The sequence below is a fragment of the Hyla sarda genome, chromosome 10 (genome assembly GCF_029499605.1).
Source record: "Hyla sarda isolate aHylSar1 chromosome 10, aHylSar1.hap1, whole genome shotgun sequence".
NCBI lineage: Eukaryota > Metazoa > Chordata > Amphibia > Anura > Hylidae > Hyla > Hyla sarda.
In genome coordinates this window covers 36,285,183-36,429,361 of record NC_079198.1, presented here as the reverse complement: position 1 = coordinate 36,429,361, position 144,179 = coordinate 36,285,183, and the positions used below count along the sequence as shown (strand labels likewise).

Here is a 144,179-nt window from a genome sequence, read left to right as displayed (position 1 = left end):
GCGCCATGGCAGAAAATTTGCCGCAGCTCAAACTTGAAGCAGGAAACTTACTGTAAACTCGCTCGTGTGAATGTACCTGTACATTCAAACGGGGGGGGGGGGGGGGGGCAAACCTCCAGCTGTTGCAAAACTACAACTCACAGCATGTACTGACAGACCGTGCATGCTGGGAGTTGCACTTTTGCAACAGCTGGAGGCACACTGGTTGGGAAACCTTCAGGCACAACTGTCATGACATTTTGGTGCAATAACCTGCACACAGCCTTTGTACTGTGTGCAGGTGGCGAGTATAACAATGTTTTTACCTGAAATTTGGCTGCTTTCATGACTGCAAAAAAGGCTTTTATTCAAAGCCACAGACGGTGGGATAGGCGTTGCACGAGGTACGCGATGCCCCGCCACCGCCACGCCCACCCCCACGCCTACCCCGTATGTCCGCACTGGGACCTCTGTGTGATTGACACACAGGTCCCACGCATGCGCCCTTCTGCTAATCTAACCTGCGCGCTGCTGTGTGTCATCCAGCAAGCACTCGCTCCCGCCGCCGTCTTCCTCCTCAGTGCGCCTGCACAGAGCAACGCGCAATCAGGTTAGTTCTCAATACTAGGTGCAGAGAGGAAGCGCACTTAGCACTGCGCAGGCGCACTGAGGAGGAAGACGGCGGCGGGAGCGAGCGCTTGCTGGATGACACACAGCAGCGCGCAGGTTAGATTAGCAGAAGGGCGCATGCGCTGGGACCTGTGTGTCAATCACACAGAGGTCCCAGCGCGGACATATGGGGTAGGCGTGGGGGTGGCGGCGGCAGGGCATCGCATACCTCGCACCACGCCTATCCAACCGTCAGTGGCCTTGAATAAAAGCCATTTTTGCAGTCATGAAAGCTGCCAAATTTCAGGTAAAAACATTGTTATACCCACAACCTGCACACAGTACAAAGGCTGTGTGCAGGTTATTGCACCAAAGTGTCATGACTGTGGCCCTCCAGATGTTGCAAAACTACAAATCCCAGCATGCCCAGACAGCAAACTGCTGTGTGGGCATGCTGGGAGTTTTAGTTTTGCAAGATCTGGAGGGCCACAGTTTAGAGACCACTGCACAGTGATCTCTAAATCTTGCAAAACCACGAATCCCAGCATGCCCAAACAGCTGTCTGGGAATGCTGGGAGTTGTAGTTTTGCAACATCTGGAGGGCTTCAGTTTATGGTCTCCAAACTTTAGCCCCCCCTCCCCAAATGTTGCTAGGCAACTACTCACCGCCTTCCGTAGTCTTCACCAGGGAGCCGCACGAGGGAGTCGCACCGCACGAGGGTAACCGAACCTTAACCCCCTGCCCCCAATCTGCTATTGGCCGTCGCTTCTTGATGACCAATAGTGTTGAGCGGCATAGGCCATATTCGAATTCGCGAATATTCGCGAATATATGGACGAATATTCGTCATATATTCGCGAATATTCGCATATTCGTTATATTCTTGTTTTATTTTCGCATATGCAAAATTTCGCGTATACGAAAATTAACATACGAGAATATTCGCATATGCGAAAATTAGCATATGCGAAAATTCGCATATGTTAATTTTCGTATACGCGAATTTTCGCACGCCAGTCTCACACAGTAGTATTACAGCCTTCTTTACACCACACAAGCTGGAAGCAGAGAGGGATGATCACTGTGATGTGTACTGTGAAAAAAAAAAAAAAAAAAAAAAAAAAAAACGAATATTCGTAATTACGAATATATAGCGCTATATTCGCGAAATTCGCGAATTCGCGAATATGCGATATTCGCGAATAATATTCGAATTGCGAATATTCGTGAGCAACACTAATGACCAATAGCAGGGATAGGAGGGGTGGCACACCTGCGATCTAACTCCTATCCATGCAGGGGGACCGGGGGTAACACCCCCGATCGCCCTGATTTTCTGGGTTACCGGGTCACTGGACACCGGTATGACCCGGATCCGCTGAAAATTTCCAGCAATTCCCGACATGGGGGGGTCTCAGGACCCCCCTGGGCATATGCACGGGTTGCCTGCTGATAGATATCAGCAGTCATTCTGGTCTGGTCCCCGGACCTGGTCTGGTCCCCGGAATTCCCACAGGCATACCCACACGCCCTACATCCTTAAGGACTCAGGATGCAGGGCGTATGTGTTAAAGTATATAGCTCTGCTTCCTTTATCAGAAATTATTTAGAAAGAATATATATATATATATATATATGTACCTCTATTTTTGCCTCAGACTCTCATTTCCATTGTATCCACAGTACAGTATAGTTCAGTACAGTCAGACAAGGAAATACTTATATTGACCTACCTTAGGCAGTCAGATGCAGTCCACTCATTTTCTCTGAAACAGGTAAGATGTTCTGAAGTGTGTTGGTAGGGTACCTTTATTGTTTTACCTAAGTCATAGCAGATGCAAAAAATGAAGTTTGTATAAACCTTCTTTTTGCCTTGTTGAATCCTGAGGCCACCCAATATACGGACATTACTACACACATCCCTTCTGTTTAGCGTATGAGGCCAAGTATGTTAACATGGGGTACAAGACTGCCGGCACACACAGTTTCTTACCAACTTTTCAGATGCCGTCTTTGTCCTGTACCACCTCTCTTCTTCTTCTATTGGTCTCTCTCGGTTCCTGCAAGAGACCTAACCAGAAAAAATCCACACTCCCCCTCCACCTGTACACTTTGTATTCATAGTTTTGAGGGAATAGGAGCACTGCAGCCTTGGCAGCCTCCTTTACCATTCAGTCCCTTTGGCTTTTGGGGCTGTTTCATTCATGTTGGTTTTATCTTTATGATGGACACTTTCTCTGGCTGCTCTCGGATTTGAGAAACTTGAATTGCCAACTACAGATTGGTTCGCCCCAGTACTAAAAAAAAAAAAAAACTTTCTAACTTCAATAGGCCCTCACTTGTGGGCAGTAATGATAGTGTACCCATACTCATTGTGACATACCTTCAAATATCTTACATCTATCAGTGAATATCTTCAACTCTACTTTTTGAACCAACAGCTCAGATCGAGTAGTTATTGTAGTAGAACTTCATTCTGCGTGTGGTCAACATATATCCTGTCTTATGTATTACATCTTGACATTACTTGGAACAAACTTGCATTTATAACTCAGCATTAACCATGGATTCCCTGATGTGTTATAATGGCTCTTGAATTCTTAACCTCATAAGTTCAAAACAATTTTAATCATAATCTGAGAGTAGAAAAGCTGCCAAAAGGGGATAGAAGAAAGAGAGAAAAAAAAATAATCATAATAAAGTTATCCATTCAAAATTGGTATTATTCAAATAAATGCAATGTAGAATGTATAGGAATATCTCATTGTGTATGCAGGTCCTATAAACATACTCAGTTTGAAACAGTATGTGTGTATATATATATATATATATATATATATATATATATATATATATACATTTCCTTCAAGTGTGCTTTTTGTATTTCAGAAGAGGAGGCCGTCATTTTCCCTGTAAGCCCCACCTAACTACTCCCAAACCTCTATGTGACCAGTCACCACCCCTTTGAGCCTGGCTCTCTGCTTTCCCTCAAGCTAGGTCATCTTTCAACAACTTTTCAACGTCCAGTATCTTACTGGATTTCTGCACTACTTTACAACAAGAGACATACAAGACACATATAACAATTAACATGTAACAATACTGAAATACAACACACAGGACCCACAGAACACACATGGCCCACATTCTAACCAAAAATGTGAGTATATTCCAAACTTTAAACTAACTTAATTTTCACATGCTTTTCCCTTCACAAATCAACTGCTTTTTCACCAAAACGTTGAGTCTCTATTTCTGACAACAATCTCTCTAATCCTATCAAGTTATTTACAACAATCTGCTCCTACCACTTGCACACACCAGACCAAAAACACCAATTTCCTCAACACAATGGCCCTCATTTACTATTCTAAACCCGACTTGTTTTGTCGGGTTTTTTTGGCGCATCTTTGTCTGCGACATGTCGCAGACATCGTGCGCCAGTCTGCGACACGATGCAACATTTTTTCCCGACGGACCCGATGTGGATTCTCCCAAACCCGAAAAAGAGGCGTAACCCGAAATTTCGGTGCTTTCTCACGTATTTATAAAGGTTTCCAACGCAAATTTGTTGAATTGTTGTGGAATTTTTCCCGACAACTCAGGAGTTGGAAACCAAAACCTACAAAACCCACGTGTGACAAACAGGATGCGACATAATAATAAATACCAGGGGGAAAAAGCAATCGGGTAAGACTTACAACCCGATTTTCTAAGTAAATGAGGGCCATTGCAGACAGCAATATGTCCACCCAAACTGCAATATCCCAAAACCACCAAGGAACATTCTTTATGAGATATTGAGACAATCAATCCTACTCAACAACTTAATTTACAACACATGACACATTTAAATACAGTTCTACATTTTCAAGTCTGGCTGCAGACTGTTCATATTTATCAAAGTTTAACCATTTCAAAGTTTAAAAACCAAAGTTTGTCTCTGATACTATTCTTAACTTCTAATCTAAATCTCTTACCCCTTTTGTAGAAAGGCATTGTCTGTTTCTCTGGGTCAGGTTACAAGATTATTTATTTGCACCAGACTAAGTGGAACATATTTATAAATAATTTTTGAGGGTGCGTTCACACGGGTGTATTTGTCAGCGGATCCGCGGCTGCGGATCTGCTGACAAAGGCCCCTAAAGTGCTGCCCTCTTTGTGCCTGCTAATAGCGGCAATCCGCCGCTACAAGCAGCAGACACAATGTGAGCGCTCGCACACATCTCGGCCGCTCCCTCCGGCTCCCTGAGCTACAAAGAGAGCCGCCACGATGTGTGCGAGTACACTGCAGGGTAACTCGCACATCGCAGTGTGTCTTCTGGTAGCAGCGGATTGCCGCTATTAGCAGGCACAAAGAGGGCAGCACTTTAGGGGCCTTGTCAGCGGATCCGCAGCTGCGGATCCGCTGACAAATACGCCAGTGTGAACGCACCCTGAAAGAGGTTTTTTAGACCCTTTATTTCCACCATGATGAGTAAGTTGGCATAGTTTGCAGTAGACTGGATTGGGGGGTGGTTCATATTTTTTACTCTTAAAAGTTAACCAGTGCAGGAAATGAACAGTTTCAAACCTTTCAAAGTCTCAAGTAGAGCGAGGGTTGCAAATTACCCTATTAGCAAGATCTTTCAGTGGACTGGCCGTACACAAATTGGTGTTCAGCACTAAACAAAAAGAGTGTGCATTTAGTGTCAACCAAAGTGTCTATGATACCACTATTATCTTCTCCTCTGATATATTACTGATACACCACAAAAGACACGAGAGCCAATTTTTGCTCAAGTACAACCCAAGATATCAGTAAGCCGTCCTCTGATACAGAAAAAGACACTAGGATGATACAAATCAAGCTATCAGATTAAACTCTGATACACAAAAAAGACATCAGCCATACAATCAACAAGATATCAGGGACCTAGAACACAAAAATCTATGGCACTCTTAACTCCCTTGATCATATCCACTGAGTAGATCTAAAAATGTCAAAAATCTAAAATTTTTCTTCTAGCAAAACATTTTCTGTAGTCTAGAATGTCTTGTTAGGGTTTCTCTGCAGTTCAAAAATACAAAAGAAGTCTTATTATATAGTGCATTTTCGATGTTAAGGTTGGCAAAAAGAACATTTTACTGGTTCTCTCACAACTTCTCCCAATTTGCTAGATTGTGGACTTAGGTTTAAACAGCAGGACCACAAAATTGAGACCACACAGGGGGAAGATTCCCCGCCGCCAGGGCTAGTCATAGAGGGTCGACAGAAGCCATTTCACAGGCTCCCAGGCCTGCCCAAAGAACGCAAATAATCTACAGTTTCATAATGAAATCAGCAGATTTACCGTGTTTTTTTGTGGAGATTTGACTACTAGTTTGGACAGTTCTGGGTTGCCCTGGATGGCTGGAAAGTCAGTCCACCAGACTTGGCTCTTCCCTCGAGTGTGATCAGGGGAACAGAAAGTCCTATCCTCGTCGCCACCTGTCAGGGATGGCCTGAGGTGAGGCATTAAAATATGAGTGACCGCTGCTGCATATGCTGATGGCCTGTGCAAGGGATTCACACCAGACAGGATGTTGGTATAATATATCCCTCAGCAAACTCACTAAGGAGCTGCCCAAGTTCTGTTTAATTCAGGAAGTACATTTGGTTTTTACATTTGACAACGGAGGAGGTTTAGTTATGACATCAAAATCAGCATGTTACATTTTGATTGGTTATTTGAGCCTTATCTCTGTATATATTAGCATATTTTAGGCATCTATTTCCCTCTCATCCAAAGTTCACTCATGCGGCTCTTTTCACTCTGAGACTGGAAAAACCCGGATCCATATCTTCCTCAAATATTTTGTCTTTAACGCTATCTTAGTCACGAGCAGATAGCAAGATCAGGAACATGACATCAGGAACATGGTGTATAGTTTAAGATATATATATATATATATATATATATATGTATATATATATATATATATATATATATATATATATATATATATTGATTGTATATATATATATATATATATACAATCAGCAGTCGGAATCATTTTAATCAACTTGACAGCACCATACACCTCTGACGCATTTTGAGCACTCTAATTCTTAGTCATAGATTGCTGCTGGTGTCTTTTGAAAAATTATTGGAAAACATGAGAGGTAATGTATGTATATATATTTGTGGTCAGGACTTATCAGTGTGCGTGGTCTTACCTGTTACCTGCTGCCAGGGAAACCTGAAAGAGACATGATTAATACCACTCGAAGCTTAACAACTACCTGCCCCTTGAACAGCGGTTGAAGTGTGCCTGAAAACCCCGTCGAGGGTCTGCCTTTTGAGGGCAAAAAGACAACGCTATTAGGGTAATTTGAAAGTGAACTTTATTATAAAGCTAAATGATGAAACGCATCAGCCATCTCCCTTGAGGGATCTGGGACATACGTGGCATACGCATCAGAGCGCCACCTGCCCAACTTTTGAATCACATTTACTGGCACCTTATGCCTGGAGGCCGCTGATGCCGCTGCGATCCGAAAGGAGCGCCCTGAGTATTCCCTGGGGTTGTGGCCTAACGTATGAAGTAACGTGCGAATATGTGACATGAACGTGGAAGTAGTGATCGCCCCTGCACCGAAGGGCAACAGAGGTGACTCCGGAGGTTTGTCGTGTAGAATGTTAGCCAGTTGTGACAACACCGCCACCGGGCACCATTTATTACCTGAAGGGAAATACCTCACCACTGCACCCCACCTGCATGTCTTAGTGACAGAAAGTGCAACCTCAAACCAAGAACCCTGCCACCTCAAGTGAGCTTTCTGTAAGTGTGCGGTGCCCCGCCTAGCACATGAGAATTCTCCCGGACGGAGGAAACCATAAAAAGCCAGATACACGGCAGACTTTAGAATCAAGCTGCGCTCGAAAACGAACGGGTTACCGTCCAAAGAATCAGACAACGCCCTGAACAGGTCACCGCTGATAGGTCTCCGGAGAGCCAGAACTCTGGAGCTACGGGCCAAGACCCCTCTGAGCGCAGCCTTGACAGCCTGAGATGAAAGAATAGAGAGCCTGTCCGGGTGAGCTAAAGAAATGAAGTGCTGGATACCTGACAGATAAGATTTGATGGTACTATGAGATAAGTGCAGAGAAGAGTGGCAAAAACCGATGAAAGATAGAATGACCTTAGTGTCGAAAGAGAAAGGAATATTGTGATGCGATAGATAAGACCTAAAAGTGTTGTAAGCCGCGTGGTATGCCTTCTTAGTGTTGGGTGCCAAGGCGTCAGACATTAAGTACCGGGCCACTTTCGTGTAATAGGCTAATCCATGACTAGCTGGGCCAAACCTGGGGCCTGAGCTCCGACCAGCTCTGCCTGTGGGACCACCTGTGAAAAAAGACGGAAATTAGCCCTGGATAGAGCATCGGCAGCTGTATTCTCCACCCCCGGTATATGTATGGCCACAAAATTAAACTTGAACTGCAGGGACACCCAGACTAACTTATGAACGAACCTCATGACTGTGGCGTGATTGGAACTGCCTTTGTTTACTATGGCTACTGTCGCCTGATTGTCGCATTGGAATTGCACCGTCTGCCCTGCCCATTTGTCACCCCATACCACTGCCGCCGCTACAATAGGCAATATCTCAAATAGAGCAGACGTGCTGCCAAAACCCCCCAGCGCCAACATCTGCTCGGACCATTGCCCCGCAATCCACCTGTTGCCCCACACTGCACCATATCCGGTGGAAGATGACGCATCGGTGCAGACTTTGGGGGACCATTCGGAGGCTGGCGGAACAAACATCGCTGTGCCATTCCAATGCTCCATGTACCTGTCCCACATCCCAAGATCAGCCAGGGCTTGCCGATCCAGGGATACCCTACTGTGCTGGTGTGGGACATCGTGTAGAAGGGACAAGATCCTGGACACAAATGCCCTACTCTGCGGAATGACCCTCATGGCAAAAGCGAGCATACCTAGCAAACTTTGTAATTCAACCTTGGTCGTGATGCGAGAGATCGTGAACTTGTGGATGGTCTGTCTGATTCTATTGAGTTTGTCGGTAGGCAGGCTAACTTGCATGGTAACTGAGTCTAGGACTACTCCCAGAAAGGTGAGGCATCTGGCTGGACCAACTGTCTTCTTGGGAGACACCGGCACCCCAATGTCAGCAAACAGCTTGAGTAATCTGCCCAACTGGCCTGGCTCTTCCCTCGGACCACTGAGCAGAAGAAAGTCATCCAGGTAATGGATGACTTGGCTGCATCCGGAGACATTGACCAGCAGCCAGTGCAATGCCTGGGCCAGTTGGTCAAGCAACTACGGGCTGCTTTTACAACCGAAGGTCAGCTTGGTAGCGAAATAATATGAACCCTGCCACTTAAGACCGAACCATTGCCACTGATCCCTGCGTAACGGAAGCAACTTAAACGCGTCTGTGACGTCTGCTTTAGCCATCCAGGCCCCTGGCCCGAGTTTCAGGATGAGCTGAATGGCCTCGTCTATCGATGAGTACTGCATGCTAAATTCGTCTGATGGTATGAGCGAATTGATGCTGGGAATTACTGAACCATGGGGAGCCGACAAGTCAAAAATCCTCCTTTTCTTCCCACTGAACTTCCCCGTCACCACCCCTACCGGGCTGACTCTCCATGAAGTGAAGGGAGAATCTGCAAAGGGCCCAATCATGTAACCTTTCAATAACTCAGTGTTTATTAAATCGGTGATGACTACGGGATCGTGCAGAGCCGTCAACAAATTATCACATTCATGTGTGGATTGTGGAATCGTGACCATGTCAGCGTGGAAACCCTCTGTCAACCCGGTGACCAACCACTGCACCCAGGCCGGGTCTGGGTGATCTACGAGTAAGGCAGCTAGGACTGCGGTGCGAGCCCCGCCTAGTCACGCTGGCCCCTTTTGCCTGCAAGCCGAGCCCAGGTGTGCCCTAAAACAGTAAAAACAGACATGCAACAACCTGCAGTTGCTGTAGTTACAGAAGAGATGTTGTAATTGTTGCATATCTGCGAGCCACCGAGGTAATGCACCGGACGGCCCAACTTATCCACTGATGGAGCGGGCCTCGAGAAGGTATCTGAGGATGTGGATGGTCTGGCCACCCCATGCTCCCCCTGCTGCCCAAGCCCTGCGCACCATGCTGTGGCGTGAGTGATGGCTTGACAGTGAGCACACGCTGGGAACTTCAGATTCGCAAAATGACTGCAAAACATCTGCGAATCCTCTAGGCTCCAGTCAGTCACGTAACCATCCTGGCTGAAAGCGGCCGCTGCCATAGCCGAGAAACTTCTATGATAGTCGTAGAAGTGGGTACCACCATACTTGTACGCATACTTAGTGACCCTCAGCAAGTACAGGTCGAGCTCCTCCCTTCTCTCCGGCCTGACAGAGCATATCACTTCCCTGTACTTGCTGAAGGCAATAACATACTCATGAATGTTCAATTTCCGTTTCAACCTAGCGTCCTTACTTTTGAGGACCACTGATAACTCTGCACAAGCTACCGTCTTAGTGTCCTCCACATCAAAAGCAGATATCAGAAGTGAAGCCAAGTTAATGTCCTTCCCTTCCAGTATGTCCTTCCTCAGGGCCGCCGGGACAAAATGCACCAGTGACACCCTTGGTGGCCCTGGACGCCTACCTGGGTTGACCTCCACTACTGGGACAGTCGCTACCGCAGGGGCAGGCCCCTGTGGGGCTACTGGGGCTGCCAACTCCTGAGTACCCCTCTTCTCAAGAGACTCCAGTCTGCCCATCATGGATATGATCATGGCATGTAGGTCATTTAGTGTAGCCTGGCTCGAGGTACCCTCCAGAGTGCCAGTAGCATCCTGATCCGCCAAGAGGAGCTTATACAAGTCCGCTTTACGGGTGGTGGCCGGGAAAGGAATTGCCCTCTTGTGCAATTCCTCCATTAGCTTGGGAATCGTCCACGCTCTGTATGCCGCAGAGGAGGACGTCCCTCGCATGGAGCTCCTGCCTGGAGTTTCGGGGATGGACATCGGGTCCTCGATGTCTGAAACGTGAGACATGACCTATCCGGGCCGAAACGGGTTCCGGGGAAAAAAGCGATAATAGTGAGTATCTTGACAAAACTGAAAAACGTGCCCCCCTCAATGACAGCTACTGACCTGACCCCTAACGAAACCAAAACAAATCGAAATATCCGATGGAAACCTGTAACGCCTGTGGATAGCCAAATGAGAACACTTATTACCTCGTACCCCTGACCGTGCCTGAAGTGTGCAAAGGTGTGGACCCTGAAACGAGTGATGACCGCAAGTCGAGTGTACCCCTTGGTACCCCTGATGCTACGTGCAAGGTGACTGACAGTATGTAGGAGAGCGCTATGAAATGCATGACGCGATTAGCCATGATGTGTATTATGACAGTGAATACCTCCTGACAGCGGGCCAAGATTACAGTACACACCATCTCTGACTAACTAGCAACGGTCCTGAAGACGTGTCAGCAACCATCGCAGGTAAACGGTCACCCTTGAAGAAGAGTCAAGATAACAGCAATCGTTACCCATGTACCTGGAAATGCTCTGGACACGTGCCAGACCAATGAATGCACTGTAATCCCTCTGACGGATGGGAGTCAGACTACTCTTGATAACAGCGTCTATGTGATACCGCTACTGTATGTACTATTTAAGTTGGTGTAGACCAATATTATGTGAACTGAAAACGGAAGGCGCGAACTGGCTACACTACCAGGAAAGTGACAACCACAGTGTAACACAAGAACAGAAAACAAGCGAAATTGCTGTGCGCTAAGTACTAACCGAAGCCCCTAGGCGTAGATGCAATGCACAACACAGGAACGTAGCGACCACCTAACCGGAATACACCCAATCTGAAACAAAATAATAACCAGTGTTTCTGAGCTGAAACTAACCACAGAGTTACCTAGCTAACAAACATGGAAAATGACCCGACTAAAAAACCCCGCTAGCCCCTTACTGCCCCCCTCCCTGTAGATGTGAACCATAATCGTGTGTATGAATTACTGGGTATCTATATGTATGAGTACATATATGCGGGGGGAGGGGGGGGGGCATCCACCTAATCTTTTTCTTTTAATGTATATATATATATTTTTTTATTGTTGGTGCATGTATCCGAGGCCTGAGCCCCCCGAACACCGGTGCACCTGCCAGGAACTATACTTCTTATACCAACACTGCATGTACCCCATTACAAATGGTCTCTTTTTTTTTTTTTTGTGCATGTGTTTGAGGCCTATGCCCCCCCAAACACCGGTGCACCTGCCAGAATTACACCACCTCCAATACCAACACAGTGCATGCATAAATATACCACTATACATGTCCCCCCCCCCTTTTTTTTTTTTTTTTTCGCACCGCAGGTCCGCAGGCGGAACTGCAGCTCGAAACCAGCTACTCCCCTGGCCTGCCGACTACACTTAACCAGAGACCCAGCGTGTCACGTGAGACGCTGGAGCTGTGCGCCCACGTGGGACTCTTCTCCAGGCGCCGGCTGCGTGAGAGCGACCGTGCCCTGCCGGTGAGGCCTGCCCCAGCACCCGCTGACCTACGTGAGGTTATACCGTCCCCCCCGAGTGCAACGGCACTCCGACCACGTGTGGATGAGCGGGCGCAGGGAGACTCCGGGTGCCGCGTCTCCCCGCCCACCCCCGCTGCAGCCACGCTCCACATAATATATCTCTGCCTGACCGCCCAGCCTGGCTAAGCTGTCGGTGCCCCCTGAAGGATACTGCCGCCTTGCGGACCTTGGGTGCCGGAGGCCGTCCACCTGAGGGGAGAAAAGCTGCGGCCCAGGGCACCCAAGTGAGTGTACAACCCGCCGGTTCTCCGGCACTTACCTGTATTACCAGTCCCACCTGCCTAGCGTACGCAACAAAAATCCCAGCCGATTTCGCCAACCCAGCATACGCCCCTAGGGAGGGTTTGCAGGGGATTAAATATCCTAAGCCCCTCCCACAAATGCAGCCTGATAGGCTTTCTATATATATATATATATATATATATATATATATATATATATATATATTTATATATATATAGGGTGGGCCATTTATGTGGATACACCTTAATAAAATGTGAATGGTTGGTGATATTAACTTTCTGTTTGTGGCACATTAGTATATGTGAGGGGGGGGGAACTTTTCAAGATGGATGGAGACCATGGCGGCTATTTTGAAGTCGGCCATTTTGAATCCAACTTTTGTTTTTTCAATAGGAAGAGGATCATGTGACACATCAAACCTATTGGGAATTTCACAAGAAAAACAATGATGTGCTTGGTTTTAACGTAACTTTATTCTTTCATGAGTTATTTACAAGTTTCTGACCACTTATAAAATATGTTCAATGTGCTGCCCATTGTGTTGGATTGTCAATGCAACACTCTTCTCCCACTCTTCACACACTGATAGCAACACCGCAGGAGAAATGCTAGCGCAGGCTTCCTGTAGCCATAGTTTCAGGTGCTGCACATCTCGTATCTTCACAGCATAGACAATTGCCTTCAGATGACTCCAAAGATGAAATTCTAAGGGGGTCAGATCGGGAGACCTTGGGGGCCAATCAACTGGCCCACGACGACCAATCCACTTTCCAGGAAACAAATGCTTGGACCTGACACCCAAATGTGGTGGTGCACCATCTTGCTGGAAAAACTCAGGGAACATGCCAGCTTCAGTGCATGAAGAAGGAAACACATCATCATGTAGCAATTTAGCATATCCAGTGGCCTTGAGGTTTACATTGATGAAGAATGGCCCCACTATCTTTGTACCCCATATACTACACCATACCATCATTTTTTGTGTTCCAACAGTCTTGGAGGGATCTATCCAATGTGGGTTAGTGTCAGACCATTAGCGGTGGTTTTGTTTGTTAACTTCACCATCCACATAAAAGTGTGCCTCATCACTGAACAAAATCTTCTGCGTAAACTGAGGGTCCTGTTCCAATTTTAGTTTTACCCATTCTGCAGCACCTGAAACTACGGATACTGGAAACCTGTGCTAGCATTTCTCCTGCGGTGTTGCTATCAGAGTGTGAAGAGTGGGAGAAGAAGGTTGCATTGACAATCCAACACAATGGGCAGCACATTGAACACATTTTATAAGTGGTCAGAAACTTGTAAATAACTCATGAAAGAATAAAGTTACGTTAAAACCAAGCACACCATTGTTTTTCTTGTGAAATTCACAATAAGTTTAATGTGTCAGATGACCCTCTTTCTATTGAAAAAACTAAAGTTGGATTCAAAATGGCCGCTATGGTCACCACCCATCTTGAAAAATTTCCCCCCTCACATATACTAAAGTGCCACAAACAGGAAGTTAATATCACCAACCATTCCCATTTTATTAAGGTGTATCCATAAAAATGGCCCACCCTGTGTGTATATATATATATACATATATATATATATATATATATATATACACTGCCCAAAAAAAAAGATAACACATCCTAGATCTGAATGAATGAACTAATAGTATGAAATACTTTCGTCTTTACATAGTTGAATGTGCTGACAACAAAATCACACAAAAATCATCAATGGAAATCAAATTTATCAACCCATGGAGGTCTGGATATGGAGTCACACTCAAAATCAAAGTGGAAAACCACACTAGAGGCTGATCCAACTTTGATGTAATGTCCCTAAAACAAGTCAAAATGAGGCTCAGTAGTGTGTGTGGCCTCCATGTGTCCGTATGACCTCCCTACAATGCCTGGGCATGCTCCTGATGAGTGGCGGATGGTCTCCTGAGGGACGTCCTCTCAAACCTGTACTTAAGCATCAGCCAGCTCCTGGACTGTCTGTGGTGTAACTTGGCATTGGTGGATGAAGCAAGACATGATGTCCCAGATGTGCTCAATCGGATTCAGGTCTGGGGAACTGGCGGGCCAGTCCATAGCATCAATGCCTTCTTCTTGCAGGAACTGCTGACACACTCCAGCCACATGAGGTTTTGCATTGTCTTGTATTAGGAGGAACCCAGGACCAACTGTACTAGCATATGGTCTCACAAGGGGTCTGAGGATCTCATCTCAGTACCTAATGGCAGTCAGTTGACCTCCAGCAAGCACATGGAGGGCTGTGCGGCCCCAAAGAAATGCCACCCCATAACATTACTTACCCACCACCAAACCGGTCATGCTGGAGGATGTTGCAGGCAGCAGAACTTTCTTCACGGCATCTCCAGACTGTCACGTCTGTCACATGTGCTCAGTGTGAACCTGCTTTCATCTGTAAAGAGCACAGGGTGCCAGTGACAAATTTGTCAATCTTGGTGTTCTCTGGCAAATGCCATGTCCTGCACTGGGTTGGGCTGTAAGAACAACCCCCACCTGTGGACATTAGGACCTCATACCACCCTCATGGAGTCTGTTTCTGACCATTTGAGTGGACATATGCACATTTGAGGGCTGCTGGAGGTAATTTTTCAGGGATCTTGCAGTGCTCCTCCTGCTCCTCCTTGCACAAAGGCACAGGTAGCAGTCCTGCTGCTGGGTTGTTGTCCTCCTACGGCCTCCTCCACATCTCCTGATGTACTGGCCTGTCTCCTGGTAGCGCCTTCATGCTCCAGGAAACTACGCTGACAGACACAGCAAACCTTCTTGCCACAGCTCCCATTGATTTGCCATCCTGGATGAGCTGCACTACCTGAGCCACATGTGTGAGTTATAGACTCCGTCTCATGCTACCACTAGAGTGAAAGCACTGCCAGCATTCGAAAGTGAATAAAACATCAGCCAGGAAGCATAGGAACCGAGAAGTGGTCTGTGGTCACACCTGCAGAACCACTCCTTTATTGGGAGTGTCTTGCTAATTGTCTACAATTTCCACCTGTTGTCTGTTACATTTGCACAACATCATGTGAAATTGATTATCAATCAGTGTTGCTTCCTGAGTGGACAGTGTGATTTCACAGAAGTGTGATTGACTTGGAGTTACATTGCGTTGATTAAGTGTTCCCTTTATTTTTTTAGAGCAGTGTATATATAGATAGATATACAGTAACCCCCCCCCCCGTCCTAGGATGGCCCCAACATACGATAATTTCAACATACGATGGCCTCTCAGAGGCCATCGCATGTTGAAGGCAGCATCAACATATGATGCTTTTTTATATTGGGGCCATTGCATAAACGGCTATCCAGCAGCGCAGACTGCTTCAGCTGCCACCTGATAGCCGTTTAAGGTGCCCCGTGTGGTCCGGTGATGATCACTCACCTGTCCCCGCCACTCTGGACTATCCTCTTCAAGATCCCCTGCATCGCCGTCGCTCTCCTTCGTCATCATCGCGTCTCCGCGCACGCCGTCCGGTCATCCAATAGGAGCGGCGTGCGCAGCGACGTGATGACGGCGATGAAGAGCAACAGAGACGGTCCCGAGCGGCGGGGACACCCCGGGGACACGGCAACATCAATGGAGGGCGACATCCAGGGCAGCGGTGACGGTCCGGAGCGGTGGGGATAGGTGAGTATAACTTCCTATACTTTTCATTGCACGGATCCCTCAACATACGATGGTTTCAACTAATGATGGTTCATTTGGAACGAATTACCATCATATGTTGAGGGACCACTGTATGTTCATGAATGTGATCCAATACAATATATTGAATCTTTGAGTGAATTGTCCAAACTCCAAATTCCTTAATGGACAATTCAGAACAATAATTTCATGTATTTGGTGAGATATAAGGAGAGACAGGAAAAAATCCACGGGTCTTCGGCGCAATCCGTATTAAGTACTCTCAGTCTGTGATGTATATAAAGAAGGTCCGTTTATTAAAGTGCCAAAGCAAACAAACACATTTCGAGGCCTTTGCTAGCTTCTTTCTCAGTGCTAAAATGGCATATGCAGGTAATAAAAACTGTTTGCTTATATAGCTAAAAAGGGTGCCGAGAGTCAAGTGATTGGCAGGTGACTGATGTCAGCTCTCCTGCCAGAAACGCAGGAGAGGGACGTACAGTGTAAACAGCGTTTGAAGTGTTCAAAGTACTTTAATCAGGATGTTGGTTGTATAAAACATTGTGCAGTGGTGTATTGAAACTTGTTCTCCATGTTCGCACTCTGTACTGTGTGTGGGGGAGATAATTTCAGCTGTGGATCTTATATACTGTTATTCTCCGCTGTCAGCGGAGGTCTGTTATTCACCGTTATCAGCGGAGGTCTAGGTTGATGGTGCGCATGCGCCTGGCTAAGTTCGGCGGTGAGCGCATAGAAGGAGACTGTTGTTAGGGACGCTGGAGCTCACGCATGTGCGTGGTGTGCAAATAAATAGCTGTCCGTTGACATGCAGTGATACTGCACGCAGATACTGTGAGTGTCTGCCCCTGGATAATTCTGATATATGGCGATGTTTAGAAGAGAGGTTGGGATGGTAGTGTGGACCAATTAGATATATATATTTCATGTAATGCATGTACCAATGTATTGGGCTGGCCAGGACCAGGACCATCAATGGATGTTCCTGGGGGGTGAAGCAGAAGTTGTCCCCTGCTGGAAACAGTGGGACTTCTGCTGGTTAACCCGTGCGATGCTGTGCACCGCCGGGTTAACTGAATGTCATTTATAAACGTCGGGATGCGCGAACGCACTACACAACCCGGCGTTTATATATGACATTCTGCGGGAAGGGGTTAATAGAACTACTGGAAGATCAGGTATGGGAGAAGGGGTACATGTGGGCCACTTTAGACGTTACCGCCCTTTATTCAAACATCCCACACGAGAAAGGAATTTACACTATATCCAAAATTTTGGATGAGGACCAATCAATGCCATCCGAACAAAAAAAGTTTGTGGTAGACAGTATTGATCCTAAGCCACAATTTCTTTTGTTTCCAAACCAAGATGTTCTTGGAGACCACAGGTACAGCGATGGGGATGAAATTTGCCACATCGTTTGCCAACCTATAGATGGGAGGATATGAGGATGAATATGTTTATACAGAACACCCATGGAGGAAGTACATCAAATTCTACAAAAGGTACATAGATGACCTCATATTCCTCTGGAGCGGCACAGAAGAAGATTTCGTACAATCCACAGAATATCTCAACAACAACAGCTGGAACCTATCATTCTCTGGGAAATGTATAGAAAAAAAGATTGAACTCCTGGACTTAGAATTGACCACCGAGGACATGAAGATTATCACAAGGACCCACTTCAAAAATGTGGATTGTAACAGCCTACTTGATTTCAATAGTTGCCATTTAAAAAAACATACCGTATGGTCAATTCCACCAAATCAGGCAAAATTGAAAAAGAGAAAAGACTACACGTTACAGAGTGACATCATTAAAAAAAAGACTAGCAGAAAAAGGCTACCCTAGGAACATCATTGAAGCAGCCTTAAGAATATACCCGGGATCAAGAAGAATAGGATGGACAAACAAAAGGAACAGGAACCACAGGAAAATAAAGTATTCAGATATAATTTTATTACTAACTACTCAGCTGGTCATTCAAAAATCAGAAACACAATAGAAAAACACTGGGATATTCTTCAATTAGATCCGATCCTGAACAAACTAATGCCTGAAAGATCGGGATTCACATATAGATGGGCTAGAACGATAAAGAACATCGTTGCTCCAAGTCGCTTGAAAGGAAATAACACAACAAAAAGCGTTTCAACCATTCCCGGTTATTGTGGAAAAGAAACTACAGGCTGTTACAGATGCAGAATGAAAACATGCAAGCTCTGCAAGAACATTAACCATGGAGCAACCAAGTACGCAAGTAACAAAACAGGAGAACATTTTAACATCAGAACCAGACTGTGCTGCTCATCAACTTACATTATTTATCTAATCTAATGTGACTGCAAATTGCAGTACATAGACAGGACGACACAACAACTCAAAACGAGGATGAATAACCACCGTCATAATGTAATCCATGGATTTATCAAACACAGTGTGTCACGTCATGCCACTGAATTCCATAATAATGATTTGACAGCATTCAAAGTGACAGCCCTTTAGCAAATACCCACAAACACACAAGACTGTTTTGAAAGTCTAAAGAAATGGGAATCATATTGGATTTTCAAAATGAATACACTCCATACTTTTGGTTTGAATAAAGAACTTGATAACATCGAGTGTATCTCACTGACTATAATGCACCCTTTAAAATCTGAAGACGTTCCAATAACATAAGATGAGACTTTCACCATATATATATATATATATATATATATATATATATATATATATGTTACCGTATATATATATATATATATATATATATATATAGAGTTATAGGTCCACACCAGCCTGCACCATATATGCATATTGACCAATATACATACAATATGTCAATAAGAAAGAACCACCTTTTTGACGTAAAAGTCCTTTTATATATACACTTATACACCCTTTTATTCACCCAATAAAATCTAAATTCCTGCCCATTCACTTCTACAATGAATTTACAGCCACACATATATGTATACATACTGCAAAGTATATATATATCTACCCCTTCCCATAGTATTCTCTCTCTATCTAGGTATTACAAAGATAACTAAATGCTATGGCCCGCTCAATTCAAATACTATTGTCTACCTATTCCAATAACTACATCTATATAATACATTCCATGAACTACATCAATAAAATACACTCTCCCCACAAAGCTGTCCCGAATATAAGAAAATATTGTCGCCATTTATTATAAATAACTACAGCCCAATACATTGGTACATGCATTACATGAATATAGATATATATCTAATTGGTCCAGACTACCATCCCAACCTCACTTGTAAACATCGCCATATATCTGAACTATCCAGGGGAAGACACTCACAGTATCTGCGTGCAGTATCACTGCATGTCAACGGACAGCTATTTATTTGCATCGCACGCATGCACGAACTCCAGCATCCCTAGCAACACTCTCCTTCTATGCGTTCACCGCCAATATTAGCCAGGCGCATGCGCACCATAAACCTAGACCTCCGCTGACAGCGGGGAATAACCGACCTCCGCTGACAGCAGAGAATAACAGTATACACCGCATAAGATCCACAGTGGAAATTACCTCCCCCTGGCACAGCACAGAGTGCGTACATGGAGATCAAGTTTCAATACACCATTGCACAATGTTTTATACAACCAACATCCTGATTAACCCCTTAAGGACTCAGCCCATTTTGGCCTTAAGGACTCAGACAATTTAACTTTTACGTTTTCATTTTTTCCTCCTCGCCTTCTCAAAATCATAACTCTTTTATATTTTCATCCACAGACTAGTATGAGGGCTTGTTTTTTGCGCGACCAGTTGTCCTTTGTAATGACATAACTCATTATATCATAAAATGTATGGCACAACCAAAAAACACTATTTTTGTGGGGAAATTAAAACGAAAACGCAATTTTGCTAATTTTGGAAGGTTTTGTTTTCACGTCGTACAATTTATAGTAAAAATGACGTGTAATCTTTATTCTGAGGGTCAACACAATTAAAATGATACCCATTATTACGTACTTTTCTATTATTGTTGCGCTTAAAAAAAATCACAAACTTTTTAACCAAATTAGTACGTTTATAATCCCTTTATTTTGATGACCTCTAACTTTTTTATTTTTCCGTATAAGCGGCGGTATGGGGGCTCATTTTTTGCGCCATGATCTGTACTTTTTTTTGATACCACATTTGCATATAAAAAACTTTTAATACATTTTTTATAATTTTTTTTTTTATAAAATGTATTTAAAAAGTAGGAATTTTGGACATTTTTTTTTTTTTTTTCGTTCACGCCGTTCACTGTACGGGATCATTAACATTTTATTTTAATAGCTCAGACATTTACGCACGCGGCGATACCAAATATGTCTATAAAAAATTTACGCTTTTTGGGGGTAAAATAGGAAAAAACGGACGTTTTACTTTTTTATTGGGGGAGGGGATTTTTCACTTTTTTTTTACTTTTACTTTTACATTTTTTTACATTTTTTTTTACACTTCAATAGTCCCCATAGGGGACTATTCATAGCAATACCATGATTGCTAATACTGATCTGTTCTATGTATAGGACATAGAACAGATCAGTATTATCGGTCATCTTCTGCTCTGGTCTGCTCGATCACAGACCAGAGCAGGAGACGCCGGGAGCCGGACGGAGGCAGGAGAGGGGACCTCCGTGCGGCGTTATGAATGATCGGACCCCCCCAGCAGCGCTGCGGGCAATCCGATCATTCATTCAAATCGCGCACTGCCGCAGATGCCGGGATCTGTATTGATCCCGGCACCTGAGGGGTTAATCGCGGACGCACGCGAGATCGCGGGCGTCGGCCATTGCCGGCGGGTCCCTGGCTGCGATCAGCAGCCGGGATCAGCCGCGCATGACACGGGCATCGCTCTGATGCCCGCGGTTATGCTTAGGACGTAAATGTACGTCCTGGTGCGTTAAGTACCACCGCACCAGGACGTACATTTACGTCCTGCGTCCTTAAGGGGTTAAAGTACGTTGAACCCTTCAAACACTGTTTACACTGTACGTCACTCTCCTGCGTTTCTGGCAGGAGAGCTGACGTCAATCACCTGCCAATCACTTGACTCTCGGCGCCCTTTTTAGCTATATAAGCATTTTAACATTGAGAAAGATGCAAGCAAAGGCATCAAAATGAATTTGGCACTTTAATAAATGGACCTTCTTTTTATACATCACAGACTGTGAGTACTTAATACGGATTGTTCCAAAAACCCGTGGATTTTTTCCTGTCTCTCCTTGATATCTCCATTTTCGGCTGAGGACCCCTTACCGCCGATACTCGGGTGACTGCACCGACCATATACGCTATCACAGGTGGTTGTGTCTGACAGGGCCAGATTAAAGGAGAACTCTAGAGTATAGAAAGTGTCTACCATACTGCCGGCAGTAAAAAAAATAAAGAGGTACATACCTTCCTCCGCTTCCCCAGGGCCTCCGGTAACCGGCTCCCCCGCGATCCTCTTAATGGTTGCTGGTGGTCGGCGAGTCATACTGCGCTCAGCCAATCACCGGCCGCAGTGAAGTCCCGACTCGTCCGGCGATAGGCTGAGCGGCAGTGTGAGAATGCATCAAGACACAAAATTCTTTACTACACCGGCACCTGCTGCCGGGGCCGAAAACATCACACTTCCGCTCAGCCTATCCCCGGCCGAGCTGGGACTTCACTGCAGCCGGTGATTGAAGCTGAGTGCACTATGACTAGCCGACCACCAACAAACAGAAAGAGGATCGCGTTAGAGACCGGAGCCGGTTACCGGAGGCCCCGGGGGAGCGGAGGAAGGTATGTACATCTTTATTTTTTTATATTCTGGAGTTCTCCTTTAAGGCTGCCTGGAAGACAAAGCACTTCATTATGATGTCCACCTGGACAGCTCCCCCACATTAGGTGCAGTATAGTTCCCCCACATTAGATTGTAGTTCCCCCACATTAGGGGTGCAGTACAGTCCCCCCACATTAGGGGTACAGTACTGTTCCCCCACATTAGGGGTGCAGTACAGTTCCCCCACATTAGGGGTGCAGTACAGTTCCCCCCACATTAGGGGTGCAGTACAGTTCCCCCCACATTAGGGGTGCAGTACAGTTCCCCCCACATTAGGGGTGCAGTACAGTTCCCCCATTAGGGGTGCAGTACAGTTCCCCCCACATTAGCGGTACAGTACAGTTCCCCCCACATTAGGGGTTCAGTACAGTTCCCCCCACATTAGGGGTGCAGTACAGTTCCCCCCACATTAGGGGTTCAGTACAGTTCCCCCCACATTAGGGGTTCAGTACAGTTCCCCCCACATTAGGGGTGCTGTACAGTTCCCCTCCACATTAGGGGTGCAGTACAGTTCCCCCCACATTAGGGTTTTAATACAGTCACCCCCAATTAGGGGTGCAGTCCATTCCCCCCCCCATTAGGGGTGCAGTACAGTGCCCCCCCCCCCCATTAGGGGTGCAGTACAGTCCCCCCCCCATTAGGGTGCAGTGCAGTTCCCCCCATTAGGGGTGCAGTACAGTTCCCCCACATTAGATGCAGTACAGTTCCCCCCATTAGGTGCAGTACAGTTCCCCCACATTAGGTTGGCAGTACAATTCCCCCCACATTAGTTGCAGTTCAGTTCCCCCAACATTAGGTGCAGTACAGTTCCCCCACATTAGGTGCAGTATAGTTCCCCACATTAGGTGCAGTATAGTTCCCCCACATTGGGTGCAGTATAGTTCCCCCACATTGGGTGCAGTATAGTTCCCCCCACATTAGGTGCAGTATAGTTCCCCCACAATAGGTGCAGCATAGTTCCCCCACATTAGGTTGGCAGTACAGTTCCCCCACATTAGGTTGGCAGTATAGTTCCCCCACATTAGGTGCAGTATAGTTCCCACCATTAGGTTGGCAGTATAGTTCCCCCCACATTAGGTGCAGTATAGTTCCCCACATTAGGTTGGCAGTATAGTTCCCCACATTAGGTTGGCAGTATAGTTCCCCCCACATTAGGTGCAGTATAGTTCCCCACATTAGGTCGGCAGTATAGTTCCCCCACATTAGGTTGGCAGTATAGTTCCCCCACATTAGGTGCAGTATAGTTCCACCCAAATTAGGTGCAGTACATTTCCCCCACAGACATACAGCCTTCAGCCATATACAGTGTATGGCTGGAGGCTGTATGCCTGTTTATTACCTCAGTGTTCTGACCACCACTCCTTCGGTACGGGGTCACAATCTACTGCTATGGCCTATGGGCCACAGCAGTAGATCCCGGGATCGGATAGGAGTGGTGGTCGGAACACCGAAGATGACGTGCTGGTGAGTGGTGACTTACCATGCGCACGTCCTCCTCACTGCTCCACTCTTCTCCTATGGGCGCACACACGGGACGTCAGTGACGTCCCTGCGTGCGCTACCTCCCTGCGTTCTAAAGTTAACGTGGGGCCGCAGAGAGGTAATAGGGACATCCTTGTGTCCTGAAAAGATTTTTGGGGACACAGGGATGTGCCGAATGTGATGGGGGCCCCCTGTGGGCACGGGGCCTGGAGCAAGCGCTCCATAAGCGCCAATGATGATCCGTCCCTGGTGTCTAGCACACAACCACAAAAGGTGAGCAAGATTGCTCCTATCCTTTTGCCCAATATTAAAGGGCAAATTGACCTAACCAGAAATACTATCCCATGAGAAGCTCCGCTGTGCTTTTTTCCAGATGCGCTTACTCAATCTATTTGGTGAGAAACATTGCTTCATTCTCGTCTTAAGTAGATTATCAGAAGTGCTCCTCTGTAGCATTAGCGTACATAGCTTAACGCTGCATATACCATGCTGTGATGCCTTATCCTATTCTAATTATCCTAGGAATTATTTTCTTACAAGCAAATGCAGATAGAAAATATGTGGACAAGAGCACGAAGCTTGGCTCTACTTTAAAGATCATTATTCAATCCGTCTGTTCCTTGTTCATCTCTGACGGCTTAGCAAATTGGAATTCCGCATCGCCTCTCTGCATTATTTCAGGGGAGTCTTACAGAGCCTGCATCCCAGGATCTTTGTGACTCCACTGCTGAGATTATGTCTGATTGTTTTTTAATCACGGTAATAACAGTAATGGATTCAGTCACTTGAATTGCTGTACACATTTTGATAGAGATAGGAGCAGCTGCAGCATTAATTTTCAGAGCAATACAGTTATTGTTCTGAGAGTGCAGATAAATATCATATCACTATGTGCATCCTTGGAATTTAAGTTGTATTACAACCATAAAATCCCTTCCTGACAGCAAAACTGTGTTAGCAATATAATCAGCAAAATATATTACGAGACAGGTATAAGGTAGGTGTTTTATATTCTCTGTATTAATGAGAGCTTTCTAGTTTTGTTCTGTTTTTTGTAACTAAAACATAACATTCTACAAATTGATTATTTACTTTTGTACCAATTTCAGATATTTCAGATTTCTGATAGATAGGTCAGAGTTTGCTACAATGTGTATGCCTCAAAAACATTCTGTGAGCTAAATATAATACAGGCTGCACTGCAAAGCTGCAAAGTGACCTACAAAATTTGGAAGGTGCAGCTTGTAATGTGTGCTTTAGTGACCAATGGAAAATGATACCCAAGATAAAATGTAAGCGGGAGTAGTGCTGTGTTTTCATACATACATAAATAAATAAATAAATAAATAAATACATAATACATACATGAATACAGCTCCACCAATATTCAGTCTGCTTGAGCTGGTCTTGAGCTGGTGTAGAGCTGGTGTAGAGCTCTCCATGCAAAGCCTTGCCCCCTTCCAGCCCCCTCTCCTCTCTCTAGGTGCAAGTGCTGGATATCCTCAAAAGCTGTACTTTTTATTGTGCAAATGTAGTGTCCCGGTACCGTATTACATACTTTGGTGGTTCTCATGTCACGTGTTCACCCACAATGCAATGTTATGGTGAGTGAAAGTTGTTATGGACCAATCCAAATCGGCAAACCCCTGCCCATATAACGGAGCGGCCGCCATTATTCTCTCTCTTGGGTTGCTGACTCTGGATGAGGTAGGACCTCTGCAACTTCCAAAGACAAGAACTAGTCCCAAAGACTTGCGGCTGCGGCCTATGCTAGAGACTATTAGATTTTACAATTCCCCATTATCTCTGCAAGATCACTGGAACTAAACGCACCCCTAAATCGAGCTGATCTATGCTAAAGAATCTATGAGAAGCTACCTTAAGCTTATCTGATCCCAACCAACTGTCAATCGCTGCCCAGTTATAAATGGATTATCTGGACTGTTAATGATATTGCCTGCTTCAGAAATTCTTCAGTAAAAGTTCCTGCAAGTTTTAAGTTCAACAGTGGTTGTGGACAATCTAATTATTACGCACGCACCTATTGCTTTTGGGAAGGGTGGCGATAGGCCCAGCAACATTACAGAATTTAACCCACACCCTGGCGTCACGAGGGACAAGGGTTAACAGCGCCCTTTCAGTATCTAGAACAGCAACCCCCCCAACTAACCTACACCCCACAAGGCTTTTCCACACAGTTCCTCACCACACATATATTACCTTTTTTGCACAGTGGCCAACATTTATCATTGTCTTTAGACAGTTCTTTGAGTCAAAAAAAAGGAGAAAGCAGGGTTTTTTGTGCCTTTTTTGTGCCTTTTGATTTACACATTTCTGCTGATTTAAAGTTGTAATCCACTGATTTTGGTAACACACATGATATGGATGGGTTTTATCAACTGCGCCTTTTTGTGAAAAGGAGCAAAAAAGGTGCAAAACCACTGGAAAGTCTCTAAAACTACACCAGCCAAGACTTGGTGTAGCTTTTTGGTGCATGTGAAGAGAGAAAGTTCAGAAAATGTGGCCTGCACAAAAATTTATCAAATGCTCTTTGACCATTTAATAAATTTTGTGCTCCTACACATTATCAGCACACACACAAAAAAAAAAGTGTAAAAAAATGCTTCACTTACACTACAATGATAAATGTGGGCCAGTATCTGCAACTTTTGAGTATATACAGTACATTGCTGGTGCAGATTAGTAAATTTCCCCCTATATATTTATTTTTATTCCCTTGGAAAATCATCCCAATATTAACATAATGTAAATTTGTCCAAGTTTAATGTGCATGTTAACTCTGTGTGGTGTCCCTGTACCGAACCTATTTCTGTACCATCCTTAAGTCCCCTCAGGAAGAGTCCCTTAGGTCCACAGGGCTCTCCTGTAGGGCTTCCCCCAGGTTATGTTATATTGCGTGTATTGTATGAATGCCATGTGTATTTATTATGTTCATTTAATGTGATTGTTCATTTGTATAAAGTTGTACAAAGTGTATAGAGTGTTGGTACCCCAGGCAACTAGCAACCAATGGGCTTTAGTCCAGCCTCCTAGTATATAAGGGGCTGTAGTCTGTACAATCACTCTCTTATCTCTTAGTTCCTTGTATTGAAGAAAGCACAAAGTCCTGTACTATCCAAATTCATCCAAAGCCTAAAGACCAGCAGCCACTTCTAAACTGTAAGTCAAAGCTACTTCTACAAATGAAGTACCTACTGTCAAGCTCAAGTTATATCAGTAGTACAGTGGCCTGCATAATTAATACAATAACTACTAGTCCAAGCAAGCCTGCAAGGTTCCCTGTGTCCAGGTTACCTCTGTGGAAACTGCATAATCATAAAGACTGTTTCCTGCATATTACAAGTAAAAGTTCCAGTTACTTCAAATCCTTGCTGTGGACCTTCATTCATTGCATGCCGTTTTTTGGGCTGGTTGTCGGCAGTGCCCAATACTAAAACAACCACATTCTGGCATTATGAACACTAAGAGGTTAATAACATCTTGCCCCCGGGGTTAATACCACTAGACCCTGCTACATCCATTGCAACACCCCCTGGTTACCACATGTGTCTTTTGAGGTAGGAGGTAAAAAATTGCCAGCTCAAGCATCCAACATCTCCATAAGAATAGGTAAAAATCTCTATAATATCTTAACATCTGCAGCTATTCGTGTGTGTATATAAAATTGTGAGGTCAAGGCTGCAACTAAATTTATTTTTCTGTAGCCCAAGTGGAAAACACTTCCAAATGCATCCTCAAAACAGTTAAAAACTATGTTGAAGCAGAGAGCCATTATCTGAACCTGCTGGCACACAATAAGGGGCAGTTGTCAATGCTTACATCAGTCATTTAATTAACTTATACATATAAGTTACATATACATATAAGCTGATAAAAGTTTCCTATCTTTTTATACCCCTGCTGATGTTACATTATTTGCTTTGGCAGGGGCACACAATACCATATGTGCCCTCTGTGCAGCATCCAAATATAGTGGGGAGAACAAGTATTTGATACACTGCCGATTTTGCAGGTTTTCCTACTTACAAAGCATGTAGAGGTCTGTAATTTTTTTTTTTTAAACAGTAAAGTTTTATTGAAGGTTTTCCAATGAAAAAGGTACAAAAGTACAAATAATATGCTCACATATGAAGGCATGTGCCTGTGTCATACACACTGGGTAGGGTGAGAATCACGTGTATCAATAACAGAAAGAAAGAACAACTTTGAGTATACTCAATAAAAGCTCCCTATTACGGGTAGTATGGGGCTACCCTTGTAGGTCGTGACTGAGTAGGTTTGAAGGAGCATTATATAGAGGGGGCAAAAGGAAAGGAAAAAGGAGTGGGAGAAGGATGGGCACAGGGAAGGAGGGGAGGAGAAGAAAGAACAAGGAACAAGGGGATAGAAGAGAAAAGGCTTACCTCTCGACAGGGTGCACAGGCTAAGACTCTCCAGCATGACGTGTCGACTTCAGGTCGCCGTTAGATAGTGTAAGGGAGGAGGGCGTGAACACCTCTCAGGTCGGAGTGGGACATGGGGGGTCTGGGGATTCCAGATTGATAGATCTATATTCAGGGGAGGACATGAAAGAGATCCAGGGGCCCCAGATCAGGTGGTGTTTGTCCATTGATCGTCTGGAATCCGCCATTAGTTCCTCCATCCTATGGAGATGGGAGAGTTCCCGTAGCCACGATGAGAAAGCGGGAGGGGAAGTGGATTTCCACAGCCTGGGGATGACCGTCCTAGCTGCTAGCAACATAAATCTAGCTAGATGAGCGGGCCATTTTGGGAGAAAGGGGGGAAGGACGGATAGTAACAAGGGTCCCGGGTCCATATCCAATCTTATGGATGTCAATCTATGGATTACATCCAACACTTGGGTCCAAAAGGAGCAAAGCTTAGGACACCTCAGCCAAACATGGGTCATGGTGCCTCCTGATTCCCCACATCTCCAGCATACGTCGGGGTTCCCCGGGAAGAGCTTGGATAACAGAGCCGGGACCCGATACCATCTGGTTAGGATTTTGAAGTTGGTTTCCTGAGCCCTACAGGAGGTGGAAACTTTGTGGCAGTAGTGTAGGGCCCTCTTCCATTCCTCGTCTGAGAATTCCGTCATCAGCTCTCGCTCCCAGCCTCTCCTGTATGGCAGAGGATCTCTACAGAGTTCATCGAGGATAAGGGAGTAGATACAGCTAATCGGGCGGGGCGGTCGAGAGCTAGATGAGCACAACTTCTCGAACGGGAGCAGGGGGCGGTGGAGCTGTAACGTATGTCGATGTTTCAAGTAAAAGTGTCTCATTTGGGTGTACTGAAAGGATTGCAGAAAAGTGGGGGGTGTATCACCTAGAATATCTTCCAAGGGTCTCAAAGCGTCATGAGTCAGGAGAGTGAGGAAGGAGGGCGAGGAATGTTTCGCCAGGCCTAGGAATGAAGAAGTGGAGGAGGTAGCGGGGAATAGCGGGTTGTCGAACACCGGGGTCAATGGGCCATCTGGGGTGAACAATCGAGATGTAGACAAATATGTGTATCGTGTCTGAGCCATCGTGGCCAATACTGGGGGTATTTCGGATAGGGTAGAGGAGAAACGCGGTGTGGAGGGGCGCCACATGAACGTTTTAGGGTCTAGAGAACAGGAGTCACGCTCCAGAGATATCCAGAGTTTGACTGGTGATGGGGCGTGGCAGTCGAGTACCCTAGTGAGGACTGAGGCCAGGTGGTAAGCAATACAGTCCGGAAGGCCTAAGCCCCCCTCAGACTTGCGTCTAGACAGTATTTTGCGGGCCAGTCTCGGGCGCTTATGAATCCACACAAAGCCAGTTAGGAGCGCAGTAAGTCCCCCAAAAAAGGACCTGGGCAGAAGAGCCGGCACAGTAGAGAATAAATAGAGCAATCGGGGGAGAATGTTCATTTTCAGAACGTTAATTCTGCCCAGCCAGGAGAAGTCCCTGCGCTCCCACCCAGCCAAGTCGGATCTCAATAGTTGTAGTAGAGGTGGGTAATTAAGTGTATAAGTGTCGGCTAGGCTAGAGGGGACCTGTATTCCCAGGTATGTGATCGATCTATAGCACCATTTAAAAGGGAAGGAAGTGCGGAGTTGGGCGATTACATGGGTGGGAAGGGTGATATTAAGGGCTTCACTCTTAGACGGATTTATCTTGTAGTTACTGTATTGTGAATATGTGCGTATGGTGGAGAGAATTGGTGTAGAATCAGGAATGGAGTTAAAGGCCGTGAGGAGTGTATGTGACAGTTCTGTCCGGAGAGATTTATAAAACCTGGCTGTGTATCCATCTGGGCCCGGAGACTTGCCCGCTGGTAGGCCAGATATCGCCAGGTCTAGTTCCTCCAGGGAGAACGGGGATTCAAGGGAGGAAATGGTGTCTGGTGAGAGAGTGGGTAAGGCCGTGGAGTGGATATACTGTTGCAGTGATGTATGCGCAGGGGGGGAGGGGGGTGTAGTGGTAGGTCTAGGCAAATTATATAAGTCCGAGTAGTACTGTCTAAAGGCAGATAAGATGTCTGGCGTCAGGTGAGAGAGTTTATCAGAAGAGTTTTTAATGGAGGGGACAAAAAGTGAGGACCTTTTCTCCCTTAAAGCCCTCGCTAAGAGCCTACCTGACTTGTTGCCCCATTCATAAAAGAATCGACCCGTTAGTTGCTTATAATATCTATGCTTTGAGTTCAGTACTGACAGGAGTTCCTGGCGGACTCGGATCAAGTCTCTGAATGTCTGTTCTAGCAGAGTGCGTTTATGTAAGGTTTCTAGCGTAGCTAGTTCGGCGTAAAGAGAGGTAAGTTTAGTCGAGTTCTCTCTCTTTAGCCGAGCCCCATGCCTGACTAGTACGCCGCGTAAAACACATTTTAGGGCTTCCCATTTAATAAGCGGTGGGGAATCATCATTCACATGGTCAGCCTGAAAGTTAGCAATTGAGAGTTTGAGCTCTTGGGAACATAATGTGTCCAGCAAAAGAGTCTCGTTCAGGCGCCAGGTAGCATGGGGCTTGGAAAGAGAGGGTAACTGGAATGAAAAGAATGTAGGTGCATGGTCAGAGAAGGTTATAGAACCAATAGAGGCTGAAGTGACCTGGGGTAGTAAGTGGTGTGAGCAAAAAGTATAATCAATACGACTATAAGTTTGTCGTGGGTGGGAGAAAAAGGTGAAGTCACGGCCTTGCGGGTGTCGGGTACGCCATATATCGCTAAGTTGCAAGGAGTGGAGCTTTTTGCGGATGGCGCGTAGGTGTCGATAGGACAGGTATGAGTGACCCGTGGAAGTGTCGGCTAGCGGACTCAGGGGGATGTTAAAATCTCCGCAGAGGATGATATGTCCAACTGCAAAGGATGATAGGGTGTCAAGCGTAGTGCACAGAAAGGAAGCTTGGCCCTGGTTGGGGGCATATATGGAGGCTATAGTGAACTTTTGATCTGAAATCTCACAATTGACAAATAGATAACGTGCGTTGGGATCGCTCACAGTGTCTAGTATTTTAATGGGTAGAGATTTATGGAATGCTAAAGCAACCCCTTTAGTTTTCGCCTCTGGGTTAACACTGTTAATCCAGGTTGAGTAGTATCTGCAGGCAAACCGTGGTACATGTCCCTCCATAAAGCCAGGACATGGGTCCTCTGTTTATGGAGGGAATACAAGACTTGGCTACGTTTTTCTGGGGTGTTCAGCCCTTTGACATTAAATGAGGCTACCTTAATGTCGACCGCCATGTGAATTAGGGAAAGGAATGAGCAGTCTTACCGCCACGCTAGGAGTCCGCCCATGCAACCACTGTCCGAGGTGTCGATGAAATTCACGAGGTGTACCTAGAAGAGGAAGAAAAGGGAAAAGGGGGAAAGTTAGGGAAGAGAAGAACAGCAGCAACCTAAAGGAGATAGCTACATAGGGGCTCACAGTAGTGGTCATAAGGACCATAAACAAGGTCAGCACCAGTCTGACCGTGTCCCTAATGGGGGTTGAGTGGAAGGGACGCCAAAAAGGAAGCAAAACTGTCGTCAACATAAAGTAACAGTGACAGTGGGGGAGTTAAAGGACTCTCTACTAGAGCCAAGATGAAATCAGATGGTAGCTCCCTCCGGGGGTCCGGAGGAAGAGCTCTACAAGGTAAGGGCTGTCATTAAACAGGGGTGGCTGTAGCCATCCGTGAAAACAGTGGGCAGGGTGACATATAAGAAAAAGCTATGAAAGAGCAACACTCTAACTATGTTAGGGAAGTTAACGCATGAATCACAAACATAAATGCATGTAACAGTGTCCCAGGGACTCAGAGGGGACCCGGCCGGGTCAATATCCGGTTCCAGTGGAACTGGTCATAGGAGCTGTCCATGGGCAAATCGAAGAAGGAGTCAAGGCACATTAAGCGCTCCAAGGTCCATGGGATCAGGAAGTCAGGTTTTGCGTTTCAGTCCCTGCGGAAGGGGAGTAAATGGGGTAGTGTCCATGTTCAGTGGTGAAGATCTTCCATCTCGGTTGGGTCTAGAGCAAGCCGGGTAGGAGGGTAAGTAGAACGACTCCCAATCTGGAAGGGCAATCTGAGGGAGTTTGAAAGTGGACAAAAATTGCGGAAGGTCTCTGGGGGAACGCAGAGTAGCAGTAGTGGAACCGTGTCTGGCGATTAGTGAAAAAGGAAACCCCCATCTGTAAAGTATACGGGCGTTTTGCAGAGTGTTCAGGAGGGGTTTGAGTGAGGCCCTGAGGCGTAGGGTGCGGATGGAGAGGTCCGGGTAGAGTTGGATTGGAGTTCCATTGTAGGTCAGGTGTTTAAGGTCTCTTGCTTTTCTCATGACCGCATCTTTGGTGGTGTAATGATGTACCCTGCAGATCACATCTCGGGGTTTGGACGGGTCTGGATTTTTCGCCTTCAGCGCTCTGTGGGCTCTGTCTAGTTCAATAGGATTATCGGCAGGTTTTTGCAGCACTTCATTAAAGATCCGTTGAACCACTCCCTGCAGTTCTTGGGTGGACACAGATTCTGGGAGACCTTTGATTCGGACATTGTTGCGACGATTGCGATTGTCCACATCGTCTAAATGCTCAACCATGGTTGCTTGTGAGGAGTAGAGTGCTGCAGTAGCCGATTGAAGCTCCTTGATGTCAGCGAGTATTGTAGTATGAGAAATCTCTAGGTCCTGGACTTTGTTAGTCAGGCAAGTAACCTCTGCTTGTACCGGTTCCAGGTCCTTCTGCCAGGCGGATTTTAGGTCCGCAGCCAGCGAGAGCATGTCCATCTTTGTGGGCAATAGAGCCAGCAGCGCCTGAAGTTCCGGGTGATTTTTCAGAGTGTGTATCACCATTTCTGGCGTCGGGAGTACGGGCTCCACAGGTGAGTGGGAGGAGGTCAAGTCTGCTTTCAAGACGGGTGGAGATGAGGCCGCAGGGGACCCAGCATGGCGGCTTGGGCGATGTTCCCTCTTATGCATTTCCTCTGAAGAAGAGCAATCTGTGTGAGCACGAAGCGATGAAGTACTCCTTTGGGGGGTCCGGAATAACTTTTTTTAGCTGGAGGACTAGCGCCCCAATATTCTGGGGGGCTGTCACCTTCTGTGGAGCCTCCACTAGAGGCTGAGGTGCCAGAATCCATATAGTTTTGGGCAGAAAGTTCAGGTAGAGGGGAGGCAGCTGGAGTTGGAGGTGGCGAAGATCCAGACACCAAGGGGTTAATACCGTGTGTAGAAGGTGACTGACCAGGTTGTTTGAGGGGAAGTTGGGCCGACTGCCTCTGTATTAATGTCGGAGAGTCCTCCCTGACTGCAGGCAACTTCAGTACATCCACCTCCTCTAGCGTGTGGGGAGTAGGCTCAGCAGCCGGTGTCATAGGGGTCCCATCAGCCTGTGTGTCAGCGGTGCTCCGCGTGTGCTGTTGCGGCAGGGGAGAGGGTACAGCTGAGGCCGAGCGGTCCGCCATCTTCTGAGAAGCAGCGCTCTGCGTGGGGTTCTCAGTAACAGGTGGGTGCTCAAGTTTAGGGGATGACTCACTTGCCGTTCCCTGAGGAGGAGATCTTGTTTGTTCCCGGCCGGTGCGTGCAGCCGAGGGTTCCGGCATCATTGTCGGGACTGTGGGGCCTCCGTGAGATATGTCTGCTGAGGAAGCGGGGAGTAATGGCGCCGGCGGCTGCGAGCGGGACAGCGGCTCCCGTTTGTCCAGGCTCTCTCCGGTCTGTCGGGGTTGGAAAAACGCCTCAATGGTGGTCACCGCGGTGAGGGAGTGTTGCTGTGCCAGCTGCTTGCGCTTCTGCTTGTGTTTGTTGCCCATAACCGTCCTTTTCAGCCCTTAGGATCAGTGGCTCTGTAGGAGCTCTAGTGCAAAGCAGCCATCTTCCTGCGTGCCCAAGCCACGCCCCCCGAGGTCTGTAATTTTTATCATAGGTACTCTTCAACTGTGAGGGACGGAATCTAAAACAAGAATCCCGAAAATCACATGATTTAAAAAAATGATTAGCATTGTATTGCATGATGTAACTATTTGATATATCAGAAAAGCATAACTTAATACACTGCTCAAAAAAATTAAGGGACAACAAACGACTTCAGCAAGGACCAGGAATTTCAGCGACATTGTGCACGACATCAATCACAGGAGACACCAGGTAATGGATAAAACTTTATTGGATAAGTATACAATGTGTTTCATTGCGCATGCTCAGCTTCTTCAGGTATATTACCTGAAGACACACCTGAAGAAGCTGTGCATGCGCAGTGAAACGTGTTGTATGCTTATCCAGTAAAGTTTTATCCCTACCTGGCGTCTCCCGCGATAGATGTCCTGCACAGCAGGGCTGAAATTCCTGTTCCTTGCTGAAGTCGCTTGTTGTCCTATTATCCATGCAGAAAGGCTGCAGTCAGCCTGAACGATCCTTTCCTTTATGCGCTTACCATTGTTGTGTATGCGGGCACAAAACCTGCTCTGGTAAGCTACTGCTCCCCCTCTCCCTCTTTCTTGTAGCAAACCTGCACCATGGAGCACCTCTGATTTTGTTTCAAAAAAATAAAGGGAACACTAAGATAACACATCCTAGATCTGAATGAATGAACTAATCGAATGAAATGCTTTCGTCTTTACATGACTTTATGCTGACAATAAAATCCCACAAAAATGATCAATGGAAATCAAATTTATCAACCCTTGGAGTCACACTCAAAATGAAAGTGGAAAACCACACTACAGGCTGATCCAACTTTGATGTAATGTCCTTAAAACAAGTCAAAATGAGGCTCAGTAGTGTGTGTGGCCTCCATGTGCCCATATGACCTCCCTACAATGCCTGGGCATGCTCCTGGACAGTATGTGGTGCAACGTGGCATTGGTGGATGGAGTGAGACATGATGTGCTCAATCGCATTCAGGTATGGGGAATGGGCAGGCCAGTCCATAGCATTAATGCCTTCCTCTTGCAGAAACTGCCACACAATCCAGCCACATGAGGTCTAGCATTGTCTTGAATTAGAAGGAACCAGGGCCTACACCAGCATATGGTCTCACAAGGGGTCTCAGGATCTCATCTCGGTACCTTATGGTAGTCAGGCTACGTCTGGCAAGCACATGGAGGGCTGTGCAGCCCCCAAAGAAATGCCACCCCACACCCTCACTTACCCACCACCAAATCGGTCATGCTGGAGATTGTTGCAGGCAGCAGAACCTTCTTCACTGCGTCTCCAGACTCTGTCACGTCTGTCACATGTGCTCAGTGTGAACCTGCTTTTATCTGTGAAGAGCACAGGGCGCAAGTGACGAATTTGCCAATCTTTGTGTTCTCTGGTAAATGCCAAAGGTCCTGTGGACGTTGGGCCCTCATTGCACCCTCATGGAGTCTGTTTCTGACCTTTTGAGTGGACACATCAATCCATCTTGCGATACATGGCCCCATACATCCTACCCCTCAGTAAGGTCCAGTCGTCCTGTCCCCTTTGCAGAAATGTAGTCACAAAGAATGATGTTTCCACCTCAATGCTTCCCGGTTGGGATGGTGTTCTTGGGGTTAACGACACGAGCATTAGCCGCTCAGGGCCACGGCAGTGCTGGGTCCCCGTATGAAAGTTTGCGGGGGTCCCATCGGTAGGACCCCTCGTGATCGGACACATATGCAGATAGGGGATAAGTTGTCTATGGCTGCAGTACTTCTTATGTCATGCAATAAAATGCAAATAATTTATTTTTAAATCATACAATGTAATTTTCTGGATTTTTGTTTAAGATTTCGCCTCTCACAGTTGAACTTAAAAGGAACCTCTCATCACTTTCTTTCTCTTGTGCTATCACTGTCTTGCTTGCAGAACCACACATCATTTGGCGGCTGGTCCTCAACAGCTTATACTCAACCCACCAGCCTGTTTGGGTATAGGGTAATCCAGGAAGGCAGGCCATTGGAGACCACTCTGCTTTTGAAGCAGCTGTAGTAGCATCTTCTTTCTGTTTATTAGTTTGCATGTAAAGAACTATGATAATATACACCCAGGTAGAAGTGTCAAATTGTTGCAAAGATCAGCATGCAGTTATGTCTCAGGCAGATATGTAAATCATTACAGGTGAGATCTGATGACTATGGTTTTGCCATAGTAAGGCATTAAAGTGCTGCTCACACTCTTCTATAAAAAGAGGCTACTTTTGAGTAATGTATATTATGGCAAGAGATCATTGGCTGTATCAGAGCTTGTTATTTGTGGGACAGTTTGTACTTTTCATTTTTATTGGCACACTTCATTTTAGTATATAATGTTTTATGAAGTATATGCAGTGTAATATAATATAAAAAAATTTGACGATATAAGTTTTATGTATGGTTTTAAAAAAACATATGTTGTACACCTCCTGCTGTATGCTGACTACTACAACATCAGTCCGCAACCTCCTTCTGTACTCTGGATAATGCAAGTTTACCACCTGTCTGTATGCTGGCTAATGCCAGTCCGCCACCTCCTGCTATATGCTGGCTAATGCTAGTCATGCCACCTCCTGCTATATGCTGGCTAATGACAGTCTGTAGCTACTGCCAAAAAAGGATAATTTTTTGAACACCTGGAAAAATCTGTGCCATCTTTGTTGCTTTCAAAAATAAAATGTGTTGTATGGTGTACTGCAAATACAGTGATGAGAGATGTTATACAGTGATAGGAGTTGATTCTTGGCGAAGCCTGAAGTTGATAACATTTGGGCATATTGAAAGTGGGATGATGTCCTTTTTATTATTCTGCCTTTTGATCTCCATGTAGGATTGGATGCAGTAAGTGCAATAAAGGAGATTATGCTTTATTAGAAGTCTTTCTCTACACATGGTATTCTCTTCTCGCTGCCTAATACAGCATCAGTGGATTAACTAAATGCTGTGCAATACTAGTCTGGAATCAGTTGTGGTAGTAGAAAAGGATGCTCTTCTGAAAGCTCTGCCAAGGGAAACATTGTTTTATTTTGAATCACTACAAAACATTTAATATTGAACCAATTTTTTTGTCAAGTTCACAAAAAGCGCATATACACAAATTTATAAAATAATTTAATATACATTTTAAAAGAATAAATATAAAAACTACTATTAAAGCACTCCTAATAATTTTATTTTTTTTTGTCATGAAATAATCATGTAAGAAACAATAAAAGGGTGTCACTCTGACATTCAAGGAGAACTTCTGGGTTTTCTTTTTTCTTCCTTTTCTTTGTTGAAGTAAACAAACATGAAAGGTAAGGATTTATAGGATTTCAAAGAAAACAGGCGAGGATGCTGTCTGTAACGTGACAAATTTGGCAGGTCAAGTGGTTCAAGTTTCAGCTGGAGATTTATACTCTTCTACTTCTTGTGGTCTGCTGTTGTAGACTTGTAGGATTCCCTTGTTCTGATTCTTTGGTTGTCCAAGGAGGAAAGAACCAAAATAGTTATAGTTGTACCAACAGGACAATATAAGGTGGTGTCACGATGCCGGCTGGCAGGTAGTGGATCCTCTGTGCCAGAGAGGGATTGGCGTGGACCGTGCTAGTGGACCGGTTCTAAGCCACTACTGGTTTTCACCAGAGCCCGCCGCAAAGCGGGATGGTCTTGCTGCGGCGGTAGTGACCAGGTCGTATCCACTAGCAACGGCTCGCCTCTCTGGCTGCTGAAGATAGGCGCGGTACAAGGGAGTAGGCAAAAGCAAGGTCGGACGTAGCAGAAGGTCGGGGCAGGCAGCAAGGATCGTAGTCAGGGGCAACGGCAGAAGGTCTGGAAACACAGGCAAGGAACACACAAGGAACGCTTTCACTGGCACTAAGGCAACAAGATCCGGCAAGGGAGTGCAGGGGAAGTGAGGTGATATAGGGAAGTGCACAGGTGAACACAATAATTGGAACCACTGCGCCAATCAGCGGCGCAGTGGCCCTTTAAATCGCAGAGACCCGGCGCGCGCGCGCCCTAGGGAGCGGGGCCGCGCGCGCCGGGACAGAACAGACGGAGAGCGAGTCAGGTAGGGGAGCCGGGGTGCGCATCGCGAGCGGGCGCTACCCGCATCGCGAATCGCACCCCGGCTGGCAGCGGAATCGCAGCACCCCGGGTCAGAGGACGTGACCGGAGCGCTGCCGCGGGGAGAGTGAAGCGAGCGCTCCGGGGAGGAGCGGGGACCCGGAGCGCTCGGCGTAACAGTACCCCCCCCCTTGGGTCTCCCCCTCTTCTTAGAGCCTGAGAACCTGAGGAGCAGACTTTTGTCTAGGATGTTGTCCTCAGGTTCCCAGGATCTCTCTTCAGGACCACAACCCTCCCAGTCCACTAAAAAAAAATTTTTCCCTCTGACCTTTTTGGCAGCTAAAATTTCTTTGACCGAGAAGATGTCCGAGGAGCCGGAAACAGGAGTGGGAGGAACAGATTTGGGAGAAAAACGGTTGAGGATGAGTGGTTTGAGAAGAGAGACGTGAAAGGCATTAGGGATACGAAGAGAGGGAGGAAGAAGAAGTTTATAAGAGACAGGATTAATTTGACACAAAATTTTGAAAGGACCAAGATAGCGTGGTCCCAACTTGTAGCTAGGGACACGGAAGCGGACATATTTAGCGGAGAGCCATACCTTGTCTCCAGGGGAAAAAACGGGGGGAGCTCTTCTTTTCTTATCCGCGAACTTCTTCATGCGTGATGAAGCCTGTAAGAGAGAATTTTGGGTCTCTCTCCATATGATGGAAAGGTCACGAGAAATTTCATCCACAGCGGGCAGGCCAGAGGGCAAGGGAGTAGGGAGGGGGGGAAGAGGGTGACGGCCGTATACCACGAAAAATGGGGATTTGGAGGAAGACTCAGAGACCCTGAAGTTATACGAGAATTCGGCCCATGGGAGGAGATCTGCCCAGTCATCCTGGCGGGAGGAAACAAAATGTCGCAAATAATCACCCAAGATCTGGTTAATCCTTTCTACTTGTCCATTGGACTGGGGATGATATGCAGAAGAAAAATTTAGTTTAATCTTGAGTTGTTTACAGAGAGCCCTCCAGAATTTAGACACGAATTGGACGCCTCTATCCGAGACAATCTGCGTAGGCAACCCGTGAAGACGAAAAATGTGTACAAAAAATTGTTTAGCCAACTGAGGCGCAGAAGGAAGACCAGGAAGAGGGATGAAATGTGCCATTTTGGAGAATCGATCAACGACCACCCAAATAACAGTGTTGCCACGGGAAGGGGGTAAATCAGTAATAAAATCCATACCAATCAGAGACCAAGGCTGTTCGGGGACAGGCAGAGGATGAAGAAAACCAGCGGGCTTCTGGCGAGGAGTCTTATCCCGGGCACAGATAGTGCAGGCTCGCACAAAGTCCACAACATCCGTCTCCAGAGTCGGCCACCAATAGAAGCGGGAGATGAGTTGCACAGATTTCCTGATACCCGCATGACCTGCGAGATGGGAGGAGTGACCCCATTTGAGGATTCCGAGGCGTTGGCGAGGAGAAACAAAGGTCTTTCCTGGAGGAGTCTGCCTGATGGAGGCAGGAGAAGTGGAGATCAGGCAGTCAGGTGGAATGATGTGTTGCGGAGAGAGTTCAACTTCTGAGGCATCCGAGGAACGAGAGAGAGCATCGGCCCTAATGTTCTTATCGGCAGGACGAAAGTGAATCTCAAAATTAAATCGGGCAAAGAACAGAGACCACCGGGCCTGGCGAGGATTCAGCCGTTGGGCAGACTGGAGGTAGGAGAGGTTCTTGTGGTCAGTGTAGATAATAACAGGAGAACTTGATCCCTCCAGCAGATGCCTCCATTCCTCAAGTGCTAATTTAATGGCTAGAAGCTCTCGATCCCCGATGGAGTAGTTCCTCTCCGCTGGAGAGAAGGTCCTAGAGAAAAAACCACAAGTGACAGCATGCCCGGAAGAATTTTTTTGTAGAAGAACAGCTCCAGCTCCCACAGAGGAGGCATCAACCTCCAATAGGAAGGGTTTGGAAGGGTCAGGTCTGGAGAGGACGGGAGCCGAAGAAAAGGCAGACTTGAGTCGTTTAAAGGCGTCTTCTGCTTGAGGAGGCCAGGACTTGGGATCAGCATTTTTTTTGGTTAAAGCCACGATAGGAGCCACAATGGTAGAAAAATGTGGAATAAATTGCCTGTAATAATTGGCGAACCCCAAAAAGCGTTGGATAGCACGGAGTCCGGAGGGGCGTGGCCAATCTAAGACGGCAGAGAGTTTGTCTGGATCCATCTGTAGTCCCTGGCCAGAGACCAAATATCCTAGAAAAGGAAGAGATTGGCATTCAAACAGACATTTCTCAATTTTGGCATAGAGTTGGTTGTCACGAAGTCTCTGAAGAACCATACGGACATGCTGGCGGTGTTCTTCTAGATTGGCAGAAAAAATTAGGATATCGTCCAGATATACAACAACACAGGAGTATAACAGATCACGAAAAATTTCATTGACAAAGTCTTGGAAGACGGCAGGGGCGTTGCACAGTCCAAAGGGCATGACCAGATACTCAAAGTGTCCATCTCTGGTGTTAAATGCCGTTTTCCACTCGTCCCCCTCTCTGATGCGGATGAGGTTATAGGCGCCTCTTAAGTCCAATTTAGTGAAGATGTGGGCACCTTGGAGGCGATCAAAGAGTTCAGAGATGAGGGGTAAGGGGTAGCGGTTCTTAACCGTGATTTTATTAAGACCGCGGTAGTCAATGCAAGGACGTAGGGAGCCATCTTTTTTGGACACAAAGAAAAATCCGGCTCCGGCAGGAGAGGAGGATTTACGGATAAAGCCCTTTTTTAGATTCTCCTGGACGTATTCGGACATGGCAAGAGTCTCTGGGGCAGAGAGAGGATAAATTCTGCCCCGGGGTGGAGTAGTGCCCGGGAGGAGGTCGATAGGGCAATCGTAAGGCCTGTGAGGAGGTAGAGTCTCAGCTTGTTTTTTGCAGAAAACATCCGCGAAGTCCATATAGGCCTTAGGGAGACCGGTTACTGGAGGAACCACAGAGTTACGGCAAGGGTTACTGGGAACCGGTTTTAGACAGTTCTTGGAACAAGAGGACCCCCAACTCTTGATCTCCCCAGTGGACCAATCCAGGGTAGGGGAATGAAGTTGAAGCCAGGGAAGTCCAAGGAGAATTTCCGAGGTGCAATTGGGGAGGACCAAAAGTTCAATCCTCTCATGATGAGATCCGATGCTCATAAGAAGGGGCTCCGTGCGGAAACGTATGGTACAGTCCAATCTTTCATTATTTACACAATTGATGTAGAGGGGTCTGGCGAGACTGGTCACCGGGATGTTGAACCTGTTGACGAGAGAGGCCAAAATAAAATTTCCTGCAGATCCAGAGTCCAAGAAGGCCACTGTAGAGAAGGAGAAGGCAGAGGCAGACATCCGCACAGGCACAGTAAGACGTGGAGAAGCAGAGTAGACATCAAGGACTGTCTCACTTTTGTGCGGAGTCAGCGTACGTCTTTCCAGGCGGGGAGGACGGATAGGACAATCTCTCAGGAAGTGTTCGGTACTAGCACAGTACAGGCAGAGGTTCTCCATACGGCGTCGTGTCCTCTCCTGAGGTGTCAGGCGAGACCGGTCGACCTGCATAGCCTCCACGGCGGGAGGCACAGGAACAGATTGCAGGGGACCAGAGGAGAGAGGAGCCGAGGAGAAGAAACGCCTCGTGCGAACAGAGTCCATATCTTGGCGGAGTTCCTGACGCCTTTCGGAAAAACGCATGTCAATGCGAGTGGCTAGGTGAATAAGTTCATGTAGATTAGCAGGAATTTCTCGTGCGGCCAGAACATCTTTAATGTTGCTGGATAGGCCTTTTTTGAAGGTCGCGCAGAGGGCCTCATTATTCCAGGACAATTCTGAAGCAAGAGTACGGAATTGTACGGCATACTCGCCAACGGAAGAATTACCCTGGACCAGGTTCAACAGGGCAGTCTCAGCAGAAGAGGCTCGGGCAGGTTCCTCAAAGACACTTCGGATTTCCGAGAAGAAGGAGTGTACAGAGGCAGTGACGGGGTCATTGCGGTCCCAGAGCGGTGTGGCCCATGACAGGGCTTTTCCGGACAGAAGACTGACTACGAAAGCCACCTTAGACCTTTCAGTGGGAAACAGGTCCGACATCATCTCCAGATGCAGGGAACATTGGGAAAGAAAGCCACGGCAAAACTTAGAGTCCCCATCAAATTTATCCGGCAAGGATAAGCGTATCCCAGGAGCGGCCACTCGCTGCGGAGGAGGTGCAGGAGCTGGCGGAGGAGATGACTGCTGAAGCTGTGGTAGTAACTGTTGTAGCATAACGGTCAGTTGAGACAGCTGTTGGCCTTGTTGCGCTATCTGTTGTGACTGCTGGGCGACCACCGTGGTGAGGTCAGCGACAACTGGCAGAGGAACTTCAGCGGGATCCATGGCCGGATCTACTGTCACGATGCCGGCTGGCAGGTAGTGGATCCTCTGTGCCAGAGAGGGATTGGCGTGGACCGTGCTAGTGGACCGGTTCTAAGCCACTACTGGTTTTCACCAGAGCCCGCCGCAAAGCGGGATGGTCTTGCTGCGGCGGTAGTGACCAGGTCGTATCCACTAGCAACGGCTCACCTCTCTGGCTGCTGAAGATAGGCACGGTACAAGGGAGTAGGCAAAAGCAAGGTCGGACGTAGCAGAAGGTCGGGGCAGGCAGCAAGGATCGTAGTCAGGGGCAACGGCAGAAGGTCTGGAAACACAGGCAAGGAACACACAAGGAACGCTTTAACCACTGCGCCAATCAGCGGCGCAGTGGCCCTTTAAATCGCAGAGACCCGGCGCGCGCGCGCCCTAGGGAGCGGGGCCGCGCGCGCCGGGACAGAACAGACGGAGAGCGAGTCAGGTAGGGGAGCCGGGGTGCGCATCGCGAGCGGGCGCTACCCGCATCGCGAATCGCACCCCGGCTGGCAGCGGAATCGCAGCGCCCCGGGTCAGAGGACGTGACCGGAGCGCTGCCGCGGGGAGAGTGAAGCGAGCGCTCCGGGGAGGAGCGGGGACCCGGAGCGCTCGGCGTAACAGGTGGGTTAATAAGGTGGGGGCTGTTCCTAGTTAGCTGCCTTTATTTCCTAGAACAAAGACCATTTGCAGGTCATATATTCTGGCAAACTGTTGTTTGTTCTTCAGAGAGGTAGCATCTAGCAACAGCTGTTGGGTAGCGTAGCATACACCTGGTGATAGCCTTCAGAAACTCAAATCTCTCAGTTTTAGAAGGACACCAGTAGTGTCTGAAAAATGTTCTGGTAGAAGACAATCTTTCTGATTTTAGATGGTAAGAAAAGGAAAAGAAGGGTTACGATTAAGCGTGTGTGCGAAACAGTTTGTTGTCAGGCGTACCGAAGGTGAGTTTCAGGGTATTTATGGTGAAGCACGGGAAAACAAGCACCTGAGTGGGGGAAATTGAAGACTTTTCCATGTTTATAGAAGTGACAGAAGAAAAGTAGTGAGTTTGTCTATTTTTTTCAGTAGGTATTTTTTTGTGGAAGACACATAGGTCATCTAGGTGTATTAGACACGCGATATCGAAAGTTCTCAAATGAAAGACAATTTCTCTCATCACTCTTGAGAAGGTGCATGGCACAGGGGAAAGGAAAAACACCATATCATTCTAATGAAAGAGCCCTGGCCCTTCCAATGGAATTGGGGAAATTGTTGGCACAATGATATGTATATGGCATGAAAGGCATTTTTCATCTTTTATATTTTTAACACATACATGTTATTTTTTAGTAACAACCTTAGGTCCAAAATGCTTCCCATACAGAAGCATTTTGGTTTGAGGTATGTTTAGTATGTGGAACCTTAAGGACTGTGATTCACAGACATTCAATTTTTGGCCGGAGATATCTCGCCCTGTGCCAGTGAAGTTTTCAGTACAGGGTTGAGTATTTGTTTTGTGTGAAACAGTGGAAGGATACATTTTTTAAAATAAGGAATAAACCTTTTCTGACTATAATTAAGTTTGAGCATCACCAGAAAAACCACATCAGACAGGTCCCTAAGATTCCTAGTTCTGTCCATGGGAGCGGAAGGAGTGATCCTCTTCCTAGCAGGTTTCTTGGGATCTGAAAAATACTTTCTAGCCCTATAGATGTCTTTTACTTCATGAATGAAGTTGGGGCCAAATAAATAGCTTGTCTTTAGGTTGAGAAGTCTGTGAGGCTTTTGGGCAAGGTGCGCGCTCTTAAAATATGGGTTACATAGTTGAAGGATTGATCTATCATGAATGCTGCTCTGCTGGAAGCTTAAAAGGGGTACTCTGCTGCTCAGCGTTCGGAACAAAATGTTCTGAACGCTTAGAGCCGGAGATGGGGGCTTGTGACATTACAACCCCGCACCCCTGGGATGTCACGCCCCACCCCCTCAATGTAAATCAATTGGAGGGAGCGAGGCGGCCGTCACAAGCCCCCAGCGCCGGCTCTATGTGTTCGGAACATTTTGTTCCAAACGCTGAGCAGCAGAGTTCCCCTTTAAGTAGAGCTAGCTTAGTGGCTAATAAAGCTTTTGTTTCTTGAGAGGAGGCAAGGAACCTTCCTGCTCTGTTTTTGTGAGCATGAGTAGACATGCCGGTAATAGACAAGAGGACAAGGTCAATATCAGTGCCTGAATGTCGGGAGTTCCATATCATCCTCTTGTACCAGAGAGGAGCGGAAGGCTAGCTGGGCAAACTTCTTGACTTCTGACTGATGGAAGATAGCCTATCTCTGAGAGATCAGCTTATAAGGTGGGGAGCGACTAGCCAAATGTACTCTGAGCATCTGCAATTTCCTTCACTGAAACCTCTCAGGCTTCTTTCATACTGCTGTTGTGATACGGGAGTGTGATGTCCATCGGGGAACCCAGGGAAAATAGCGGAGGGAAAAATACATCATGCAACGTTTTTTTCTCCCGCTACTCCCGTCGAAAAACAACGGCATCCGACAGACCCATAATAGTAAGTGGGATCTGTTGAGACCCATTGTTTCTCGTTGTGCATCATTGAAAATACTGTCCATTAAGGCACACCGTCAGTGTGAAAGGGCCTTTAGAGGGCAAAGTAAAGCGTTGGACTATTTCACAGTCCCAATCGACTTCAGAAATTATTCCTGAGATATTTCCCTGAATACTAGGTAAGAGAGGCCTAGAAACTGGAGAGCCTAGCTTAGAAGTAGCAGTATGAGAGATGCAAGTATAAGATGCTTCACGGTAGGCAGTAAAGGTGGAGCTTATTAGGCACACACCTTGTGGTTACTGCTTGGGGAACACGCCTCATGGTACTACCTGGGGTATATGCCTCAGGGTTACCATATGAGGCCAGCACCTTGAGGTTGCTGTTTAAAGCAAATGTTCTTGAGCGGGATAACAAGGCCTCTGCAAAATGAAAGAAGCAATCAGATTGATTGCTATGGGCAACTGGGCAACTTTTCATTTGCACAGGTTTTAATAAATCTCCCCCAAACTGCTTTTCCACTATATATGTCCATTGCATGGCAGTCAGAATATTGCCTCTTGTGTTCCTTGACACAGTTCACACGGCAGAAAGAATTCCTGCACTGAATTCTGCTTGAAAATTCTGCAGTAAATTCTGCAAAAATAAGGGGGGATATTTATCAAAACCTATGCAAAGGAAAATTTACCCTTGGCAACCAATCAGATCGCTTCTTTCATTTTGCAGAGATGTTGTTAAAAATGAAATAAGTGAGCTGATTGGTTGCTATGGGCAACTGGGCAACTTTTCCTCTAAACAGGTTTTGATAAATCTCCCCCAAATTGCCCATTCACTTCAATGGAATTCCTGTAGTGGAAATTCTGCTGTGTAAATAGGACAGCGGAATCCCATTGTAATGGCTATCAATTCATGCAGAATTCCATGCAGAAATTCTGGCATGTGAACATAGCCTTATAATCCTTCAAAATCTCTTTCAAAATCGTGAAAACAGGAGAGAAGGCCTTTTCTTTAAAAATCATTCAGTTCCAATTTTGGCAATGCAAATCTATTCTTGAAGTAGTGTACACGCAGCAAACAGCTTCTCATCTCCCCATTAAAGGGGTAACCCGCCTCTAGACATCCTATTCCCTATCCCCTGCGATCTCCCTGCTGCACCTAGTGTTCATTTAGAGCATCGGGTCCCGCACCAGAGGCCATACCCTCTGGCCGCTGGGGACCCCTTTGATCTTGGCTGTGGTGCCACCAGACACCCGGTGCATCGAGCGTACGTCGCTCCGTGTTGGATGAGTGGCAGAGCGCGGTGGAGGCTCGAGACGTCACCATCACGCCCTGCTTGTGACGTCACCGTCACGGCCCTCAATGCAAGTCTGTCACGCCCCCTCCCATAGACTTGCATTGAGGGGCGTGGTCATGACATCACAAGCAGGGCGTGACTGTGATGTCTTGAGCCTCAACCCCGCGTTGCCACTCATCCAGCACGGAGCGAAGTATGCTCCGTGCACCGGATGTCTGGGGTGCCACAGCTGAGATCAAAGGGGTCCCCAGTAGCAGGACCCCTGTGATCAGACATCTTATCTCCTATCTGTTGGATAGGGGATAGGATGTCTAGGGGCAGAGTACCCCTTTAAAATGGCCTGCATTTATGGGAAGTAATGCACTGGATGGGATATATCATATTGCAGATGAAGCAAACACTTCTGAATTCTAAGTCTATCTTCTGTAATTCACTAAGAAGTAACTATTCCACATGGTAATAACTATAAAAGTAAATGATTAGCACAGCTGCACATTTGTGTGGGTCTTAAACAGAAATATGTATATTGATTCTTCAATGCAGAGAACCATCACTGAAGTAAAGCTACATAGGTGATATTAAGAAACGTGCTTGTGCTGCAAATGTCTGTTTCTGGAAAAAAAAATATATTCTGTTACTTGCCTCTCGCTATAACTGTGGACAATAGCTCAATTGCTCAAACCCTGAGCACATTTATGGCTGAATACTAGTAGAATATGTGTGGCCCCAGCAACGTTTATTCATCTCTAGTGTCTTTATAAACGATCAAAATACATGAGGATGTCTAAGAAAATGAGCTGAAAACCTATATTGAGAGGGTATTCCAGTTCCAGAAAACCATGTTATTCTTTGTAATGAAAAGTTATAAAAAATTCTAATATATTTTCAGTATCAATTCCTCACAAATATCATATAATGTCATATAGTTTGTTTACTTTTTTCTCTCAGAAACACTGAAAACCCATTTTTCATGTTACCAAATAACTAAAGCCTGAAATCTGATATTTTTATTGTATTATTCATATAGAACATTGTTACTTTTCTTTTTCCGGCCTTAAAACTGAGATAAGGGGAATAACCCCGAGATAGCAGTATACTCCACCTATGTGCTTACACTTTACAAAGGGGAAAAGTGAGCATTATTGATAAGACAAGAAGTATAAATAACATGTCTGCAGGGTCGCTGCAAGGATTTTGGTCTACACAGGCGAAGATTATTTTTTGTGACACATCCCCCCCCTCACCCCCACACCTGTGTTTTCACACATTGTTGCTCGTATTTTGGCCCATTCCTCCATGCAGCTCTCCTCTAGAGCAGCGATGTTTTGGGGCTGTCGCTGGTAAACACGGAAGATTTGAAGACTGGCTAGGCCACTCCAGGACCTTGAAATGCTTCTTACGAAGCCAATCCTTCGTTGCCTGGGTGGTGTGTTTGGGATCATTGTCATGCTGAAAGACCCGGCCACGTTTCATCTTCAATGCCTTTGCTGATGGAAGGAGGTTTTAACTCAAAATCTCATGATACACGGCCCCATTCATTCTTTCCTTTACATGGATCAGTCGTTCTGGTCCCTTAGCAGAAAAAAAGCCCTAAAGCATAATGTTTCCACCCCCATGCTTCACAGTAGGTATGGTGTTCTTTGGATGCAACTCATCGTTCTTTCTCCTCCAACTGGTTCTGGGATTCTTGTGATCATTTTGACACCACGGGGTGAGATCTTGCGTGGAGCCCCAGATCGAGGGAGATTATCAGTGGTCTTGTATGTCTTCAATTTTCTAATAATTGCTCCCACAGTTTATTTCTTCACATCAAGCTGCTTGCCTATTGCAAATTCAGTCTTCCCAGCCTGGTGCAGGTCTACAATTTTGTTTCTGGTGTTCTTTGACAGCTCTTTGGTCTGGCCATAGTGGAGTTTGAAGTGTGACTGTTTCAGGTTGTGGACAGGTGTCTTTTATACTGATAACAAGTTCAAACAGGTGCCATTAATACAGGTAACAAGTGAAGGACAGAGGAGAATCTTAAAGAAGAAGTTACAGGTCTGTGAGAGCCAGAAATCTTGCTTGTTTGTAGGTGACCAAATACTTATATTCCCCCATAATTTGCAAATCAATAATTACAAAATCAGACAATGTGATTTTATGGATTTTTTTTTCTCATTATGTCTCTCATAGTTGAGGTATACCTATGATGAAAATTACAGGTCTCTCTCATATTTTTAAGTGGGAGAACTTGCACAATTGGTGGCTGACTAAATACTTTTTTACCCACTTTATTGGAGGTTTACAGCAGGGTACATATTGGAGGTTTAAAGCAGGGTACATATAGAGGGAATAACAGCAGGTAACATGTTGGAGGTTTACAGCAGGGTACATATAGAGGGTTTTACAGCAGGCTAAATATAGGGGGGTTTACAGCAAGCTAAATATAAGGCAGTATACATCAGGCTAAACATAGGGAAGTTTACAGCAGGGTACATATTGGAGGTTTACAGCAGGGTACATATAGAGGAGTTTACAGCAGGGTACATATAGAGGGGTTTCCAGCAGGGTAACTATGGGGGGTTTACAGCAGGGTACATATTGGAGGTTTACAGCAGGGTATATATTGAAGGTTTACAGCAGGGTACATATGGGAGGTTTACAGCAGGGTACATATAGATGGGATTACAGCAGAGTACATATGGGGTGTTTACAGCAGGGTACATATAGATGGTTTACAGCTGGATACATATGGGAGGTTTACAGTAGGGTACATATGGGAGGTTTACAGCAGGGTACATATAGATGGGTTTACAGCAGAGTACATATGGGGTGTTTACAGCAGGGTACATATAGGAGGTTTACAGCTGGATACATATGAGAGGTTTACAGTAGGGTACATATGGGAGGTTTACAGCAGGGTACATATAGATGGGTTTACAGCAGAGTACATATGGGGTGTTTACAGCAGGGTACATATAGGAGGTTTACAGCTGGATACATATGAGAGGTTTACAGTAGGGTACATATGGGAGGTTTACAGCAGGGTACATATAGATGGGTTTACAGCAGAGTACATATGGGGTGTTTACAGCAGGGTACATATAGAGGGGTTTACAGCAGGCTAAATATAGGGGGGTTTACAGCAAACTAAATATAAGGCAGTATACATCAGGCTAAACATAGGGAAGTTTACAGCAGGGTACATATTGGAGGTTTACAGCAGGGTACATATAGAGGAGTTTACAGCAGGGTACATATAGAGGGGTTTCCAGCAGGGTAACTATGGGGGGTTTACAGCAGGGTACATATACATGTAGTATATACCAGCTGTATACAGAATCTGTATACCATATAAGTGATTATATGCAGGGCCATACATTGGTATATACCAGCTATACACAGGTTCTGTATACCATGTAAGGCATTATACACAGAACCATATAGAGGTTTATACCAGCTGTATACATATCTGTATACCATATAAGTGATTATATACAGGACTATATAGGTATATACCAGCTGTATACAGATCTCTATACCATATACGTGATCAGGGCTGCCATCAGAAATTTTGGGGCCCCTTACACAGCTCAAGCAGTTGGGACCCACTGGGTAAGAAGTGTGCTCAGCTCATGAGTGCGCTTCAAACTGGGAGAACGGAACCAGGGCGTACGGGTACGCCCTTGGTCCTTAACAGGTCATGCAATATAAGCTATATTTTAGTCTGTCGGTTTTGCTTTATATTGTTTGGGTAGGCCCCTTTGTTAAAGGAGTACTCTGGTGTCGACTATTCCTCCTCCATTGTGCCCGGGCTGAAAAAAAATGTTAAAATAAACTTTCACTCACCTTCCTCCATTCCCCCGGAGCGCTGCTACAGCTGATTGGTCCTCCGGCACCATCTTCTTCCTGTGCACAGATTGTCACACGGCGCTCAGCCTATCACCGGCCGTACCATGTCCCGCCTCCAGGGGAACGTAGGAAGGTGAGTGAAAGTTTATTTAATTTTTTTTTCCAGCTTGGGCACAAAGGATGAGGAATAGTTAATACTAGAGTACTCCTTTAATAGTTGCCCCCATTATGGGGGCAACTATTAACAGAGGGACCTACCTAAACTTTATGGGGGCAGCTATTAGAAGAGGGGCCTACCCTTTATGGGGGCAGCTATTAGAAGAGGGGCCTGGAGCGGAGGTACGTGCTGTGCAGCAGCAGCGCCGCCGCTGCAGCATGTGATCTGTTACTGATTTGACTGACTATACAAAGTACAGTCGGTCAATCAATCAGTGTACAGTGTGTCGGCCCCAGCAGTCAGTGAGTGACAATCACTCACTGACGTGGAAAAAAAATAAAAAATAGCTGGAACTGGCCGGGCCTCCTGGGGGTACGGGCTCCTTACAGGGGTATCAGTTGTACCCCCCTGATGGCGGCCCTGTAAGTGATTACAATTACATTTAGGGACTCACAGTCTTTTTTGATCAGCGGCATCCTCTCTCCTTTTCTTCTCCATCCGGCTCATACCGCCATGACGTTTTCTTCCAGCCAAAACTTCATCTCTTCAGCATCTGCAGGACAAACATGTTAGACTCTAGTGATCTCCATTGCCAATCCCCCCTATGCCATTTCATTCACAACCCCCAACCCCTGTGCCATTTTAATTACTTCCCCTCTGATACCCCTGTGCTGTGACATTTTAATTACTCCCCCAATCCCCCTGTGCCATTTCATTAACCCCCCTCCTCTCAGCTATATCATTAAGCCTCTCATCACCTTAGCCATTTCATTAACCCCCTCCCTGTTCCATTTCATTAACCCACCCTCCTTTCCCCTGTGCCATTTCATTACGAGAAATGCCAGGGGCGTCACTCGTCATCAATAGCCGGCCCGCTGCAGACGCTCACTGATTTGAAGAGACCGCCGTGTGTTCAGCAGCCCCTGCAGCCATTTACAATGGTGAGGGTTGACCTCAATCCCCCCCTCGATGCAGAACCGACATCCCCAATGCATTTTTCAGACCGCCCTCCCTCCGGGCTGTGTAGTCTGATGTGCCCTAATGCGGCAGCTTGGTCAGCCTTATTACAGTGCAAGGTCTGTGTTTACAGCAGGGTACATATGGGAGGTTTACAGCAGGATACATATAGAGGGGTTTACGGCAGGGTACATATGGGAGGTTTACAGGAGGGTACATATAGACGTGTTTACAGCAGGGTAGATATAGAGGGGTTTACAGCAGGGTACATATGGGAGGTTTACAGCACGGTGCATATAGGAGGTTTACAGGAGGGTACATATTGGAGATTTACAGTAGGGTACAGATAGAAGGGTTTACAATAGGATATATATGGGAGATTTACAGCAGGGTACTGTTACGATTCGGCAGACTGGATGTGGATCCTCTGTGTCAACGAGGGATTGGCGTGGACCGTGTCGGTGGACCGATTCTAGGGTTGCTACTGGTTTTCACCAGAGCCCGCCGCAAAGCGGGATGGTCTTGCTGCGGCGGTAGCAACCAGGTCGTATCCACCGGCAACGGCTCAACCTCGCTGACTGCTGAGAAGGCGTGGGACAGAAGGACTAGGCAGAGGCAAGGTCAGACGTAGCAGAAGGTCGGGGCAGGTGGCAAGGTTCGTAGTCAATAAGGATAGCAGGAGATCTGGAACACAGGCTTTGGACAACACTAAACGCTTTCACTGGCACAAGGCAACAAGATCCGGCAAGGGAGTGCAGGAGAAGTGAGGTAATATGGACAGGGAGCAGGTGGAAGCTAATTAGGCTGATTGGGCCAGGCACCAATCACTGGTGCACTGGCCCTTTAAATCTTAGAGAGCTGGCGCGTTCCCTAAGGAGCGGAGCCGCGCGTGCCAGGACGTGACAGCCGGGGACCAGGACAGGTGAGTGACTTGGGATGCGATTCGCGAGCGGGCGCGTCCCGCTATGCGAATCGCATCCCCGCCGGCAATGTCAGTGCAGCGCTCCCGGTCAGCAAGTCTGACCAGGGCGCTGCAGAGAGAGGAACACCGCGAGCGCTTCGGGGAGGAGCAGGGACCCAGAGCGCACGGCGTAACAGGTACATATAGAGGGGTTTACAGTAGGATACATATGGGAGGTTTCTAGCAGGGTACATATGGGAGGTTTACAGCACAGTGCATATAGGAGGTTTACAGGAGGGTACATATTGGAGTTTTACAGTAGGGTACAGATAGAAGTGTTTACAATAGGATATATATGGGAGATTTACAGCAGGGTACATATTGAGGGGTTTACAGTAGGATACATATGGGAGGTTTCTAGCAGGGTACATATGGGAGGTTTAAAGCAGGGTACATATTGGAGGTTTACAGTAGGATACATATGGAAGGTTTACAGCAGAGTACATATTGGAGGTTTCTAGCAGGGTACATATAGAGGGGTTTACAACAGGGTACATATGGGAGGTTTACAGCACTGTACATTTGGGAAGTTCACAGCAGGGTACACATAGAAGGGTTTACAGCAGGGTACATATAGAGGGGTTTAAAGCAGGATACATATGGGAGGTTTACAGCAGGGCACATATGGATGTTTACAGCAAGGTACATATTGGAGGTTTACAACAGGGTACATATAAAGGGGTTTAAAGCAGGTCACATATAGAGAGGTCTACAGCAGGACACATATAGAGGGGTTTACAGCGGCGGGACCCCCGTGATTAGGCATCTTATCCCCTATCCTTAGGATAGGGGATAAGATGTCTAGGGGCGGAGTACCCCTTTAAACAGATTTGTAAATTACTTCTATTAAAAAATCCCAATCCTTCCAGTACTTTTAGATGATGTATACTACAGAGGAAGTTATTTTCTTATCGAATGTCCTTTGTCTGACAACATGCTCTCTGCTGACACCTCTGTCCATGTCAGGAACTGTCCAGAGCAAGAGAGGTTTGCTATGGGGATTTGCTCCTCCTCTGGACAATTCCTAAAATGGACAGAGGTATCAGCAGAGAGCATGTTGTAAGACAGAAAGGAAATTCAAAAAGAAAAGAACTTCCTCTGTAGTATATAGCAGCTGATAAGTACTGAAAGGATTGGGATTTTTTTAATAGAAGTAATTTACAAATCTGTTTAAAGGGATACTCCGGTGCTTAGACATCTTATCCCCCATCCAAAGGATAGGGGATAAGATGCCTGATCGCGGGAGTCCCGCAGCTGGGGACCCCTGGGATCATGCACGCGGCACCCCACTTGTAATCAGTCCCCGGAGCGTGTTCGCTCCGGGACTGATTACTGGCGACTACAGGGAGGGGGGCGTGTGACGTCATGCCTCCACCCCCCCTGTGATGTCACGCTCCGCCCCTCAATGCAAGCCTATGGGAAGGGGCGTGATAGCTGGCACGCCCCCTCCCGTAGGCTTGCATTGAGGGGCGGAGTGTGACATCACACGGGGGAGGGGGCGTGACGTCACACGCCGCCTGCCCTGTAGTCACCGGTAATCAGTCCCGGAGCGAACACACTCCGGGGACTGATTACAAACGGGGTGCCGCGTGCATGATCGTGGGGGTCCCCAGTGGCAGGACTCCCGCGATCAGGCATCTTATCCCCTATCCTTTGGATAGGGGATAAGATGTCTAAGCACCGGAGTACCCCTTTAACTTTCTGGCACCACTTGATTTAACCCCTTAACGACGCAGGACGTATATTTACATCCTGCGCCGGCTCCCGCGATATGAAGCGGGATCGCGCCGCGATCCTGCATCATATCGCTTCGGTCCCGGCGCTCATCAATGGGAGGGACCCGCGGCTAATACCACACATCACCGATCGCGGCGATGTGCGGTATTAACCCCGTTAGAAGCGGCGGTCAAAGCTGACCGCCGCTTCTAAAGTGAAACTGAAAGTATCCCGGCTGCTCAGTCGGGCTGCTCGGGACCGCCGTGGTGAACCGAACAGCTGATCGGACACCGGGAGGGCCCTTACCTGCCTCCTCGGTGTCCGATCGACGAATGACTGCTCCGTGCCTGAGATCCAGGCAGGAGCAGTCAAGCGCCGATAATGCTGATCACAGGCGTGTTAATACACGCCTGTGATCAGCATAGGAGATCAGTGTGTGCAGTGTTATAGGTCCCTATGGGACCTATAACACTGCAAAAAAAATGTAAAAAAAAAGTGTTAATAAAGGTCATTTAACCCCTTCCCTAATAAAAGTTTGAATAACCCCCCTTTTCCCATAAAAAAAATAAAACAGTGTAAAAAAAATAAAAAAATAAACATATGTGGTATCGTAAATGTCCGAACTATAAAAATATATCATTAATTAAACCGCACGGTCAATGGCGTACGCGCAAAAAAATTCCAAAGTCCAAAAAAGCGTATTTTGGTCACTTTTTATACCATTAAAAAAATGAATAAAAAGTGATCAAAAAGTCCGATCAAAACAAAAATCATACCGATAAAAACTTCAGATCATGGCGCAAAAAATGAGTCCTCATACCGCCCTGTACATGGAAAAATAAAAAAGTTTTATAGGGGTCAGAAGATGACATTTTTAAACGTATAAATTTTCCTGCATGTAGTTATGATTTTTTCCAGAAGTGCGACAAAATCAAACCTATATAAGTAGGGTATCATTTTAAACGTATGGACCTACAGAATAATGATAAGGTGTAATTTTTACCGAAATATGCACTGCGTAGAAACGGAAGCCCCCAAAAGTTACAAAATGGCGTTTTTTTTCGATTTTGTCGCACAATGATTTTTTTTTTCCGTTTTGCCGTGCATTTTTGGGTAAAATGACTAATGTCACTGCAAAGTAGAATTGGCGATGCAAAAAATAAGCCATAATATGGATTTTTAGGTGGAAAATTGAAAGGGTTATGATTTTTAAAAGGTAAGGAGGAAAAAACGAAAGTGCAAAAACGAAAAAACCCTGAGTCCTTAAGGGGTTAAAAGGAAATGTTTTCCAGTGGAGTACCCCTTTAAACTTTTTGAATGAATAAAAGCACTTTTTAACATTATTCATGCAGAAATTCCACATACGTTCCGCAAATGATTTAAAAAGTGCAGAATTCCAGCCATCTATGTGGAATTTCTGCCATGTGCACATAGCCTAAGGCCGGATTCACACTATCACACACACTATGGCCGGCATTTATTATTGTGTTTACACTTTTTTTTCTGTCTATATTTGCCGCTATTTTGGCGCAAGTGTCCTTTTTTGCGCCCTTTGGTTTACACATTTCTGCTGATTTTGAGTTGTAATCCACTGATTTTGGCAATACACATGATATGGACGGGTTTTATGAACTGCGTCTTTTTGTGAGAAGGTGCAAAAAAAAAAGGCACAAAGCCATCGAAAAGTCTCTAAACTACACCAGCCTAGACTTAGCTTAGCTTTTTGGTGTATATGAAATGTGAAATTTAACAAAATGTATCAAATCAAATGCTCTGGGACCATTTAATACATTGGGTGTTCCTACACGTTACCAGTACACACAAAAAGGTGTAGAAAAAAGCTTCACTTACACCTACAATGATGAATACCCCCAGTATCTTCTCCTGGAGGAATTCTGGATGTACATTCAGTGCACAGCAGGTGATGATTAAGTGTGTCGTTTGCATAGACATCAATACATTCCAACAGTGCAGCAGAATCCCACTGAAAGCAACTGGGGGCTGCTGCACCGAAATTTCTGACAGGAATTCCGATTGGAAATTCCAAGCGTAAGGGCACTCTAAAGAGGATGGAGCAAACTATTAGCTGCACTTTCTAATTTATTTTTCTGTAAGCCTCTTATTTCTGTTGCTCTTTTGAAATTACATTTTTGCCCATGCAAAGTTGTAGCTTTGGACACCTCTGCATTAATGACTACAAACCTCAATGAACTGCTGCTGCACTTTATTACACTGCTAGATTCACAAGATTGTACTCTGGTGACCCAGTACAGGATTTTGTCCTGTAAGGTAAATGTTGCCTTAGACACTCAGTCTCACTGTTCTGGGCTAACTACTCCAAGGTACATTGTGTTATTTTATTTTGTGATTTAAGATTATGTAAATGTGTATCAATGTTACTGTATCTTTAAGGGAAGTCATGCAGAGTAAACTATGTGATTCTGATGCCCCAATTGGATGCCCCTGCCTAAGCCTTCTGTAGTGCAGGGGGGAAGGAGCAGTTGAGTTGAGAAGAAGTGGAGTATGTGTTAGGAGTAGTGTTGAGCGGCATAGGCTATATTCGAATTCGCGAATATTCGCGAATATATGGACGAATATTCGTCATATATTCGCGAATATTCGCATATTCGTTATATTCTCGTTTTATTTTCGCATATGCGATAATTCGCGTATGCGAAAATTAACATATGTGAAAATTTGCATATACAAAAGTAACATCCGTGAAAATTCGCATATGCGAAAATTAGCATATGCTAATTTTCGCATATGCGAATTTGTGCACGCCAGTCTCACACAGTAGTATTACAGCCTTCTTTACACCACGGAAGTTGGAAGCAGAGAGGGATGATCACTGTGATGTGTACTGTGAAGAAAAAAATAAAATAAAAAAAAAAAAACGAATATTCGTAATTACGAATATATAGCGCTATATTCGCGAAATTCGCGAATTCGCGAATATGCGATATTCGCGAATAATATTCGAATTGCGAATATTCGCGAGCAACACTAGTTAGGAGTTGGAGATAAGCTGAGGTACAGTGTGAAAAGTAGTAAGGAGAAGTCTGTGGTGATTTAGAGGAGGCCCTAGAAGAACTCAAAAGTCTACAGCCACACCATTTACAAGCACCCCATCGCACAGGTACAGTTTCAAGCCTGGTCATAAGCTAGAAGCTCCTGGAGAATATACAGTAGTCAGTCTAGAGTCAGTGTGGGATAATATCAGTTAAAAATCTAAAGCCTGCAAGTATAGAGTCCATAGCAGCCATCATTCTGTCAAGTAAAAGCTACTACAAATCCCAGCAAGGCAACAGGCTCCACAGGGTTACTCTGCACTTCCCATGCTCTGATCTGTACTGTAAAGGATATGACCATCATTCCTGCCTCAGTAAAAGATAGTTTTCTGTAACCCTGCATCTGTGGTCATTATTGTCCCCAGCACATGGCCCAGGAGAACTGTATAAACCTTGGAGCGGGATGGTTAACACTACCCTAGTGTCACAAACTGTGCATCACCCCAGTAGGACACCACAGTATTGGATGCAGAGACTAATGTGAATGTGGCAGAAGTGCTAAGTTGCCACAGTTCACACTGTGACATGACTACATAAGGTGATGGAGAAACAAAACTGTCCCACTTACTGTGCTGTTTAGAGGAGGTTCACACAAGTTAACAAACTATTAGCAAACTGGTGGACGGCTGTAGACCGTCCACCAGGAGGATTTCCTTCTATTATGTTTTTCAGGTTGGGAGAAATTAGTACAGATGTCGCGAATTGTTCGCCGGCGAACAGTTGCCAGTGAACTTAACATGTTCGCGTTCGCATCGTCGGGCGAACATATGTGAAGTTTGATTCGCCCCTATACTTTAACATTGCGGTAAACTTTGACCCTGTGAATCAGAGTCAGTAGACACATTACAGCCAATCAGCAGCAGTCCCTCCCTTCCAGACCCTCCTACCTCCTGCACGGACGCCATTTTACCTTCATTCGGCATGCTGCAGGCTTAGAAAGGGGAGGGACAGAGAAGCTGCTCCTGCTGTAATAGGGAAAGCGAAAGCTGGGTTGCTGCTAGGTGGTGTATTCAGGGTCCACTTTACTCCTAAAGCACTAGTCTAACATCTGCTTTAAGGACAGCACCCAAAAAAGCCCTTTTTAGGGCTCAAATATCAGTCCGTGTGTCTTGCAACAGCTGGAGGCACCCTGGTTGGGAGGGAACCATTGGTTAAAAGGGGTACTCCAGTGTAAAACTTAAAGGGGTTCTCCGGTGCTTAAACATTTTATCCCCTATCCAAAGGATAGGGGATAAGATGCCTGATCACGGGAGTCCCGCCACTGGGGACCCCCGGGATCATGCATGCGGCACCCCATTTGTAATCAGTCCCCGGAGCGTGTTCGCTCCGGGACTGATTACCGGCGCCTACAGGGCGGGCGGCGTGTGACGTCATGCCTGCGCCGGCGTGTGACGTCACGCTCCGCCCCTTAATGCAAGCCTACGGAAGGGGGCGTGATAGCTATCACGCCCCCGCCCGTAGGCTTGCATTGCGGGGTGGAGCGTGACGTCACACGCCGACGCATGCATGACGTCACATGCTGCCCGCCCTGTAGTCGCCCGTAATCAGACCCGGAGCAAACACGCTCTGGGGACTGATTACAAACGGGGTGCTGCGTGCATGATCCCGGCGGTCCCCAGCGGTGGGACTCCCGCGATCAGGCAGATGTTTAAGCACCGGAGAACCCCTTTAAGTTCCTTCAAGCAACTAACTACAGTATTAAAATGGCTATAAGTTCAGTCAGTGTGTCTTGCAACTGCTGGAGGTACCCTGGTTGGGGACCTCTGCTTAAAAGGGGAACTTCGCTGGTAACCTTTTTTGCTCATTGTCACACTAGTGCAAATCACATTTGGTGTGACAGTTGTTAAAAAAAAAAAAAACTTTTTTGGCTGTGAAATAAAACCGGTGCTGCCTAAAGGGGGGCTCTAACTATGTGCTGCCTAAAGGGGGCTCTATGTGCTGCCTAAAGGGAGGCTCTAACTATGCGCTGCCTAATATGGGGGAATCTATGTGCTGCCTAAAGGGGGGATCTAAATATGTGCTGCCTAAAGGGGGCTCTATGTGCTGCCTAAAGAGAGGCTCTAACTATGTGCTTCCTAATATGGGGGAATCTATGTGCTGCCTAAAGGGGGGCTCTATGTGCTGCCTAAAGGGGGGCTCTAACTATGTGCTGCCTAACATGGGGGAATCTATGTGCTGCCTAAAGGGGGGATCTAACTATTTGATGCCTAAAGGGGGGCTCTATGTGCTGCCTAAAGGGGGCTAAAGCACGTTATTCCAAAGAATTTAGGAATAATAGGTGATTTATGCCCTTTATGGATTAAAACCAGACTCTGCATCAACTATGTAATTTTCCATGGCAGTTTTGCCATGGATCCCCCTCCAGCACGTCACAGTCCAGGTATTAGTCCCCTTGAAACAACTTTTAAATCACTATTGTGGCCAGAAAGAGTCCCTGTGGGTTTTAAAATTCACCTGCCCATTGAAGTCAATGGCAGTTCGCCGGTTCGCCGGTTCGCGAACATTTGCGGAAGTTCGCGTTCGCCGTTCGCGAACCGAAAATTTTATGTTTGCGACATCACTAGAAATTAGTGCAAACTCTGTTAAGATATTACTCAGATTATAACTGATTGTCCACACCGTGAAAGCAAGGGGGTGCAGAGGGTGTTGTTGTACCCAGGCCCAGGAGCATGAGGGGCCCATTAGAGCTCTTTTTCATATATAAAGAGACCAGTACCATCAATAAAGCATTATAGTCCTGGGATATGGATTTTGCACTAGGCCCCTGCACAGTATAATCTGTCACAGTATATTCTTACCACAAGGTAACTGTTATATAAATATCTATTTATATATAAACGTGTTGTCCATTCTCATGCTTTTGCAAAATAAATTGCTTGTTATTTTAAAAGTCTGTTCCATGCCAGTTAATCTCTATTAGCCTGTCCCTACTGTGAGGAGAGCGCCGCTGATTGCACTACTTTACCGGGACATTGCTTCTTCCATTTCTTGGATTTTATCTGACTATCCTCACCAGCTGGATTCGGGCTGCACTCCTCTACATACCACTTACTGTGGAATCAAGCAAGCAGTGGTGTTGTGCTCATAGCGCAACACCAATAGGTGAGCAAACCTAGACATATTCTGCATCATTCCTTTTCCTTTAACAAGGTTAATTGCGCTTAGATGCGCATCGGTCTGTCTGTTTTTTAGTGTTTTCCATATTGCTATTTATAACTACTGTATTAAAGGAGATCTCCGGCACAAATTTACTTAACTACACAGGATAGGGGATAAGTAGCTGATCGTGGGGAGTCTGACCACTGGGACCCCCCATGATCCCTGGGACCGGACCTGGTTCTCAGTGAGGAGCACATGCTGTAGCCCACACACGCTCCTCACTGGGAGAGCTTGGGTCCCATCCCAGAGATCGCAGAAGGTCCCAGTGGTCTGACCCCCTGTGATCAGCTACTTATCCCCTATCCTGTGGATAAGGGATAAGTAATTTTTTGCTGGAGATCTCCTTTAATAAAATAATGGCATTATCTTTTCACATGTAGGAGAATCAATGGCATTTATTGGTTTCTTGTCACACATTAATAAATCAATGAAGTCCCAAAAACTGTGGAATTTTTCAACTTTAGAACTTTAATGTTAGCTAACACTGTAAAATTGGACATATTTAAAACATGAGCAGAAAACAGTAAAGCAACATTTTCTGAATATAACAATGAGCATACTGTACAATGCTGCTTAAAAAGAGTTTTCGGATTTGTGATGGTGGCATATCAGTGGAAGTCCAACCTCTATGACATTTACCAATTTAAGGGGCCACAACATTAGTTAGGCATTGCTTCCTCTTCACTGTTTAGCCTGTAGAGTGGCAACACGGCCAGGGGCCACCAATCCTTTGGAGGATAATGGCTGGGTAGAAAGCAGTTTTCTGCATAGTCAGGTGGCAGAAAGAACCAATGAGCATGGAAAACCCAGTGCTACACCAGATATGCAGCTCCTTCTGTCCTGTAAGTAGGATCCGCATCCATCACAAAGCACTGACATTGCTAGTTGTTTTTTTTTTAATCTTTTTTCTTTTTTTTCAGACATGGACCCACAGAAGCCACATGACAAATTGTAGTCCTCATTTTGTAAAGCATTGCAAAGGATTTGTAGGGCTTTTATGCTGAAAATGTCAATGGAAACAGAACAACAGTTGTCAAAACCAAAGCCTCTCAGTCAATGCTGTCTAGCTACTGGCCATAACTATAGACCACAAACAATATTATTGACAGCCAATAGCTAAAGAGCACTGACTAAAGGAGGGATCCGGATCAGACAACCACTACCGCCGACTCAGAACTGTGCAGCAGAGTTTGTTCTGACTAAGAGGTCATCTACCTGGAAAACAAAGGTAAAGGTACAGCATGTCATGCAGACAATATACGGTAGGTGTATTTTATTAAAAAAAAAAAAATATATATATATATATATATATATATATATATATATATTTTAAAAGCCTTGTAATGCTACGTGCTTTGACTTTAAAATTACTAGTTGAAGAATTGCAGTACAACTGAACAGAACATTCTGCCTTGCTTTGTACTTGTTTGTTTCAACACAGAATGGAATGGAAATAATGTTCTACATTGCAGTGTCCTTCTTTTTCTCTGACTTTTAGCACCCATTAGAGCATAATTCACATTCCATCCAAGGTTTGTTTAATTTGCCTTAGGACATACAGGAGCTTTGACCACAAAAAAATACCCTATAGGGGAAAATTAACATTTTTGTCCCAAAAAATTATAATATGACATATCAATCTCTATTATGTTGTTTTTGGTCAGACTATAGACTAATAAATCTAAAGACAAACAGTAAAAAACAAGAAAGTTTTACATTTTATTTATTTTTTTAATCATGTTTTTTTTAAGTTCATAGGGAGAATACAGTATATAACAATAGCAAGGATATGAAAAAAATGTATAAGAAGAAACAATGTATCATAGCTTTCTTATATGTGTTTTTTTTTGTTTTGTTTTTTTACTGTAGAAGCCATTTTTACAACTTTTTCTACCAAGATTGATGGATATATAGAGGGATATAGCTCTGTAGTTGGGCAGGAAGGAAAACTTAATAGTACAGTAGTATCACATTTACGTTGTTGAAATAATATAATACAGATACAGAGTGATGACTCAAGATGATGTCTGGAAATGCTGGTGACAGATTTTCTACATTAAAAGTAGTAAGGTCTATATCAAGTGAGGGCAAATGGGGCAGGTTACAGCAGGAAGAATATGAGTTTTTTTTTCTTCCATATTACGTTTTCCGGTGAAATTGTAGACAATATGCCTTAAGGGAAAAAAATAATTTCCAGGTGTCTACCAAGATATTCCTGAAGGACTATGATGGGACATATGACTGAGCTAATGTGGTTTAAGAACAAAACCCTTTTATCCTGCATGGCCAGGAGCACATTTTAGCCTTTTACAACAATGTCTGCCTGGACAGGTTGCCCGCTTGAAGACTTGGCTCCCGGAGTGCATGAATTTCATAGAAGAAAAAATAAGCCTTTCAATGAGACATCACAAAAATCTCATCATTCCCAATGACCAATTTTAATATGGCATCAATATTCCTAGAACAGATTGAATAAAATGATATTGACACCATGCTGTATAATAGCCCAAGGCAACAGAATCCATGTGGTGAGGCAAAATACCAAAGCTTATTTCATTCAAGGGTACAGGAGATAAATCTTGCATTAGCTAAAATTGATTTTAGAATTTCACAAAGCATCTGGAGGAAAAAAGGCAGAAGGGAATATCTTGTTAGCTGTGAAGATTACACTAGAAGGCTACTGTGCAAAAAGGTTCCTGTGCTGCCTGCAGAGTTTACATTGCTGTTTAATGGGTAGAGCAGATAAACCGAGAGGGTGCTGTGCAGCTTGTAAGATGTGTATTTAGAGGGGAAACAAGTAGAATAAAGGGGATAGGAAGTGATAGATAATCTTTTTATTTCCTTAGATAGTTGAGGTCAAGCAAGAAAAAAAAATCTTTCAAATAAAAATACCTCTGCAACTGTAAAATGCAACTAAAAAAAATATAACTTCAATGAATCTAAAACAATAACAATGTATAAAACCATGTTAATTAGCTTAGCCCCCTTGACAGCATAAACTTCAGTCCCTATAATATTCAGTAACAAATGATGTAATGCTTTCTATATTGCCAGTAAAGGGTTAAGCTGAGATTTTCTACTAGAGACTCATCCAAGCCTTGACCCACCCAGGAATCCCAACACATGATTTTTTTGCCGCTGGCAAGAGTAAATCCTGTTTTTTTTTTCCCTCCCAGCCAAATCTAGTCACAACACATTCACTGCAATAGCAGTGAAAGAATTACACAGAACACCCCACCCTCCCTCTACTGACAAACAGCTTTTGGTAAGTTAAAGAACGGCTTCTTAGGCTTCTATGGTCTCAGGGATTTATGGAGATTCAGTGTTTGAAGCGTTTCCTTTATTCACATAGAAAGGGCGTTGCTGGGTCTGTTGGAAGTAAACAAGCCATAGATGTTAATAACTTTAATCATTTTGTGAAGGCTAAAATAGATTAAACCAAAGCTATATGCATATATAATAGCCAATGTAGCCAAGTTATTCCATATTCACTATTGTGTTGTAGTATAATTAATAATTATATTGTTATAGCACAAAGACCTGGCTGACACTCACTAGACTGACCTGGATGACTGGACTATCAGATTATGTTCACATGGTGGAATAGCTGCATGGAAAATGTCATTGCAATGCATTTTTTGTGGAATCGGCAGAAAGAATAGACATGTCTTCTCTTTCTGCGGATGCCAAAATCAGAATTTCAGTGGCAGAAACATCTGGCATGGAAATTCATGATCAGTGCAGCAGAAACCCATTAAAATCAATGGTGTGTAATGTTCTTGCGTAATTCTGTGGAATTTCACATGAAAATAGACGGTGTGAACATAGCCTAAGGCTATACTCAAGCACAGAGTACTTTGGGGCTTTTTTGTGTTTCTTTTTTTTTTTTTTCCTTTGCTTTAAAATGACTGACGGTGTGGGCACATAGCATAAGAATGAGGAAGATTCTTAGAAAATACCTTGATTAAAAAAAATTCTGTCATCCAGATCTCAATGGTGCACACCCATAGGGCCTGCAAATACACTGCTCTATAAGGCTAGCTTTCCACAGTACTTTTTTTTTTTTCTTGCATTTTTTGGGAAAACCAAACTGTGGAAACCCAGCTGTAAACTGGATGAAGGAATAATAGTAATGCAGGACTATTATTGGCCCTTAGGCTAAGTTTCCAAAATGTAGGGAAACATTAGTAAATATTTTGGGAAAATACCTGTCAGGAATCAAAACCCACAAAGTAAACTACACTCCACTCTTAGTAAATAAACCCCATAATCTTTATTTCAATACATAACAATACAAAAATGGATAGCCCTAAGATAAAAAATACCCACCCTTAAAACCACATACACCCCAAAACAAAACGACAGAGGAGAACCCTCATAGGATATACCATTAGGGTACGTTCCCACACGGCGTATTTTGCTGCGTATTTGCTGCGTATTTTCCTACCCATTGACTTCAACAGAGAAAATAAAATACGCAGCAGCAAATACGCCGTGTGGGAATGTACCCTAATACAAAATAAACACAACTCAATCACAAATGAATATCAAATCAATATCAATATCAAAAAATGCTTTTAAAGTGCTAAAGAGTCAGTACAATACCTAATTGTGACATATTGGTATTCGGGGGTGCTCCTCTGTCACCTTGACAGATGTTTCTGGAAAATCCCTTTCTTAAGAGGTGCAGGGAATATGCTATTATGTTCCATTGTAATGCGCATGGCGCCGATTGCCCACGCTGGCCAGGCAGCGTCACAGATGTGATGTGCGCTGGTCTGTGATGCTGCCCAGAACTCGGTCAGCGTGGGTAATCAGCGCCATGCGCCATAGGATGGAACGTAATATTTAAGGCAGGCAGTAGCATACTCCCCGCACCTCTTGAGAAAGGGATTTTCCCGAAACACGTGTCGAGGTGACAGAGGAGTATTGTACTGACTCTTTTGCACTATATTTAAAAGCATTTTTTGATATTGATGTGATATTTATTTGTGATTGAGTTGTGTGTATTTTGTATTATGGTATATCCTATGAGGGTTCCCCTCTGTCGTTTTGTTTTGGGGTGTATGTGGTTTTAACTTTTAACGGTGGGTATTTTTGTATTGTCATGTATAGAAATAAAGATTATGGGGAGATTTGTCAAAACCTGTCCAGAGGAAAGTTCCTGAGTTGCCCATAGCAACCAATCAGATCGCTTCTTTCATTTTTGACAAGGCCTCTGCAAAATGAAAGAAGCAATCTGGTTGGTTGCTATGGGCAACTCGACAACTTTTTCTCTGGACAGGTTTTAATAAATTCTCCCCTATGTGTTTGATTTTGGAGTGGCCAATCATTTTGTCTGTGGTTAATAATGAATACAACTTGGTGGTTAGTGAGTGGAGGTTGTCAGGTTTGTCAGGTTTGTCTGGAGCTACCATTCAACATACTTCCAGAGGAATGAAGAAGAACAAGATTTGATATATTAGTTGTTAAAAGGGTACTCCGGAGGAAAACTTTTTTTTTTTTTTATCAACTGGTGCCAGAAAGTTAAACAGATTTGTACTTCTATTAAGAGATCTTAATCATTCCAGTACTTATTAGTATCTGTATACTACAGAGCAAATTCTTTTATTTTTGGATTTATTTTCTGTCATCAACACAGTGCTCTCTGCTGACACCTCTGTCCATGTCAGGAACTGTCCAAAGCAGGAGAAAATCCCCATAGCAAGAGGTGTCAGCAGAGAGCACTGTTTGTGAAAGAAAAGAAATCTAAAAGAAAATAATTTCTTCTGTAGTATACAGACGCTAATAAGTAATGGAAGGATTAAGATTTTTTAATAGAAGTCATTTACAAATCTGTTTAACTTTCTGGTACAAGTTGTTTAAAAAAAAAAAAGTTTTCCACTGGAGTACCCCTTTAAGGGCTGCACTTTACCAAATATACCATAACTTCTAGGATATAAGAAAACACAGTCACCTGCTCACTTAGAACTGATTAAATATTAATAGTAAAAAATAAAATAAAAAAAAAGACTATAAGAAATCAGAACATACCAGCAGACTTTGCTTGGATGATTTCCAGGTCTGTGGCAGAGCTTTTGCTGGCTGGTGTCTCGTCATCATTGGGTACACTAAAAAGAGATATATTTGAAAATCAGCATTAATATGTTAGTAAAAAGGGTTAGTTCAATGTACTGGATCCATTATGCCATCATAGAAGTCATAGAAAATGATTTAGGTATTATGGAACCAAGCTTTCCTACTAGGAACAAAGGGGGAGATTTATCAAATAAGGGGTTCAATTGCCCACAGCAACCAATTAGATCACTTCTTTCATTTCTCAGAGGCCTTTTTTTTTTTTTTTTTTTTTTTTAATTAAAGAAGTGATCTGATTGGTTGCTATGGGCAACTGGTTCATTTTTCCTCTGGACAGGTTTTGATAAATCTCCCCCACACATCTTATTTAATTTATATCCCATTTTAAGTGGATAGCTCTGATGATAGGATGTGACCGTGTGTAACAGTCTTTTTATACAGGTGGTTATCAGGTAGATGAGCGTCCCGTGTAAAAGCGCCAAAGATATTGAACAAGAAGACGCCTGTTCAATGGATAATAACATCTTTTGTTCAGCCATTTAAATCATCTTTATCAGCTGCACATCGCTCAGTGTAAACAGGTAAATAAGAATTTACGGGCCGAATTAAAAGGGTACTCTGGTGGAAAACTTTTTTTTTTTAAATCAACTGGTGCCAGAAAGTTAAACAGATTTGTAAATTACTTCTATTAAAAACAGTACTTCTATTAAAAACAGTAATTAGTTGCTGAATACTGCAGAGGAAATTATTTTCCTTGGAACACAGAGCTCTCTGCTGAATCACGAGCACAGTGCTCTCTGCCGACACCTCTGTCCAGAGTAAGAGAAAATCCCCATAGCAAAAATATGCTGCTCTGGACAGTTCCTAAAATGGACAGAGATGTCAGCAGAGAGCACTGTGGTCATGATGTCAGCAGAGAGCACTGTGTTCAAAAAGAAAAGAATTTCCTCTGTAGTATTCAGCAGCTAGTAAGTACTGGAAGGATTAAGATTTTTAATAGAAGTACTTTACAAATCTGTTTTTAACTTTCTGTTGATTTAAAAAAAAAATAATAATAATTCCACCGGAGTACCCCTTTAATGATCCCTGGATTATTCGTAAGGCAAAACCTTTGACTGATTGAACCCTGTGAAGGCTCCCTAAACAAGCATCAATCATTGAGATCAGAACCTCTTATTATGCCCCTGTTTGTCCATGTAAAAGGACCTTAATCTGTTAATAATAATAAGTTTAATAATTATCTGTTATTAAAAGAAGTTCTACATAAGCAAATCCAACTGTCGAACTTTAACTAGGAAAACAATGTGTAATACGTCTGAAGAAATAAAATACCATTACCATTCATGTTATAGAGGTTGTTGTCTTGCTGAGTGGTGGACTCTGTGGTCGTTGCAGTGGATGAAAACTGGTAGGAAGGTACTTGGTTGGTGCCTAAAACAAGTAAAATAAAGGATCTAAATAATTTACATACATCTGTGGCTAGGACAGTTTCCAGCAGGTTAGTATTTTATTTAAAATGTCATTATGAGGTAAAATCATATCCACATAATGGAAAGCATATGTGAAGCGGGAGCAAACGTAACGATTTCACCACCACAACCTGAGGTGAGGAATGACGTACATGAAGGCCCTCGGGTCATAGACTAATCAGACTCTGAGTAATCAAGTGGAAAATACAGGAATGATTCAGATAGAGGGATTAGAGATAGACAATTTAGAAGGTAAACGCAAACATCATAGATTTTCTAGAAAGACGAAACAAGTCGTACTCCAGTGTCCCAGTAATAAAGGTTATGTGATTGTTACAAAAAAAAAAAACTGAATATCTTTGCGTTAATGCCTGCCTCTAGATCTTTGTTTCCCATAGACACCCAGTGTTTTCTAGTTATGGTTGCAATGTATAATATTCCTATGCTCTTAACAAACGTCTGACAAGTCATAGTGAATTAGTGAACAGAAGTTGAGTGAGCTGATCCGACCTCCCATCTCTCATTCCTAATGATCACAACGCTCCGATTACTGCCTGATTTGCCATTCATAGTTTTCTTTAACTATATGAGGGTATTGACATAAACAGCCTCTGGTATGGCTATGGACATACCGTTTTGCCAAAAATATTTGTGGTTTTCCAATTATTGGTAATCTGTTTTGGAAAGGTTAAAAATGTCTGTCTGACATGGCTTTCTACAGTTTTCAATATCTGTGTATTCTTTGCAGGTAGTTTGTGGTAAAACTGCCTATCCAGTCAGTGTTTGTCCACATTATGGCCACTACATTTGCCTGTAGCCTAAATAGTAAAAAGTGAAGTAATAAGATAAAGACAAATGTAATAAAGATGATTAATGCTGCTTCTATAAGAGGCTCCATATTCACATGACACTTTATATATATATATATATATATATATATATTCTTCTTCCTTATCTACAATGAACAAGGCTTAAATACTCAGAACCACACTGAGGATTAAACAGAAAAGAAGCCTTTGGAAATAAGTTCCTCGCTGTTTTCTTCACCAAGCCTACACTTGTCTTCACAGCAGTATTCAAAAGTAAGAGTAGTGAAAAAAATTGAAATTCATGTCACCAGATAAAAAAATAGGTATCAAAGTAAAGTCTTCGGTAGATGTGTGTTTAAGCCTGCTGTAAAACATTCAACGACTGATGTTATATTTATCACTGTCAGGCTGGATCAGTATTTAACACATATAAAATATTAATGATGACATCAGACAGCTGCTCCTGACATTAGTTGGATCCTAATATTACAAAATAACAAATATATTTGCCACCTACCTTTCTACAGTCAAGGCCTGTTAAACCATAAAGGCTATGTAAAGGGTTGTGAGTGGCCCTCTCCCTGTCCTTAGAACTGCTAAGCCAAATGTTCTATTTTTTTTTTTTTTATTGTTGCCCAATAATATGTGAATTTTTTTTCAAGAGTATAGTCACACGTGCCATGTTTTGCTGCATATTTGCTGCTGTGTATTTGCTGCTGCATATTATTCTACCAACTGAAGTCCATGGGTAGCAAAATCAGCTGCAGAAAATACACAGCACAATGCGGCACATTTGACTCTGCCCTAAACCATTTTATTTAGTTAGGTTATGTGTTTTGTCCAGATTTGGGGCCTGTGCCTTACAGGATCACCTTGTTGGCAGTCTCATTGTTACCTGCCTTGCTTTGGCAATGAGAATTCTGTCCCTGGTGGCCATTTTGGTGTATACCTTCTTCATAGTTCGAAACTGGTTGCTCAGGAGTCCTGTTGACAGCAAATGGTTTGTGTCATGTAGCTGTAAACAGCAACAGCCACTAGAGGGAGTTGGAGAGGCATATAAAATGCCTTGTTTCGGGTGCTATTAGGAGGTATTCAGTCAGCAGTAAGTCAAGGATGAGGGTGTGTCAGAAACCATGGGAATTTGGGTGTGACCAGCTCCTGAAGGACTGAGCCTGAGGGAGGCAGATGCCCTGTATAGCCATGCAGGACTTCAACAGAAGGTTGAAGACAACTAGGGTCGGTGACCTGGGTAATCTTAAGTGGGAAAAAGAAATTCCTTGAAAAAATACCTGATCTTTAGCTCAAGAGATAAATTAAGGGTGAGATAATTATATTTTCCTCGAAAAATCTGTGTATACTGCCAGGTACAGGTACCAATAAATGTATCTTATCATGGAAGAGCAGCACATTGTAAACTGCCTTGTCAGGGTCTGCAGACTGTATATCTAAAGCCCTCAATCTCATGGGCAGACAGCAATGGCCTGCTGCTCCATTAAACAAAAAAATTAGTTAGGGTGCCATTCTACGCAACACCCTTAGTAGACATGTAGACTCGCTTGGAGCTCGTGGATCCAAAGGGGTGGCTGCCTCAGCGTCCTTGACTGTCACCTACAGGTGACGGTGTGATAAGGAGAAAGGCAAAAAGGATAAAAAAAAAATGGACGTTCTGCATGACGCCTTCCTCAATGACAAGCTTGCCAAAGTTTGATAAACAAAAATGACAATTTATTGGTTAAAAATGCAACTTCAGAAGTTTCGAACCCAGACCGGGTTTTTCATCAGGCAGTAGGTGTTACATACATAAAACGTGCCAACATAAATGTACAGACATTCAAATGCTGCCGGGTCACATAGGACATAAAACCTAAAACATAATTCGCTATTGCTAAAAATAGCACAAAATAAGTTAAAACCATTATATATAGAAAGATAGCTTTTTCACAGCGCTGGAGATCCCTAGTAGGGAACCCACTTTATTGCGCATAGTTGAACTATAGTTATCCGGAGTAGGTTCACTTCCATAGAGATCCGCATCTCTTTTCGTGTTATTTATAGTGTTGCAAACCCCCGTGGAGGAGCCACTAGTATTAATAAAATCTCCCCGTGGTTTCTGGCGGGGAGTTCACTCTGATGTAGATCGGCGCCCGGTTTATATATTCTGAGGTTGGTAACCTATATGGAAGTTCGGCATAAGATTGTTCATTGTATAACATAGTTTTATCTTAAGAATGAAATTAAAGGGGTACTCCGGTGAAAACCTTTTTTTTTTTTTTTTTTTTTTTTTTAAATCAACTGGTGCCAGAAAGTTAAACAGATTTGTAAATTACTTCTATTGAAAAATCTTAATCCTTCCAGTAAATTTATTTTCTGTCTGACCACAATGCTCTCTGCTGACACCTCTGTATGTCTCAAGAACTGTCAAGAGCTGGAGCAAATCCTCATAGCAAACCTCTCCTGCTCTGGAGAGTTCCCGACATGGACAGAGGTGTCAGCAGAGAGCACTGTGTTCAGACAGAAAATACGGTAAGTGTAAAAAGAAAAGAACTTCCTGTGGAGTGTACAGAAGATAAGTACTGGAAGGGTTCCGATTTTTTAATAGAAGTAATTTCCAAATTTCTTTCTGGCACCAGTTGATTAAAAAAATAAAATAATAAAAAAAAAAAAATTTTCACTAGAGTACCCCTTTAATCTTGAGCTTAGTAGCGCTGGAGACCTTTATTTAGCAGCCCAAGTTTCAGTGCATGTAATACAGAGGCTTAGCAAAACCATATTTTTAGTGGACATGGTGCATCTATCTGTATGATACTAAGTGTCAATATTGATTGTCTCTAGTTTTCCAGTTTGGATTAGTATGAACCTGAGGTGAGTTAGCTACGGGGCAGAACCCCTATAATGGAGCCCACTCAGGGATGCGTTCACACGCTAGTAACTAGCAGCGGATTTTCCGCTGTGGGAAATCCGCTGCGAGTTACGCTACCATTCATTTGAATGGGTCTGCGGACAGTCCGCAAATCTGACACTATTGCGGACAGTCCGCAAATCTGACACTATTGCGAACTATCTAGCGTAACTCGCAGCGGATTTCCCACAGCGGAAAATCCGCTGCTAATTACTAGCGTGTGAACGCACCCTTTAAGCGCATGTTGTTTCTGTAGCTGGCTTAATTCTCTATGGTGAGGGGGTCAATATCAGAAAAATTTTTATTCTGATAGTAGAACATTGCAATTGTTTATATCATTCGACATTGATATGAATAGTTAGGATATAATTTCTTATTATATTATGACGGAGCAGTTTTCAGGGCGATCGTGGAGCACAGTAAATGGTAAATACATATGTATGGATATTCCTCAGTGTTATGATGTAACGGTAAATTTTTACTATTATGTCGTGAGGTTGTGTATCGCACAGTTGTAGAATGTTACAGTATTTAGGGGGAGGGACTCTACTAGTTGTCATTAATATTTTATATGCTCATGATAATAAAACATGTATGTACTTTTATTATTAGGCTGGCATGTATATCGATTATTCTGAGGGACATATTATAGTGTTATGAGAACCATATGTATTGTGTAGGCCATATCAGGAGGATATGGTTGGCATATTTGAACATGTAATGGAATAGGTGGTCATAGGGCCATCCTTGTTCCGACATAGAGGTGAGCATTAGGCATGTAACAATGAAAGCAGATGTAGAAGATGGCCAGCATATAGAGATTCATTTCACTGTTTAGATGCTAGTCTCTACAATTTCATTCAGGCCTCGGGGGGAGACTGTACTGAGCTTGAACATTCAGTAAACCTCACACATTTTTAGTAGTTCAAAACAGTTGGAGTTGTTTTCTGTGATATGGTGAATTGGGGTGACTCTGATAGGATCTATGTCAGTAGGATGGGTTGTGGAACAGTGTCTCGATAGTCCTGGAGCAGAAACTTTTTCTTAATATTTTGTCTGTGCTTATTTATTCTACAGTGCAGTGGTTGGATAGTTCTCCCTATATACTGGAGACCACAGTTACAGTCTATGAGATAAATGACATATGACGACTGACAGGTAAGTCTATGTTTCAGTTGAAATTTCTCTTTTGTTGTATATGACATGATCTCGGTGACATTATGTTTAATTTCCTTACAGCATTTGCACTGTTTCAATCCACATTTGAAGATTCCTAGAGGTAAGTCATCTTCTTTGTTCCTTTGTTTATGCTGCCGGATTTGGCTCTGGGCCAAAAGATTCTGGAGAGTGGGAGCTCTCCAGAATGTAATCTGTGGACGGTTGGGGATCTTCCCTTCAAGTGTATATCATTCAGTAGTATGTGCCAATTTTTCTTTAGGACTTCCCATAGCTGCTGAAGGTGGTGACAAAGTATTTATTAATTTTTTTGTACCTGTTCCTCCAAATTATCCTTTCTTTTAGCTTTGGTTGGGTTCAGACATTCTTTTTGAGACTTCTTCTGCACTTGCTGGAATGCCTGTTTTATAATAATCTTTGGATATTTATTTTCTTTAAAGCGGTTCTCCAGGATGTCCTATGTGTGACCCGGCAGTATTTGAATGTCTGTACATTTAAGTTGGCGCGTTTTATGTATGTAACACCCACTGCCTGAAACTTCTGAAGTTGCATTTTTTTACCAATAAATTGCCATGTTTGTTTATCAAACTTTGGCAAGTTTGTCATTGAGGAAGGCACCATCCAGAATGTCCTTTTTTAAAAAATCCTTTTTGCTTTTATTCTACAGATCATAGGGGCCCAGCAGTTAGGCCCAGGCTATCTCGCACTTCTCCCCTATCATGTGGCTAGGGGATAAGCTACCCCTTTAAAATAGAATCTCTGGCATAATTTTTTACTCCATCAATATCTTCTTCATATTAAAAAGACACAAAAAGGAAAAGTGTTGTATCTAGCAGCTGTTGCAGTGACTGTTCTGTGTTTTGCACCTGTTGAGCATCTGTACCTCTCTATATGACATGCGATAAAAAGGAAATTTTGGTTTGTGCATCAGAGCTGGGTTTGTAAAATGTTCACTTGCTATCTTATAATTGGATCAAAAGTTGGGGGCGGTTATGACTGCAGTGCTCAGATCTTCCTTTGACATTAAACACAACTGTCGGTAGGATGGGGTACAGTGGAGTTTTACATAGGAGTCTCTGTGGTTACCTATAATGACTTAGAAATGCAGACATTTGAATAGTTCAGCTATGGTCCCTATGATAATTCTGATTTACGAGTGGTAGGTAGTATTTTTACTTACATACAATGACAGGTCTAATATATATTCTGGTAATTTCTGGTAATTTTGTTTTACAGAGAAGTGCTGACATGCGTACTGACATGTCCAAAGAGTATATCTAAACCTATTTCTTCTTTGGTGGTTTTGCACATTAAGTTTTTTGTTTTGTTTTTTAGAATGGAACAGTGACACACATGCCTGACCACCACTCCATGCAAACTTTATTGCTGCGGTCATCCGGCAGGAAAAAAAATCAATCAGGTCTACAAGGACCTACTTTTGCAATACCATATTGTCCAGTAACATACTTATAAATCTGAGTCCATGCACATTATAGAAATTTGAAGCAGAAAAAATCTCCTTGGCATCCCATGGCTTTCAATGGGAATCCTCTGTACAGTGCACACTACAGAATTTAAGCAGCTAAGGAACCTTTCCTCTACTGAAATTCACCTATCAAAGAATAAACATTTTCATTCTTTTGGCAGCATACAGAGCGGAATGGGGATTAGCAATGTCTACCTGGTTATAGAACCAACTAAATTCAGTTGATGGTGTTTGGCAGATGCTAACTGTGCCTGGGACCCTAACTGTGCCTTCTATCTAAAGTATTTGTTTGCTGTCCTTAAAAAGGATCTCTAAGCAGCTCTGTACATTCTTATTGTGATTTGACGGTAGGAACAATTGCACTGTTCTTCGACTAACAAAATGTTATTATGCATCTCTCACATATTAATGCTGATTTTCATGCATTAGGTTTAAACACAAATTACAAGCCTTGAAATTTAGAATTAAAGCAGAAAAGTAACAAAAGTGATCACCGCTAGAGAAGGGAGTCTGAAAAGTAAAGCAATCAGCCAAGTGCACTCGGTCATCACAAGAGACATACCCCCACCCTATCCATAGATTATTCCCGCTATAATCTATGGTGTCAGTAACAGGGATTACATTTGCTCAAACCAGTCTGAATACCTTTCTGAGAAAAGGTTGCGGCTGAGTAGCTGGGAGTGTCCTCTTGGTGCGTAAGGGGAGAATGGTCGAACATCCTGTAGGATCCTATAAGAAGAGGTGCTATCCTTTCAGAAATAGTCTACAGAATAATGTTGCTAAGGTGTTACCTAATACATTAGTAGGGTTCTTCAGATTGTGTTATGCATTGTTTTCATAACTGTACGTGAATTTACAAGTCATATCTATATGTATATATACTAGTTTGCAACACAAGCAACAAAACTGTCTACATTATAAGCAGATTTTAACAAAGTAAATGCACATTACACTGTGCCATGCAGTAACCGTGGACATTGTGAGGAATTATATAATGGTAACATTTTACTGTTATTTATTGTGTTCACAATAAACTGTAATCAAACATACTTATTGAAATAAAAAATGCAATTAGATCCATTCATGTCTTTCAATGATTCCTTAAAATTTGTAGCATTTTATGGAAAATTCAGTTATTTTCTGGAAATTTCAATGTCAGATCTGTAAAGTCCAACAAGCTTTTTCATATCTCACTTAATTTAATTGTTCTTATTTTACTATTATCCATTCCTACACCACATATTGACATTGAAATCTTTTAGGGTAGGATCAGGAATGTAATTGTGTTGACAGATAAAATGGCTTACAGAGATAAGTTTTTACTTCTCTAATGAGTTTTATGCTTTGGACACTTTTTGTTAGAAGGGCCCTTCAATAATAAGTACTCCACAGGTTTTCCCACTGCTAGGACCCCTAGAGATGTGCTATAATCTGTAATTTTTTGTCTCTCGGTTTTGTTACAGGGAACCTATGATCACTTACATGCTGTCCGAACCATAAGTCATTGGGGTGGTCCCTGGCTAATTCTTTCTGTTCCACTGGCCTTGGTTAATAGAACTCTCTCTGTTTGGGTATAGGGAGATATCTATCAATGAAGGTCGTCAGGACAGGCAGAAGCCCCCAGGGACCTCTTTGATGACCTGTGGATAAGGCAACATGAAAGTAATTACAGGTTTCCTTTTAAGTGTGGCCTATGTACAAGGTTTTGCAGGTAGTTTACTCTATATCAGCTGTATCTTCAACATACTTGCCAGGGCAATCCCATTGCCTGGACCACAAAAGGGTCAGTCAATGGGTTTTTCTAAAGGCTCCTTAGAGCTCAGTAGTAACTGTTATCACTTGTATATATTTTATGCTACTCTTATAGAAATGTGAAAGTGCTAATATCATATAAACCCCTTTTTTTTAATTATATGTAGCAGCATGTTTAAATCACTACTGTAATTGAACTGTGTTTTTTTTCTAGTGTATGAATCTTAAAAGTAGTCCAACAACCAACTAACGAGAAGTTACTGCTATGTTAGTCTTAAACAGATTAACTAGTATTTCCTGTACGCTTCCCGAAAAGGTGTTATATACTCAATGCAAGCCTCTTTCAAAAGCTGCAAGACTTCAATTTAGGAGAAGTTGTTGTCTGAGATTAAAGGCTCCTTTGAAAGCATTTAGCTTGTGTTTTCTCTGAGCTTTCCACAAAGGAATGGATGGGTTAATAGTAACTGCAATATTTCTTTCAAAGGAAAGAAACAAAAGTACAAAAAGTTATTGTTGTTGTTTCTGTGTCTGAGGCGTAAAGCTATTAGCTTATTTTTTTTCTCTGCTTTCTGAGGTTAGTTTAATACTCACCATCATGTGCCATATTTTATGCCGTTTTTGTTTGCATATGTGGGCTATAATGCATTTTTGTTTGCCGTCTTTTGGGGGATTTTTTTGCAACAATAGATTTTCTTTTTATTAAAAACAAAGCATGCTCTGTTTAGGTTTTGTTTTTGTATATGTTCCCATTTTCTACTGGACAAATACATGTAAATAATAAAAAAAAAAACACCAAAAAGGCTTAACAGGATATGCTCATCCCATGAAATTATCTCCTCTCACATTTATTTTGGGGACAATATTCTTGTGATCGGTGGGATTCCAACCTGGAATGGGGATAACTCCAAGAGATAGGAATACCCCTTAAATAAATAAAAAAAAGTATTTCAAATGCATAACAGTTGTTGATATTGTTTTAGTATGTTAAAAAAAAAGTTCTGCAATAAATTGGCCATATGAGAACAAAACTATTAGGCCATTTCACAATAAAGTAATGTGAAACCTCTCCAAAAGATTACCTCTTTGAGAAGACTACCCTCCTTTCCAGACTGGAGATTGGTGTCTGACTGCCGCTAATCAGTAATTTAAGGCATGTCCAAACAATAAGCCATGACTAGCCTAGAGGTAAAATCTTAGCCTATTCTTTTTAGTCTTTGAATGCAATATACAAGACTTTTAATATTTTCATACTGAATAATTTACTGACTGCATAAAATATTCAGTAATTTTAATAAAGCAAAAGTTAACAAACATAATGTATGCCGCACACTTATTATTTGTCTCTGGATGAGGGGCTTATAATAACATATTCATTATATTAAAATGAGATACTGGCTTCTGCAATATTTTGGCAAGATTACATGTGATAAGTGGACTGGTCACCTGAATATGTTGCCCTGTTAGAGGACACTATATACAAGGACAGATCTGTTTTACTATTAATCTAAATAGTTCAATGATTACGCTATTTAGATAAAAGAGCCTTAGGTTAAGTTCATGTTAAGGCCATGAGCTGTTTGAAATTTCCAGAATTTTTTTTAGACATGTTTGGTTTTAGTTTTTGGGCCCTTTTTCAGCCCCTTTTTTAAATAGATTTTTAGCATTATTTTAAGATGTTTATAGTAAAAGCTTTTTTCCATTTAAAAGTATTTTGGGCTATTTATTGCCCAGAATATGTCCCAAATTACTTGTCAACATATTTGCCAAAATATGGGCATCCTTTGGCACAAAAATGGGTGAAAAAGATTCTGCACTGTGTGGGAACTAACAGCCATTTTCTATTAAATACAATAGATACAGCCTTTTGGACTCATAGTTGCCAATCTGCTATATTCATGAGGACGCACTCCCGAATCTCTTTCCACTGCATCCTTTCCATTCATTGATAAATGACAGCTGATGGACCATATGTGCTTCATGTACACTAGACATGGTGGCCATCAGTCACCGATGAGAGGAAATGCTAAAGTGCGCCTGTTGTATATACAGCAAACTGTCTAAATTATTTAAAAAAATATTTGAAATAGTCTTTTAAAAAGGATTAAGAATGGCTTAAAACACCCATCTGCCTAATCCTTTTACAATGGGGTTTGAAGGGTGTCCAGATCTTTGCTGATTCACGTTTCCTTAAACACAGGAAAAAATGCCCGTTTAAAAACACAGGAAATGCCCATTCACTCAATCACCGGAACAGCATGTCATGTCTTGCGTTGAACAATGTATTCTTATAGAAAACAAGATATTTTATATGCAAAGAGAAAACATAAACATATGGCATGTCTTCTAATATTTTTCTAAGACTTTGTACCTTTGTTTGCAAAGATGCTGTTTAAGCCTGTAGTAGGATCGTTTAGAGACCGCACGGGTGAGGGCTGGTAGGATTGCCGACCACCTAATAATGAAAAAAAAGAAATTTTCTTCTCACTGCATAGTTCTGATATCATGGGCGGCATTTATCATTGTAGCTGTAAGTGAAGCATTTTTCTACACCTTTTTTTTTTTTGTGTGCTGGTAATGTGTAGGAGCACCAAATTCATTAAATGGTCACACAGCATTTGATACATTTTGTTCAGGTCCCATTTTCAGAAATTTCTTTCTTCACAAACACCAAAAAGCTAAGCTAAGTTTGGGCTGGTGTAGTTTAGAGACTTTTCAGTGGCTTTACGCCTTTTTTGCGCCTTTTCACAAAAAGGCGGAGTTGATGAAAACCCTTCTACATCATGTGTATTGCCAAAATCAGTGGATTGGAACTCAAAATCAGCAGAAATGTATAAACAAAAAGGCACAAATAAACCCTGCTTGCGCCTTTTTTTTTGTGCCTTTTCTAAACACAAAAAACTGTCTAAAGATAATGATAAATGTTAGCCCATATGTATCATTCATTTTTAAAAGCACAACAATTTTATTATTTGATTTGTCTAATTATATAATTGTGTATAATTTACATAAACATGGTGCTGGTTTAGCATTAGATTTTATTTATCATAGTTTACACTTTGACAATGCAATAAATTGACCTATGTAGTCATTAGTTCTACCTTGTCAGTCATTAACATAAACACTAAGGCATAGGGCAGTTATGAAAATGTATTAATTTTAATAAAATCTAATATTAGGATATCTTATAAGAATAAGGCTAGGTTTCCACTTTTTATTTATTTTTTGACCTGCAAAAGCGCCAGAAAAACTGCCATTGTATTTTTCTGCATTTTTGCAGTTTTTCTGGCGTTTCTAACTTTTTCAGCTTTTTTCCTTTTTGCAGTTTTTTTTCTTTCCATGTATCCTTTTTAACTTTTATAACTCTCTAGTAAAAATAACATAAAAACACCAGAAAAAGAAAACAAACACTAAACCCACATTGTGTTTTCATTAGTGTTTATTTTCCTCCAATAGACTCTATGGAAGAAAAACCTCAAGTTTTCCATGAAAATATACCATAGTCTTTACATGCTGCAGTTTTGAAAAGCTGCCACTGAGCCCAAAAATGCAGAAGAAGAGTGAAAAAAAAATGCAAAGGAGAAAAATGTTAAGTGGGTATTGTGTTTTAAAATTCCAAACTGACTTCCAGCTAGCATCTGGCTTTCTGACTTTCCAGTTAACATCTGCAGCGTCCCCCCCCCCCCCCCCTAAGAAAAAAAAAAAAAAACTTGTGTGGCAGTCTGGGCATTTATTTGCCCATTTTTTAAATAAAAAAAAAAGTGGAAATGTGTTATGTACTTACAGCACTCTTTGGTCCTACCACCCCTTTGTATCACTTCAATTGTACAAAGAGAGGGGACTGTCTTAAAGGAAATCTGTCATCAATGTCACCTGCACTAATCTGTTGGTACAGATGATAATCATGCCCGGTAACCAGTCCTTGTTCTGTGCTCCCGCTATTTTCCTCCGTATATTCTGTTCACGGATCGCTTTGTAGTATGGATGGAGCTTCCTGATGTCACCACTGCTGCTTCTCTTTTGGGTCCCGCTGCTAGCAAATGGCAGCAATGACATCAGGAAGCTCCGCCCATGCTCCAAGTCGGCTGTGGAACAGAAGATACATTGGAAGATAGCAGGACAGCGGGAGCACAGAGCAAGGACCAGTAAGCTGGTTATCATCAGTGTCACCTGCACTATCTGTCTGTACTGACAGATTAGTGCAGGTGACATTGATGACAGATTTCCTTTAAAAGAGTACTCCAAAAAAAAAAAAATCCAGATCAACTCATGCCTGACTGTTATACAGACTTATAATGACCAGAAGTTATGTGTGCATTCCAGTCAGAAACAATGCTTTCTGCTAAAAATAAAAAATAAAAAATTTGCTGAGGTTCAGGTGAAATCATCCTCACTGTACACTCAACCTCAATAGGGACACTAGAGCAATATTTATGGTGTTTAAAGCTGAAATTAATGATGTTGTTTTGCTGAGATTTCTCATCATTTTCATTTGTGTTTTTTTACAGGATTTGTTTATATGACAAAGGCCAAATGTTACTTTAAAATCTGTAGTGAAATTAAAGTTTATTTGGCTTTTTTGGGCCATTTATTGGGGAAGTTGAAACTCAACAAGTTAGCCTTATGCCTTGGAGGATTCCACACGACAGGGTTTGTAGGGACTAGAAAAGTACTGGCTAGGGATAATTAGGATGCTTGGGATTGGCCAGGAAACTGATAATGAGGCATGGGGATATTAGGGAAGGGCAGGTGCCACTTTCTGAAAACATAACTTAAAGTGAGGTTGGGAACATTGCTGATTGAGGTGAAATGAGGGAGCCAATGTAGGTTTTGGACTCCCAATGTGGATATAATGGTGTTTCCCAGGAGGTAGCAAAAAACCCAGCTTGGAAAGTTGGTTATTACTGTGGACGAGAAAGGCTTGGCAAGAAAACACAGGAGTTTAAGGTATATTCCTTCAAGCCTTCTAACTATAATACACTAAAGGCAAATGTTATTGAGAACTCACATCACGTGCCTACATGAAAGCCAAGACAAGCCATTAATGGACATTGGGGGAGATTTATCAAAACTGAGTTGCCCATTGCAACCAATCAGATCGCTTCTTTCATTTTGCAGAGGCCTTGTTAAAAATTAAAGAAGCGACCTGATTGGTTGCTATAGGCAACTGAGCATTGGGTTTACCCAGTCCAAATCTTTTCAAGTTCAGCAAAATAATAAGTTTATAAGTTTAAACTTTTGGTTTCTTTATAAGGAACAATATAGTTAATGACTAGATAAAAGCAGGATTTTACTTTTATGCCCGCTCAGGCTCTTCATCCTGACTTGTAATTTAAATAAATTTGCAAAGACTTGCAATAAGTTTTTGTAGACTATAGCATGGTTTTATTTAGTTAGAGCTTTACATCTAATGAGCTGCTCAGCCTGAAAGCTCCTTTCAACAAAATACGGTCCTTGCCCATTGCAACGCTACCCTCCCCTGTCCTGATCTAATTATTTTGCCAGCAGCTATCAGAGGATTACCACTATGTACTTTACACATAGCAATGAGAGAGAGCACATTTATTTAAAAAATATAAAATATGGGTTAATTTGTCATTTTAAAAGGTGGGGTTGTTAAATTTATAATTTTTTTCAATATTACATATTTATATTTCCCCTTTTAGTTTTTCACAGTCTGCAAATTGTTATATAAAGTAGTTAAATTGACTCCTAAAAGATTTTTTTTTACATAAGTAAAGTCCTTAAAAACTTATTCCCACCTCATTGATAATGGTGTTTTCTAGAAGTGGTCTACTAGTGCTAAAGCAATAGTAATGTAAATAGTAAAACTAGATATCAGTTAAAATAAAACAAAATTTTACCTTTGACATTAAATAAAGAGCTAAATCTTCCAAAAGAATCGTTGGGGGGAGCCCACTCACTCGCAAGGTCCTTCATCATGTATCTGTTCTCTGCTATAAGAAAGTTAAACAGTTAATTTCACACACATAAGTAAACTAAAGGTGATCTGAACTAAATTCTACCTGTTAAATGTTTATTGAATGTCCACCAATCCTTTTGTTTCTACAACTCTTTTGCAGACTATGGCCCGGATTTACTATTGCAAACCCGACTGCTTTTTGCGGGTTATGTGCCAAAATGTGGCACAGTGCATTACAATTTGGCACAGTGCTCCACAAATTGTGCCTGCGCCAGATATTTTAGCATTTTATTAAGTAATTATTTAAAAAATAAATAATTATTGAAATATTTTATGTAAAATTTGTCAGAAAAATCGGCAATTTCGTCGCGAAAAAATCGAATATGGCTGCAAAAACAAAATTGCCGCAAAAAAATTAACAAAAGTGGTGCGAAAATGAATTTTGACATATTTTCAAAGCAGCACAAAAGACCTTTGAAAATGTGAGGAGAAAAAAAAAAAAGGTGTGAATAATATTGCTGGAACAGAAATTACAGTAGTTTTTGAGAATCTCCCCCATAGTCTGCATAGGAACTGTAAAAATGAAATAGTTTTAAGATCTATCACATAGTTTTTAATATGTGCATGTAGATTCATTGCAATAAAGGGCATAGCCATCAAAGGAGTTTAATGGTGGAAAAAAAATACTAAATCATTTTATAACTTAAAAACTGAGCACTTATTAATATACTTTTACTAGCATAGACCAATCCCCACTGGATATTATGTTTCATTTATATAAAGGCAATGGAATCCAATGATCCCAAGTGAAATGTTCTTGCCTTCTACCTCAATCCACTATTTATACCTATTTTCCTCAATAGAGCTACACTCGATGAATGTGGTTTGTATGCATAGCATCGTAGGCGTGGATAGCTCATAAAATATTTAACTATTTCATTCAGGATTACTAAGGTTACACGCAGTATTGACTGAGGAGGAAAATGTTGGTTGAGATACATTTCCAGTGGTTTGCAAGAGATCTCCAGTGACTTGAAATCTGAATGGCCTAAATTTCAACCTGATCATTGAATGATGCAGAAATACTGGACCATATTAGACAGTCTGTTCAGATTTATAGTGTGCCGTCTGCAGATGAATGACGCTTTTATAAGCACTTTTCATGAACTTTTATATTTAGTATTTAGTGTATGAGGAATATTTCTTTTATAGATTCAAACACTGAGATCAAATAAGGTTCTATCCATAGAACTGCATTGTGTAGCAGGTGGTTTTGGCAGTGAGATAAATTACACTAATGCTTTGATGACAGCCTTGTGTTCACCCAGTGTCCATTCTTTGCCGCCACAGGAACATTCAGAAGAACACTAATGCTTATATGAAAGACATTTTTGACCCCAGCTAGTGCTAATATGCTCTTCTATCAATATATGTTATGCTAGAACACCTTTATTGCCCAAACACAAAGAGATGAAAGCATCCTGTCAGATTATGATATAGTACCAAGCAAACATTATACTGTGCATTTAGTAGATTTGCATCTTTTAATGCAGACCAAGAATTCTGGAAGGTGACAAAAAAAATGTATGAGCCTTTAGTGAAGACCTTCATTTGCTAGTGAGCAATTACTGGAGATCCTTCAAATATAGTGATCTAGTAAGATGGAAAAAAAATGAGACATGTCCTTTATATTATTAAAGGGGTACTCCAGCGAGAAATAAATATTTTCAAATTAACTGGTGCCAGAAAGTTAAACAGATTTGTAAATTACTTCAATTTAAAAATCTTAAGCCTTCCAGTACTTATCAGATACTGTATTATCAGAGGAAGTTATGTAGTCCTTTCCAGTTGACCACTGTGCTCTCTGCTGCCCCATGAGTCTGCGTCAGGAACTGCCTGGAGTAGAAGCAAACCACTCTTGCTCGGGACAGTTCCTGACACGGACAGAGGTGTCAGCAGAGAGCACTGTGGTCAAACTGGAAATAACTACGCAACTTTTGCTGTAGTATACAACAGCTGAAAAGTACTGGAAGGCTTAAGATTTTTAAATAGAAGTCATTTAAATTTCTGGCACCAGTTGATTTTAACCTTTCTTTTTCACAATGGAGTATTCTTTTAATATGGCCATTGATTGTTCTATAAGGTCAACAAAAGGCTCAACTTTCTTCTATTATAGCCAATACTGAATAAGTAAACATCGAACAATAACAAGAACCATAACATTACCTGTCTTACTTGTAGTACTGTATCACTATGAGCTAAACAAGAATGCTAAAAGCTTGGATTTTTCTTTTCTAATTTTCAGCAAAATATGCTTTAGTGTAAATGTTCATAATAAATAGATGTCCTAAAAAATATTCATGAGGATGTCTGTGGCCAAATTCAATGTTAGTAAGCTCAATTCTATTTTAGTAAGCTCAGAATCGGGGTCTAGCTTTGAACACAACAACCCCAGATTTAACCCAAGCCCCTCCTCCCCCAAGCTCACTAAATATTTAAGAGACCAATAACAAAATAACATCCATTAGAAATAAAATTCATATTAAAAGTTTAAATTATTTTTCAGAATAAAAGTTACCCTGAATTACCTTGACATTATGATAGTCTGAGTTAATGACCCTTATTTTTCAAAAAAAATATTATTACTACTAGAAACCTATTTCATCACCAGCCTGTATGAAGAAGGAAAGTGAATAAAATTATATTGCATGAAAAGTTTCTGCACTCATCAACATGAAAAGCAATTAAGCTCCTCGGCATGGTACCTATTTTCTGTACAACATCTTGGGAAATAAAGCATAGCAGATCATTATGACTAGTCCTCATAGACAGGAAATATTCCTACCACATAGAATAATTAAATCAGTAAAGATTTACCAGATACTTTTATTTATAGATGAATTGGAAGCTATAATTGAATTATTAAAGTACCTAGATATCTTTATTAATATATTATGCAGTAGAAAGGGTTTACGTTTAGTGAACTTACAAACAATTACAAAGTATATATACTAAAAACTTTGTACTGTCTTTACTATGAGTCACCGGGGCACCTCTGGCATGGGAACAAAGGTAAATTAGGTCAAATGTTATGCTGAAAATGTTCTCTTCCTATATAAAAATTGAGCGCAATAAATCATGGAAATAATATAGAAAATACTAGGTGTTTAGTATGGGCACTATAAAATAAAGCAGGTAAACTGCTTTAAGAAAGAAATTATTGTAATAAGAGTAAATGTAGCAAATACCAGTGGTCATTCTGAAATCTCTGGGATGTAAGATCCTCATACTCATCATCACTCTTCTATCTCTGTGGGATGTAAGACATTCTCATCATCACTCTTCTATCTCCTCAAACTCCTCAAAATTTTGGTCTGAGGCTAAAAAACCCACTACACTGGTTTTTAGGCTGTCTTAGGCTCTGTTCAAACTGACTTCAAGACTGATCCATAACAGACGTTATTAACGTCAATAAATTAGTTCTACTGAGTGTAATAGTATAGCAGTAAATAGATAATGCAAACACGATGGAAAAGTACCATACTATACCAACTAATCATAAAAAAATATATATATCAAATTGAAGTAATTGTGGATGTTCAAGGAGGACATTCCTCTTTTTTTTTAACAAAAAAAAACTTTGCAACACTGAAAGAAAAGACAATTAGCCAATGTACTGAATGTCACTTACTAATTGGTAACTAATTTTATAGCAGGGTTACAATATCTAAAAATATCTAGAATGAGGTGTGTCACAAAGATGACACAAACAAAAGGACAACAAGAATGTTGTTCATAGCAACCGATAAGACTACAACTGACTACAAAACAAATGCAAGTATGTGAGCACTGACTAAGAGCTGCTCTAGTATTTACACTTTTTCACCGTTAATAGATCTGTCTTACCGTTCTTTTCAACCAAATTTCGGTTAGATTCCATTTTGCAGTATTTGTCCACATTCTTTCTGCCGGAGTTTAGCAGTTCTTCTCTTAAAGCACCCATAGCTTGGGTAAGCCTTTCTGCCTCCAAGGTCACTGTATAAGTAGGCAGTGGGGGTATTGGAGGAGCATTTCGAATAACCATTTGGAACTCCTATGAAATAAACATATATATGTCAGTGTTAGGTTTGAGGAAAATTAGATCCTCTAAATTGAAGTTATGTTTATAGAATTGGACTGTCATTGATTTTATTTTAAGGTTTACACATTTAAAGGGGTAGTCCACTGGTGAAAAACGTATCCCCTATCCTAAGGATAGGGGATAAGTTTGAGATCGCGGGGGGTCCGACCGCTGGGGCCCCCTGCGATCTCTCTGTACGGGGCGCCGGCTCTCGGCCCAGATAGCGGGTGTCGACCCCCGCACAAAGCGGCGGCCGACACGCCCCCTCAATACATCTCAATGGCAGAGCCGGAGATTGCCGAAGGCAACGCTTCGGCTCTGCCATAGAGTTGTATTGAGGGGGCGTGTCGGCCGCCGCCTCGTGCGGAGGTCGACATGCCCCCTTCCCGCGGGCTGTCGGGGCTCCGTACAGGAGATCGCAGGGGGCCCCAGCAGTCTGACCCCCCGTGATCTGCAACTTATCCCCTATCCTTAGGATAGGGGATAAGTTGCTCACCACTGAGTCACCACTGGATATCTCCTTTAACTCCTGTTTTCTTAATGCACCTATCATTTTAACAAACATCTGACATGTCACAGAGACATTTTATAATTTTGTATCACTATGCCCCCTTATCTCTGCTCTGCACACAGTACTTGGAATTACAATGCAAGGCTATGAGACTTCTAGCAATTCTGCTACCACTGGCTTTAGCTGCCTGAAGTGCATGCAGCTATTCATTTTAGCAATCATTCAGGGTCTCAGCACCCGGACCCCACCAATAGATACATTTGACATGTCACTATGGCTTGTCGGAAGTTTGTTGAAATGGTATTTACACCTTAATGCAACATTTTAAAACGACTGAAATAGTATATTATTAGGAAATATCTATGTAGTAGTATTTAAAGAAATACTTCAATAGACCCCTCAATCGGCTGATCACTAAGGATGTCAGGAGTCACACTGCCTCTACCAATCTGATATTGACAACCTATACTGAAGTCCTGAAAAACATTTAAAATTCATTAATCTGATTTGATAGTATGTAAAACCTACAAAAATATTCTTAATAGAATATATATAGCATATGCAGTAGTCATACTTCTCCTCTTCCCTCCTTTGTGAGACAATATATCTACTACAGTGCAATGCATGCACTTTTATAATATTGGGATCCACTAAAAATATCTGTGTGAAATATACTATACGGCCAGGAAAACTAGTCAACCATTGTCTAAGGGTCTTCTCAGTTACATGTTTAAAGGGGTACTCCAATGAGTGCCAGAAAGTTATACAGATTTGTAAATGACTTCTATTAAAAAATCTTTACCCTTCCAGTATTTTTTAGCAGCTTTATGCTACAGAGGAAATTATTTTCTTTTTGAATTTCTTTTATGTCTTGTCCACAGTGCTCTCTGCTGACACCTGATATCAGGAACTGTCCAGAGCAGAAGAAAATCCCCATTGCCAACCTATGCTACTCTGGACAGTTCCTGACACAGACAGAGGTGTCAGCAGAGAGCACTGTGGACAAGACAAAAAAGAAATTCAAAAAGAAAAGAATTTCCTCTGTGGTATACAGCTGCTTAAAACTACTGGAAGGGTAAAAATTCTTTAATAGAAGTCATTTACAAATCTGTTTAACTTTCTGGCACCAGTTGAATAAAATAAAAAAATTCCCACCGGAGTATGTTAACAGTATTCACTCTTAGACTAGGTTAATTTTAACGATTTGTGCCTCTGAGGCATGGATACATTGAGAAAGTATCAAAATGACATGTCAAGGTATACATGCTAAGACAGGAATGGGCCCCATTCATTCAATGCCCCATCTTAAGTCAGCTAGTGATTACATTCAGAGTAATTTTCTGAGGTATGCAAGTTTTGGCTTGGACTGAGAAGTGAAATTTGCAGCACTTTTCTGTCCCAGACAAAGCTCGGATACACGGGCATGTCATTTTGACAGTTTCTTTTAAAATTGGCACAAATTGTGATGTGAACCTAACCTAAGATGTAACTGCTCTTGTTCTAAAGTGGTGGTTGTACCTAATAAACCATAATAATGCACTAATTGTAACATTGATAAATCTAAAAGGTCACTGCTTTGACATTTATATCCTTACTTAACAAATTTCATTTTTTTTTTCTCTATTAACATTTTTATGAACTCACTTGTAGGAAAAGTACAGCATCGGTAGTATGTAACAGCTTATCTCCATCATGTTGTCTGTCCTGGAGTTGGTCTCTTTTTACTTGTAAGTCACTTATAATTTGCTCAATTAGCTCGCAGGCAATTCTCTCCTTTTGTTCTAGATGCGCTTTCACTTCTTCCTGTTGTTTCTGAAGCTCCCGAATCAGATCCTTGTAGTTATGGTCAACAGCAGACTTTTGGTTGGTTGTAAAATTCTAAAATGAAGACCATATTAAAGAAATTCAAAAAACGTACTTTATCTGCTCTGTGTCTATAATACAGACATAAAAAAGAACATATGGAAATATTCTAGGGGGTGATAGGAAAATCTTGCTCACACAATGTTTGTGAACTCCATGACCAATTTCCTATTTCTTATATGTAAACTATGCAAACGTATATGAAAATGTAGATGACGATGTTTGAATACATGCAGACTAAAGGCAATATATGCATTTGTATGTGTCCTTATTATACTCCATGACCAAGATATAATGCATTAGATGTATTTCTTTCTAATACTACTGTATTTAAGGAGTTGTGCAGCGATAGAAGATAAGTAGCTGATCGTGCCCACCATTCATCTTTATCGGAGAGGCGAAAGTACCCAAGTACACCGCTCATGTATCTCCGGCTCTTCTATAAAGATTCATGAAGGGCATGTGCCGACCTCACTCCATTCATGGGGAGAGCTTGAATGCCATGCCGGAAATCGTGGGGGGTCCCAGCAGTCAGATCCCCTGCGATCAGCTCCTCTGGATAGGGGATAACTTAATTTTTGCTGCACAACCTCTTTAATATGTTTGGTGAGCTCTGCTATGTACAATAGGTAAATGATACTCTGCACAAAATGCATCATATCCTAGAAGTCATTGTCATATTAAAGATTGAAGTTTTATTAAAAATAAACAATCTTATTATATCACCAGTAGATCAGTAATCAATAAGGACAGTCTGGGGGAAAAAAATACAATATATAGGTCTAATTTGCTCGTGGACCTCTATTAGCCAGATATATTCCAAAAGGAAAATTTGGGTTGATATACTCTGGTATCACTTTAATTCATCTCTATTTACAAAAATATACAACATGGTATAAGTTTTTTAATTGGAGTCAGGGCAGACATATTTAACTATAGAGTCATACATTAGACATGTCTATCTGTTGTACAGAACAATGTAAAATACCTAAGTATAATATTAGTTAATCATATTCACAGTTTGACAAGCACAATAATCCATTGATGGACGCACCTCTTCCTACTTAAATATAGCCATGTGGTTTTTGCCAGCTTTGAACTGGCGTTGACTACCAATTTAGGAACAATTATCAATCACTGACGTATCCATCTAATATATGGAAATAGGAACTGTGGAATGTTTATGGATATGTATAACTTTGTCATACAGAAACTCAGTGTTCAAGTATAGAGCCAGTTTTGATACAGGCATAGCATTATTACTTACAGTTAAGGGAAGTGATTGTTGAGTGTAGTCTATTATAAAGCAGTCTGTTATGCCAAATATTTATAGCATGACATCCATTCAGTAATGAATACTTTTATACATGAAATTCTATTTGGTTATTACTGCATACACTTGATGTAACCTGCTTTTCTTATGTGTCTATGCATTTATTTTCTACATCACTGCATAGCAAACCAACAATGCACTAAAATTATGAGTCTCATGTTCGGATTAATCCAGCCTCTTATAAAACATATATTTTCCTTACTGTGTATGCTATTTGTGTAAACATATATTGCTGATATGAAAGGATCAAGGGTAAGATTTATATCCTTAAAACATGCACCTGGAGAGAAGACATGCTGTAATGTCAAGTGCATCACTTTTACTGCCACAGGAAAGAAATATCATGGGTTTACTGATAGCACGATTCAGATGGAAATAAAGAAGGTCAGGCAGATGTGGTGGTAGTAGATTACTAGTGGGATCTACTTAGCAATTACTTAAGAATTCCATGTCATCAAGGTATTACCCCGTTACAATAGATAATCTGGAACAATGCTTGTCAACTCTAGTCCTTAAAGGGGTACTCCACTGGAAAACATTTTCTTTTATATCAACTGGTTAAAAACCGATTAGTAAATTACTTCTATTAAAAAAATCTAAATCCTTCCAGTATTTATCATGTTCCGTATAATTCACAGGAAGTTATTTTCTGTTTTATTTTCCTTTCTGCCTGACCACAGTGCTCTCTGCTGACACCTCTGTCCATGTCAGGAACTGTCCAGAGCAAGAGAGGTTTGCTATGGGGATTTGCTCCTACTCTTGACAGTTCCTAAAATAAACAGAGGTGTCAGCAGAGAGCACTGTGGTCAGGCAGAAAGGAAATTCAAAAAGAACTCTGTAGTATACAGCAGCTGATAAGTACTGGAAGTATCGGGATTTTTTTAATAGACGTAATTTACAAATCTGTTTAACTTTCTGGTAACAGTTGATTTAAAAAATGTTTTCCAGTGGAGTACCCCTTTAACTTCTCCCAACAGGTCGGGTTATCAGGATTTTCTGAAAGGTGTTATACAGTTAAAAATAACTTATTCTCTATCCAAAGGATGGATATAAGAATCTAATCTTGGGTGGTCTGACTGCTGGAACCCCCTGCGATCTCCACAATGGGGCCCTAGACCTGGATGTATGGAGAGTTTGATGGCATGGGAATGCTGGAAATAACCGAATACAGCACTTAGGTATCTCCTGCGCTTCCATAAACAGTGCACAGAGCAGCAGATGTCACATGCTGTCTACTGCTCCATACAGCTGTGTTCTGGAGATCGCAGGGGTCCCAGCTGTCAGACTCCCACCACCCACAATAAGATGTTTGTCCCCTATCCTGTGGGCATCCTGTGGATAGCGGATAAGTTATTTTTGGCTGGATAACATCTTTAAATTGCACATTTAATGGTATTATTTTCAGTGTAATAGGAATAGCCACGTGTTTCTATTAAATATCTTCAGCTCCTCAGCTGTTGTGGGAACTGGAGTTGAAATAAGCTGTAAACTGATATGAAAGCTGTAAAAAGATATGAAAGCTGAAAAAGTTGTCAAATTGAAGAAAGCAATCAAGACTAAGGGGAATCAAGTAATTGCTTAGGGTTTTTAAACATCCAAAAGGGCCAATGGATGGGAGTAACCACCCATACGAATTTGACTACACAGCAGCATTTCAGTATACTACATATAACTTTGGATGTTTGCTTCAGTGGCATTTAAAGTTTCTGCAAATCCAAAATATGGGTCCATAGACACACGATATGGTGCCATAATTGGCCATGCACATGGCTCTGCCATGCTCATCAAGCCTGAAGCAAATCATTTAAAATATTCAGAAGCATATTACAAGAAATATTTTAAGGTTTAACACTTGCTGGTCAAGCAAATGTTATTTATTATGGGGAATATTATAAGAAGTGCTGTAAGACTTCACGAACCCTCCCATAGGCTTGCATTGAGGGGGCGGAACATAACTTCACATAGGGGCGGAGCCGTGACATCAACATACTCCGGCCACATGATCGGCAGTCATCAGACCCAGAGCGAACATGCTCCAGGGGCTGATGGTAACAGGGTGCTGTGTCAAAGATCACAGGGGTACCCAGCAGCGGGACCGCCGCGATCAGGTATCTTATCCCCTATCCTTTGGATAGGGGATAAGATGTCTTAGCGCCGGAGAACCCCTTTAAGCCCGTATTTCTACGTTTTCGTTTTTTCCTCCTCGCCTTCAAAAAATCATAACTCTTATATTTTCATCCACAGACTAGTGTGAGGGCTTGTTTTTTGCAAGACCAGTTCTTTGTAATGCATTCACTCACTTTACCATAAAATGTATGGTGCAACCAAAAAAATACTATTTGTCCGGGGAAATTAAAAAGAAAACTACAATTTAGCAAATTTTGGGAAGTTTCGTTTTCACGCCGTACAATTTACGGTAAAAAATGATATGTGTTCTTTATTTTTTGGGTCAATAGGATTAACCTGTTAAGGACCAAGGGCGTAAACTTACGCCCCTAGTCCCGCTACACAGTAACCCCGCATCATATCACAGCGGGCCCGGCGTCATAGTTAAGCCGGGACCCGGCGCTAATAGCGCGCAGCACTGATCGCGGTGCCACGCCCTATTAACCCTTTAGCCACGCGCTCAAAGCTGAGCCGCGCAGCTAAAAGGGAAAGTAAAATGTGCCAGTTAGCTCAGGGAGCTGTTCGGGATCGCCGCGGCATCCCGAACAGCTGTACTTCAGGAGGAAGGTCTCTTACCTTCCTTCCTGCAGTCCGATCGCCGAATGAATGCTTCTAGCCTGAGATCCAGGCTTGAGCATTCAATCGCCGAAAACACTGATGCATTCCTATGGAGATGCATCAATCAGTGGTAAAGATCAGTACATGCAATGTTATATTCCCCCCCCCCTGGGGGCTATAATATGGCATAAGAAAAGTGTAAAAAAATCATTAAGTCTTTTAATGATCCCTTCCCCTAATAAAATGCTTTTTAAAGCGCACGTTCAATGGCGTACGTGCAAAAAAATTCTTATGTCCAAAATAGCGTATTTTTGGTCACTTTTTATATCATGAAAAGATTAATAAAAAGCGATCAAAAAGTCCGATCAATGCAAAAATGGTACCGACAAAAACTTCAGATCACGGTGCAAAAAATTAGCTCTCATAGCCCCCTGAACATGGAAAAATGTAAAAGTTTTAGGGCTCAGAAAATGACAATTTTAAACGTATAAATTTTCCTGCAAGTATTTATGATTTTTTTTCAGTAGTAATACAAAATCAAACCTATACAAGTAGGGTATCATTTTAACCGTATGGCCCTAGAGAATAAAGAAAAGGTGTTATTTTTAACGAAAAATGTACTACATAGAAACGGAAGCCCCCCAAAAGTAAAAAAATGGCATTTTTTCCAATTTTGTCGCACAATGATTGTTTTTTTCCATTTCGCCGTAGATTTTTGGGTACAATGACTGATGTCATTACAAAGTAAAATTTGTGGCGCAAAGAATACGCCATAAAACAGATTTTTAGGTGCATAATTGAATGAGTTATGATTTTTTAAAGGTAAGGAGGAAAAAACGAAAGAGCAAAAAACGCCTGGTCCTTAAGGGGTTAAAATGATACCCATGATTACATACTTTTCTATTACTGTTGTGCTTTAAAAAAATCGCAAACTTTTTAAACAAATTAATATGTTTAAAATCCCTCTATATTGAAGACCTATAACTTTTTCATTTTTCAGTATAAGCGGCGATATGAGGGCTCATTTTTTGCGCCATGATCTGTACTTTTTATTGATACCATATTTGCATATATAAAAAATTTTGGGGGGAATAAAATGTTATAAAAAAGCAGCAGTTTTTTACTTTTTTTTTTTTTTTTTAGCGTTCACGCCGTTCACCGTACGGTATCATTAACATTATATTTTAATAGTTAAGATATTTACGCACGTGGCAATACCAAATATGTTTTTAAAAAATCATTTTTTTAATACATTTTTTTGTGGGTGAAATGGGGAAAATGGGTCATTTGACCTTTTTATTGGGGGGGGGAGGGATTTTTAAAAATTTTTAAACTTTTATTTTTACACTTTAATAGTCCCCATAGGGCATAGCACTGATCATTGTTATCGGTCATCTTCTGCTCTGGTCTGCTTGATCTCATGGAAGGCAGCAGAAGCAGGTGAGGGGACCTCCGTTTGCCGTTCTGGATGATCGGATCGCAGCGGCAGCATTTTAGTGAACGCAGTGAACTGCAGATGCTGTATTGATCACAGCATCTAAGGGGTTAATTGCGGGCATCCACGCGATCACGGATGTCGGCCATTATCGGTGGGTCTCTGGCTGCTATCAGCCGCCGGGACCTTCTGCGCATGACCCGAGCATCGCTACGATGCTTGCGATTATGTATAGGACGTAAATGTACGTCCTGATGCGTTAAGTACCACCTCACCAGGACGTACACTTTCGTCCAGCGTCATTAAGCGGTTAAAGGACATTTTTCTTTTATAAACTAAATGATGACTAATGAGCACAAATGTTTGAAAAGGTTCAGTATTCATTAAATAAAAATTCACACTAATGGAAGAAAACATTTTTTTGAACATGTCCTTCTTAACAAATAGCTTAAAAGGGTACTCTGGTGGACACCTTTTTTTTTTTTTTTTTTTTTTTTTTTTTTTTAAATCAACTGTTGCCAAAAATCTTTACCCTTACAGTACTTTTTAGCAGCTGTATGCTACAGAGGAAATTCTTTTCTTTTTGAATTTCTTTTTTTTTCTTGTCCACAGTGCTCTCTGCTGACACCTGATGCCCATATCAGGAACTGTTCAGAGCAGGAGAAAATCCCCATAGCAAACCTATGTCAGCAGAGAGCACTATAGACAAGACAAAAAATAAATTTCAAAATGAAAGAATTTCCTCTGTAGCATACAGCTGCTAAAAAGTACCTGAAGGGTGATGATTTTTTTTAATAGAAGTCATTTACAAATCTGTTAAAATTTCTGACACCAGGTGATTTAAAAAAAAAAAAATTCCACTAGAGTACCCCTTTAAAGTAAGACTTTTTCCAATATGTACACGGAGGAAATAAATGTGAATACATTGCGACATCAGAAAATTTGTGGGAAGCTTCTAAAAGAAGCTTTCATAGTTACATAGTTCATAAAGTTAAATAATAGAAGAGAGTTCATCAAGTTCAACCTGTAAGACTACTGTGTTGATAAAGAGAAAGGCAAAAAAAAAAAACTTTATGAGGCTGATGCCAATTGCCCCATGACAGAGGAAAAATTCCTTCTCGATTCCAAATATGGTGATCAGAATAAATCCCTGGAGTAATATTCTTTCCTATGAATCTGGTATCAACAACCTGTAAGGTTATTACTGTCCAGAAATTTATCCAGGCCCCTTTTGAATTTTTATTGAGTTTACCGTGACCACTTTCCCTGGCAGAGGGTTCAATAGTCTCATTACTCTTGCAGTAAAGAATCCCCATCTGTGCTGGCGTATAAATCCTCTTGTTATAGATACAATCTTGGGTATAAATAGGTCATGGGAGAGATCTCTGTACTGCCCCCTGATATATATATTTTCAAGCATTGTTGTTAGGTCGCTCCAAAGCTGGAATGCATTGTCGTCTATGAGATTCCGCAGAGATTTTCCGTGTGAACATAGCCTAATTCTGATAATACTGTAGTCCTCCCATTCCTCTTATTGCTCTGGTTGCACATCTTTGAACCCTCTCCTGTTCCACTACATCTTTCTGTACACTGGTGCCCAGTACTGTACACAGTACCCAAAAACATTCTTTACGGAGACATTATAGTTCTGATTTCCAGAAAATGTACTCATTTTATATATGGGTTACTAAAATTCCTGGAATAAATATATTTTATTACCTCATCATCTAGACACTAGAGTGCATCCAGCTCAGTATCATTATAATTTCATCACACAACCTGAATATTCAGGTCAAGACTTGCTAAGCCCAGTACGAACTCTGGGATTTTCCAGTGGAGGTTTGTAAAATGAGTAGGGTGCTTTAATAGTATGTTTTCAAGGCAGCACATTTAATTACATGTAATAATGCTGTTCTTTGTTATCTGCCACCTACAACATCTAAATGACATGTAATATTGGGGGAGGTTATGAACTTTTAACATGATACTAATAGTGCATGTATGAGGTATGAATTTTGATAACTCTCCACTGTGATGAAATCAATGAAGACAAAAAAAAAACAATGTTTATACAGTAAAGACAAATATGTTCTTCCCAATTCTTACCAAGTAGAGGTGGTCAGTAAGTTACCCCACCAATTTGTCAGTACTTTTAGGCATTGGTGTCGCGGCGGTGGTGGTCGCCGCCCGGTGCTGCGCCATTTTATGCTAGGGACGTTAGGGACCCACTCTAAATAGGTGGCCTTGACGTGGCTAGTGGGCTTGTACTTTTTGATCAAAAATGTATACTAACAACCTGTTAGTTTTTGATATTATACTGAGAAGCAGTCAGATCATTATACAAGATCGTAGATGTGCACCATGTCTGTTTTTCTAGTGGCATTGGGGCTGCTCTGCCGGTGGGTCGTTCCCCCCTGTGGGCATTGGTGTCGCGGCGGTGGTGGTCGCCGCCCGGTGCTGCGCCATTTTATGCTAGGGACGTTAGGGACCCACTCTAAATAGGTGGCCTTGACGTGGCGAGTGGGCTTGTACTTTTCGATCAAAAATGTATACTAACAACCTGTTAGTTTTTGATATTATGCTGAGAAGCAGTCAGATCATTATACAAGATTGTAGATGTGCACCATGTCTGTTTTTCTACCCGAATTCACACTTTTAGGCATGGAGCCTGCTCATATAAAAAATATAAGGGAAAGATTTATTACGGATCCAAAATAGTTTTTACTTACAAATACTGATGCAGAAGACTGACCTTATACTGACATGTGAAAGAGGCCTTATTTGACTTGCAGAGTTTATCCAGAGAGCAGAAAATGTATTATTTTTCCTTGCTCCCTGGCATGTAATAGCTATAACTGCCTCCCTTCATGAATTGTGCAGGCTGAGAAAGTGGGGCAGGCACTATGCCGTAATCATTATGGGTTAAACCCTACCACATGAAGTGATTAATGACTGCACAATGTTGCCGGTATTGCAACCTCCTATGGCTATTGGCCACCACATACGGACATGGTTTTCTGCCCCCTAGAAAACAGCTTAGTAGGATTCTATTCTATTTTTTCCCCTGTTTATAAATTGTTGTTGACCTAGACTGGGCTTACACATTTTCACAAATTGCCAAGGTTTTATGGCAAGTACAAGTGGAGCTCTTATAAACGAAGTGCTTCACCTGGAATTGCTACAAAACCATGACAAATAAGAGTAAACCATGTGCATGGCTGGCGCAAAGTGCAAATTGGCAGGTCTCTATTTGGCTAGGGATATCCATGTAGCACTGCAGCGAAAAACAGCAGTTTTACCCACAATACTTAGTCAGTTTTAAAACCAGGACAGCTTGCCAGTGAGGCTTTGGCAGTATTGCCACCTCAATGTGTGAAGTTAGCCTTAACTTTGACAAGTTGCCACCAGATTAGATTCAGCAAATTTTTGTGGACAAAGTTAAAACTTTCTCTTGAAACACTATTTTGAAACGTTTTGGAGAAAGTTAAAAAAAAAAAAAAAAAAAAAAAAAACAATATGGCCTCCATTACAGTACTTACAGTAGTTGTCACACAGCATTTCTAAATATAAAAACTACATATGCAATTATACATTGACAATTCATGTATTGCTGCAAAACTGGCAGGACATCTTAAGGGCTGGCTGTAATGGAGATCATAATGATTATCATGTGGCTGCATTTAAGGGCGATGTGAATCTAAAATTGAAAAAAAAAAAAAAAACATCTGTGCCAAGAGCTAAGCTGTTTCCCAATAAAATGTGTTTTGTCCACAGCAAAATAGGCTATTTGAGATGCTGTAATTACTAATGGTTTTTTAATTAAGCTGTTATAGTTCTAGGTAAAGCTCCTGGGATTATTTCTATGGGAAGATGGCAGTTTTTCTGTGAACATCAATGTGCGTAAATGAGCAGACAAATGCCACACCTAGATAAGGCTGTAATTTCAAATAAAAATTAGCATGGCACGAAAATTCCCAGGACACACGCATAAAGTACAGGGGCAGGATCATATCCTGCCCTAGAAGATTTGGAAAGACTTTCCCACAATCTGATCCTTATCTTTGCTCTTGAGATAAGGCTTCTGCACTGACAAATAATATGGTCACGTGCATGACTTAGTAGTAGAAGCATACAGTGTAAATAGAAATACTTTTCTATTTATTTTCAAGTAACAGCTGCATATTGAGCTCTTAACTATGTGGTCAAGTGGGCGGTCCTACCCAGTGGGCGGTCCTACCCAGTGACTGACTACTCTCTATATTAAAACTTATACACAGATAAGTGTCAATCACTCATAAGAACTGCCCGCTTGACTACTTAACTCAGAATAAACAGAGGTTTACATGAAAAAAAATGGCACGTTATCCTAAAAACATTTACCACACAACTTTATATTGATCTGTCTAGCTCCTGCTCTATAACATGATGCCTTCAGATTGAACAGTGTCTTCACTGTGATAGGTTCCCTTGAAAAACAAAACAGTAGAAAAAAAAATTTGCAAAAAAAAAAATGTTACTGCTCCACGCAGATAAAATAAACTTCTGTAAAATACAATATTTTCTGAACTACCAAACTACTATTAACAGCATCGTAAGCTTATCCAGATAAGCTGCTCAGTGTGATATCCTCTAGGCACAGAGCATTCATGTAAATGGAAAAAGCTTTTGTTAAAAGAAGCACAGTGCTGGGGGACGATGTAAAAAAAAAAAAAGACATTGGTAAAAACTCTGGTGGAACTGAACAGCAGTGGAAAAAGGATCACTCTCAGCCCATGTGATCATAATCCTTAAAATGAGAACTCAGAATAATGCGACCAGCAGTGAAGACAAGGATTAACATTAAAGATAGCTAGAGATACTACATGAAAAGCACTCGGGTATTGTATCTGATTTCAGCAGAATGAATTGCAGCGTGATGTGGAAGTATTAGTGTGATGGGAGAATAAGACAAGCATTGAAATTATTATCAAGTGCTGAATGCAATTGTTTAATGAATTATTACAGACATTAACAGCATTTTCACAGACTGTCTTTACTATAACAATTAGAACTCTACATTTACCGCACACACAGTAAGTGCATTAGTGATTTAAACAAAAAAAAATTCCAACTTGGAGTATATATACAGTACATGTCAATGACTGTGTTATAAAAATATATGTAAACTGCAGAGATTGCTACAATGGCCTCTATTAACGGGGTATTCCCATCCTTAAAGTTAGCCCCTATGCATAGGATAGGGAAGAACAAGCTGATCGCTGGGGGTACTTCGCAGGAATGTCAGAGTTCATCGTAGATCTACTCTAGTGCCAATGCTCTGGTTGTTTCAGCTGGTCCTTGTTTGCTTTTTACTTTAGGAATGACACCAGATACACCCACAAGACTATTGTTCACCTCAGCCAATTGCTGACCTCAAAGGTCTAATGCAGTAAGTGCTAGCATCACAATGAAGCCAGTAAGTGGCTACAGCAGCCATGTGGATGTCATTGCTGCACCATAAGTAAACAGGAAACAAAAAGTGACCACTTACTAGAGCATTGGTGCTGCAATGGCAGGGCTTTAAAGAGTAACCTTTATTATTTGGGGTTTTCTGTAACATTTGCTGTAGTTTTTTTTATTTTTATTAAAGACAACGCCTTTAATAGAAATTGAAGTTCCATTCATAATACACATTTCTTTGATTCCTTTACTTCAATATGCCGATCTGGCAAATTGTCACTTAAAGAGCCTTTTACATGGCTCAATGATTGTGCGCCTAGGGCACCATGAATGATCATTGGCATTGCTGGCCACACTACCCTTATAACACAGGGAGATGTGCAAATAATCAGCACAATCCCAGTGATCAGCTGACAGATTAATTATTGTGCATTTGTCTGCTGATCACTGGGCCATTTAGACACAATTATCTTAAACATATAGATGCAGCAGCTTGTTCCTCTTACTCCCACTTTGGCATGGCAGCAGACGTTTTTGAAAAAAGATTCTCTTTAAGGGAGATTTTCTAATACTGGTGCACTGTGAGAGCAGGGTGCCAGTCTCTCATCCAGTGAAGCATATGTCAGATTTTATGACAAAAGCTGCTGTAGACAGGAAAAACAAAGCCAAGCGAATGTGGAAAAATTTCAGAAAATTCACATAAATTATTTGCCCTAGATGTGACTCTGGAGCCCAGTTCACTTTAACACATTTGTATGTGTCAGAGCAAATAGTGCTAAGGCTCCATAATTTTTCTGTTTCAAGGAAACAAAATATTTTTTGTGTATTCATGGCAGGAATTTATCGGTAAATGCATGTGTGACACCTAAATGAAAAATGCAACCAAATACCTCTACAAATGTCATATACAAATTACTTACAGACTTTAAATCAAGTGCAGAAGGCTCTGACAATTCCAAAAATGTAGGATGAACTTAGAATGGCTTTTTTTTAGGACATAAAGAAATTAACACCATTACACTAGACATGCACTTATTTTCTAATAGTCTGTCCTATAGTTTGAAGTAATGGAGTCTAGGATCACGTCTAGGAGGGTGATGGCTTTACATATTGATATAATGGGTATGAATCAATATTTTTCAACTAATTTTAATAGCAGATTAGGATAATCTCAACCTGTAAAGACTCACATGTGACCACTTTTGTCAAAATCACCATAGCAAATGGGAGTCCTAAAATTACCAAATTGGCATGTGTAAATGCATTCTCCTAAGGGTGTCTTTAGACATGCATGGGAAATCACTTATATTTTTCTTCAATTATTATTTTTTTGTTGTAAAAAGCACTTAAATTCTTTAAGTACCATCTAAGTGAAAGGGATTACTTCGGAGACATTTCTGCAACAATTCGGCCACATGTGACTCTACCTTAATTGGCTTGCAATTATAAAGGATGAGTCTTTTCCTTACATCTTTACCATGCATGTGACTAAGATTTTAACTTCATGCGGTGATTAATAATTTCTATATTTAAAGACATGTTATACGCTTCCCTCATGATCAGGAACTATTGTTAAACAAGTAGCTTAGCTGTCAAATTATCGAAACGTTAAAAGCAACCCTTACAAATTATCAGTGAATGTACATGGACAAAGGTTGTACCTCTGAGGTTATTGTTTCAATAACTGTTACACTTAAAAATAATATCACTTTGACACCTAAATTGTAATGAATGATAATGGAAGCCATTAAATTAAATCCATTTGTCTGCTGACTTCAATGGTTAAAGAAGTTATTAGTTCAGACTGCTATTTTTTTTACTATTATGTTCTGTTGTTATTACACACTTTTCCCTTAATGGCATTCAAAAAGGGTTCTTGTAGAAATTGATGCTAACTGAAGTCATTTGATGACTATTGACATTGGAAACATGGAGCTTAGAACAATGGGGCCAGTAAGGAACCCCTTAGAGAATACAACAGAAGGTAATAGAGAAAAATAGCAGTATGAGCTGACCCTAACAAATCAGAATGTATTTACTTATTGAGAACATTTAAGTGGATACATTATTTTCTTGAATAGATAGTTAAAATGATGTCTTATATAGCAGCTCCTAATAACACAGGAGGATTACATTAAGGTCAGTTTTTTCCAAGGCCGCATTTTTTGGCCAGTAATTCTGGTCTGACCTAACCAGCTGTCCGGGTCATCAGAAATGTGGTCAGGTCAGGAACTACAATATGGACACAGAAATGCCCATGGGAAACTAACTTTAGCCTGCTTTTTAGCATCACACTTTCTGCTAAGGTATTCATATCTACAGTCTACAAAAAATAGAAACCTTGGTTATATTGCTTTAACCAAAATACAATTGATCCAGCCTGTCATAACTGGTAACACAAGATCAGCAATACACTTTATCATATTAAAATAGTCAGGTTCACTGGCAGAAAGCAGAAAGTAAAGTCTTTAAAGATCCAAATGCATTCTTTTAGGTATGTTAAAATGTCCTAGTAAGACTTATCATGCTCTGTCACCAGCTTATATAGGTGATAAAATAGAATCTATCTGCTGTTCACTTTAATAGCGAGTCTAGCCCTGGTGTAGGTGACAACGCTTTTTAAACCCACGGGTGATTAAAATTCAATATCAAGGCTTTAAAATAATGATGACAGTTTTCTTACCCTGATACGATCTTTTTCCTTGTGCCATCTGTCTACTTCATCATCCACATCAAGTAATTGGAGGTGAAGCTGCTCCTGAATTTCAGACAGTTCTGTCTGTAATGGAAGGAACAAGTAGCATTAGAGACACTTTAAAATTGTCAGGTCATTATCCTATAGACAGAACTTCATCCAAGGCAGAATTGCAAAATATGTATTAATGGAATCATTTATTGAATCAGAATGTGAGTTGCATGTATAAACTTGTAAATACAGTATACATATAACATTTAACAAAAAAGTTTATATTTGTTAAAAATTTTTAAAAAATCATCCGTTTCCCCGCTTGTCCCCCTAAGACCCTGTTCTAAAAAAAAGACTTGTCTTGGCAGTGATGGCCTGCTCAGCCAATCACTGAGTGAGATAGGATGCCACTGCAAACAGTGACTACCTTAGCCGGCCATCACGGTCAAGACTAGTCCATCTTGGAAGTAGTGGGGCAAGAAAGGGATCAGATGACATAACACGAAGAACTGTGGGTAACTGAGGTAGGTGAGCATGTCTTTTTCATTATTTTATTGTCAACCCTAGCCAAATATAAAGTTTTTTTGGTGCCCAAATAACCCCATTAATTTATAGATCCAGGTCCTTCGGTTTCTTCACATGCCTGTGAACTGGAGTTAACCTTGCAAGCCAATCAGAATGGTGGGCAAGGTATCGGAATCACCACTGTACTAGTTATGGTTGATATTTTGGACTGTTTAGTGACTCTAAAACCTGTCTGGGGAACTCTAAATGTGTGCCTGTATCCAGAGACCATATCCTGCCACTTTGGGAGCCATAGACAAAGCTAAGTTCTAAACTTTCTGACTGTACCCATGTGCTTTTTGATACTTAAGACAGGAGTGCTAGGGATCCTAAACTGTGTGCCTGTACCTTGATTTCTAACCGGATTATACAGGTTTGCTTTTGTAGGCAAGGAATCATAAGGAGCTTTTGGGAAATTAAAACAGCATTCTGAGCCATAATTGTTTTGTATACCATGGAACCTAGGAGTGTTATCCTGAACCATGTGGCTTCACCCTGGGTCCCAATGTTGTGCTTACCTAACATTATGTGCTTAATTTGTCTGAATTGTCACCACAATGGGTCAGCCTTAAAGGGGTAATCCAGTAGAAAACTTTTTTTTTTCAAAAGAACTGATGCCAGAAAGTTAAACAGATTTGTAAATTAATTCTATTTAAAAATCTTAATCCTTCCAGTACTTATCAGCTGCTGTATACAACAGAGGAAGGTGTATTTCCATCTGGAGTTCTTTCCAGTCTGACCACAGTGCTCTCTGCTGACATCTCTGTCCATGTCAGGAACTGTCCAGAGTACAAGCAAATCCCCATAGCAAAGCTCTTTTACTTTACTGTGGTTAGACTTGAAAGAAAAGAAAGAAAACAACTTCCTATACAGCAGCTGATCAGTACTGGGAAGATTAAGATTTTTAAACAGAAGTAACTTACAAATCTGTTTAACTTTCTGATACCAGTTCATTTGAAGAAAAAAAAATATTCCACTGGAGTACCACCTTTAAGATCTGTCCATTTCTCTGCATAGAAGTCTATGTGCATACTATATGCAGGTATTAAACACAGTCAAGGATCTTATGCCCTTCCTGATCAATTTGTTATGCTACAAAAAGTCAATACCATCAGTATATAATCTTGACACTTCCTTAAACTGTATGTTAAAAAATTGCAAGTTATAACTTTATGTATGCATTACATAGATTGTACCTATCTGTCTGCTAAATTGTTAAGCCAATTTTATTTACACCATATAGTTATGACATTGTATCGTTATGCAAATAGTATCAGTTTCCTGTTCACAATCCCATCCAGAAGTCTTCCCCCACCCTTAATTGTTATCTTAATTAGCTTTTAGCATGTTCATTTGCATTTTGAATTGTTCAGAAGGACCTAAAGGCCTGCCAAGGATAAAGTGTTTCTACTATTGGAAGCAAACCAAGCTACAGTTTATTACTGGCTTAGTGCCACTACTGGAAACAACTCTGTAGTATCTTATAATGTCATTGATGTAATTGACCTATCAAACTTCTTCTTGCAAAGGGGGAAATATTTTTTTTTAGAGTTACAAGAGTTCTAATTTAGAAAAATATTATGTTAAATATGGTTTTGAGACTAATTCCCAGAAAAGCATTGCAGTAACACATGTTTTGCTATACACATGTTTATTCCATTTGTGTGTATTAAACCAAAAAAGGAGGAAAAAAAGCAAATTGGACATAATGTCACACCAAACTCCAAAAATGGTCTGGACAAAATTATTGGGACCCTTTCAAAATTATGGAAAAATAAGATTGTTTTGTGATGCTCCTTTAAACTCACCTGGGGCAAGTAACAGGTGTGGGCAATATAAAAATCACAGCTGAAAGCAGATAAAAAGGAGAAAAGTTCACTTAGTCTTTGCATTGTGTGTCTGTGTGTGCCACACTAAGCATGGACAACAAAAAGAGGAGAAGAGAACTGTCTGAGGACTTGAGAACCAAAATTGTGGAAAAATATCAGCAATCTCATGATTACAAGTCCATCTTCAGAGATCTAGATTTGCCTTTGTCCACAGTGCGCAAGTTTATAAAGAAGTTGGCAACCCATGGCACTGTAGCTAATCTCCCTGGGCATGCACAGAAGAGAAAAATTGATGAAAGGTGTCAATGTAGGATAATACAGATGGTGGATAAGCAAACCCAAACAAGTTCCAAAGATATTCAATCTGTGTTGCAGGCTCAGGGAGCATCAGTGTCAGCGTGAACTATCGTCAATATTTAAATGAAATGAAACTCTATGGCAGGAGACCCAGGAGGACCCCACTGCTGACACAGAGACATAAAAAAGCAAGACTATATTTTGCCAAAATGAACTTGAGGATGACAAAATCCTTCTGGGAAAACATCTTGTGGACAGATGAGACCAAGATAGAGCTTTTTGGTAAAGCACATCATCCTACAAAGAAAATAACACAGTACCTACAGTGAAATATGGTGGAGGTTCAATGATCTTTTGGGGTTGTTTTGCTGCCTCTGGTACTGGGTTCCTTGAATGTGTGCAAGGCATCATGAAATCTGAGGATTACCAATGGATTTTGGGTCGCACTGTACAGCCCTGGGTCAGAAAGCTGGGTTTGCATCTGAGATCTTGGGTCTTCCAGCAGGACAATGACCCCAGACATACGTCAAGAAGTCCCCAGAAATGGATGGCAACAAATCGCTGGAGAGTTCTGAAGTGTCCAGCAATGAGTCCAGATCTAAATGCCATTGGACATCTGTGGAGAGATCTTAAAATTGCTGTTGGGAAAAGGCACCCTTCCACTAAGAGAGACCTGGAGCAGTTTGCAAAGGAAGAGATGTCCAACATTCCGGCTGAGAGGTGTAAGTGGCTTATTGATGGCTATAGGGAGCAACTGATTTCAGTTATTTTTTCCAAAGGGTTTGCAACCAAATATTAAGTTAAGGGTGCCAATAATTTTGTCCAGCCCATTTTTGGAGTTTGGTTTGACATTATGTCCAATTTGCTTTTTTTCCTCCTTTTTTTGGTTTAGTTCCTATACACACAAAGGGAATAAACTTGTGTATAGCCAAACATGTTACTGCAATCCTTCTCTGTGAGAAATACTTCATTTTCATGAAAAATGTCAGGGATGCCAACATTTAAGGCCATGACTGTATTTCCCCAAAATGCTAAATATGCAAATATAAGACTGTGTACTCTAGAACAAAAATTTTTATAATCAATCTTAAATGTGTTGTAAAACAATGCCAAAAAAACCAGCTATCCTAACAAGATTCTTAGGGAACATTGGGGAAATTTATCAAAACCTGTGCAGAGGAAAACTTGACCAGTTGCTCATAGCAACAATTCAGAATGCTTCTTTCATTTTAACAGGCAGGGGCGGACTGACCGGCCGGTCCATTCGGACATTGTCCGAAGGCCCGGCTGGGAAAAGGGCCTGCTGTCCGCCGCCTGGCATATGAAATCTTTAAAAAAAATATATTTTTTTTCCTTTCTAACAGCCGGGCCCAGAGCTATTAAAGAAATTCCGCTCCCAGACAGCCACTGTAGCAGCGGCTACCTGGGAGAGGTGCTTAAGTAATGCCCCACGGTGACGTGAACCTCACATCTAAGTGTGGCAGTGCCGGGGTTCCCTGCTGCCGCTGAAGACCGGTGTTCCCGCCCTGCCTGTCCTCAGTATACGGAGCCTCGTTTGTCCTCAGTGTACGGAACCTCGTTTGTCCTCAGTGTGCCCGCCCTGATTGTCCTTAGTGTACGGAGCCCTGCTTGTCCTCATGTAAAGAACCCTGGTTGTCCTCAGTGTACAGAGCCCTGCTTTTCCTCAGTGTACAGAGCCCTGCTTTTCCTCAGTGTACAGAGCCCTGCTTGTCCTCAGTGTACAGATTCTTGCTTGTCCTCAGTGTACAGAGCCCTGCTTGTCCTCAGTGTACAGAGCCCCGCTTGTCCTCAGTGTACAGAGCCCTCCCAAAGAAATGCTCTGTTCTCTCTGCCGGTCTCCTCAGTCGACAGCTGCATGGACCCAAAAAACAGGGTAGCCTGGCCAGGTGGGTGGCTTATGAATGGTGTAGTTGTATGTATCTTCTACCTGCCTTTCACCGCTTCCTACATGATGGCACAGTCTGACTTTAAAGTTATATGTGAAATATAACTTATATCTCTGACTGTACCATCATGTAGGGGGCGGTGAAAAGCAGGTGAAGATGGAGTATTTTTCCCAGCAGCACAGAGTATTTCTGGCAGGAACTGTAGTGAAGCAGACAGTCTGCCTCACTACGGGTTCCTCCAGAAATACTCTGTGCTGCTGTGCTATTTCTTTAATGATCCTAGAAAGTTAAACAGATTTGTAAATTACTTCTATTAAAAAATCTTAATCCTTCCAGTACTTATTAGCAGCTGTATACTACAGAGGAAATTATTTTCCTTTTGTATTTCTCTTCTGTCATGACCACGGTGCTCTCTACTGACACCTATGTCTACTTCAGGAACTGTCCAAAGCAGGAGAAATTCCCCATAGCAAGCATATGCTGCTCTGGACATTTCCTAAAATAGACAGAGGTGTCAGCAGAGAGCACTGTGGTCATGACAGAAAAGAAATCCAAAAATAAAAGAATTTCCTCCGTAGTTAATAAGTACTGGAAGGATTAAGATTTTTTAATAGAAGAAATTTACAAATCTGTTTAACTTTCTGGCACCAGCTGATTATTTTTTTTTCCACCGGAGTACCCCTTAAAGTTGAGTGAAGGCTGGAGCCAAGTGGGACTGTGTATCATAAAAAGGAGGAGGATAGGTCAGTGTTCTTCAGCGCTTGGTGTAGTTAAGGTGATTGGCATTGCCATCCCTCAAAGTACACCATAGCTTCAAGCGCACTACACCCCCTATTCTATGACAAATATTCATGTACATACTGGGCAGGAATAGGGGCGGGGCAGAGATGGGTGAGCCAGGGGTGGAGTATTACTGGGGGCCCTTGCTTTAATTCCACCCCTGTTCACAGACCTCTTTAAAAAATGAAAGAGGCCATCTGATTGGTTGCTATGGGCAACTGGTCAACTTTTCCTCTGCACAGGTTTTGATAAATTTCCCCCAATGTTCATTATTGTTGGTTTAGAAAAGGTTGATATTGTCTGCCATGTTACTATGACTACATTAAATGTAATGGAATTCTGCATTTTGTAAATTGTTTGATTATTTATCTATTTCTTATAAGTGATATGTAAAGGGCATGGGGAACATTTATCATTGTTATTCTTGGAAGTGAGTTTTGAAGTCTTTTTTTCTGCTTTCTTTTTGTTTTTGTGCAGCACATTTATCTTACTATCAAGAGGGTTTGATAAATTTGGTGCACATAAGCAAAAAAACAATAAATCACTTCAGAAGACCATTTTTTATGATTCCTTAGCTGTTGTTTACATGATTTTGTTGGAAAAATTGGAAAAATGTGGTGATTCAAACGTCTATTAGGGAAGGGATTAAATCACATTTATTACTTTTTTAAAATATTTTTTTATACTTTTTTTTTTTGTCCCCATAGGGGGGCTATAACATGCATGCAATCTTTAGATTGTTTACACTGATCAATGCTTTTCCATAGGAGAGCATTGATCAGTGTTATCAGTGCTCCATTGCTTCAGCCTGGCATAGCTCACTGCAAGTTTGGAGCACCGATAGGGCGGTGAGGAAGAAGGAAAGAGACCTCCCGCCATCTTCTCAGCTGATCAGGATGCAGTGGTTTCGCCTCTGCAGTCCCGATCAGCCCACTGAGCTAGCCAGGAATGGGATTTACCACTTTTAGATGCAGCATCTAAAGGGTTAATGCTGGACATCGGCCCGATCGGTGATGTCCGGTATTAGTGTGCGTCATACAGTGGGAGCCCGCAGTGGACATAAATATACATCCATTTGTGGGAAGGGGTTAATGATGGCTAACCGAGGTTTTAGGTTTGACCATATATTTATGTCTTCTCTCAGCACCTCCCAATCACAGGATGTCCAGGCATGCTGGAAGTTTTACTTTTGCAACAGCTGGAGACACCCTGGTCAGGAAACACTGCCTTTTGCTTAAATGTCCAGGTTAGCCTACTTTCACACTACACTTTAGCAATATGGATGCCGGAGTTTTGCACCATATCCGGTTTTGTTGCTGGACTGAAAGCAGTGGTCTGCCGTGGTTTTTTGTTCGGCAATAAAACTGATATGGTGCAAAAATAAGCCGGCCAGACTCACTGCCTGACTCCAGACGGCTCATTCAAATGAATTGGATGTGACACGGGCCGGCGGGGATGCAGCAGCGGCTGGTCTTTAAATTTCTCTGCCAGATCCGGCAGTCGTATTGATAAATAAAATAGAATGTGTCTCAAAATTAGTTCAAATAAAGTAAATCATTTACACATATTATTAGCCATTTATGTGCTTTTCATTTCATTTTAAATAATTGTATTTCTCCCTTTTTATGTAATAGGTTTTAAGATATTTAGGATAATATTGCCTCCAATAAAGAAGCCACATTTGGAATTTCTTACCGTAGAACAAACTATTAATATTAATGCTCCAATTTTATTTTTCCACTAAGTAAAAGACATTTTCTCATCTAAATCTCCAGGCTTCACGTGCACGCTGGTGACACTCAGTGTTTATTTTATGGTTTGTATACTCATTTGCTTTTTTGTCACTAATGACCTTTTGTACTGCAGTTATGAAAACGCCAACTCACAGAGCCGATCCGAGGCATTTTATCTGCAATTATAGCTCCGATAAACCATTGCAGCATTTTAAGGTGACAGCACTGACTTCTCCTTTTAGATTGTGAAGCAGAATAGAAAAGCAGATTTATAGCACAGTTGGAGCTAGTGGTTTATTGGCAGTTAAATGGTTTATATGTATACAGATGAGACAGTAAGAAGTAGCTCGGTGTTTGATCTGCCCAGATTCTCCACCTACAGGTGTGTGATGAATCACTTGTCATGTTGGTTAAGCCTAAGGAGAAGAAGCTGGGCGGAAATTCTACAGACTCAAGCACTAAAACTATAGGACATTGGACATTTTGGTGGACTTTGGCAGTAAATCCTCTTTTTGCTCCATGCCTGACCAGTGATGTCCAAGTGTAGACAGACAGGAGGGAACACAGTGCACAATTGGGCAAAGGTGCTACAGACAGGCACGCTATGCTCTACCACAGAGAATAAATCGATATATGTAATATATACTGTATATACATTATATATCAACCCTGAGAGAGTGTACACATGATGGATTTTTCCATCTGAAAACAAATTGCAGAGTCCGTGGCAGAAGCCTGAAGTATACCGTTGGATTTCTGTTGTGAATCTGCAGTGTCTACTCTACAGGATAGCCTAAAGTTTGCATGCAGGTTTGCCTAAATCTTAAAAAAAAGGCATAAGCTTAATTTTCCAATCTGATTTGAAAAAAAAATCTGATCTGAACCTTAGGCTATGTCCACACGAGTGAATGTTCATACAAAAAGTTTTTGTGCGGACATTCCCCCGACAGCAGAGCGCCGGCAGAAGATGCAAGTGCTAGGACGGCTTGAGAATGCTTTGTCTTATAGACGGCAATGCATTCCATATGGATTCCGCAGAAAAAAATAGGCATGTCTATTCATTCTGCGGACTCCGGAATTGGGATTTCCATGACAGAAACATCTGTCTTGGAAATTCTGTTGTGTGCACAGTGCAGCAGAATACGATTGAACTCTTCTGAGGAATTCAGCGTGGAAATTCCATTGTGTGAAAATGGCCTTAGAAGCAGAACCTATGGGGTGTTCCCATTCAAAATTTTTGTGGGGATCAGTATTAACAACACATGGGATCAAGGCCTAATGAAGTAAAGGGTTACATTCAAGATCCCTATAATTTGCTAATCGAGTAAGGCCTATGTGCAGCACTTTGGTTTTCTTTTCTTTTCACCATCCCCCTTTTAAAGTCAGTAGAAGATTTTTTTTTTAAGTGTAACTGTGTGGCGTTTTTTTTACTTTTGGGAGGGGGACTAGTGCTAGTTTTGCATTAAAAAAAATTACCTGGTAATACCTGTGTGAACAGCCCTAAGGCAATATGATGGCACCCTTCAAGGGATGTTTGCACAAATAAAACTTATTGCTTCTTCAACCCATCACATTTTTCTGGTTGACAAATCTATCCTTGTCATGAGATCCAGGTACTTAGCTCTGATAACTGTGGTGCAATGAACTCTGTGATTACCCATGACCAGGGTAGTAAGTAATCCAATAATAATCCTTGCCTACAAGCAGAAATTTAAAAAAAATGTGTTTTAACTTTTCAATATAAAATATTAGAACCCACAATACCAATAATTTTAGAACCCACCATTAAGGCATTTTATACACTCCCAGTGGCAATGCTGAAGAAAAAAAAAAATATAATGCCAAGAGAGTAGACAGGGCCTCCTAATAAAAATGTGAAATATGTATTTATGCATTTAATACTACACTGCAACATGTGCTACATGCATTATTCAAGGAATGAGATATTGATAGATTAAAGTATAGAATTGCATAAGTAACATGTTTCTGATATATTATCAGAATCACCCTGTTCGCAACAATCTGATAATAAATTGCCTGAAAGTTGGAAATTCGGAATGTAATAGAAGTGCCATGTGTAGGCACAAGGACTATTTATAGCAGTATATATTCAATGCTTAGACAGGTTATCATGATTTATGCCAGGTTATAGTCTGCTAACATAGAGCTGGGAATGTGAAACTCTTGTAGCTCTGCAGGTTACAATTCAGTCAGCACAATAATGCCTTTAAAGGGGTACTCTGCCCCTAGACATCTTATCCCCTATCTCAAAGATAGGGGATAAGATGTCAGATCGCTGGGGACCCCCCGGGATCTCGGCTGCAGCACCCACCTGTTGCGGCTTACGGCAGCGCTGGAGGCTCCCATCCTAACGCCTCACGACCACGGTGACGGGAGATCGTGACGTCACGACTCTGCCCCCGTGTGACGTCATGCCCCACCCCGCCCCCTCAATGCAAGTCTATGGGAGGGGGCGTGGCGGCTGTCACGCCCCCTCCTATAGACTGGCATAGAGGGGCATGACATCACACGGGGGCGGAGTCGTGACATCACGATCTCACGTCACCGTGGTCGGGAGCCGAAGCTTCCAGCATTTCCGGAAGCCGCAACAGGTGGGTGCTGCAGCCGGGATCCCGGGGGTCCCCAGCAGCGGGACCCCCGCGATCTGACATCTTATTCCCTATCCTTTGGATAGGGGATAAGATGTCTAGGGGCGGAGTACCCCTTTAAATGGTGCTTGCTAAAGGCTATGGACACCTTTGAAAAGCACTGTTTTTATCTTTCTTTTTGTATTTATTAACCTGGGTTCACCTGTAGTGTTTTGGTCATTATTTGGTCCTTTTTGGTAAATATTTTACCAAAAGTGGTCCCAAAACACAGAAATTTCTCTTGGACAGTTCAATTTCTTATGTTACTCATTGGGTCTTAAGTAGTTTAGTTTCTCATCTACAGATTCTACGGCTTGATGTATAAGCTCTGCTTTCTCACTATACTTGTACACAGCCCATGTCATTAATCCAAGCAATCTGCTTTCCTCTCTATGTCCCGCCTCTGTTAGCTGACCTTTAAGGATTCTCTCCCCTCTTTTTAAACTTTCAGCTGCTGTGTAACCCCCCTCCCTGACATCGCTGACTATGAGAAGGCAGAAAGTCCATCTGATGGATTTATCTTATCTTTCTGTAAGTAGCAGCTAAATGGTAGGGGTGTTTTTTTTATGACAACTATTTAGAAAGTTGCTTTAATTTGCATATAGGAAAAATTCAACCATAAGAAAAAAAAATAATGAAAAGACGTCTATGTCTTGTCAGTGGAGCATTCATATTAGGATTAGTAAGAATGATCCACTTTACTATACATACTAATGTGTTAACATGAATGTCCCTGAACCTGTTTTGTTATGACAACGACCTTTATTACCATGTGAACATGCCCTACAATGCATGCATTTAAGTAATATAACAATGCTCCTTGAATCCTAGGCAGCATAACAAGCAATAAAACTGGGTTATTTGGGCAACGATTAAATAAACTTTGCCTCCTATTTCAACTACATGTTAATGCAATGTAGCTCAGACTTTAGTGAATCAGTCATATGCTTCAGCATAGCTTTTTACTTTATGAAATAAATACAAGCACCATCCTTTCCAGTCTTATTGCTGCATGATATATAACATCTTTGTTGATTATCTGCCTCAAAGCAATCTGTTTTCAGTATATGTGTCCTTTCCACTTGCACACTATCTGTATATTTTATTAGATCTTTGCACTGTGCTGCCTCAAAAGGCAGAAAAAATCTCAATCTACAAATAAATAACTTCTAAGACCAGAAGAAGCATCTAAAACTTCAGGAATTTGACTCCAAGCCTAGCAAAATAGATGGCACAGGGGAAATCTGTCATTTTTTAAGAAAGTTATTTATGTTGATCAAAGGAGCATGCACTAATGTTAACGTGTACCTATCATTAACTCATCTGTCCCTAATTCCCCCCCCCATCTTTTCCTGACTCTACCTGACTCTAATATTAAAAAAAAAAAATTTTGAAACCCCTTTTTCTACCTTTTTCATTCCCTTGTTAGTTGCTGCCCTCTATGAGAGAGGAAGGGGTGTGGCCCGGCAGGCGTGACATCAGTTGAAGCCTGGCTGGGCTCACTTCCGCCCTTCTTCTGCGGCCTGCTTTTAATCTGGATCCTGCTTGTAATCCGGTAAGCGGGGGAGGGGGGGGGGGGTTTGCTTTCAGCCCCGCGATCCTGTTGCTGCTGTGCTTATAATCCGAGGGGTTCTGTTAGCTCCACAATCCTGCTGCTGCTGTGCTTATAATCCGGGGGGGGGGGGCTGTTAGCCCTGCAATCTGCTGTCCTGCTTTAAATCAAGGGGGTGTACGGGTGCTGACAGGCTCTGCAGGCCGTCTTGCCTGCCATGCACAGTGCTGCTCCCACCTGTCTGATTCACAGGCAGGGATCTGCTCTGTGCTTTTCAGTGTCCTGGCTGCACTGAGAGTTCAGACTCATGCTGCCAGGCCGGCATGAGTCCGAAATCACTGAGCCAGGACATATAGGGACCGATAGTGGTCAGTTTATATATATATATATATATATATATATATATATATATATATATATATAGTAGCAAACTGATATTTATTGCATCAATAACAGCAACGTTTCGGCTAAAAGTGAGCCTTTCTCAAACATGCTTGAGAAAGGCTCACTTTTAGCCAAAACGTTGCTGTTATTGATGAATAAATATCAGTTTGCTACTATACTGGACCTGGCGATTGTTGCCGTTTCCTTTGGAGAGAGTGTGAAGTGTACCCGCCTTTGGCGTTCGGGTGGATTGCGGGCACATCCCCAGTGGTCATCCAGTGCTGGCTCCCTTTGTGTTTTTACATATATATATATATATATATATATATATATATATATATATATATATATATATACATTTTTGGGAATCACATGGTATTAGAAAGTTGTTTCTAATAAATTGATCAACAAAATATAAAAAGGGTTTTTTGGTGACAGGTACTCTTTAAAGGTTATAAAGGTTTAGAAAAACATAGCTGCTTGCTTATGAAAATAGCACCACATCTGTTAATATAAAAAAAAAAATAACTATTGAAATAGACAATTCTATGACATTTACTTGCTTGGCTTAAAGGGGTACTCTGCTGCCCTGCTTCCGGAGCTCTGCTCCCCAGCGGCCCCCTTCCCATAGACTTTCATTGAGGGCACGGGCGTGACGTCACGAGGGGGCGGGCGTGACATCATGAGGGGCGGCCCTGAACACGGAAGCCTGCACACAGCCTTCTGAACAATAAACTTCCGGACGCTGTGGAGCGAAGCTCCGGAAGCAGGGCAGCGTAGTACCCCTTTAAGGCCCTATTATACAGTCCAACCCCTCCTCACCACCACCATAATTGAGACCCTCATAAATTGGCACTCATTTATAGAGGCTTTATACTGCTTAAGTGGGAATGGCTATATGAAAAATCGGTGGATGATTTGTGCACCCATTTGTTACCATCGGTCACCGACCACACAACCCCTGTCACATGGGGAGAAGTGCCAACCACTAGACAATTTTTAAATGGTCAAAAAGGACACAATCAGTAAACAAATAAGCATTTATTAGTACATCTGTGGATTGCTGGCCCCATTACACTGGACAATATCGCCCTGTTCTGACAATAATCACCCGTCATACAAGCCATAAGTTTGGAGTCAGATGGCAGAGGTTTTAGAACCGCATTCTGGTATCAGGAGGTATCTCTGCCTTCAGAGCTGCTTCTGCCTTCAGTGGTTTTAAAACCTACGACATAGTCAACTAAGCAGGGGCATTACTTGGGTGTTGAATGTCGAGTAGGTTCAAAAGAACCCTCTGTATTATATGACTGAACAATGCATTCAGCAAGTTATAAGACCCTTTTATTTTTTCACATGAATAAAAATGTAATTTGTTTTCCTCCACTATTCTGCATTTAATACCCCATAATGGCAAAAAGAAAATTTTAGAATTTTTTGCTAATTCATGAAAAAGAAAAGCTAAAATAGTGTATAAGTATTCAGATTATTTACTCATATTTACTTCTTTACTTATTTAGCTGAAACACCTTTGGCACTGATTACAGCCTCCAGTCTAATTGGGCATGATTCCACAAGGTTTGCATACTAGGATTTGGGGATTTTCTTCTCTGCAGATCCTCTTAAAGGCCATCTGTGGCTGAAAACAACGTATCCCCTATCCGCAGGATAGGGGAGAAGTGTTGGATCGTGGGTGGTCCGAACACTGGGACCCCTGCGACCTCCTGCATGGGACCACGGCTCTGCCATGGCTCTCTCATGCAGGAGGTGTGCCGGCCGCAGCGTGACTTCGCGGCCGACACGCCTCCTCCGTGTAGTTCTTTGGGAGAGGCAGGGAGGCAGCGTTCGTGCCTCCCTGCCTCTCCCATAGAACTGTATGGGGAGGGGGACGAAACAGTCGACCTCTCTAGGTCGATGCTACGCGCATTAGTACTCACACTGAGTGCTTATGCGGCGGCCCCGTGCAGGAGATTGCGGGGGTCCCACCGGTTGGACCCCCCCCAGCAATCAAACACTTATCCCCTATCCTGTGGGAATAAGTGTTTTAACACTGCAGTTGTCCTTTAAGCTCTGTCAGGTTGGATGGGGGCCATCAGTGGACAGCTATTTCTGGTCTCTCCAGGAATGTTTGATAGAGTCCAATCCAATTTAGGGCTCTAGCTGGGCAACTCAAGGACATAACTTAGGGAGTTGTCCCTAAGCCACTACTGGGTTGTCTTGGCTGTGTGCTTAGGGTCATTGTCTTGTTGGAAGGTAAATCTTTGGCCCAGTCAGAGATCCAGAGCACTCTGGATCAGGTTTTCATTGAAAATATCTTAGTAAGTTGCTCCATTCAGCTTTTGCCTCTACCCTGACTGCCACCACAATACTTCAATGTAGGAATGGTATTGGGCAAGTGATGACATTTGCCTGGTTTTCTCCAGACATGACTCTTAGAAGTGAATTGAACTTCATCAGACCAATTTCTTAGTTTGGTGAGGTGGCTAGCTATAGGAAGAGTCCTGGTTGTTCCAAATTTCTTCCATTTGTGAACGTTCAGAACAGCAGACCACGCAATTCTGTCTCTGAGCTCAACAGGAAGTTTTTTTTTTTCACTTCATGGCTTTGTTTTTGCTGTTCATAGCAAAGAGTCTGAATACTTAGGTCCATGGAATATTTAAGTTTTAATTTTTTAACAGATTTGCAAACATTTCTAAAAATCTAATTTTACATTTTCCTCATTGAGTGCAGAATTATAGGAAAATGTTATTATTTTAGATTTTAGCACAAGGATGTAAAAAAGGGTCTAGAAGCCTTCTGAAAGAAGCCATGTCAAAGAATTTGGACTGGGGCCTAGAGTTATGCTTGTGCGACTAGAAAGGGTTGTATGGAACATGGTAAAACCATTGGAATATGAGAACACTGTAGCTTTTAGTTATTATTTATGCATTTTATGCCTTGTCAAGGATATTCAGAGATCACTTCATTTTTACAAAATGACTGTGTTTAACCATAGCAAATTTTCTGTAGTAGATCTGGATCCATCCAGTCTTTAGGCCTGAAGGCTTTTACGGAAAGAGGCACTGATAAAATGCCTGAGCATGGCCACAAATGCAAGTTGTTACTTAGCAACTCCCCAGGTGTATTTCAAGTGATGTCAGTGTTCGAAACTAACTACTAACAGGCTACAGGCAAGTGGCTTGTCTGCATAATGCACAGGTATACCACACCCAGGGTGGGGCAGCACAACAGCCATAGATTTTAGTTATTATACAGAGGTATTCATGAAATGTCGTAATAAAGGAGACGCCCTCAGTCTATGTTATGTTCAGACAGGACCACAGAATTTAAGCCTGTATGTATTTAACCACTTCTAAACTGTACATTCCACAGTGGAACATCCTAAGTCTATATCATTGACAAAAAAAAAAGGCATTAAATTGCCATCTAGTTTGAATATTGTGTGTTAATAGGAGTGTGATTCTCCAATGACTCTGACACTTGTAATTATTTCTTTATCATTTCATTTTTAAGATGTTTCGTTTAATAATTTAAATTTAAATTAAACAACTATTAACGTGATAGACTATGAAACCTAAATTCCATTCAACATAATGGGTAACACAATTACAATGATTTAATCGGTATAGACAACAGATAGAACATGTTTGGATTCTGATAAATAATGTGGTGTCAAATCTCTAAAGGCCACTTAGCCGTAATGTTATTCTAAACCTGCAGTTATCATTGTAATATAATTATAAGAGGTAAATTTAGACATATGGCTTTATAATAATGTAGTTAACCATAACTCAATAGCGTATACAGGTTTGTAAGATGTATTAGTCAACAACCAGAGACATTTGCTGTTGAGAAGTCTAGGGAAGCGGTGTAATAGCCATGATGGGAGACATGTTGGTTTTTCTACAGGAAAATATAACTAAGCAACTAAGTTGTGTAACTTATTTTCTCCATTGAATATATATGAATCAAATCAAACTTATGTGTTAGAAATATCAAGTCTGGGGAATTAATGAGTGAATGTTTAATTTACAATCTATTTCCATGGAAGCTATCAGACTGGGGACTAATTTCTCCTCTTTCTAGCTTCAATAATTACAGCCTATTCAGTTCATTCTAAGTTGAAGTAATATACAGTAGGATATAGGAGGAAAAAACTAAAACAAATCAAGACTTACTTCTTTCACATATTTCTCAGCCTCCACCGTCACAGTGTTGTGATTCTTGTGTTCTTGGAACATGCACAGGTAGCAGATGCAGGACTGGTCTGTTTGACAAAACAGCTCCATAGTCTTGCTGTGAAGTGGGCATTTTCTGGCTTCAAAGTCCCTAATGGGCTCCAGCAGCTTATGGTCTCGAAAGGCAGCTCCTTCCAGATGGGGTTTAAGGTGAATTTCACAGAAAGAAGTCTGGCAGACCAGACAGGACTTAACGGCTTTCTTTTTGTCGTCAATGCATGAATCGCAGAGGACATCATCAACATCTATACTTGACCCTACGCTTCCACGAACAGACCTCCGACTTTCTAAACTATCATGACCAGGACTTCCAGGAGCTTTTGCATCAGATCCACTATAAAGATTCAGGCGACTGAATTTGATACTTCCAACCCCAGGACTAGTTTTCAGCAGGGATCCTTTCACACCTCCTTGGTCTGGTCCGGGGCTACTTAGGGATGACTGAGTTTCATCAATACTTGAGTTTGCAGAATCTTGTTGAAAACTCTCATTGCCATGTTCAGAAATGGAGCCATTGGCTGTCTTTACTTCTTGATCTTCCATTGTTAAAGTACTTGGTTCTTAGAGGACTCTAGGTAAAACAGTAGATTCTCTGTACTGTCAAACCTGTTGAGATACTTAAATATCACAGGTAGAACGAAGAAAGTCCTCTGATAAATATCTGACTGTGACTCACACCTACTCTTAGGAAGAAACCTGATTCCTGTTGATGATGAACGACAGCAGAGGAGATATGATGAAGAGATGAGACAGCTAAGGTTACACAATGTGATCCACACCCAGGAAGCCTTGAGAACATTCCTGCCCTGCCCTCTTTTACAGAATGAGACTTCTTTTTTAATTATTTTTTCAAGCTGGCTGCAACCTGTCCTAGTTGTTGGTGTGGACAATTATTTTCTGGCTCTACAACCTGCTGAATAGGGATTTTATAAGTGCTTAGTGTCCTACATAGAACTTTGACTTAGTTCATTATCTATAGGTAAACCACATTAAAGCATTTGTAAGATGATTTATTTTTTTGATAAATATGAAAATAAAATCTAGTCTTGAAAACACGATCAAAGAAACTTTTATATGTGTATGATGTGTTATTTAGTGCTTGTTTGTGAAGTAAAGTACACTGTGCTAGATGATATTGGAAAGGAATGTTTTTTTGTATTTTAACTGCATAGCCTATTGCATTGACAATGCACATATGCTTTGGGCAGTGGTCTCCAAGCATGCTGGGAGTTGTAAGTTCTCAATAGCTTGAAGGTCATCAGCTCAGGATTACTGCTTTACATTATAACTCTGAATAAATAACATTTACAAAGCATTGTTTTAGTTGTTTAAATCATTTTAGCTCTATTTATATTTATTTTTTCATGATGCATCAGGATTTTTATGTATGTCAGATTTAGAGCAGCCACACATATGGCTAGACATCATCCAAACTGATCCAAACAATCTCTATTTGGACAGATATTCTGGATTCCTAAACAAATGTTTTAATGAAAATAATCTAAGGGTCACAGTGATCACAGGCCCCTAAAGCAGGGAGTTCACAGTCACCACAAAACCACTGAGGGTGTTCCTCCTCATAAAGGAGAAGTATCGTGGACAAGAACTTATCCTCTATTCGCAGGATAGGGGATAAGTTTCAGATCGCGGGGGGTCCAATCGCTAAGATCCCCCACGATCTCCTGTATGGAGCTCCGGCTCTCCTCCAAAGTGGCGCGTCATGACCCCCTGCTTCTGGGGCGTGGCGGCCCTATCTTTGGGCTGGGGTCATTACGCACCGCTGTGGTGGAGAGCTGGGGCTGTGGATAGGGGTTTTGTCCATGATACTACTTCTTTAATAGTTAGGCTTTATGCTTCTGAATCACTCTGCCTGATCACATAGAGAATTGTACCACCATACAATTACAGATGCTTAGTCCTCTCTATCCGGTCCCTGCATTCATATTTATGATCAGTACATACAGAAAATACATGTAGGACATTTTAGCCAGGAAAACATTAAAAACTGGAAAGGTGAGCAACCAGTGGAACCCATGTATACTGTAATAACCATTTCCCTGCCCTCCACCAGGGACTGCCTTGAAGCACGAGACACTCTGCCCCAGACTGCCCGAAATTTTAACAAAAAGCCCTTTACTGCCCTAGACCACGACACATTTTGCCCTTCATTGCAATTGACCATTAGGGATTCTCACATTAACTCCTTCACTGTTATACATTTCTTGGGAGTTGAATTGTTGTAAATGTTTCATATTTTGGATTTCAAGATATAGGCATGCAGTCTTTTCATAAAAACTAGGACATAACCGTACACCTTTCTGTGTATGGTGCTGCTTACTATTAAAAGAATAAATAAATATTAATTTAATGTAGAAGAACCATCTCAGCACTGTCCTCTCTAATCCACATTTTATTTGTGCAACAAACCTTTTTTCTCCTGTAAAGTAACAAGTAATAAAAAGAAATTAAAGCATATAAAAAAAAGTTTCTAATGGCACTGATAAGGATTCTTAATGTATGTGCTTGATATTAATTTCAAAAATAATATTTCAGATAAATAATGGATCAAAGCGGTTATTGGTATACTGGCAATAAGTAGTGACAGTAAGTCATAGATTGTCTGAATTCTAACCTGACAGACATTGACAGACATTGTAATTAAAGTGAAGGTAGTGACACTGCAGAATATGCAGACAGGGAGGGTTCCACTTTTCTATACAATGCAAATGTAGAAAAACGGGAACTAACCATAGTAGATCTCTTCTGTTTATTTATTCCAAACTTCAGAGTTGTGGAATGGCGAGGTCAAACGAAGTCAGGGTGCTCAGAGGCTATGACCCTTTGGTGCGTAATGATGCTCTTCTTCCAGCCTGGAGGTTGGAGCTTAGGTAATCAGAATATTAATGCAATAAACCAGAGATTAGCACATATGGAGGAATTAAGATATTAAAAACAGACATAACGTAAAAGCTGTAATTCTTGCTCTACAGATTGGTTAAAGGGGTACTCCGCCCCTAGACATCTTAAGATGTCTGATCGCGGGGTCCCGCCGCTGTAATCTCTTTGCAGCACCCGGCATTCTAAACATTATGTTTAGATTCTGGGTTCCCATGGCTGGAGACGTGATGTCACACCCCCTAGTGACATCATGTCAAGCCCCCTCCATTCATGTCTATGGGAGGGGGCATGCCAACCGTCACGCCCCCTCCCATAGACATGAATGGAGGGGGTGTGGAGGGATGTTGTTACGATGCTGGATGTAGATCCTACTAACCTGTGTGGCGATGACTCGGACCGTATCGGGGAGTGGAGTCAAAGGTGCCGCTGGTCTTCACCAGAGTCTGCCGCAAGGCAGGATGGGCTTGCTGTGGCAGGTGACACCCAGGTTGCTACCCCCGACACAGCTCAACCACACAGGTAGCTGGGCAAGATGAGGTACCAAAGGATGAGGCAGAAGCATAGTCAAACTTAGCAGGAGTTCAAGGCAGGCGGCAAAGGTGCGGAGTCATAGAACGTAGGTGGATACACAGGAAGAGGCAAAAGGAATGCTTAATCTCAGGCTAGGGGCACTGAAGATTCGGCAGGGAAGTGGGGGAGGAGCTGGCATAAATAACATGGGATGGACCAGACCACAATTAGTGGTGTAATGGCTCTTTAAATCTAGAGAATGTGCCGCACGTGCACCCTAGGAGGCGGGGGCGTGCGCATGGGGAAGCAGAGAGCCGGGCAGCCAGAGGTAAGCAACGGGCCGCAATTCGCATGCGGCCGTGTGCCGCCATGCGAATCGCAGTCCCAGCGGGAGATGGCGGGTGCTCACGGTAAGGGTGCTGGTCTCACCCTCTTTTTTGAAGACCAAAATTTGTGGATAAGGTCACGGTCTAAAATATTGTCCTGTGGCTCCCAAGACCTTTCCTCAGGGCCAAATCCTTCCCAATCCACTAGGAAAAAGCGTTTACCTCTGATAAACTTAGAGTCCAAAATTTCTTTAACAACATAAACATCAGAGGAACCTGAGATGGGAGTAGGTGAGATGTTTTTATTTGAAAAGCGGTTGTGGATGATAGGTTTCAAGAGGGAGACATGGAAATATTTGGGATCCGGAGTGAGGACGGCAGATGGAGAGAATATGCCACAGGGTTTAGATGTTTCTTGAGTTTATAACTGGGTACCTTTTAAAGCGGATATACTTTGAAGACAGACAGACTCTATCACCAGGAGAGAACTTGGGAGGGGATCGCCTTTTCTTGTCCGCTTGAGACTTCATACGTGATGGGGCATACAATGGAGATTGACGAGTCTTCACACTTGCTCATCAACCACAGGAACTCCGGAGGAAGAGGACAAAGGAAGAGGAGGACAAGGATGAAGCCCATAAACCACAAAGAATGGTGATGACCCAGAGCATTCAGAGTCCCTATGATTGTATGAGAACTCTTCCCAAGGGAGTAGATCTACCCAGTCATCTTGACGAGAAGAAATTAAATGATGAAGATAATCTCCTAAAACCTGATTCACACTCTCGACCTGTCTATTGGATTGGTGATGGTATGCTGAGGAAAAATCCAATTTAACTTGGAGACGAGCAGAGAGCTCTCCAGAACTTGGGGACGAATTGAACACCATGGTTGGAGACAATATGAGAAGGTAATCCATGAAGGCGGAAACATGGCAAAGGAATAGCTTGGCAAGCTGTGGTGCTGATGGTAAACCTGGTAAACGCACAAAATGAGCCATTTTAGAGAAACGGTGCACGACAACCCAAATGACCGTATTGCCGCCAGAAGAAGGAAGGTCAGTAATAAAGTCAATAGCAATATAGGTCCAAGGCTGCTGTGGCACTGGCAAAGGCTGTAGTAGACCTGTAGGCTTGGAACGGGGGGTCTTGTTCCGGGTGAAGATTGAAAAAGAACGGACAAAACCAACGACATCCTGCTTTAAAGTGGGCCACCAGTACTGTTGGGAGATGAGCTGCAAGGATTTATTTATTCCGGCATGACCAGCTAGAAGAGAGGAATGACCCCATTTCAATACTCAGAGTCTTAAACGAGGAGGTACGTAAGTCTTCCCAGGAGGCAAGTGCTGAAGACATGCTGGCACTGCAGAGATGAGACGATCAGGAGGAATAATACGCTTAGGATGGAACTCCTGGTCTTGTACATCTGAGGATCTGGACAGAGCATCAGCACAAAGATTCTTCTCAGAAGGGCGAAAGTGGATAAAGAAATCAAATCTGGAGAAGAACAGAGACCAATGAGCCTGTCGGGCATTGAGATGTGGTATGAATAAATAGTTAACGGATGTACAGAGCCTTCCAAGAGTTGACACCATTCTTCTAAGAAGCCTATATAGATGCACCAAACTGACACAATATTATGAGTAAATATAAATCTTTATTATAATCAAATAGGATAAAACATGATAAAAAATCAGCAGCAGTTAGAAAGAAAACGACTCCGAACACAGATATTAAATAATGTCCAATAGGTACATGGAATGGCACATAAGTATAGGTATACAATACTTAATGAAAGGTGGACTAAAAACAAGCCACAATACATGTATATATATAAAGAATGCACCTAGAAGTGCCTAAGTAAACCCAGTACACTAATGTAAACAAGAAGGACATATGAAGAAGTATAGCTAGTATAGTATCATTTGTCCAGTGCTATCGGCAGTATGAATACAGGGAGACAAGGATGTTACCCATACATATCTGAGGGGAAACAAACCACCTCAGTGAAAGTTGGAGCATCGGTTGTCCCTGAAAAAAGTTAGATTAAACATGTAAAACTGTCCATGCACCTGGCCAACTGACACCCAGCTATACTTACACAGGTCGGGAGCCTACCCCTACGTCGTTTCGCTCACTCGCTTCCTCAGGGAGTGTCATATGGAGGGTAAACGGAAGTATATATATATGATAACGACCAATCAAACAAGTTCTATAAGGATTAAATACCTGGTACAGCTGTGCGCGCTGTAAGCGTGACATACAGTGGTCTGCGCCATCTTGTTTTCAACCGCGCATGCGCACGGCACCACCGGAGTGCGTGCGTATTGACGTCACCACGATGGTAGCGGGCGCACGCGCGGTGAACACAAGAAGCTAGAGCTGGTAAGGGAAAATCCAGCGCATGTGCAGACAGATAGGTAAGCTGCGCGTGCGTGGAGAGGATAGGCCCGTATTTAACGGGCGCATAAAACCAAATAGTGGTAATAAGGGGAGCGCTATATTAAGGACATAGACAACACAAACCACATGTGGTGATGACAAGAATGTGCAAAAGTGCTCGTGCCCAAAATAAAATAAAGTGATCATGCTCGTGAGAGAGTGAAACATAATAAAAACAGAGTCAAATGTAAATGGTATCACTTAATGAGGAATAAATTTGTAAAAAATGACACATAAATATATAATGAATAAAGTGCATGTGTGCATATGCAAATATATGCATGTAGGTGTATCCATGTTGAGTGTACTTATACATTAATTATGTGTAAAATGAATAGGTGAATGATAAGGTGTGTTACAAAAATATTTATAATAATACAAAATCACAATGTGGTGTTGAGTCGGTGCATATAGTCCCGTGCTGAGCTCAGAATCCGCAGATATGCCAGGTACCTAAGAAGAAAAGGAAAGGAGAAAGAAAAAAGAAGAAAAAACGAAACAGAGAGAAAGAAGGAAAACCAGGGTAAGGATATAGATAAGCCGGAGAACAGAAAGAAGAAAGGAAAAAAGAAAAGAGAAGAGAAGGAAAAAGGGGAAAAGAAGGGGGAAGAAGAGAAAAGAAAAGAAAAGGTAAAAATAAGAAAGAGAAAAGAGGAGAGCAAAAGGAATATAAAACCAATTAGTCCATAAAATCTCAAAAAGTAATAATAAAACCAACCACAGACCAGACGTGGTCAGTACAATATTAAATGGAAAATATATATGAAAATAAAGATGAAAATCAAAATAAATATAAATAAAACTATGGGAAACAACCATGATTACAAGAATGGAGCATAGTTATTGTGCTCATTGAGGCCAAAGGGGATAACAGTTTTTAAATCAAAAATCCACCGGGTTTCCCTTTGTGCCAAAGTACGCTTCCAGTCTCCCCCTCTGGGTCCCACAATCACCCTATCGATTCCTCTTACCTTCAGTAAATGTCCGTTGCATGCATGATGCTCTTTAAAGTGCCTAGCCAATGTCTTGAGTTTAGTGGCATCCTGTTCATTCTTGGCTGCTTCGATGCTCAGAACATGTTCCCTTACTCTTCTCCGTAGCTCCCTAGAGGTCAAACCCACATAAATCAAATTGCAGGGACAGACAGCATAGTAGACAACCCCAGTAGTACAACAATCTATAGCGTGGGTGATTTTATACTTTTTGGACCCTGTGGAGTCCCAAAAGTCTGTGGCCCTTTCAATGTTGGGACAAGCCACACATCCCCCACATGGTTTGCACTCCCATTTGGGGCCCCTTGTTCCAAAAATGCCTTTCATAGATGGTTTTTTATGGTGGCTGTGCACGAGTATATCTTTTAAATTTCTTGCACGTCTATATGTGATAGACGGCTTAGTAGTTAAATACTGTGCAATAACTGGGTCCATTTGCAAAACGGACCAGTGTTTTTGTAACGCTTTCTGCATTTGTCGCCAGCGTGAGGTATAGTTAGATATATATCTCACCTGGTTATCCGGATTTTTCTGCTTGGGTTGCATCAACAGATTGTTCCTGGGGGTATTCTTTGCTCTTGAATATGCTTTTGATATATCCTGCTGCCTATATCCTCTTTCTTTGAATCGATTTGTGAGGTCCTTAGCCTGTTCTTCAAAGAATGTGTCCGATGAACAAATGCGCTTCATCCTGAGGAATTGACCTACAGGGATGTTGGAGATGAGAGGTTTTGGATGAGAAGATGTCGCGTGTAGAAGGGAGTTTGTGGAGGTCTTTTTACGATATACATTTGATGATATGTATCCATCTGATTCGATGTTGAATAGTACATCCAAAAACTCCATATTTGTACGTCCATATTTATATGTAAGTTTAATGTTATAGTTGTTATTGTTGAGTTGATCCATGAATGATCCTAGCTCGTCAATGGACCCATGCCAGACAAACAGAATATCATCAATAAATCTGCCCCATAGCGACACCTTTTCAATGAGTGCAGGGGGTTCAAGCATGAATATCCTCCTCTCCCACAATCCAAGGAAACAATTTGCATATGAGGGCGCACAAGCCGCCCCCATAGCAGTTCCCTGGATTTGTAGGTAGAGGAGGTCCCCAAATAAGAAGAAGTTGTGCGTAAGAGCAAATCTCAATAAGTTTAAAATAAACTCACAAGTTTCTGGTTCGAAGTCAGTCATCAAAAGGAACTTCTCCACTGCTTCAAGACCGTCTGCATGGCGAATGGACGTATATAAAGCTTCAACGTCACACGTTACCAGAAGGGCATCTTGATCCAATTGGATGCCATCTAATCGTCTCAGAATGTCCGTTGTGTCTCGTAGGTAGGAAGGTAGGGATTCAACGATGGGTTTGAGAAAATGATCAATGTATCTACAAATGGGTTCAGAGAGAGAGTTATTGCCTGCCACAATTGGGCGACCGGGTGGATTTTCCAATCCTTTGTGGATTTTAGGAAGCAGATACAGTGTGGCTACCGCAGGATGTTCCGGTAGCAGGTATGAGAATTATAAGTCTAAAAACTTCCCTCCACTCACTTTGAACCATTATGTAGACGTTTTTGTCCAGTTGGTTACCAAAGAATTTGAACGTATACCCAGGAATCGAGCATCTGACAATCTCACAAGGGTGCAACGCAGGGCTCTCATCGACCTGGGCCACTTGGACGACATTGTCATAAAACCATCTGATAAAGGTGGCAACGTCGTCCTGTGGCCCAGATCGATGTATGAGAAAGAAGCAAGTAGACAGTTAAGGGATAATGTATGTTACAAACGCCTGACCTTCAACCCACTTTCCAAGTATAAGCAGGAACTTGCTGCTATCCTGGAATTGGGTGTGGAGGAAGGTGTAATCACTCAAAAACAATTTTCATACCTGCTACCGGAACATCCTGCGGTAGCCACACTGTATCTGCTTCCTAAAATCCACAAAGGATTGGAAAATCCACCCGGTCGCCCAATTGTGGCAGGCAATAACTCTCTCTCTGAACCCATTTGTAGATACATTGATCATTTTCTCAAACCCATCGTTGAATCCCTACCTTCCTACCTACGAGACACAACGGACATTCTGAGACGATTAGATGGCATCCAATTGGATCAAGATGCCCTTCTGGTAACGTGTGACGTTGAAGCTTTATATACGTCCATTCGCCATGCAGACGGTCTTGAAGCAGTGGAGAAGTTCCTTTTGATGACTGACTTCGAACCAGAAACTTGTGAGTTTATTTTAAACTTATTGAGATTTGCTCTTACGCACAACTTCTTCTTATTTGGGGACCTCCTCTACCTACAAATCCAGGGAACTGCTATGGGGGCGGCTTGTGCGCCCTCATATGCAAATTGTTTCCTTGGATTGTGGGAGAGGAGGATATTCATGCTTGAACCCCCTGCACTCATTGAAAAGGTGTCGCTATGGGGCAGATTTATTGATGATATTCTGTTTGTCTGGCATGGGTCCATTGACGAGCTAGGATCATTCATGGATCAACTCAACAATAACAACTATAACATTAAACTTACATATAAATATGGACGTACAAATATGGAGTTTTTGGATGTACTATTCAACATCGAATCAGATGGATACATATCATCAAATGTATATCGTAAAAAGACCTCCACAAACTCCCTTCTACACGCGACATCTTCTCATCCAAAACCTCTCATCTCCAACATCCCTGTAGGTCAATTCCTCAGGATGAAGCGCATTTGTTCATCGGACACATTCTTTGAAGAACAGGCTAAGGACCTCACAAATCGATTCAAAGAAAGAGGATATAGGCAGCAGGATATATCAAAAGCATATTCAAGAGCAAAGAATACCCCCAGGAACAATCTGTTGATGCAACCCAAGCAGAAAAATCCGGATAACCAGGTGAGATATATATCTAACTATACCTCACGCTGGCGACAAATGCAGAAAGCGCTACAAAAACACTGGTCCGTTTTGCAAATGGACCCAGTTATTGCACAGTATTTAACTACTAAGCCGTCTATCACATATAGACGTGCAAGAAATTTAAAAGATATACTCGTGCACAGCCACCATAAAAAACCATCTATGAAAGGCATTTTTGGAACAAGGGGCCCCAAATGGGAGTGCAAACCATGTGGGGGATGTGTGGCTTGTCCCAACATTGAAAGGGCCACAGACTTTTGGGACTCCACAGGGTCCAAAAAGTATAAAATCACCCACGCTATAGATTGTTGTACTACTGGGGTTGTCTACTATGCTGTCTGTCCCTGCAATTTGATTTATGTGGGTTTGACCTCTAGGGAGCTACGGAGAAGAGTAAGGGAACATGTTCTGAGCATCGAAGCAGCCAAGAATGAACAGGATGCCACTAAACTCAAGACATTGGCTAGGCACTTTAAAGAGCATCATGCATGCAACGGACATTTACTGAAGGTAAGAGGAATCGATAGGGTGATTGTGGGACCCAGAGGGGGAGACTGGAAGCGTACTTTGGCACAAAGGGAAACCCGGTGGATTTTTGATTTAAAAACTGTTATCCCCTTTGGCCTCAATGAGCACAATAACTATGCTCCATTCTTGTAATCATGGTTGTTTCCCATAGTTTTATTTATATTTATTTTGATTTTCATCTTTATTTTCATATATATTTTCCATTTAATATTGTACTGACCACGTCTGGTCTGTGGTTGGTTTTATTATTACTTTTTGAGATTTTATGGACTAATTGGTTTTATATTCCTTTTGCTCTCCTCTTTTCTCTTTCTTATTTTTACCTTTTCTTTTCTTTTCTCTTCTTCCCCCTTCTTTTCCCCTTTTTCCTTCTCTTCTCTTTTCTTTTTTCTTTTCTTCTTTCTGTTCTCCGGCTTATCTATATCCTTACCCTGGTTTTCCTTCTTTCTCTCTGTTTCGTTTTTTCTTCTTTTTTCTTTCTCCTTTCCTTTTCTTCTTAGGTACCTGGCATATCTGCGGATTCTGAGCTCAGCACGGGACTATATGCACCGACTCAACACCACATTGTGATTTTGTATTATTATAAATATTTTTGTAACACACCTTATCATTCACCTATTCATTTTACACATAATTAATGTATAAGTACACTCAACATGGATACACCTACATGCATATATTTGCATATGCACACATGCACTTTATTCATTATATATTTATGTGTCATTTTTTACAAATTTATTCCTCATTAAGTGATACCATTTACATTTGACTCTGTTTTTATTATGTTTCACTCTCTCACGAGCATGATCACTTTATTTTATTTTGGGCACGAGCACTTTTGCACATTCTTGTCATCACCACATGTGGTTTGTGTTGTCTATGTCCTTAATATAGCGCTCCCCTTATTACCACTATTTGGTTTTATGCGCCCGTTAAATACGGGCCTATCCTCTCCACGCACGCGCAGCTTACCTATCTGTCTGCACATGCGCTGGATTTTCCCTTACCAGCTCTAGCTTCTTGTGTTCACCGCGCGTGCGCCCGCTACCATCGTGGTGACGTCAATACGCACGCACTCCGGTGGTGCCGTGCGCATGCGCGGTTGAAAACAAGATGGCGCAGACCACTGTATGTCACGCTTACAGCGCGCACAGCTGTACCAGGTATTTAATCCTTATAGAACTTGTTTGATTGGTCGTTATCATATATATATACTTCCGTTTACCCTCCATATGACACTCCCTGAGGAAGCGAGTGAGCGAAACGACGTAGGGGTAGGCTCCCGACCTGTGTAAGTATAGCTGGGTGTCAGTTGGCCAGGTGCATGGACAGTTTTACATGTTTAATCTAACTTTTTTCAGGGACAACCGATGCTCCAACTTTCACTGAGGTGGTTTGTTTCCCCTCAGATATGTATGGGTAACATCCTTGTCTCCCTGTATTCATACTGCCGATAGCACTGGACAAATGATACTATACTAGCTATACTTCTTCATATGTCCTTCTTGTTTACATTAGTGTACTGGGTTTACTTAGGCACTTCTAGGTGCATTCTTTATATATATACATGTATTGTGGCTTGTTTTTAGTCCACCTTTCATTAAGTATTGTATACCTATACTTATGTGCCATTCCATGTACCTATTGGACATTATTTAATATCTGTGTTCGGAGTCGTTTTCTTTCTAACTGCTGCTGATTTTTTATCATGTTTTATCCTATTTGATTATAATAAAGATTTATATTTACTCATAATATTGTGTCAGTTTGGTGCATCTATATAGGCTTTCTAGTATCTTTGGGCACCGAACAGTGGTTTATACCTTATTTGTTTTTGGCCTCAATTTATTGGTTTACCTAACCATTCTTCTAAGGCCAACTTTATGTCCAAGAGCTCACGATCTCCGATAGCATAATTTCTCTACACAGGGGAGAAGGTCTTTGAGACTAATCAGCAGGTTACAGTTCTTCCTTTAGAAGACTGCACCTGCTCCAACTGAAGAAGCATCTACTTCTAAGATAAATGGCTTGCTGGGATCGGGTCTAGATAAAGCAGTAGCAGAAGTGAAGGTGCACTTTAACTGTTTGAAAGCTTCTCCAGCCTCTGGAGTCCAGGATTAGCAGTCTTCTTGGTAAGCGAAACGATGGGAACAACCAAGGTGGAGTAGTGAGAAATAAACTGCCGATAGTAATTAGCAAAGTGCTGAATAGCTTTCAAACCAGTGGGGCGTGGCCAATCCAGAACTTTGGACAACTTGTTAGGAACCATTTGAAGACCTTGACTGGTGAAAATATACCCCAGGAATGGAAGGCTGTTTTTTTCAAAGGTACACTTTTCAAGTTTAGCATAGATATGATTTTCTCAGAGATGCTGTAATACATGGCAGAGATGAAGTCGATGAGACTGGATATTGAGCGAATAGATGAGTATGTTGTGCAAGTAGACAACGACACAGGAGTATAGAAGGTCACGAAAAATGTCATTGACGAACTCCTGGAAGACTGCTGGAGCATTACAAAGCCTGAATGGCGTCACAAGATACTCGAAATGTCCATAATGAGTGTTGAACGCAGTCTTCCATTCATCCCCTTCACGGATGCGAATCAAACTATAGTCCCCTTGTAGGTCGAGTTTGGAGAAAATCCTAGTACCACATTGACGATCAAATAACTAAAAAAACTGTAAATTTTTTTCAGTAATTTTATTCAGGCCGCGGTAGTCAATGCAAGGATCCGTCTTTTTTCTCCATGAAGAAAAATCCGGCTCCAGCACAGCAGGAGAGGATGACTTTCTGATAAAACCTTTCTTAGATTTTCTTGTTTATAGTTAGACATCACCTGGGTTTCTTGAACAGACAAAAGGTAAATTCTAGTGTTGCTCGCGAATATTCGCAATTCGAATTTTAATTGCCAATATCGCATATTCGCGAATTTGCGAATATTGCGAATATAGTAATATATAATCGTAATTATGAATATTAGTTTTTTTTTAATATGCTAAATTGTATGCGCATATGCGAAAATCTATGCGCATATTCGTGAATATTGAGTCCTCCCTTATTTAATGGTATAGGGAACTATGACCAGTGCATTAACTCTATTGTGGTCCAAGGGGATCTCACGGCATGTTAACCCCTTATGGACCCATGAAATATGCATACGTCATCACACCCTGGATCTTAAGGACCCATGACATATGCATACGTCATGGTCTTTTCCTGGTCTCCGCCGCTCACCTGGCGGAGATCGGAAGCGGATCCCTGTTGAAATCCTTCAGCAGGGATCCAGGGCAAACACTGAGGGGGGCCATGTAGGCCCCCCATGTCGGCGATCATCGCAAATCGCGAGGGAAATCGCCCCTGCGATCTGCGGCGATACCGGGCTGATCGGGTCTCTGGGAACCGACCGCCCGGTAATTTTGCATGATCCCGGTTGTCACAGACAGCCAGGACCATGCTGAAGGCTATCCCCTGTGATTTGTCGGTTAGCTAACGGACCAATCGCAGGGGGGGGGGGGGCGGTTACTTCCTCCCGCCCTGCCCGGCCCCTGGAAGTCCGGAGAGGAAGGGAGGAAGACCGGAGTACGCGCCGGGGGATGGGGGAGTGCTGGGGCCCGGCCCCGGTACTTACCTACTTACCTCGTCCCTGAAGACCCGGATCCCAGCGATGAAGGCTGCGGCGGCGGCGACAGGTGAGTTGTAGTTTTGCAACAGCTGGAGATCCCCCCCCCCGTGAATGTACAGGGTAAATTCACACGGGCAGGGGCTTACAGTGAGTATCAGGCTGCAAGTTTGCGATGCAGTAAATTTTGCGCGGCAGCTCAAACTCGCAGTGGGAAACTCGCTGTAATCCCCCGCCCGTGTGACTGTACCCTAAAAACACTACTCTACACGAACACAACATAAAATAAAAAGTAAAAAACACTACATATACACATACCCCTACACAGCCCCCCTCCCCAATAAAAATGAAAAACGTCTGGTACGCCACTGTTTTCAAAATGGAGCCTCCAGCTGTTGCAAAACAACAACTCCCAGTATTGCCAGACAGCCGTTGACTGTCCAAGCATGCTGGGAGTTTTGCAACAGCTAGAGGCACCCTGTTTGGGAATCACTGGCGTAGAATACCCCTATGTCCACCCCTATGCAAATCCCTAATTCAGGCCTCAAATGTACATGGCGCTCTCACTTTGGAGCCGTCGTATTTCAAGGGAACAGTTTAGGGCCACATATGGGGTATCGCCGTACTCGGGAGAAATTGCCTAACAAATTTTGGGGGGCTTTTTCTCCTTTCACCCCTTCTGAAAAGGTGAAGTTGGGGTCTACACCAGCATGTTAGTGTAAAAAAATAAATTTTTTACACTAACATGCTGGTGTTGCCCTATACTTTTCATTTTGACAAGAGGTAAAAGGGTAAAAAGCCCCCCAAAATTTGTAATGCAATTTCTCCCGACTACAGAGATACCCCATATGTGGGCGCAAAGTGCTCTGGGGGCGCACAACAAGGCCCAGAAGGGAGAGTGCACCTTGTACATTTGAGGTGATGTGCACAGGGGTGGCTGATTGTTACAGCGGTTTTGACAAACGCAAAAAAAACAAAACCCCACATGTGACCCCATTTCGGAAACTACAACCCTCACGGAATGTAATGAGGGTGCAGTGAGAATTTACACCCCACTGGTGTCTGACAGATCTCTGGAACAGTGGGCTGTGCAAATTAAAAATGTTGTACAGCCCACTGTTCCAAAGATCTGACAGACACCAGTGGGGTGGGGGGTAAATGCTCACTGTACCCCTTGTTACGTTCCTCAAGGGGTCTAGTTTCCAAAATGGTATGCCATGTGGGGGTTATTTTGCTGTCCTGGCACCATAGGGGCGTCCTAAATGCGACATGCCCCCTGAGCAAAATTTGCTCTCAAAAAGCCAAATATGACTCCTTCTCTTTTGAGCATTGTAGTTTGCCCGAAGTGCGCTTCAGGTCAACTTATGGGGTACCTCCATACTCAGAAGAGATGGGGTTTCAAATTGTGGGGGTATTTTCTGCTATTAACCCTTGCAAAAATGTGAAATTTTTAGAAAAATGTGAAAATTGCTGCTGAACTTTGAAGCCCTCTGGTGTCTTCCAAAAGTAAAAACTTGTCAATTTTATGATGCAAACATAAAGTGGACATATTGTACACGTGAATAAAACAAAATTATTTGGAATATCCATTTTCCTTACAAGCAGAGAGCTTCAAAGTTAGGAAAATGCAACATTTTCAAATTTTTCATAAAATTTTTTGATTTTTCACCAAGAAAGGATGCAAGTTACCAAAAAATTTTACCACTATGTTAAAGTAGAATATGTCACGAAAAACAATCTCGGAATCAGAATGATAACTAAAAGCATTAGTTATTAATGTTTAAAATGACAGTGGTCAGATGTGCAAAAAATGGCCGGGTCCTAAGGTGTAAAATGGCTGGGTCCTTAAGGGGTTAAACAGTAAGCTAAGCAGGACTGTCTCGGCAGCACAGTGGATGGGAGACCACCACGTGTTTGAGTCCCAGGGTGGGACATTAGTGAAGCATTCAATATGTTTCTCTTGCACAAAGCAGCCTATAAAAATGTATACTAATGTCTCTTACTGAAATAAAAATTATATGTATAAAAAAAATATATATATATATATATAATAAAATATTGATTTAACCTCAAAATATTTTCCTAAAGCTGTTCCCCCATAGGGAATGGAGTAACGGGGCAACAATTAGACAGATGCACTGGGAAAAGAGGTATTTGTCAATCTTAGATATTCACGTTGGGCGTGTAGTAGGGTCCCTGTCATATACATGGTGACACATCAGCAATAGTACTCATAACCTATCATGATGTTGATAAAAAAAAAAGTCGATCAACAATATAAAAAATACAATGTTCCAGTGTTAAATACAGAGATGGCATAGAAAAATTACGGCTCACTTCATATAATATAGGGGGCTGGGGTGCCCTAAGGGGGGGGGGGGTTGTAAATGGGGCCTAGGGAGGCCTAGTTGGACCCTAAAAGGACCTATCCTGTAATCCCTATACCTAAGCGGCATGGACGCCCTTATAAGGGCGGTACCGGATTCACAGGAACCTCCTATTAGGCCCTAATTGTCCCTAGCTATAGAGGTGGTTTCTAGAAAAAAGACCCACTAGGGTCTCCCCTAGCTGCCTCATGATACCACCTCTGGGAAATGTGAACAGTGAGCCTATTCCTCTATAGTTCATTAAATTAAACATGTATAGGACAACTGGGGCCATGGTCTGCAATCTATAGATCCATCTGCACTCTCGTTGCAGTATGAATCTATCCCAATCTCCACCACTCTGTGATGGTTTGACCAGATCTATGCCAATTAATTTTATTACCGATGTGTCACCATTATGTATCAAGTTGATGTGAACTGCTACCGGGGTATTCCTGTTATTGCGTACATCTCCTACATGCTCCAACACTCTACATCTAAACTCCCGTATTGTTTTTCCCACATACCTCTTTCCACAACTACAGATGGCCAAATATATAACCCCTTTCGAGCTTCAATTCACAAAATGTTCAATAGAAATTTGTGTGCCAGACATAGTATCCTCAAAAGTTTTAGTTTTAAGTACACAGGCACATGCACGGCAATGGCCGCATTGATGACATCCTACACATCTTCCCGTACTCAGCCAAGTTTGTGCAACTGTAGTAAAAGGTGACTATGAACTAATTTGTCACACACACTTTGACCTTTACGGTATGTAATTAGTGGTTTTGGGCCTACCACCTCTCTAAGATCGGGGTCCATCTTTAATATGTCCCAGTGCCACTCTGTAACAGTTCTCACCTCCTGGGACATATTACTGAAGGACTCTATTATACATGTAAACCCATTCTCCTCTTTTTTGGATCTTGGTACTAAGAGGGATGTCCTATCTTGGGATAAGGCATATTTGTAGGCTTTCCTAAGGATATAATCTGGGTAGCCGCGTTGTAGGAACTGATTTCTCAAATCTCTCGCCTGATGTTGGAATTCCTCCCTAGTTGAACAGTTCCTCCTGAGACGGAGATACTGCCCCCGCGGCACCGGGTTGCAGCTCTCCCATCTCAGGAGGCTGTTCATGGCTGTCGACTTTCTAAACACTGTGGTGTCTAGACTACCTCGTGGGTTTTTGCTGATCATAACATCCAGGAACGCTAACTTCTGTTCCTGGATTTCATAAGTAAAAGTCAGTCCAATCTGATTCTGATTTAGGTGACATACAAAACTCTCTAAGTTTTCCTTAATATCTGACCACAGGACCAGAATGTCGTCAATATATCTGCATACGATGGGGCACAGGGGCTCCCCATCTCAGTGCCCCTAAGCTGGTGGAAGTACCGCCCCTTAAATAAGAAATAGTTGTGGGTGAGCATATAGGAGAGGAGATCCAAGATAAATTGATTGTGTAACTGATGTTGGAGGCCACGAGATGACAGAAAGTGGGATACCGCTCTAAGCCCCACAGAATGTGGAATCGAGGAATATAAGGCCTCAACATCGATTGAGGCCAATAGAGTCTCCCCTTCTATTGTAAGATCTTCAAGTTTACCCAATAGGTCCAAAGTGTCATGGGTATAGGAAGGTAGGGAGCTTACAAATTGCCTGACATCAGCAAAATCCTGAAAAAAAGACGGCAGACCAGGCAGAGGGGTGGAAGGAGACACCAACTTGGACGGAAGGGTATGGAAACAGTTGTTATAGCAGTAAGTTCCGCAATGAAGTACTTCTCCAGTCTTCCAGTCAAGATGCGGAGCATATAGTTGTACCCAGAGAAGGCCTAGTAGAAGAGTGGAGGTACAATGTGGAAGTACATAGGACAATTTTTCCTTATGCAGAACTCCAACTTGCATAGACAAGGGTTCTGTGCGGAATAAGATAGTACAGTCTTCAGTTGACCTAAGAGATGTACAAAGGCTTCAGAAGGTGAGTTACTGGCAGACGATACATATGCACTAATGAGTCATCTATAAAGTTCCCCGCAGAACCAGAGTCCAGGAAGGCCAGAATGGACCCTCTCTTTGGAGGGTAGAGACAGCTGGACTGTCAAATTCAATCGTGGAGAGGAGGTATTCACACCTAGGCAGGCCTCTCCTACAAACCCTAGGTGCGAGCGTTTCCCTGTGACTGTGGATGCAGAGAACAATCTCTAAGGAAATTATCTGCACTGGCACAGTATAGGCAGAGGTTGCTGTTAGGATGCTGGATTTGGATCCTACTAACCTGTGTGGCAATGACTCGGACCGTATCGGGGAGTGGAGTCAAAGGTGCCACTGGTTTTCACCAGAGCCCTCCACAAGGCAGGAGGGGCTTGCTGTGGCAGGTGACACCCTGGTCGCTACCCCCGAAACGGCTTGACCACACAGGTAGCTGATCAAGACAAGGTACCAGAGGATGAGGCAGAAGCGTAGTCAAACTTAGCAGGAGGTATAGGCAGGCGGCAAAGGTGCGTAGTCAAAGAACGTAGCAGGAAGGTCTGGATACACAGGAAGAGACAAACAGGCAAAAGGAATGCTTAATATCAGACTAGGAGCACTGAAGATCCAGCAGGGAAGTGGGGGAGGAGCTGGCATAAATAATGTATGAGATGGACCAGACACCAATTAGTGGAGTGCTGGCCCTTTAAATCTAGAGAAGGTGCCGAGAGCATGGGGAAGCAGAGAGCCGGGCAGCAGGAGGTAGGCAACGGGCCACGATGCAAATCATGGTCCCAGCGGTAGCGGGAGACGGCAGGTGCTCAGGGTCAGGGTGCGAGACCAGAGCGCTTGTTATGACAGATGTCACGTCTCTTGCCGTGGGAACCCAGCATTTTAAACATACTGTTTATGATGCCGAATTGCAGAGGGGTCCCAGCGCCAGGACAACCATGATCAGACATCTTATTTCCTATCCTTTGGTTAAGGGATAAAATGTCTAGGGGAGGAGTACCCCATTAACTTTTCCATACCAAGTGCACCCCACCAAAAAAAAGAAATAATATATATAATTTTTTTTTTCTTCTTCATCTTCAATAGCACTGAACAGTTGAGGATGTGTTTATGGGATGCATTTATACATTTTTGCTTCAACAGTTGGACCCCATATGGTTATACTGAAACAATTATGGGCCATATTTCTGTATTTATCCTTTTAGCTATATGAAGTGATCCATGCATTTGACCTTATATGACCTTGTGATGTGCGATAGAGACACTGACACAGAAGAGGGGAGGGAAGACCAGATATGTTTTACGCTCATTCTATAATGTTCTTGTATACTTATGAAGATTCATGTTCATAGGTGCGATACAGTACACATTTTTGAAAAAAAAACAACAAAAAAAACAATCATGTACTTTATGATGCATCCTTTCCTATGGATCTGCCACACGCAAAAAAAGAAAAAGGGACTTACGCCCCTAGTAAAGTACATTCATGAGAATTTATAGGGTGGTCAGTGAAAATCCACGTACCGAGCATGGTTGCGCTAAGAGCACAACACCTATAAGTGTATGTAGAAAGTAAAGACCTGCAGCCATGGTCCTCCGGTAGTGAAGACAACTCCCCCGGTCTGTAGCTACTCAAAAGGCAAAGAAAATTGACCGTTCTTGGTGCTGGTCTAAGGAAAGCAGTAGGACTACAACATCTGGTATAATCCTTAAAGGAGATCTGTAGTGCAATATAACCGATCCCCTATCCGAAGAATAAGTTATAGATCGCGTGGGTCCGAGCACTGGGGGCTCCCGGGATCTCCTGGACGGGGGGGGGCGCGGCATTATGTTGGAAAGGGGGCATACAGAGATACATGGAGGGGGCGTGTCTGTTGCGGCTTTCTGCTGGGGACAAAACTGCACTTCCTGCAGACTGCTGCGGCCCCGTCCAGGAGATCCCGGGGGCCCCAGCACTCGGACTCCCTGCGATCTATAACTTATCTCCTATCCTTTGGATAGGGGATAAGTTATGTTGCGCTGGAGTACTCCTTTAAATGGTTTATTGAATAAAACACAAGCAACGCATTTCTGGCCCGGGACGTACCCTTTGTCAGGCAAGGTGTATACAGAGTGGAAAAAAAGTGAGGTTTAAAAACGATAGATACCTTCATAAAAGGTTACGTTAATTATGATATTCAGAGACTACTTGCGTTGTTTCCTTAGTAAGTCTCCTTGACCGCGGGCTTAAAACACATTCAATTTAAAAAGTCCATAAGGTTAATAATAAGTGCTACCAGGCATATTTAGGGATATACTGTTAGCGGTAGGTTACTCACATACATCATATATTTCTCCTGAGATAATAGGAATGAGAGCACTATGAAGGGCTATGGTGTTGTCCAAACGTGGCGGGTCCAGAAGTGGGTTTGACATGGAGCTCTACATGGTATCACAGCCTCAATCTGAGTAAACAGACTCAGAGTGTGAAGGCAAGCGCTATACTGCCTTATAACGTTGTACAAAATGGGCGGATACAGGGGGTAGCGATGTGTGAAGTGATATTAGAGCTAGGTGGCCATAAATCAATGTGATATGAACAAGACTTATTACTCTGGAAAGTATAAATGAGAGCGCTATAGACCTCTTTGGCAGTGTACAAAAGGGGCGGATTCAGGGTCAGGTATGACAGGCACCGCTACGATGTAATACAGGCAATGCTGCGATGTATTGGAACTACACCTCAATTCAAACTCAGAGGTAAGAGCGCTATAATGCTCTGTAGCGGTATTCAAAAGGGGTGGGCCTAGGAGATAAAAAATATGAAGGGGATTATATAAAAACTGTAGCAATTTTTTTTTTTTTAAAAGATGCTACAACATACAAGTCTTATGAATTCCATCAGATACAAATTCCATCAAAATACAAAATTTACAGTTCACCCTTTAGACCCTCCCCCCCTTCTTCCCCCCGACCTCCCGTGAGCAAAAAAAAACAGAAAAGGACTTATACCCTCAGATATTCCCTTTTTAGTCAGGCCCACCATTCTTGAAATTGCAGTGGCTCAGTTGAAATCCATTTCCGAACCAGAGTTAATCTCCCATAGAAAAGGCCCAAAGCGACCTTTTTTCTAATTTGGTACCCTCTAATATTCACCGGGTCATCCCACAAAATTGCTGAGACCGCAGCTGGTTCCACCCTAACCTTCCATTCTTTTTCCATTCTTATGCAAATATCTGACCAAAATTTTCGCACTTCCCCACACTCCCACATTATGTGAAGAAAACCAACCCCGTCCTCCCCACATTTTGGGCAACATACAAAACTAGTCTTCCCGATTTTTTTCATGACTTAAGGAGTATAATATAATCTGTATATGATATTGTATCATCTTATGATTAATATTTTTTGTAATTGAGTTCATTCTTAAGTATATTCTTTTCCATTGTTCCTCCGTTATTACCCCAAATTCCCTCTCCCACTTCTTTCTACTAAAATGTTCTGGTACATTTTTGGCTTTATTTCTAATTTCTCCATACACCACTTAACCCCTTAAGGACATAGGGTGTATCCATACGCCCCCGTTTCCAAGTCCTTAAGGACCGAGGGCGTATGTATACGCCCTGAGCATTTCCGGCCCCCGCCGCTAGCCGGAGGGGAGCCGGGGCCGGATGCCTGCTGAAATAGTTTAGCAGGCATCCCGGCATATCGCCCAGGGGGGTCATTATGTCCCCCCATGTCGGCGATTGCCGCAGATTGCTGGACAATTCAGTCCAGCGATCTGCGGTGGATTCCGGATCAATCGGGTCTCCAGTGACCCGATGACCCGCAATTACTGGCTGATCAGAGACGGCCCCGAACAGCCAGAGCCAGCAGGGGTGAGGTGGCACTGGTGCCACCTCACGATCGCCCTGATTCGTCGGTCGTCAGGACGCCTGCTGCGGGTGTCACTCCCGCAACCCGGTCCGCCCCTCTTCCGGAGGACGTGAGCGGGTGCGGGCAGAAGACCCCGGGTGCTGGGCGTCCCTGTTGGGATCGGGGCCCCAGGAGCGACGGCGGCGGCGGGACTGACCTGTTCCCTGAACAGCAGCAGGAGGTGAGTGACAGCCTCCTGCTGTTGCTTAGCAACAGCTCCCAGCATGCAAAAAGGGCATGCTGGGAGCTGTAGTTATGCAACAGCAGGAGGCAGACCACCACAACTCCCAGCATGTCCTTATGGGCATGCTGGGATTTGTAGTTTTGCAACAGCTGGAGGCACATTCTTTCTATGGAAAAGTGTACCCTCAGCTGTTGTATAACTACAACTTCCAGCTTGCACAATCAGCTAAAGTGCATGCTGGGAGTTGTAGTGGTGCATCTGGTGGTTGCATAACTACAACTCCCAGCATGCCTGTTGGCTGTCGGTGAATTCTGAGAGTTGTAGTTTTGCAACAGCTGAAGGCACACTGAGTTAAGTAGCAAACCAGTGTGTCTCCAGCTGTTGCATAACTACAATTCCCAGCATCCCCAGCCAATGTAGTATGCCTCCGGCTGATGCATAACTACAAGACCCAGCATGCCCTTCCGCTGTCCGTACATGCTGGGGGTTGTAGCTTTTGCAACAGCTGAAGGCACACTGGTTGCAAAACACTGAGTTTGTTATCAAACTCGGTGTTTCACAACCTGTGTGTCTCCAGCTGTTGCAAAACTACAACTCCCAGCATGCACTGATAGACCGTACATGCTGGGAGTTGTAGTTTTGCAACAGCTGGATGTTTCTCCCCCCCTATGTGAACGAACAGGGTACACTCACATGGGCTGAGGATTACAGTAAGTATCCGGCTGCAAGTTTGAGCTGCGGCAAATTTTCTGCCGCTGCTCAAACTGCCAGCGAGAAACTACTGTGAACCCCCGCCCGTGTGACTGTACCCTAAAAACACTACACTACACTAACACAAAATAAAATAAAAAGTAAAAAACACTACATATACACATACCCCTACACAGCCCCCCTCCCCAATAAAAATGAAAAATGTCTGGTACGTCACTGTTTCCAAAACGGAGCCTCCACCGGTTGCAAAACTACAACTCCCAGCATGCACTGATAGACCGTACATGCTGGGAGTTGTAGTTTTGCAACAGCTGGATGTTCCCCCCCCCCCAATGTGAACGTACAGGGTACACTCACATGGGCGGAGGATTACAGTAAGTATCCGGCTGCAAGTTTGAGCTGCGGCAAATTTTCTGCTGCAGCTCAAGCTGCCAGTGAGAAACTACTGTGAACCCCCGCCCGTGCGACTGTACCCTAAAAACACTACACTAACACAAAATAAAAAGTAAAAAACACTACATGTACACATACCCCTATACAACCCCCCTCCCCTCCCCAATAAAAATGACAAACGTCTGGTACGCCACTGTTTCCAGAACGGAGCCTCCAGCTGTTGCAAAACAACTACTCCCAGTATTGCCAGATAGCCACTGACTGTCTAGGCATGCTGGGAGTTTTACAACAGCTGGAGGCCCCCTGTTTGGGAATCACTGGTGTAGAATTCCCCTATGTCCACCCCTATGCAAGTCCCTAATTTAGGCCTCAAATGCGCATGGTGCTCTCACTTTGGAGCCCTGTTGTATTTCAAGGCAACAGTTTAGGGCCACATATGGGGTATCGCCGTACTCGGGAGAAATTGGGCTTCAAATTTTGGGGGGTATTTTCTGCTATTACCCTTTTTAAAAATGTAAAATTTTTTTTTTTTTTTTACATATACAAAAGTCATGAAACCCCTGTGGGGTATAAAGGTTCACTTAACCCCTTGTTACGTTCCCCGAGGGGTTTAGTTTCCAAAATGGTATGCCATGTGTTTTTTTTTGTTGCTGTTCTGACACCATAGGGGCTTCCTAAATGCGGCATGCCCCCAGAGCAAAATTTGCTTTCAAAAAGCCAAATGTAACTCCTTCTCTTCTGAGACCTGTAGTGCGCCAGCAGAGCACTTTTCACCCCCATATGGGGTATTTTCTGTATCGGGAGAAATTGGGCTTCAAATTTTGGGGGGGGGGGGGTTTCTGCTATTACCCTTTTTAAAAATGTAAAAATTTTGGGAAACCAAGCATTTTAGGTAAAAAAAATAATTATTTTTTCACATATGCAAAAGTCGTGAAACACCTGTAGGGTATTAAGGTTCACATTACCCCTTGTTACCTTCCCCGAGGGGTTTAGTTTCCAAAATGGTATGCCATGTGTTTTTTTTTTTTTTGCTGTTCTGGCACCATAGGGGCTTCCTAAATGCGGCATGCCCCCAGAGCAAAATTTGCTTTCAAAAAGCCAAATGTGACTCCTTCTCTTCTGAGACCTGTAGTGCGCCAGCAGAGCATTTTTCACCCCCATATGGGGTGTTTTCTGAATCGGGAGAAATTGGGTTTCAAATTTTGGGGGGTATTTTCTGCTATTACCCTTTTTGAAAATTTAAAATTTTTGGGAAACCAAGCATTTTAGGTAAAAATTATTTTTTTTTTACCTATGCAAAAGTCGTGAAACACCTGTAGGGTATTAAGGTTCACTTTACCCCTTGTTACATTCCCTGAGGGGTCTAGTTTCCAAAATGGTATGCCATGTTTTTTTTGTTTTTTTTTGCTGTCCTGGCACCATAGGGGCTTCCTAAATGCGGCATGCCCCCAGAGCAAAATTTGCTTTCAAAAAGCCAAATGTGACTCCTCCTCTTCTGAGACCTGTAGTGCGCCAGCAGAGCACTTTTCACCCCCATATGGGGTGTTTTCTGAATCGGGAGAAATTGGGCTTCAAATTTTGGGGGGGTTTCTGCTATTACCATTTTTAAAAATGTAAAAATTTTGGGAAACCAAGCATTTTAGGTAAAAAAAAATATTTTTTTTTTCACATATGCAAAAGTCGTGAAACACCTGTAGGGTATTAAGATTCACATTACCCCTCGTTACGTTCCCCGAGGGGTCTAGTTTCCAAAATGGTATGCCATGTGTTTTTTTTTTTGCTGTTCTGGCACCATAGGGGCTTCCTAAATGCGGCATGCCCCCAGAGCAAAATTTGCTTTCAAAAAGCCAAATGTAACTCCTTCTCTTCTGAGACCTGTAGTGCGCCAGCAGAGCACTTTTCACCCCCATATGGGGTGTTTTCTGAATCGGAAGAAATTGGTCTTCAAATTTTGGAGGGTATTTTCTGCTATTACCCTTTTTAAAAATGCTAAATTTTTGGGAAACCAAGCATTTTAGGTAAAAAAAAAAATTTTTTTTTACCTATGCAAAAGTCGTTAAACACCTGTAGGATATTAAGGTTCACTTTACCCCTTGTTACATTCCCTGAGGGGTCTTGTTTCCAAAATGGTATGCCATGTTTTTTTTTTTGCTGTCCTGGCACCATAGGGGCTTCCTAAAGGTGACATGCCCCCCAAAAACCATTTGTCGCTCCTTCCCTTCTGAGCCCTCTACTGCGCCCACTGAACAATAAACATAGACATATGAGGTATGTGCTTACTCGAGAGAAATTGGATTTCAAATACTAGTAAATATTTTCTCCTTTTTCCCCCTTGCAAAAATTCAAAAATTGGGTCTACAAGAACATGCGAATGTAAAAAAAAGAAGATTTAGAATTTTCTCCTTCACTTTGCTGCTATTCCTGTGAAACACCTAATGGGTAAATACACTTACTGAATGTCATTTCGAATACTTTGGGGGGTTTCGTTTTTATAATGGGGTCTTTTATGGGGTATTTCTAATATTAAGACCCTTCAAATCCCCTTCAAACTTGAACTGGTCCATGAAAAATAGCGAGTTTGAAAATTTTGTGAAAAATTTCAAAATTGCTGCTGAACTTTGAAGCCCTCTGGTGTCTTCCAAAAGTTAAAACTCATAAATTTTATGATGCAAACATAAAGTAGACATATTGTATATGTGAACCCAAAAAAAAAATTATTTTGAATATCCATTTTCCTTACAAGCAGAGAGCTTCAAAGTTAGAAAAATGCGAAATTTTCATTTTTCATATCAAATTTTGGGATTTTTCACCAAGAAAGGATGCAAGTTACCATAAAATTTTACCACTAAGT

The 144,179-nt window shown here is 42.4% G+C and overlaps 3 protein-coding genes and 1 long non-coding RNA gene across 4 annotated transcripts; 2 read left to right on the top strand and 2 right to left on the bottom strand.

Moving 5' to 3' along the window:
- Positions 1-61,770: 61,770 nt before the first annotated feature.
- TRIM29 (tripartite motif containing 29) lies at positions 61,771-120,441 on the bottom strand. Its single transcript, XM_056542349.1, has 11 exons — positions 120,305-120,441; positions 117,497-118,127; positions 101,625-101,720; positions 87,792-88,025; positions 85,423-85,609; positions 81,458-81,550; positions 77,965-78,048; positions 74,490-74,573; positions 67,344-67,436; positions 65,964-66,040; positions 61,771-63,299 (listed from the first exon to the last, which is right to left on the bottom strand). Exons 2-11 carry the CDS (start codon positions 118,097-118,099, stop codon positions 63,240-63,242), a joined length of 1,611 nt encoding a protein of 536 aa, XP_056398324.1. The 5' UTR covers positions 118,100-118,127; positions 120,305-120,441; the 3' UTR covers positions 61,771-63,239.
- Positions 63,144-75,237, top strand: LOC130293542 (uncharacterized). Its single transcript, XR_008848245.1, has 4 exons — positions 63,144-63,195; positions 72,260-72,340; positions 72,422-72,461; positions 73,694-75,237. It is a non-coding gene; the product is annotated as an uncharacterized LOC130293542 (long non-coding RNA).
- A 3,424-nt stretch (positions 120,442-123,865) lies between the features above and the next one.
- Positions 123,866-126,119, bottom strand: LOC130293541 (uncharacterized). The gene is made up of 3 exons (XM_056542350.1): positions 125,237-126,119; positions 124,703-124,835; positions 123,866-124,184 (listed from the first exon to the last, which is right to left on the bottom strand). The coding sequence occupies exons 1-2, from the start codon at positions 125,918-125,920 to the stop codon at positions 124,779-124,781; spliced, it is 741 nt and encodes a 246-aa protein (XP_056398325.1). The 5' UTR covers positions 125,921-126,119; the 3' UTR covers positions 123,866-124,184; positions 124,703-124,778.
- On the top strand, positions 126,120-128,990 carry LOC130293197 (uncharacterized). The gene is made up of 3 exons (XM_056541699.1): positions 126,120-127,619; positions 128,021-128,153; positions 128,672-128,990. Exons 1-2 carry the CDS (start codon positions 126,120-126,122, stop codon positions 128,075-128,077), a joined length of 1,557 nt encoding a protein of 518 aa, XP_056397674.1. The 3' UTR covers positions 128,078-128,153; positions 128,672-128,990.
- Positions 128,991-144,179: the final 15,189 nt, after the last annotated feature.

Coding starts and splice junctions, on each gene's coding strand:
- LOC130293197 (XM_056541699.1), top strand. CDS start 126,120: ATGGGTTCAGAGAGAGAGTTATTGCCTGCCACAATTGGGCGACCGGGT. Junction 127,620..128,020: donor AGAAAAATCCGGATAACCAG/GTGAGATATATA, acceptor TTTGACCTCTAG/GGAGCTACGGAGAAGAGTAA.
- TRIM29 (XM_056542349.1), bottom strand. CDS start 118,099: ATGGAAGATCAAGAAGTAAAGACAGCCAATGGCTCCATTTCTGAACAT. Junction 66,041..67,343: donor CAACCTCTATAACATGAATG/GTAATGGTATTT, acceptor ATCTCTTTTTAG/TGTACCCAATGATGACGAGA. Junction 63,300..65,963: donor CATCCAAGCAAAGTCTGCTG/GTATGTTCTGAT, acceptor TACTTCCAACAG/ACCCAGCAACGCCCTTTCTA.
- LOC130293541 (XM_056542350.1), bottom strand. CDS start 125,920: ATGACTGACTTCGAACCAGAAACTTGTGAGTTTATTTTAAACTTATTG. Junction 124,836..125,236: donor AGAAAAATCCGGATAACCAG/GTGAGATATATA, acceptor TTTGACCTCTAG/GGAGCTACGGAGAAGAGTAA.